Genomic DNA, 144,179 nt, shown 5'->3' on the forward strand with positions numbered 1-144,179 from the left:
TTATTGATTTTTTACAGAGAGGAAGAGAGAGGGATAGAGAGTTAGAAACATCGATGAGAGAGAAACATCGATCAGCTGCCTCTTGCACACCCCCTACTGGGGAATGTGCCCGCAACCAAGGTAGATGCCCTTGACCGGAATCGAACCTGGGACCCTTGAGTCCACAGGCCGATGCTCTATTCACTGAGCCAAACCGGTTTTGGCAGGAATAGAAAATTATTAAGGGGTAAGTTAAAAGTGTTTGCTAAACAACTTTGTGTCTGTGTCTGAGTAAGAGTGTGTCTGTGGAAAGGGTAATGGTGTTAGTAAACCATGAAATTAAAATGTATTTCAAGAATTCATTATGGAATTACTGGTTATGACACTGATCTAAATTCAGGGGAAGAAAAGCATTTAGTTCTTGGGGAGATGAAAGTAAATTCAGTTGTGATAATGAGTTAGAGATGGCTATGAAATATTCAGATGGTGATTAGTGATAAGCAGTCAGAAATATGTGTATAAAGTTGAAAATAAGGGTTTGAACTAGAGATAGAAATTGAACTTGAAATCATAAAGACAGATAAGATAGGCTAGGGAGAACCACTGTAAAGATAAAAGGGTCATATTTGAGTAATTTACATTTTCAAATTTACTAGTCACAATACAGAGCAATAAAAGGCATAATGAGTTAAAGGAAAGAAATATAAAAATTTTATTATTTACTGATAACACAAAAGGACAAAAAAATTTCTAAAATTGATAGGGGAAAAGACCTACTAGATCTAATAAATGAATTCAATAATGTTGCAGAATACAACATCAATTATCCTATATAATAAAAGGCTAATACAGGCAGTCCTCAGGTTATGTCAGACTTGATGTACGTCATTTCATGGTTATGTCACCATCTCCCGTTTATTTATTAAAAAAAAAAGTTTCGTCATTTCGATGTATGTACATATGTGCTTTATGTTTTTTATTATTTATTTACCATAAGTAATGGTCAGGAATTGTTATCTGTCTTTTAAATTTTTTTACTGTTTCACTTCATTACTGCTGTGTTTGTGCTCCATGTGAGTGACGTAGGTGGGTTTCAACTTACTGCAAAAATTGCCTTATGTCACACCACAGGAACAGATCGCCGATGTAACCCGAGGACCTACTGTATGCAAACAGACCAAAGGGCGGAACAGCCAGAACAACTGAACTGAAAAACTGGTTGCTATGAGGTGTGTTGATCACCAGCGGGCATGTATGGAACATGGTGGGCATTGGCCATGGCGGGATGGTAGAGCAGGTGAGCAAGGGCGACAGACCAAGGCGTGGCACCGGGCGTTGTCATTGGAGTGAGCCTCTGCCAGTGCCGGTGCCCCCATGCGCACCCACTGCCAGTGCCGGCCCCACTTGCAGCCAGTGCCGGAGCCACCACTCACACCCGCTGCTGGTGCCCGGCACTGGTCCCAATCACTTGGCACCATCAGCAGGTGCAAGTGGCATCTTCCAGCCCTGATCATCCTTGAGGGCTTTTCCACCTCCCCCTGCTCCTGAGGGGTGATCGAGGCAGTAGCCGCTGTTCACACCAGCTGACAGTGCCAGCCCCGCTCACACTCGCTGCAGGCACCAGCCCCAATCGCTCCACGCCGTCAGCGTGTTCAAGCAGGGCCAGTGCCGTCAGTGTGTGGGAGCGGTGGCAGCGGGAGCAGGGCTGCCAGCAGACAGAGGACTGGTGGCCATGGAAGGAGGGGCCGAAACCTGCCCCTGTGCCTACTGCAGCCTCACAGCCCACAGTTCCTTTCAATGTGCATGAATTCGTGCACTAGGCCCCTAGTATAACTATATGCTAGCAATGGAAATTTGGAAAAAAAATTTAAAGAATACTACTTAAAATAGTATTCAAAGCCAACCTATATAATAAAGAGGTAATATGCAAACTGACCGTCACACCCTCGCACAAGATGGCAACCCCCATGTGGGTTACAAGATTGCCGCCACAAGATGGCCAGCAGGGGAGGGCAGTTGTGGGCGATCAGGCCAGCAGGAGAGGACAGTTGGGGGTGGCCAAGTTGGCAGGGGAGGGCAGTTGGGAGCGACTGGGCCTGCAGGGGATGGAGGGCAGTTAGAGGAGACCAGGATGGCAGGGGAGGGCAGTTGGGGGGCAATTGGGCTGGCAGGGGAGGGCAGTTAGGGGCAATTGGGCCATCTGGAGAGCAGTTAGGCGTTGATCAGGCTGGCAGGGGAGTGGTTAGGGGGTGATCATGCTGGCAGGCAGAAGCGGTTAGGGGCAAGCAGGCAGGCAGACAGGCGAATGGTTGGGAACCAGCAGTCCTGGATTTTGAGCGGGATGTCTGACTGCTGGTTTAGGCTGCAGTTGGACATCCCCCAAGGGTTCCCAGATTGGAGAGGGTGCAGGCTGGGCTGAGGGACAACCCGCACCCCCCTGCAGTGCACGAATTTCATGCACCGGGCCTCTAGTAGGATTTTATTTTATAAAAGTTGTTCAGGATCTTTTCATAAAAACAATAAATGTGGCTGAGATAAACTTTTTATTTTTTTAATCTTTATTGTTGAAAGTATTACATATGTCTCTCTTTTCCCCCCATTGATGTCTCCCAGCCCCCTCCCACCCTCCAGGCCTTCACCACCCTATTGTCTGTGTCTATGGGTTATGCATATACGCATACGAGTTCATTGGTTGATCTCTTCCCCCGCTCTCCACTGCCTTTCCTCTGAAATTTGACAGTCTGTTAGATGTTTCTATGTCTCTGTGTCTTTTAGTTCATCAGTTTATGTTGTTCATTAGATTCCATATATGAGTGAAATCATGAAATACTTATCTTTCTCTGACTGGCTTATTTCGCTTAGCATAATGCTCTCTAGGTCCATCCATGCTGTTGCAAATGGTAAGAGTTCTTTCTCTTTTACAGTTGCATAAGTATATAGTATATATAGTAATATATATACTACTAATATATATTAGTATATATATGTGTATATATATATGTATATAGTATATATATAAAATATATATATTTTACATATATATATTTTATATATATAGTATATATATATATATGTATATACATATATACATATATATATGTATATAGTATATATAGAAAATATAGTATTCCATTGTATAGATGTACCACAGTCTTTTAATCCACGGATGAGATGAACTTTTAAAAGTCCTAAATAAATGAGAGATATATACACTCATGGATGAAAAGACTCAAGGTTATTAACATGTCAAGTGTCCCCAAAATGATGTAGAAATTCAGTGCAATTCCAAAATCTCAGTAACTCTTTTTTGTGAATAATGGCTAACTGGTTCCAAAACTTAAGTGTAAATGAAAAAAAATCCTAGAGTAACTAAAACAATCTTGACACAGAAAAACGAAAAAAGGAACATAGTTTACAAACTCCCTACCAAATTAAGAAGTAAAAATTAAGACAAAATCTATCTTGTCCCTCCTCCTCTGCCCCCACTGTACAAAATACAATTATTATCTGCAATTGTTTTATTACCTTTATTTGGGTAACATTGGTTAATAACATTATATAAGTTTCAGAGTACAATTCAGTGTAAAATCTTTTGTATATTACATTGTGTGCTTACCACCCAAAATCCACTCTCCTTCCATCACCATGTATTTGACTCCCTTTACGCTTCTTATCCTCCCCCTTCTCCCCCTTCCCTCCAGTGACCCAACAAATGAATAATAAAAAAACCCCACAAACAAACTTATCTGAAATTTGGCATACATTAGCTCCATAGGTGTTTTTAAATTTTATTACATATTTATCACAAAACAACACCAAGTATGGTTTTGTTTGCATTTAACCTTTGAAATACATTTTATTATTATAACCTATATACTTTTGCAACTTATTTTTCACTCAAAACTGTATTAGTGAGATGTCCATGTAGATACATGCTACTTCAGTTCACTCATTTTCTCCACCTTAGTTTTGTCCAACAGATGATAGGGATAAGGAGGTAAACATCCATTTTGATCATTTTTGCCTTTTTTCTTTTCTCCTTTAGTGAAATTGAAAGTACCCTGATGAGTATTTCAGACATTTCTGGGTGAGAGAACTGAGTTTGGCAGGAGTTCGTATGCCACAGTTGTTTTTCCTTTTCAGAGCTGAGCTAAGATGTTAATTACTTATTCCAACTGGCAGTCTTGCAAAAATTTCTTTGAAAGCTTGGGCTGAAATTGTGGAGATAGTAGTGGGAAATGAGAACACGGCAACCCACAGTTATACCAAACTAGGTAGCCAAAATGGACAAAGGCTGTATCCTTAAAAATGACCCAAATTTTTAAACAGAAGAAAAGAAAATATATAAGAATTTCTAAAACGATGGGCAGTGGTACAGATAGAGTAGGCTTCTATAGTTCCTCTTTTTTAATCCTTATAAAGAGGCAACACCTTTCAAAGCTCACATAGTTTGAGGTATTTTTGGAGTTGGTACCAAAATGTCCGAATGCTCAGGCCTCCATCTGTATGCAAGATAGTATACGTTTTATGTACAAATGGGGTGATAATAATAATAATAACAACAAAATTAGCTTATTCTTTGCCCAGCAGCATTCTAAGCACTTTATATATAACAGATTTATTCCTCACAATAATCCTATGAAATAGAAACTATTGCTTTTTCTATTTACAAGTGAAGAACTTCAGCACAAAAAAAAAGATTAAATACCCATTTCAAATATACAACTCCTAAAAATAGAAAAAAAGCCCAAATTGAAATCCATGTTAGACTTTACTCATTTTATTTAGATACTATTAATAAACATCCCTCTCTTTACCATTTGTTAATCCCCGGAGAAGAACTCCACACTTTGGGAGAAATCACATTTAGATCCCTTTCCAACCCTTTCAAATATGAGCCTCTTAAATGCTCTGAAGGCTGAGCCAATGTTCCCAGATATAGCAAGATAAAGTGAAAAGAACTTGAGTTTGATTAGTCTTGAATTTTCCTTAAATCTCAACCTATCTTTTACTAGCTACAGGACGATCAGTGTTCTCATTTTTAGGATAGAATCACAATAGTACTTTATGCATTGCTGTCATGACTAAATGAATTCATGTACACAGAGTTGTGCTGGGTGGGATTCCTGGAATTGGTTGAGAACAAAATGTGTGAAGGGTCCAAGGATGTAAGGGTAGGAAACTACCACTGTTTGAGATAGTTAAATCTCGGGGATAATCTTAGAGGCGCAATTACAATAGAAACAGCTCTACCATCGCCTCTGTCACCACTTGGCTGGATGAATATAAGTTAAAATGGAAGAAGACAAGTGACAGCCTTTTGCTTGGGCACAATTCAAAAAAAGAAGAAGAAGAAGAAGAAGAAGAAGAAGAAGAAGAAGAAGAAGAAGAAGAAGAAGAAGAAGAAGAAGAAGAAGAAGAAGAAAAAGTTATCTCTTCGCCTTTCTTTCCATCAGGGGAAACATCAAGAGAATATCTCATACAGTGAGTGAGTAGCTGCACAGAGTCCAATGTTTGTTTTCTGGTTAAAGGTCTGCTTCATTCACTGAAGATTCTGACCTGCCCAGGGTTGCCAGAAAGGGACAAGATGATAGGCAAGACTTGGTAGGTGGGATGGTGTGGAGACGAGAGGGCAAAGGCACCCACCACCAACACTCAATGCCCAAGGGTCAGATCATGGATCCACCTCTTGTTCATCGGGTTCAGGGTCATGAGTCACAAACACAAGCAGATATGGAGGCACAAAACCAGCAGAGGGGAAAGAGGCACTTGACTGATTCGGCATGGCACTTCCAGTGAGGACAGCCAGACCTTTCTCTGAACTGTCAATGGGCCAGCGTTACCTCGTCAGACTGCTTAGAATTCAGCAGCGCCTTCTCGTACCACCACCCGTCTCGATGGCACAAATAGAACATAAACTAGAAAGATAAGAATGAGTAACCAAGGAGCAGACATCAAATTTACTACAGAGAGTCATAAAGGAGATGACATTTGTTTTCCCTTAATAGCTTCCCCTTCACATCCTGCATAGTAAGCATTGGGATATAAGGGGGCAGGCAAGAGAGTGCCTTGTTGGCCCCCATTAAACTCCAGGCTGCTCCAGATATCAATTTAACTTGCACAGGTGCAGAACTGAGGTTGAGAGAGGAGAGCTTTGAATAAAATGGGAAATTGAAAATAGGAAACAAAAAAGCAAAGCTGTAAGATCTGAAAGTATCTGTTTCAATCACTATAAGTATCTAAGATGTATAGGATTAAACTGATAGGCCATTAAGGAAGTTAGCTACCCAGTGTAAAGGCGGGAGTATTGACAGAACATTGCTGGTAGCCATTACTGAAGAAATAACATAATTGAGTCTTCAAACACCTGCACGTTAAAGTTGAGCACTTAATCAATAAGTCAGTTATTAAGCTATTGCTTTGCACTGTGAATTCGGCCTTCTACACTCTGTGTTGTGTTACGGGGGTCGGGACAATGGAAACAACAATCGTCATTTAGCACCTGGCTCCTTGCAGTGTTCCATCAATAGGGGGAACAGAGGGATGCTGGAAGATCGGAAGAGGGAAGAGACTTGCCCCTCCTGTTTGCTTATTATAGCTGTCAGCATTGCCTTGGCAATATCCTTTTGCCTTTTCATTAATTCTAATTTCTAGATTTCTTCACATTCTCAGCAGCAGCTGGACGATGCCAGCCCTTCAGAAGTCTGAGTCACAGATCCATAGGGTTCTGATATACCCTACCCGTTCCTGTCCACTCCCAATCTTAGAGAAGTTGCTTCTTAAAGGTACTTTAACTATGTTAACTCAGTGTTGTTGTTTTTACCAGTTTTCCAACACTAGTTTAATGATCTTCTTACTAGAGGCCCGGTGCACAAAATTCATGCGCGGGTAGGGTCCCTAGGCCTGGCTGGCGATCAGGACTGATCAGGGCCTTCCTTCCCCCAGTTGCCAGCTGCTGGCTGGGGCCTTCCTTTGTTCCAAGCCGCCCCCTGGTGGTCAGCACACGTCATAAGAAGTGGTCAAACTCCTGGTCAGTCAAACTCCCAGTCAGTCGAACTCTCAAGGAGACAATTTGCATATTAGCCTTTTATTATATAGCACTAGTGGCCCGGTGCAAAAAATTCGTACATGGGGTGGGGGTGTCCCTCAGCCCGGTCTGCACCCTCTTCAATCTGGGACCCCTCAGGGTCTAAACCAGGAGTCGGACATCCCTCTCACAATCCAGGACTGCTGGCTCCTAATTGCTCACCTGCCTGCCAGCCTGCTTGTCCCTAATTGCCCCTCCCTGCTGGCCTGATTGCCCCCAACTGCGCCTCCTGCCAACCTGCTCACCCCCAACTGCCCCCCCTGCCAGCCTGCTCAACCCAACTGCCCCCCTGCTGGCCTGATCACCACCAACTGCCCTCCCCTCCTGGCCTGATCGTCCCTCACCACCTCTGCCTTGGCCCCGCCACCATGGCTTTGTCTGGAAGGATGTCCGGAAGGTCTCTGGTCTAATTAGCATATTATGCTTTTATTAGTATAGATAATAACCTGCCTTTTAAAATAACGTGTTTCATTTGCTTTCTTGACTAGATACCAGAGGGATAAGAAACTACAGATAGTAGCTACAGGTTTGATACATACTAGCTACTCAGTTATATCAGTTCAGGTCTGTAGGTGGAGATGGAAAGAGAAGTTGGAATTTTACTGTGCTTTTCTTTCCCATAAGTATTTGATTATTAATAGGAGCATTGTCTTCATAATAGGGCAATGAGGAATTGACCCAAAAAATAACCCTATATGATTGTGATTATATATATTCATATATTTATATATACACATATATTTTTACTAGTGTATCATTTATATAGCTACTAGAGGCCCAGTGCATGAATTTGTGCATGGGTGGGGTCCAGCCAGCCCGGCCCCAATCAGCAGATCAGGGCTGGGCCTGTCAAGAGGAGGAGATGGCAGGAGGTTGACTGACAGGACCTCCCCGATTGGGGCTGGGCTACCTGGGGGGAGGGGCCATGGGTGATTGGCCGGCGGGCCCTGCCCCTGATTGGGGTAGAGGGGTTGATTGGGGGCAGGGCTGGCCATGAGGAAGGGCTGTGAGCTGGCTGTCCCTGCCCCTGAATGGGGCTGGGGGAGGTTGGCCTGCTAGCCTCACCCCTATTGGTGTGGGGGGGCCAATAGGAGGCAGAACTGGCTGGGGGGAGGGGCCGTGGGCCGATCAGGGTGGTGTGGGCTGATTGGGGGTGGGGGTGGCCATGGGGAGGTTCTGTGGGCAGTGGGCCAGCCAGTCCTGCCCCTGAATGAGGTGGGAGGGCCAATCAGGGGCCAGCTGCCTTGGGGAGGGGCCATGGGTGGTTGGCCAGCAGGCCCTATCCCTGATCAAAGTGGGCGGGGCCAATCGGGGATGGAGCTGGCTGGGGGGAGGGGCGATGGGCTGATCGGGGTGGTGGGGGCCCATTGGGGCAGGGCTGGGCAGGGGGAGGGGCTGCAGGAGGTTGGCTGGCCATCCCCACCCCCTATTGGGGTAGGGGGGGCGATCAGGGTGGGGCCAGCCCAGGGGAGAGGCTGCGGGCCGATCAGGGTGGTGGGGGCCCATTGAGGGCGGGGCCGGCCAGGGGGAAGGGCTGCAAGGAGGGTTCTCCGGCCGGCCCCACCACCTGAATGGGTGGTTCGCTGGCCACTGTGGGCATCATAGCAACCAGTCATTATGGCTTTACAGTCGCCGGCTTTTTATATATATAGATACATGTGTATATACGTATACTTTTGTGTGTATATAGATATACTTTATGTATATACACTTAAATGTGTAAGTACCCTATATAATAAAGATGTAATATGCAAATGGTCGTTATGCCGTGAAGCGTAACGACCGGATCACAAATCAGCAGGAGGGTGGGGCAGTGAGCTACAAGTGGGCGGCGGAGAGCTACAGGAGGGCTCTGGGCAGCAAGATGTGAAGGGGGTTGGGGGGCAGAGGGAGCTACAGGAGGGCGGGGCAGCGGGCAGAGAGCTCCTGGAGGGTGGCAGCGAGCTACTGGCGAGCTACTGGCAAATGGATTCATGTGCAGGGCTACTAGTATTAAAATATTCAAAATCCATCTCATATAGATGTGAAAGAGTAAAGGGGGAAATATTATTTTTAATGGTAAAAGTATAGACTAATGATGTTGCAAAGCCATATGTACAATTTGATAGTCAGAGATGTCATGACACCTGCATTTTAAACCTTCCATCTGGTAACTGTAGCAATCTAAATTTCTCAGCATTAAAAGCTACAATCTAGGTCACTCCATAAAGGCCTTAATGTTTAATAAATACCTCATTAAGGAATGTGCTTTATAACCTTGTATCTAAGCTTGGTACTTTTTTTTCCCTGTTAGATTGATGGCTCACAGTTGTGCCATTGAGGAGCTTGGCTATGTCTATATAAAATCTTCCTGGTTTTGGAATGTGAATTTTCTCGTGTTATATTTTCATCTTTAGTAGTCTTAATTAGATTTTAGTTCCTGCCTTAATTTGTTTTTTCATTTTACCTTATCATGATTATTCCTTTTATTCTGATGGTTTTACATTCCTTAATGAGCAGCTCAGACATCTCCTGAGAGTGACATGAGCTCCAGTTGTTTAACCAGGTTGGAATCTCATTCTGCAGCCAGGAAACAGATGCTGCTCATGTCACCCCAATGAATCTGAAGTTTGTAATGTTGGAGCATTTTAGATTTTTCTACCTGAAACCCCTGAGTAACAATTAGTGTCTAACAATGCACTTCAGTCTTCTTATACCAATCTCTGATCACTCATATATTTGTCTACTCACATAGAACAATACATAAAAATGAAACAGACTTATCTTTCACCACCTGTAACCTCCAAGTGAACAACGTCTTTGATTTTCCATTGCTCTGAGGCTCCACACAATAGAAATAGGTATTTACTTAACTGGTTCCAGAGAACTGCTCAGAAAAAAGGTAATAGTTAATTTAAAATTTAAAAAAACAACAACAATAAGGAGGAGGAAGAACCTTTAAAACCAAAGACCACCTGGCTGGTGTGGCTCAGTGGTTGAGCATCAACTTATGAACTAGGAGGTTCACATTTTCCACTACTTTGTTTCACCAAAACATACCAATCTTCATGAAAGCAAGTTTTACATTCTAAACTCTACATATCTAGGGCCTAGCATATGGTAAGAGATTAGGGAATGTGTCAAATAAATCTATAAATTGTCTTTTAATAATTTATTCATTCATTTACTTGTCATAAATTTATTAAATACCTAATTTATTATGAACAATGTAAATAAAGCAGGAAAATAAAACAATAAAAGTGCTGACCAAAACTCACTGCCTTCATGGTGCTTATATACTAACTAGAGGCCCGGTGCACAAAATTCATGCACAGGGGCTGGGGTCCCCTCAGCCCAGCCTGAACCCTCTCCAATCCGGGACCCCTTAGACATCCCTCTCACAATCTGGGACTACTGGCTCCTAACTGCTCACCTGCATGCCTGCCTGATCGCCCCTAACTGCCCCCCCACCAGCCTGATCACCCCTAACTGCCTCTGCCTGCCAGCCTGATCTCCCTTAACTGCCCCCCCCACCAGCCTGGTCACCCCCAACTGCCCTCCCTGCCAGCCTGGTCACCCCCAACTGCCCCACCACCAGCCTGGTCACCCCCAACTGCCCCCCCCCCACCAACCTGGTCACCCCTCACTAGCCCCCTCTGCTGGCTTGGTTGCCCCTAACTGCCCCCCCTGCTGGCCTGGTCACCCCCAACTGCCCCCGCTGGCCTGGTCGCCATCACTGCCCCCCTTTGCCAGCCTGTTCACCCCTCACTGCCTCCCTCTGCTGGCCTGGTCACTCCTCACTGCTCCCCCTGCCAGCCTGGTTGCCCCACGCAGCCTGCTGGTCAGTCATTTGGTTGTCCCTCAGCAGCCTGCTGTTCGGTTGTTACTGTGAGGGCGTCGTGACCAATTTGCATATTACCCTTTTATTAGTATAGATGAAGTGATACACACAATTAAGTAAGTAAAATAAATAGTGTATCAGATAGTAAGGAAGTGTTATAGAGATGATCAAAGTAAGTAAGTTGGACAGAGCAGGTGTATGTGTGCTTAGGTGTGGTGTATAAATTTTAAAAGGGTCAGGAAGACCTGGAGGAGAAGAGGCCTTTGAATAAGTACCTTAAGGAGATTAAAAGAAAATAAGTCCTGTAATTAAGGGTGAATGAAAGGGCTTGTGCAAAGGCCTTGAGGCATCACAGTGGCAGGAAGGCTTACAGAATGAGAAGGCCTGCATATCCGAAGGTCAAGCCACCCCAGAGGCTGATGGGAACCCAGGTTCAGTAGTTTCCCATTAGCATTATAATGACTTTACATTTTACTCTAAATGAATTTGGAAACCACTGGAAAGTTTTAAGCAGAGCAGACTAATCAGATTAAGGGTGGACACAAGAAGACTGAATAAAAGCCTACTGCTTGACAGCAGGATAGCAGGAATGGTTATATCAGATATGGGATGTGAGGGAAGAAAATTAGTCCAGGATGTTATAAATATTAGCTAACAGTTCATTGATGACCTATGATGAACCTGTCACTGTTTTAAATGTTTTACTTATATTATCTAATATAATTTTATTTTAAAAACATTTTGTAGTAAAACTCATTACTTTCCTCATTGGCAAATGAGGAAGTTAAGATATCAAGAGGGTCTATAATTTGCCAAAGTCAGAAACCTGCTGGACAGATTCTGGTTTTCAGACCCTGGCTTGCTGTCCAGCCCTCAATCACTGGGCTCTGCTGTTCCTCCACCATGGCCTCCAAAGGGTTTGTTTCAAGAATCTCAGAGGGAAGGTGGGTGGGTGGGTGGGTGGGTGGGAAGAGATTAACCAAAGAATTTATATACATGTATGCATAACCCATGGACACAGACAATAGTTTAGGGAAGGCCTGGGTGGGGGTGAGGGGTGCCAGCTAGAAGGATTCAGTGGGAGGAAAAAGAGACATCTGTAATACTTTCAACAATAAAGATACATTTTTAGAAAAGAAAAAAGACAGTAACTATAGTGGTTCATCTTTTTTTTTTTTTTTTTTTGTAATAATATATTTTATTGATTTTTTACAGAGAGGAAGGAGAGGGATAGAAAGCTAGAAACATCGATGAGAGAGAAACATCGACCTGCTGCCTCCTGCACACCCTCCACCGGGGATGTGCCCGCAACCAAGGTACATGCCCTTGACCGGAATCGAACCTGGGACCTTTCAGTCCGCAGACCGACGCTCTATCCACTGAGCCAAACCGGTTTCGGCTATAGTGGTTCATCTTATCTGGAGAGATGGCCTGCTTTATGCACTGTTCTTCATAAAGTCTCACATCTTATTCTTATTCACTTTCTCTTTTCTGTCCCCTACACCCCAGTAGACTACGGAAAGTACGTGTGCTTACCTATACTTACGCCATTCACAGTTCAGAAGGATTATGAAAAGTCTAAAGTGAAATGGAATTAAGAGTTCTATTGATCCAATTCCCCAATTATTCATGTAAGTAAATTGAAGCAGGAAGTAATCTGAATCCATTCAAGTAACTGGGCATTATTGAGAACTTAATCTAGAAAAGTGTTGGCAAACTTATTCTATAAAGGACCAGATAGTAAGTAATCTGTCATATATTTTTCCTTGCTTATTTCACAACCCTTTAAGATGTAAAAACTCTTGTTAGCTTTCCAGACCATATAAAATCAGGCAGCGGTCTTGATTTGCCCACTGATTATGATTCATACACCTCCGAGCTAGATGTATACTTTTTAAATAATTGCCCACTTTCAACTTCACATTATGATTATGAATCTAATTATTCTTTTTTCTTTATTCATCTTTCTACCAATATTTATTAAGCACATACGACTTACTGAGCCCACTCCCAAAACTGAGATGGGCAAGCAGAGTATTGAGTTTGCCCTGCATTAAGACAGAAAATAAACACATGTACAAGTAAAGAGAAAGACACACATTTTGATATTAATAAGCACAGTGAAGAAAATAAAAGGAAGCACTAGGACAGGTTGAACATTGAGAACAAGACCTGCATTATCTTGCTTGGATGGTTTGGAAAAGGCCTTCAAACAAGATGCATTTCAAACAGAGATATGGATTAACACATCAGCAAGATAAGGATGATGCCAATACACAGGGCTATTGACAATTAATGAGTAGTCTAATACTAGAGGCTGACACTTCGGTATTCCTCAAAGCTTGTTACACTTTCTGTAAGAACTAGGCTGCTTGCTGGTAGCTGTCAATGCAGAATTTTTCAACTTGTAGTCTGTGGGTGAAAGAACTTGGTCAACACACAACCTGGATCAGAGTGGAAAGTGTTCAAGAAATAGGCTGGAAGCAAACCAATAACTCTGGGCCATAGTTAACCGAGAAAGGTGGTGAAAATGAGATTGGGGAGGTAGGAATGACTATGGGCTTTGCAATTTATTTTTATCCCAATAGTAAATTGTTGCAGGATTAAAGCAAGAAAAGAATGTCATCAAATTCATGCTTTTAAAAAAATCACTCTGGAGAATGCAAGAGTGCAAGAGTGGAATTTGAAAGTGTAGATGTAATTTGTAAAAAGATTCAGGCAAGTCTGAAGTGCTCTATGATGCATACTTTATTTTCAGCAATAAAGATCTAAGCACAAATTTAACATTTACTATTTATACATTACAGAACTGCAGGCTCTTTTTCAAAAATAAAAAGCCCTTTATCCATTTTCTTTTCAGCAAGAAGGAGAAAAAAAAAAGAAGAGCACTTTTGTGGTATAAACATGAGAAATACAGCAAGAAGAGTTGTCTTCATTTTAAAAAAACGTGTTTTCCAAAACATTAGAAATTGGCAGATTCTAGAAACTCAGGTGCCACATTAAGTTGTATTGATTTTGTTTGGGTAATTAATTTTTGTGTATTTATAAAAATCTATTTAAAGATATTTTATTTAACATTGAAAAATTCTAACAATAGTTAAAAGAACATTTGACGTGCACCAATGACTCTTCTTCCTTTGAATCTATTGATTTTGAGTATAATCAAAAGTATAATTGATGCATTTGTTCAAAAGGAAAATCAGGTTCTGCTTGTTTGTCTTTCCAAAATTATGCCTGCACATTAAAAGACAATAAAGGGGAAACAAATTAGGAAAGAAAAAGGAAACAGGAAAAGGAAGGTAATAATAGAAACAAGATTAATCAATTTCTGACAGAGACAGTTATTTAAATTGCTGTTTATGTGGGACATGTTTCCTTGATATACTAATAGGAAGTTAAGTTCTTACATGTTCTCAGGGAAAATGCATTTAGTTACATAATAAAAACTGCTTTTAAACCTATTACTCTTCTAGTCTTCTCCTAATAGTAAACAACTAAGTGGTATAACTGCTTCTATCCCCTCTCTAGCACTCTCAAACCAGTACATTAATATATTTTCTCTACACATAAAATCACTCAGCTTCTAGCAAGAGTGATTTCTTCAAAAATCAAACCAGAATTTTAAAAATGATGGCTTAAAATTCTTCCATATAGTTCCCAAAGTGCTGTGTTATTTAAACTCTATTATGATCTACACCTCCCCAATTGAGTTGACTCGTTCCACCTCTCACACTCACCTCCCTCCCACCCCCAGCTACACAAGGCCAACTTCCCATTCCTGAAGCCCATGGAGAGCTCCTTGATCACCCTAGTTAAAGTCTCCTTTATTCTCCATTACAGAACTGTTTTTATTTCCTCCCCCTCTCTTTTTTAAATGTGATTATCATCCTATATAATAAAACCCTAATATGCAAATCAACTGAACAGCGAAACAACCGGTCGCTATGAAGCGCACTGACCACCCGGGGGCAGATGCTCAATGCAGGAGCTGCCCCCTGATGGTCAGTGTGCTCCCACAGCTGGAGCACCGCTCAGCCAGAAGACAGGCTCATGGTTGGTGAGCGCAGCGGCGGTGGCAGGAGATTCTCCCGCCTCCGCAGCAGCGCTAAGGAGTCATGAGCCAAGTGGTAAGGAGCAAGCAGGTGGGCGGTTAGGAGCAATTGGTCCCAGATTGCAGTCAGACATCCCCTGAGGGGTCCCGGATTGTGAGAGGGTGCAGGCTGGGCTGAGGCCCCCCTCTCCCCACACAAATTTTGTGCATCGGGCCTCTATTCCTTTCCTCCCTGACTACATTAAGTTCCTCTAAGGAACAGAACATATCTATTTACACTTTTTATTCCCTGGCATAAAGTGGATACATGGTAAAGTGGTAAATGTTTACAAATGGATGAATATGTAAAAGTATGAGCATGAGAACACAATATACAATTGGAAAATAATATGACAGGATGTTCCTGATTTTGTGTGTCAGAAATGTAAAATGATATATAATTTCATTTGTTCATACTTCTAGGCAAAAAGGCCATGTGAAGAACACAATATCTAACTGATTCCTCTGCTAATTGGCACCTCCCTCATATTTATTGACATTTTGCATAGTTCTCACAGAAAATGCCCTAGAATTGTGCTATAGTAAATAAAAGTGTCATTTGTCTACTTGTCAATAGCTGAGGAATTCCTCCTACATTCTTCATGGATGAAAGCTCTGGCTTGTTGTGTCTCTGGAAAAACAATTTGACATTGGTAGCAAGCAAGTGTTAAAATCTAACACTGACATAAATTGATTTAGAGGGATTGTGTCAAAAGGTGATGTAGATAGTGGAAACTAGGAGAAATACTTCATTTGAATTAACTAACAGTGGTTTTTGAAATCAGAAGTATTTGGCCAAAGCACTGAACAATCTCTGGAGTCATATAGTAGTTATTTTCTGAAAAATCCTTTAGGTGCAATAAGAACTTAACCCTAAAAATCAACAGACTGGAGTGTGATCTTGAACTTGCTAATAAAAGAAAAAGAAAAAGAAGGTTAGACGGATTAAAATATGTACTTCATCCTGATAGTACTTATACTAATGATAATAATTAATAAAAAATGACAAATAAAAGCACCTTTCTCCTATAGACTCTCCTCCATGTACTTTGCAAATATATTAACTCAATTCTCACCTAAATGATATGATATAATCACTATGTTTATCCTCATTTTACAGATGAAGAAATGTAAGCAGAGAGAGGTGAGGAAACTTTCCCACGGCTCTACAGCATGAGGCAGTGAAGCCTGGCTTTCCATGAGGTAGCCTGAGCGCCTCACTATGCTGTGCTGTCTTGACTGTTGGTTTAGCCAAAAAAGGAAATGAAAAAGTGTCAGTGTGGTAAATAATATTCCCCTGGTGAGACATGGGTTTTAGTTACCTATTCTCACTCTTCAAATTACTAAAATTGTTTTATAAATGACCCAAAATTCTACATATTGGGTATGGGACAAACTTTCTACCAGCACACTGGTGGATAATAAGGAAACCAGACAATATTACTATGTAGTTAATGCCCCAATTCTAAAGAGTCCATTCCTTGTGTAAAGTAAGTAAGAAGGGAAAAGACTAATAACAAATACAACATAAATCTCCCTCCAAACAAAACAAGAAGGCAAACTCAAAATCCTAAATGGAGCTAATTAAAAGTTCTGCAACTTTAGAAAAAGAGAATAAACATTCAAAATGGGTGATAGGAAATAAATTTAGAAGGCATTTGCTTTTAATTAATTTAAACTTAATAAGATTTATTGTATTAATTTCAATTTAATAAAAATTATTATATTAATTTAATAAAAATTTATATTAATAAAATTTAATTTTATAAAGATTATGAAACAACATAAAAGCATAGGACAAAATTAGAAATAGTAGAAAATGTTATAAGGGGCCAGATGAAAAAGATGTTATTAGGAAAGAAAAAATGATGATATGAAGCTGATCAAAGAGCAGAATTGTCACTACAGAAAATCAAGCCAGTTAGTGATTTGTAGGACAAATATGAGAATTCCCTTTACTTCAAACTTAATAATGTTTTTAAAAAGAGACAGAAAACAATAAATATTTTTAATGAAAAAGAACATAATGTTGCCTATTGGTAGTTGGAATTTAAGAGATACAAGAACAATGGGAATGGAAGCATTTAGCCTATTTCTAAAAATGGAAATAATATGAGCATCGCAAAAACTAGACAACATTCATTTCAGTGTCTATGAAAAATATTAAACTCTTAGAAAATTATCAAGACTGTGATTAAAACAAAATTTATATAAAATGCCTTAGAAAAATAAGAGTAAAGAAGAACCAATATGGCTACAAAGAGAAAATCAGTTTAGTTTAAGAGACTAATGATGATCTGAGACTTACAAATACAACTATTTTTATACCTGGAAATTATAGAGCAAACTAGAGGCCCAGTGCCCGAATTCATGCACAGGTGGGGTCCCTCGGGTTGGCCTGCGGAGATCAGGCCCCAGCTTGCACCCCCAGCCTCGCAGCCCCAGCTCACACCCCCAGCCTCACAGCCCCGCAGCCCTGCCTGACACCGCACCTTGGCCTGGTGCCACCCACTCACCTGCTCCACCATCCTGCCACCATGGTCCCACTCTTGTTGGGGGCCCATCAGGGCCAGCTGCGCCTCCACTACCACCCACTACCAGCATCACGTTGCCGACGCCTGCCATGTTCTGCACCACCCCCTGGTGGTCAGTGAACGTCATAGCGAGCAGTTGAACTCCCAGTGGAACAACCACCAGAGGGGACAATTTGCATATTAGGCTTTTCTTATATAGAGAGCAAATTATAACAATAGTTTCAAAAATATTAATATTAACCAATGTCGATGGCAATAGCCATAATTGCAAAATAAGTCATAAAGTTCTTGTTTTTAAATTACATTGAATTAATTAAAAATTTGGGTGATATGATTTCTTTGTCCAATTTGATGGCTCATTTCAGAAATTGAGAGGAGAGCCAAGATGGCAGCATAGGTAAATGCTGGTACTCGCTGCCTCCCACAACTACATCAAAATTACAATTAAAAACAGAATAACAGGGGAAGGAACCAAGATGGTGGCAAAGTTAAACAACTAAACTCCCGCCACACACAACAATTTCAAAAATACAACTAAAAGACAAAGCGTCTACCACCCAGAACCACAGGAAAGCTGGCTGGATGGTATATTTACAACTAAGAAGGAAAATGAAAGAACAAACATGAAGGGGCTGAGGTATAGAGGCGCGTGAATCGGGCTGGTGGTGGGCAACGGGACACGCGGCTTTTTTTCCAACCTGAAGGGAGATAAGCTCACAATCACTCTGAAATCCAGTTTCTGGGGACGTGCGGGGGACCCAGACACCTACAGGGAGAAGCTGGACTCTCAGCCATTGTGTCAGAAAGTGAGAGTGACTTTCTTGCAGAGGTGCACCCAGCAATCAGTGTTTACGGCGCTGAAGCAAGGGACACAGGGACTTGGAAATGGGAAAGGCAGAAAAGGCAGACTAGCAGCCATTGCTGTTTGCCACGCCCTAGCCTAGTGACGCCCTGAGACCCCGCTCCGCCCTGAGACCCGCCCTGCACATTCTACAAACCTGCCCAGGCTCCAAACAGCAGCTTTTGCATATAAATGGCCTGCCCTGTGGCAGCTTAACCAAATAAACTGCAGCTCCAGTCAGACTGCTCCAAAACCACTCAAGCAAAGAGGAGAAAACTGCAGTTTTTGCTGTAACTCCTGCTGAGTGGCCTCAGACAGTAGCTGACCTGCACCCCATTGGAGATATAGAAACGAGGGCATCTAATGGTCGGTGTGAGACGACACCAGATTTCAACCACTCGCATAAGGGACACATTCAAGAGGCAGACTCAGTGAGCACCAAAGCCCTACTGGAACAAGTCCCGGCCCATAAACGTGTCTCCAGCACAGCAATTCTTCCTTTATAGACACAGCGGGTCCTCACAGCCAATTGGCCTGGATGTCAATTCCTCCCAGTGACACCAACAACAATCAAGACTTAACTACAACAAGGCTGTACACACAGTCTAAAAAGGGGTGCACCAAGAGCGTCCACTTCAAGTAACTGGGAGGCTGACCCGTTGAACCAATAGGACACAAAGTTACCCTACCAACTCAGGGAAGCAGCAAAAATGAAAATGAGGAGGCAAGGAAACAGATCCCAAACAAAAGAAATGGAGGAGAACAAACGATTGGACATAGAGTTCAAAACCACGGTTATAAGGTTTTTCAAGAATTTCATGGAAAAAGCCGATAAATTTAATGAGACCCTCGAGGATATGAAAAAGGTCCAACTAGAAATGAAACATACACTGACTGAAATAAAAAATATTATACAGAGACCCAACAGCAGACTAGAAGAACGCAAGAATCAAGTCAAAGATTTGGAATACAAGAAGGCAAAGGACACGCAAGAAAAGCAAGAAGAGAAGAGAATTCAGAAAGTAGAAGATAGTGTAAGAAGCCTCTGGGACAACTTCAAGCGTACCAGCATCCGAATTTTTGGAGTGCCAGAAGAAGAGAGAGAGCAAGACGCTGAAAACCTATTTGAAGAAATAATGACTGAAAACTTCCCCCACATGGTGAAAGAAATAGACTTACAAGTCCAGGAACACACAGAACCCCAAACAAAAGGAATCCAAAGAGGACCACACCAAGACACATCATAATTAAAATGCCAAGGGCAAAAGACAAAGAGAGAATCTTACAAGCAGCAAGAGAAAAACAGTTAGTTACTTACAAGGGAGCACCCATACGATTATCAGCTGATTTCTCAACAGGAACTATGCAGGCCAGATGGGAATGGCAAGAAATATTCAAAGTGATGAATAGCAAGAACCTACAACCAATACTATTCTACCCAGCAAAGTTATCATTCAGAATTGAAGAGCAGATAAAGAGCTTCACTGATAAGAAAAAGCGAAAGGAATTCATCACCACCAAACCAGTATTACATGAAATGCTGAAAGGTATTATTTAAAAGGAGGAAAAAGAAGAAAAAAGTAAAGATAAAAATTATGAATAACAAATACATACCTATCAACAAGTGAATCTAAAAGTCAAGTGAATTAAAAATCTGAAGAACAGAATAGACTGATGAACATAATAGAATCAGGGGCATAGAATGGGAGTGGATTGATAATTTTCAGGGGAAGGGGGTGTCTGTGTGGGGGGTACGGAAAGAGACTGGACAATATCGTACACCTATGGATAAGGATAGCCAGAGGGGGAGGTAAGGGTAGAGGGAATGGTGGGAACTGGGAGGAGGGGAGATATGAGGGAGGGAAGAAGAAACAATTGTAATAATCTGAACAATAAAGATTTATTAACAATAAATAAATAAATAAGTAAGTAAGTAAATAAATAAATAAATTAAAAACAGAATAACAATCATTCAGATCCCCCTGGAATGTGGCTGAATGGAAGTCCTACAACTAGAGAAGTAAAGAAGAAAGCATGTTAAGTCTGATAGGAGGGGCCAAGTCACAGAAGGGACTGGTGTGACCCCCCAAGTGTGGCGTTTTTCTTTTTAATCAGGAGGGATATCTAGGTTGTGGAGGCCTCGTGTAGGGAGCAAGGGATACCAAGCCCCCAACAGACCCCCAGCCCAGGGTTCCAGTGCTGGGAAGAGAAGTCCCCATAACTTCAGGCTGTAAAAACCAGCAGGGAATATGGTTGAATGACATGGAGGCTGCTAGAGTCCCAGGCTGTTCCTCTTAAAGGACCAGCTCACAGACACTCAGACTCACTCCCTTTGAGCTCCAGCACTGGGGAAGCGGTGTGGGGGATCCAGGGACATACAGGGTAGAACTGGATTGTCTGGCACTGGAGCAAGAACTTGAGGGTGGCTTTCTCCCAGAAAGGGGTGCTCACATCGGTCATTGGTCCTATGTTGAGATCTCCCACATCACAGAGATGATGGGCAAGCACCATATCTGAGTTTTTATCAGCTTGGCTAACATTGTTCCCTCCACCCTTGTGATTCCCTGAAATTCTGCTCCACCCAATTTGCAGCCCCACCCAAAATGTTCTCGGTGGCTTTCTAAATGAATGGCCTGTCTTGACTCAGGCTTCAGACTTTCCTAACATCTCTCAAGCAAGTAAGAGCTGGTGACAGTGTACCTTATTCCTCTCAATAAGAGGCCCCAGGCCTGGCACATGTTTCACAGCTTGGTCTCTCATGGGCACTTGCAAGCCCAACACAGTAACAGCCATTTACAGATCGTTCTATAGCTCCAGGCAGGGCATAGGCAGTGGCTAACTTTGCACCTCCAGGGGGACCCCAGAGCCGGTGCACCTGGTGGACAGCTTCAGATCATGGAGATTACAACTCTACATATCCACAAGTGACACACTAAAGGGGCAGACTCAGTGAGCATCAAAGCCCCACTGAAGCAAGTCCTGCTCCATAGGGGAATCTCCTTCACAGCAGCTCTTCCACTGTAGTTGCAGCTAGTCCTCATAGCAAATGGCCTGTGGGTCAATTCCTCCCAGTGATACCAACAGCAATCAAGGCTCAACTACAATAAGACAGTGCACACAGCCCACACAAGGGCACACTTAGAGTGCCCAGCTCTGGTGACTGGGGAGGCTGAGCCACTGTGCCCTAAGGACACCTGCTACACAAGGCCACTCTACCAATTCCAGGAGACATAGCAACTCTACCCAATATATAGAAACAAACACATAGAAGCAGCCAAAATGTGGACAAAGAAATATGTCACAGATGAAAGAACAGAAGAAATCTGCAGAAAAAGAACTAAATGAAATGGAAGCAAGCTACTAGATACAGAGCTCAAAGCAATAGTTATAAGATTGCTCAAGGATCTTAATGAGAGCTTCAAGGAGCTTGATGAGAGCTTCAAGAGACTTAGTGAGAATATGAAAGACATGAACAAGCGCCAGTCAGAAATGAGGGATACACTAACTGAAATGAATATTTTACAGGGAATCAACAGTAGAGGATGCTGAGAATCAAATCAGCAATTTGGAATATGAGGAAGTAAAAAACACCCAATCAGAAGAACAAAAAGAAAAAAAAAGAAAAAAATATGAAGATACTGTAAGAAGCCTCTGGGGCAACTTCAAGCATACCAACATTCACATCATGGGGGTACCAGAAGAGGAAGAGAGCAAGATATTGAAAACTTATTTGAAGAAATAATGACAGAAAATGTCTTCTCCCTTTGAAACAGATAGATTTTTAAGTCCAGGAAGCACAGAGTCCCAAACAAGAGGATCTCAAAGAGGTCCACATCAAGACACATCATAATTAAAATGCCAAAGGTTAAAGACAAAGAGAGAATCTTAAAAGCAGCAAGAGAAAAGCAGTTAGTTACCTATAAGGGCGTGCCCATACAACTGTCAGCTAATTTCTCAGCAGAAACTTTGCAGGGCAGAAGGGAGAGATAAGAAATATTCAAAGTGATGAACAGCAAGGACCTACAACCAAGATTACTCTACCCAGCAAAGCTATCATTTAGAATTGAAGGTCAGAAAAAGATTTTCACAGACAAGAAAAATCTGAAGGAGTTCATCAGGACCAAACCAGTATTACATGAAATGTTGAAGGGTATTCTTGAAGAAGAAGAGGAAGAAGAAGAAGAAGAAGAAGAAGAAGAAGAAGAAGAAGAAGAAGAAGAAGAAGAAGAAGAAGAAGAAGAAGAAGAAGAAGAAGAAGAAGAAAAGAAGATACAAAATGTGAACAATAAAATCACAATAAATACATAGCTATTAACAATTGAATATAAAAATCAAAATAAACAAACAAGGAATCTAACAAACAAAATAAACTGATAAATAAAATAAAACCTGAGGCATGGAAACATGGAACAGACTGATGAATCTCAGAGGGAAGGGAAGAGGGCAGGAAGAGATTAACCAAAGAATGTATACATATATGCATTACATAAGAACACAAACAATAGGGTGGTATAGGCCTAGGGTGGAGTGGGAACCAGGTGGAAAGGTGTATTGGGGACAAAATGAAGACATTGCAATACTCTCAACAATAAGGATTTAAAAATAATCAAAATACAACAAATAAACAAACAAAAAACTATTTTTTCAAATAAAATTCCTACTATACATACATATATATATGAAAAATTGAGGACATAGCTTCTATGGGATCTATCATGATAGAAAGAATATAATTATTAATTATGCACTTACTAACTTATTAAGTGATTAAATAAATGACTAAAATAAAAGGAAATTGGAAAGATGAAGACCTATAGTAGCATATAAATTCAAAATAAATGAATATAAATTATATGTGTATGTATATATAATTCATAGAACTTTAGCAGTATTCCATATAAATATTTGGTTGTTGAATCCTCCCTACCTTCCTAATTTTATATATATTAAAAAATATATGTAAATTTATTATATATATATATAATATATAATAATTTTATTAAATTTATTAGAGCAAAATTGGTTAAGAAAATTATATAGGTTTCACATGTACAATACTATGATACATCATCTGTATATTGCATTGTGTTTACCACCTGAAGTTAAATCATTTTCCACCACCCTATATTTGACCTCTTACTTTACTACCTCCCACGCAGCACCCTTTCTCTCTGGTACCCACCATACTGTTATCTGTGTCTATGAATTTTTCTTCCTTAGTTTGTCTTGTATGTTTGTTGCTTTCAGTTTTATATTCCACATATGAGTAAAATAATATCGTCCTTAACTAGTTTCATCTGACTTATTTCAATTAGTATGACATTCTCTGGATCCATCCATGTTGTCACAAATGGCAGTATTTCATCTTTTCTTATGGCTGAGTGTATTCCATTGTGTGTGTGTGTGTGTGTGTGTGTGTGTGTGTGTGTATACCACATTTCATTATATTTTTAATTGATTATATTTTTTGCAATTAACATAGATTGTAATCATGTTGGCAACTGTGTTAGAAGCATGAGAGACTGAGATAGATAAGAAATGGTCCTTAAACCTTCGTTAGTTAAGTTGTCTATAAAACCTTGTTATCAAAAAATTAAAATATAATTTATAAGTAATGTAATAAATGTAAAATAGAAACAAAACTGGAAAACATGATGGTGGAGCAAAAGATAAATAGCTCTAAGAGTGCTCAATACTTAGACATAATACATTACAAGACTCTGACTCATAATGTATTAGTTTTAATGTGGAGAAACTTTTGTAAAATTTCAAAACATTTTTTAAACAAAAATGAGAAATAGGGGTAGTTACAAGCACAGTGCTGCCATAGGTTGCACTAGAATAAATATTTTATTTTGGATAGAAGAAGGCGTTTGAACATTAAGGCATGACTGCAAACTGCAATATGTCTTTGAAAATGTTCTTTTTTCTACATGTTGGTTGATAATAAATCTGACATTGAAGTTTGTTTATTAATCTCGTTCATCCTCAGAAAGAAACTGTTACAGTGACTGTTTTGATAGTGTGGGAAAAGAAATAAAATCTTTACAGTGTGCCAGGACCTTACAGTTCCTATTTAAAATGTATTTTTCTGCTTACCTTTTTTTTTTCTTTTTCTTTTTTAATGAACAGCTTGTTTCTGCAATAGACACACAATTTGGCACAGTTCTTACAGTTCAGTACAACATGGTTGAATTGGCAGTCTCTGCTCTGAGGAAGTCGTTTTTGTCTCAGCACCAAAACTTCATTAGTCAAGTCCCCACAGAATGTGATCTTTACAAGGTAGAAATAAGACTAATGGCAGGATGAGGGCACTGACACATTAATCTACTTGAAAAATGTTTACCATAAGAAAATAGGACTAAATAGCTTATAACGCATATGTCTTTTCTTTTGTAATTCATTATGAAGAAACAATGTGGTGTTAGTTTGTTTTGCAAAATTGATTTGAATAATGTTAAAGTTTTTTACTATGCACTTGTACTTATTAAAATTAATTATAAATTATATTTTCTAGGCTTATTGGAGCCATTAATAAAAAAGTAGTTCATGAACATTGAATTTTTTAAATGTGTCTATGAGATTTGTTTGTTGTGTTAAGCATTGCATTTTACAAACTCTTCAGTTAACCAGAATTCGACAAGTGTCAATCAGGATAATAAACATTTCTCCATATGCTAAAACTGTTTCTTACCAGCTACTTTTTTGGAATACATCACAAATACAAGATAAATATTCTGCATTAACAAAGTGTAAGAATATAATAAATATATTTCCCCGAGAACTCAATCACTACAGTATTATGAATCATATTTGTATTAGCTTGTAAAAGTAGATGTTAAGATGTTAAATGAAATATTTTAATTTTTAGAAAAAAATGCACATTGTGGCCAAGCACACACTTATGAGATTATACATACTTAATTTCTGATACCATCAAAATGTAAAATTTAAAATACTAGCACATGTATTTAGCTATAATAGATTTATGCTGAACACATATGAACATTGAGTAAATACATTATTAATTTGTATATATGATTTTATAATCCAAAATTCTAGAGTGTTCAAATTAGATGGTATATGAGAAAATCCTTTAACATTTCTAAGATTAATGTATGTGAGTAATTGTTATTCATAAGTGGTATAATTCATTTTATGTCATTAATATTGGCAAGTTGTAAAACTATTATATCAAAATTGATCATGTGATTTTTAAAAATTTTTATTTATATTATTTTCTTATAGACTTATTTCTCCAAATTATTCATGAATATAGAATATACACTGAGTGGCCAGATTATTATGATCTCTGAATGCATAATAATCTGGCCACTCAGTGTACTTCTCTTGAGCACCTCATTTATTTTATATCAAAGATACTATAAATTGTGACCTGATCAGTTTTCCCCTTTGCACTGGCTGATAGGAAGCTCAGGGCAAATAGGTGGTTGATCTCCAGCAAAAGTCTAGAATACCTTTGGTACCCTTGAGATACAAATACACTGAGTGGCCAGGTTATTATGCGTTCAGATATCATAATAATCTGGCCACTCAGTGTATATTTCTTATCAGAATAGTTTATTCTTTTGAGTATTATGTAAAATCACTTTTACATATTCATAAGGTATTTTATTCTTAATTATTTCACTAAAATATAATTATTTTGTATACTGTTGTATAACCAGATTCTAAAAGATATGATGAAATTCCTCCCCCAAATCCTTATGTGTATGAATTAGATGATTACCCTTGAAGACAATCTACTTTAGTTACTATATTTTTTTAATTAATGAATAAAACTGCTTTTGCTGGATTTTAATCCTAGTCTGTAACTTTTCATGTCACCTTGAACAAGACTCTTAATCAATTTTCATCCCTTTTTAAAGTAGGATGGAAATTTTTATTCTTTCTATAAGGATATTTTGAGGTTGGATATAACAAATAAACTAATAAAATTAGCTACTCATAAACTGAATCACACCATCATGCGCTCTTTCCAATATTCTTATTCTGCATTTTAGACACTAGAATAATGATAATTTGTGTTGATAATGAAGCTCCCAAAATGCTTTCTGAATCATCAAAGAAAGACTAGATTAGGTTCAGAATAGTTTTAGTTCCAAGTGACTCATCTGTCTCATTAATCTCCTAAATTAAGCCTCAAAGTCCTTCAAAGTATTTTTTCAGAGAAATTCATCATTCATTGCATTCTTATGAAATAGTATTAATATATGTTCTCTCTTTTATTTTTGGTGATAAAATATGCAGGTGAACATAGGCCTGCACTTTCTACTCCCTACTAACTATGTGGTTTCGATCAGTTTACACAATCTCTGAAAATACTTGACTTTATCTGTAAGAATAGGATTATAAGACCTCTCTCAATTTATTGTATTGCATACAAAGTGTTTAGTCAAGACTTGGCATAGTGGTAAGTACTTTTACTCTCTTAAATGTTATTATTTTACTAATTACTTTCCAGCCATTATTTTCATCATGCTTCATTTGTTTCCAACCCTCATATTCTATTATACTGGTCCAAAGTTCTCCAGCTTCCTATCCAGCAGAGAAATGGAATAATTCATGTAATTACAGCTCTCACCACTCTACATTTACTTGTGTGATGTTAATATCCTGATTCACAATTTTTGTATCTGATACATGAAGTTCAGATTTCCGCTGTGTGATTTGGAGTTTGTCTCTTTTTTTTCTCTGAGCCTCAGTTTCTTCATCTGAAACATGGAAGTTAATGGGACTCTGAATTATGAAGACTGAATTGTGAAGAATACTTTTGGAAATCATCAAGTACAGTGTCTTAGAAATAAATGTCACAGAATAATTAGAAACCAAGAAGCAGATTGATATCAGATTTTAACACTGGGTGCAAAAAGGAAATAGAGAAATGGTTAAAAGATTTGAAGAAACAGAGCTGCGAAGTTAGAATTTTACACCTAGCCAAATTGCAATTCAAAGTTGTGAATATAATAAAAATACACATATCCATGGTTCCTAAGGGTTTATCACATAAAGATCCAGTCAGACACTCTTGGAAAAGGTACTCAAATGAGAAAGATAAGTGAGTCCAAGAGATTGACACAATAGATATGGAAGGTAGAACTTATTATTGTCTGATGTAAACCTAGTAAAGAGTAAAAAAAAAAAAAAAAAGGAGGAGAGAAAGGAGTAAGAGGAGGAGGAAGAGAAGATGCTAGAGCTAAAACACTAAACAACATCAACATGATGATGGACAGGTGACCAAAGCAGGAGGGAGAGCAAAAGGTTATGTAAGCACAACATAGGATGAGTTTTTTTGAGAGAAAGATAAATTTAAAGTATTTTAGAAAGATAAACATTGTATGCATCTTAAGATAACTGCTGTCCTGGCTGGTGTGGCTCAGTTGGTTGAGCATTGTCCCATGCACTAAGAGGTCTCAAGTTCGATTCCTGGTCAGAGCATATATATGCTATTCATAGAAATTGTATCAATTACATCTATACATGCATTTTGGGGTGATATATATACATATGCATGTATTTATATGTACATGTGTACACATAACAAATAATACTATTAATAAATATGTACTATACATGTAGAAGTCCACTTTCAAAGGAACACATAACTTTCAACTACAAATCAAAAATTTAGAAGAATATTAGATAAAGAGGCTTTTAGTAAATTCTAAAAATCAACATAGACAGCCATTTTTGCTGTAAGATCATACAGCTATATTGTCTCCCATGCAAAACATAATAATAACTGTAAAACCATCAACATGCTGATTGTTGCAAATTTTATTTCTTCATCCTAATGATTTTTTCATCTAGATTTATAGGACCCACTGCCTGCTTGGTCCTTCCATTTGAGTATTTAATACTTATATCTCAAATATAATATGTTGAAAATATAACTGTTGGCCCTCCGTCCACCATTTCCTCCATCTTGGATGGATAGCAGTTCAACTGTTCTTAGGCTGAGATTGAATTTTTGGTTCATGTCCTTCTCCATAGTTTGCATCCTGTTTGCAAATCATAATAGGCATAATTCTTTAGAAAACACACTCAAAAATGGAGATTCTATTCAGTGTTCCTGTAACAGGGTAACACCTGTGGAGAGATGAATATGGGGGAATCAGAATAGGCAAGGGAGGAGGTGAAGAGCAATGTAGTTGCAATGCTGGCTTCAGCCAACATCACAGAGGGCTTTGGAGCTGGAATTGTGCTTCAGAGATCCCCTCCCCCATACGCCATTGAACATTCAATGGGTATTAGTTGCTTCTAGGAAGGGTGCATTACCTTGGACTGTGGAGTTCTCTTCATCTCAGAGCAATTTCTAGAAAGGGTAGTCACAAGAGTCATTAATTGAAACCATTTTGGTACATGAGGCGGATCAGAGCACCATTACTGCACCTGCTACACTTTGCTTATTTAAATAACCTAGCAGCTTTTTCTGCTCCTATCCTTGGCCCTGTAATGACAATTTACACAGCAAGAATAACATTTTAAACCATGCATTGGACCATGCTCTTACTCCACTTAAACTCATGAATTATTTGCATCTCCTACTTGAGGCCAAAGTTCTTTCTACAATGATAGAAAAAAAAAAAAGAAAAACTGTAAGACATTGTTTGCGTTAAGCAGTATGTCTGCCAGGAAAGGCAGAAAAAAATGTGACACAAAGTAGAGGAATTGTCTCTATGGGTCAGGGCCTTCAGATTAACTACAAAAATAATTTAGAGACAATTAGTTCCACGTACTGTGGACTTACTCTTCCGCTGGTATATATAAGGTAGAGCAGACCCTATGAAGGCCCTTTCCCCAACAAAGAGGAGAGTAGAATTTTAAACAGAAAAAGCCACAGTTGAGTATTTCACAAGGAAAATGTATAATAAATAGATTATTCAAACAAAGTCCTTTTCATATCAGGATTTGTTGTGGATCTCTGTTGTAGTCAAATGCTGTACACAGAGTTGGTGGCTTCTTAGGATCCATATTTATTCATCAAGTCCACTATGTTAAGTCCATATAGTAAAGTCAAAGCCAGCAAAGGTTACAAGTTTAATTATCAGGCAAATGTTTGTCCATTTTCTAAGAAGCTGTTGTTTTTGTTTGTTCATCTAGGTCTTAAACTGCTTTCTATCTTGCAATCCCGCACAACTTTAAGCCTTAGGATGCTACAATAGAAAAAAGTAATAAGCACATGCTTAAGGATCAGCAAAAATCTCTTTCATTGATGAATTAGGAAGTCCTACATGATCAGAATGACCTTCTCTTTCAGAACTTCTTCCTTCAACATTAACTCTCCTGCAGCCACACTGGACATCTCGCAGCCAAGCATTAGATGACTCCAGGCATTAGTGTTTTGCACTGGCTGTTCCTTCTTACTGAGATGCTTTCCCCCCGGTATCCCAACCACCCTGCCCTCCTTCAAATCTTTAAGACTCAGCTTCTCAAGGTGGCTTGTTCTTATACCTTATTTATTGCAGTACCCTATGCTCTTAATCTTCTTTAAATGGTTTTATTTTTCCTTTACCTTTTCTTATAGCATCCTAATATATAAAAACCCTGGGTCGTAAAGACTGATAATGACCAAGGCTCAACCAACCAGAAGTTAGTCCTGCAGTCAGTGCTGAGTTGCTGCTGCTTCCACTGCAAGCCCGGTGCCCCAGCACTGACTGCTGAGGGGGCTGCGAATCAGGGCCAGAGAGAGGCCTGAGGAGAGAAGCAGGGACTGATCCATTGCCTCTGTAGCAGCTTTTGATCAGCACTTGCCTCTCTCTTTCTCCCCCAGTCTGGCCAGCAGCAGTGCCTCTATTTCTCTCCAGGTGTCCACCCGGGCTGCTGATCAGTCCCACCTTTCTGATCAGGCCCCATTGATAGACCCAGAGATGCTGACTGGTATAGAAACTGACCAATCAGGACCAAATTTGGGTGAAGTGTGAGGAACCAATGGCTGCCTAGGAGGCGGAGCTTTTGACGCTGACTGGCATAGAAACCAACCAATCAGAACCAAATTGGCCGGCAGAGGAGGGAAGTTGGGGGCAAGATCAGGCCTGCAGGAGAGGGAAGTTGGGGCTAAGATCAGGCTGGCAGGGGAGGGCTGTTGGGGGTGAGATCAGTCTGGCAGGGGAGGGTAGTTGGGGACAACCAGGCCAGCAGGGGAGGGCAGTTGGAGGCAATCAGGCCAGCAGGGGAGGGCAGTTGGGGGCAACCAGGCCAGTAGGGAAGGGCAGTTGGGGGCAAGATCAGGCAGGCAGAGGCAGTTGGGGGCAAGATCAGGCCGGCAGAAGAGGGCAATTAGGGGTGATCAGCAAGGCAGGCAGAGGCAGTTAGGGTCAATCAGGCAGTCAGGCAAAGGGGTTAGGAACAATCAAGCAGGCAGGCAGAAGCAGTTAGGGGCGATCAGGCAGGCAGGCAGGCAGGTGAGCAGTTAGGAGCCAGCTGGTCCCAGATTGTGAAAGGGATGTCTGACTGCCGATTTAGGCCCGATCCCTATGGACATCCCCCAAGGAGTCCCCAATTGGAGAGGGTGCAGGCTGGGCTGAGGGAACCCCCCCTCCCATGCACCGGGCCACTAGTTTATTTATAATGTTAGTCATACTAATTTATAATGTTTATTTGTCTGTCACCCCTGACTGCTAGACTGTAAGCTCTAAAGAGCTCCCACCAACAAACATTACCTCTGACCTTTCCTCTAATTTGGATTAAGGCATTTATTCTGAGGAGACTGATAATATGAAGATCTTTTCCAGATGTGACTGTATGAATATGTAATCTATATATGTGTGGTAGTTCATGTGCTTGAACTTGTGCTGTATTTAAAATGAGAACAACTGGGAGAAACCAAGATGGTGGCACAGGGTAAACACCTAATTGTTGCCTACCACAACAATTTTGAAACTACAACTGGAAAACAGAGCAGACATTGTCCAGAACCACTGGAAAGCTGGCTGAGTGGATGCTCTACAACTAGAATAAAAGAGAAAGGGATGCTGAGCTTCGGGAGCTGTGGAGGTGTGAGCGCGGAGAGGGCGGGCAGCTGAATACACGACTGGCTTGCTCGCGGTGCACGGAGAGGGCGGGCACCAAGTGCGCAGCTGGCTTTCTCATTCAGGAGGAAAACAAAGCCTCCCCATTACACTGATATCCAGCGCTGGTCGGGGAGAGGCCAGCCTGTCTGGCAGCAGACGAAACTCAAGAGCAGCCTTCTCTCAGAGGGGCACAGCCATTGTTGCGGGATACTGAAAACAAGGCCCTCTTAGGGCGGAGCTGACAGGAAATCAAAGCTTGTCTGCACCAACCTGAGACCACGCCCCATCCAAGCCGAGCACAGAAGCCCGCCCAGCAGAGACACTGCTGATACTCACAGCCAATTAGCTTGGAGATCAACTCCCCCCAGTGATACCAACAACAAGCAAGGCTTAACTACAACAAGACTGCAGATACAGCCCACAAAGGGGTGCACCAAGAGGGCCCACCACAGGTAACTGGGGAGGCTGAGCTACTGGGCTCTGCTAAGACACCTAACATACAAAGCAACTCCATCAACTCAGAGAAGCAGCTAAAATGCAGAGACAAAGAGGCAGGCCACAATTAAAGGAAATGGAGGAAAGCAAAAGACTGGATATAGAGTTCAAAACCACAGTTATAAGGTTTTTCAAGAATTTCCTAGAAAAGGCCAATAAATTAAATGAGAACCTCGAGGATATGAAAAGGGATCAACTAGAAATAAAGCATACACTGACTGAAATAAAAAATATTATACAGAGACCTAAAAGCAGACTAGAGGATCGCAAGAATCAAGTCAAAGATTTGGAATACCAAGAAGCAAAAAACACTACTCTGAAAAAGCAAAAAGCACAAAGAATACAAAAAGTTGAAGATAGTGTAAGAAGCCTGAGACAACTTCAAGCGTACCAACATAAGAATTATGGGGGTCCCAGAAGAATAGAGAGAGCAAGATACTGAAAACCTATTTGAAGAAATAGTGACAGAAAACTTCCCCCACCTGATGAAAGAAATAGACTTACAAGTCCAGGAAGCACACAGAACCCCAAACAAAAGGAATCCAAAGAGGACCACACCAAGACACATCATAATTAAAATTCCAAGAGCAAAAGACAAAGAAAGAATATTAAAAGCAGCAAGAGAAAAACAGTTAGTTACCTATAAGGGAGCACCCATAGGATTGTCAGCTGACTTCTCAACAGAAACTATGCAGGCCAGATGGGAATAGCAAGAAATATTCAAAGTGATGAATTGCAAGAACCTACAATCAAGATTACTCTACCCAGCAAAGCTATCATTCAGAATTGAAGGCCAGATAAAGAGCTTCACAAATAAGAGAAAGCTAAAGGAGTTCATCACCGCCAAACCAGAATTATATGAAATGCTGAAAGGTATTCTTTAAGAAGAAGAAGAAGAAGATAAAGATAAAAATTATGAACAACAAATAGGTAACTATCAACAAGTGAATCTAAAAACCAAGGGAATAAAAAATCTGATGAACAGTACTAACTGGTGAATATAATAGAATCAGGGGCATAGAAAGGGAGTGGACTGACAATTCTGGGGGGAAAAGGGGAGTGGGGGGTGCAGGAAGAGACTGAACAAAAAGCGTACACCTATGGAGGAGGACAATGGGGTAAGGGCAGAGGGTGGGGTAGGAACCTGGTGGAGGGGAGCTATGGGGGGGAAAAAAGAGGAACAATTGTAATAATCTGAACAATAAAGATTTATTATAAATAAATTAATAAATAAATAAATAAAATAAAATAAAATGAGAACAACCGGCCTCTTTTTTCAGGTCCACCATCCAGTCTCTATTTGACTTTGCAAAATTCAATTGCTATGTTGGGATTTGCATGGCCATGGCTACTAGCCAACTTTATTGCCTAGTTTACTATAGAAATGTTCCAGAGAATTTGCTATGTAGTGGAAGAGCTCAGTGAGAAAGAGGAAGAAGCCAAACAAGAATGCCATTTCAGGCCATGTTCAGGATTAGCCTGATCCTTTAGTGAAGCTTTAAAATATATAAATTAAACCTCAGGGTTGGTCCAGCTTGAAGACAAGGTAACTGGACTTCATCTTCCATAATAATGAATCTTTGCTAACTCAACCAGGGTAGGCCAGGGAGAGGGTGGCATAAACTTCCAGGCACTGCTATCCAGGCAAAGTGAGTCTAAGTTTAGTCCTTTGAAGTGTATGGCAACTGCAGCTGTTGGAATAAAAAATGTAGACACCCTAAGAATAACTACTCAAGAATATTAAAAAGTTATCTGAGGACACCTGTACACTGGTAGAGCACTAAGCGTATCCTCTACATCCCTCCAAGAGCATTGGATTTGATTGGCCCACAAGCTGAATTACCTTAAAGACTCTAAAGGTCCAGAGGGGTCTTGAATAACAGAACTCTCTTTGAAGCTGCCTGCTGAAATGGCTGGAAAGAAATCGAGAAATAGAGTTGAGGCAGCACTACAATTTGCCTGAAGGTTGAACAATGCAATTTTCACTTCATTGTGATCTACGTTTTACTGCTACCCACACAAAATATTCATGTATTTAACTTGCATCATAAATCATAAATTTCAATTATCCACTCTGTTAAATTATCTACAAGAACTCCATCCTTAACAGGAACTGGGCATGTGGTGATCCCAGAGTAATTTTTAATAAATTAAAATATATAAGGATAGGAAAATTAGTTAACATAATGAATCATAGATGCTGGAAAAGTAGAGATTCTATAAGCAAGTTAAAGAAACTTTTTATTTACTGAAGTAGTCTACCAAAGTGTCTAATTTGTTCAGTGAATTGTGGTTAATGGAAGTTTCAAATTACTAAACCCAAGCTTCATTTCTTTCTGCTTCCACTACCTGGGAGAAATGGAAAAGAATATTGCAGTGGAGGAGATAAGCAAAGCAATATGTGCAAAATAATACAATAAATATAAATAATTCTAACATATATAAAAATGGATTCTTAGAAGTTATATGTATGTCAGTTTTGATTGACTACAACCAAAACCAAAATAGAGGAATTTGTTGAACAGATCATTCATTCTGGTGTTCTGAAAAGAGCCAGACTCAAAATTAGTTGATTGATTACTTTGCTTTGTTTGTTAAACATCACAAAGCATTCTCTCCTAGGAATTTAGGTATGTATTTTTAATATTTTTTAAATGTAATGGCATTTTCATCTATAATTTTGCATATTGCAACAAAAGGAACTTCATAGAATAAAATAGATAGAACACTAGTTTTCCTTTAGAAAAATACATAATAATGAAATAAACCCATGAAAACATAAGTAATTTGTAATAAGCAACCACCAGCTAAAGCTGCCCAAAGCATCTTAAAATAGGAGGGAAAACAAATAGGGCTACACACTACTTTAACACCCTTACTTAAGACAAGGAGGCAGAAATGATCATATTTTAAAGCTCTTATACTTGAAACTATGTGATTAGAATATTTTATACAATGAAGATGAGTTGTTAAAAAATATTTCTTAACAATCCCTTTTAAATTGAAGCAATAATGTCCAAAAGCAAACATTTGCCTTACTTCAGCCCTTCATAATGATGGTAAATCAACCAAACTATGTAATGACAGAGATTAATTTAGAGTCACAGCAAATAAAGATAAGAGCTATAGCAAACTCTCCTGGAAGCTTTGCCCAGCCAAACCTTCAGAGCTGAATAGTTTTAGCTGCAAATGGCTTTGTAATGTTCTTGGAATGTTTACTATTCATCAGAAAAATAAGCATTTTCATAAAATTTGACCAACAATAAGCCAAAATTTGTTCTAGTAATGACCACTCCATTGGCAAAATGTGAAATACGTGCTGCTTCAAATTGCTTGCAATTCAATGAAACGTACAGTGCAGTGTTGTCTTTTGTTTGTTATCCCTGCTTTTTATTTTGCCTAATCTTCATTCTTATTTTCTTAGTTGGTTAGGCTAGGTATTTTCAGTCTTGAAAATGAATGTAAAGCAACCTTCTTCCCCAGGCAACTAAACAGAAAGAAGTTTGATTTTGTTTACTGCAACATACACATGAAATCTAGGGAAAATAAATGAGAATGTAAACATTTCAAATGTTTTATTAGAATCAAATAGCAAGGATGAACAAAGTTGGAAGTTAATCCTCTTAGTAGATCACTACAGTTGGTAAGTCCTGGATTGATAACATAAAAAAAAAAGAAAGAGAATACACTGTAATGTAGTGTCAGGAAAGAAGAAAGAACATCACTGCAGAACTAACTGACATTAAAAAGAATAAAATATGATTGACTAGTTAAAAACATGCTAGTACATTAGAAAGTGGAAATGTTTTGTGTATATTATTACCAAATTTGAAACAATAAGGACCATAAAATTGAAATGTTTTGTAAGTGTTGAAAGAAATAAAGTATACTGTATTTGCCTGCTATAATACTTCAGAACTGATGATGAAATGATGATTACATTAAATAATGTGTGTAAAATACATATTCATTTATAATAAGCAGTCAGTAAGCATTATATTTTATTATTATTATTTTAGTCTATTACAAGAAAAAGAAAAAGGAAGGAAAAAAGTCATTTAGCACCTACCGTATGTCATGATTAAGTATCATGTAGGATAACTCTTTTAAGATATGTTTTTCTGATTAAGGAAATTCACTGTTAGTGCTAGTCTCCTAAGATTGCTAAGAATTTGTAAAATAAATATATTAATAAATAGATATTGAATTTTATCAAATGCTAATTTTACATCTATGGAATTAAATGAATGATTATTCTTTATACATTTAATATGGTATATTATGGAGATTTTTTTCAAATGTTAAAATAACATTACTATATGGGATGAATAAAAATTCTTTGTGCAGCAGGTTTTTGTTTTATAGAAATGTTCAGTTTATTGACTGCAGATTTACTAAATTTATTAGGTTGGTTTATATTTCTGTACCTGGGTTCATGAGAAACATTAATCTTCGATTTTTTTCTTTCATGTAATGTACTTGTGAGATTTTTATTACAAATTAATGTGGCTTTGTAAAATACATTGCAAAATGTTTCATCTCTTATTATTCTCTAAAGGCTTTCTCTGAAAAGGTGTTATTTCTTCCTTTAATATGTGGTAGAATTCACCATTAAGTTTGAGTCGGAGTTTGGATTTTTCTTTATAGGAAATTTTAAATATACCTTATTTCTTTAACATTTACTTAGTATTTCAATTTTCTGGTCCTTATTGATTCAAATTTGGTAATAACATAGATAAAACATTTCCACTTTCTGATGTACTAGTATGTTTTTTAAATCATATTCCTGTCTTTTTAATTTCGATTAGTTCTGCAGTGATGTTCTTTCTTTATTTGTGACACTGCATTGCAATGCCTTCTCTATTGGTTTTTTTGTTTTTTTGTTTTGTTTTTTTTATGTTATCAATCCAGGACTTACCAACTGTAGTGACTTACTAAAAGAAACAACTTTCAGTTTTGTTTATCCTTGTTATTTGATTCTATTTCATATTTATACTATTCCATATTTTATCCAATATTATCTTCCTTTTCTAAATTTCTATAATAAATACATAGATGACTGATTTTTTTTTGCCTTCATTGTTTTCTAATAATTGTGTTGAAAATTAAACTGTCTTTTAAGCAGTTTAGGTACATATTGACAATTTCAATATGCAGTGTTTTCATTATTAATTATTTTAATATTTTCTGATTTTGATTATTATTCCTCCTATACAAGGGTTACTTAAAAGTGCATTTCTTAATTTCTAAATATTTGGGTAGTTATAATTATTAATTTATTTAATTCAGGCTTAATATTACATCAGGGAAGAACACTATTTTTTTTTAATATGTTGAGCTTATTTTAAGGTTCAGATTTTCGTCAATTGTATATGCTCCATAAGTATTGGAAAAAACATATATATTCTGAAAATATGAGTGAATGTTCACTCTTTTACACTGTATTAGTGCTTTTTCATTTTGAGATTCTTTGTCCTCTTCCTGAAGAGCACCCTTTAGTATTAATATTAGTATTTTTTTGGAGCACATTTTGGATAACAAACTCTTAATAATATGTGTTTACTTAAAATATATTTATCTCACTTTTTTCAATTGTTATTTCCCTGTGTATAGAATTTTAAGCTGGCAGTTATTTCTTTCAGCACTTTGAAAATGCTATTCTTTTGAATTCTGGCATTCAGTTGTTGTTTTTTTCTTTATGGATTAAGGTATTACATATGTGTCCTTATCCTCCCATTGCCCCCCCCCCCACTCATGCTCTCACCCCCCTAGTGTTGGTGTCCATTGGTTAGGCTTATATGCATGCATACAAGTACTTTAGTTGATCTCTCCCCCTTACCCCCACTCTCCCTACCTTCCCTCTGAGGTTTGACAATCTGATCGATGCTTCTCTGTCTCTGGATCTGCTTTTGTTCATCGGTTTATGTTGTTCATTATATTCCACAAATGAGTGAGATCATGTGATATTTATCTTTCTCTGACTGGCTTAATTCGCTTAGCATAATGCTCTCCAGTTCTATCCATGCTGTTGCGAATGGTAAGAATTCCTTCTTTTACCGCAGCATAATATTCCATTATGTAGATGTACCACAGTTTTTCAATCCACTCATCTGCTGATGGGCACTTAGGCTGTTTCCAAATCTTAGCTATTGTAAATTGTGCTCCTATGAACACAGGGGTGCATATGTCCTTTCTGATTGGTGTTTCTAGTTTCTTGGGATATATTCCTAGGAGTGGGATTACTGGGTCAAATGGGAGTTCCATTTTTAGTTTTTTGAGGAAACTCCATACTGTTCTCCACAGTGGCTGCACCAGTCTGCATTTCCACCCACAGTGCATGAGGGTTCCTTTTTCCCACATCCTCACCAGCACTTGTCATTTGTTAATTTGTTGATGATAGCCATTCTGACAGGTGTGAGATGGTATCACATTGTCGTTTTGATTTACATCTCTTGGATAATTAGTGACTTTGAGCATGTTTTCATATGTCTCTTGGCCTTTCTTATGTCTCCTTTCAAAAAGTTTCTATTTAGGTCCTTTGGCCATTTTTTGATTGGGTTGTTTATCTTACTTTTAAGTTGTATGAGTTCCCTGTAAATGTTGGAGATTAAACCCTTATCGCTGATAACATTGGCAAATATGTTCTCCCATGCAGTGGGCTTTCTTGTTGTTTTGTTGATGGGTTTTTGTTTTGTTTTGTTTTGTTTTGTTTTGTTTTTGCTGTACAGAAGCTTTTTATTTTGATGAAGTCCCATTTGTTTATTTTCTCTTTAGTTTCCATTGCCCTAGGAGCTTTATTGGTGAAGAAATTGCTTCGGCATATGTCAGATTTTGCTGCCTGTAGATTTCTCTAATATTTTTATGGTTTCCTATCTTATGTTTAAGTCCTTTATCCATTTCGAGTTTAATTTGTGTATGGTGTAAGTTGGTGGTCTAATTTCATTTTTTTGCATGTATCTGTCCAATTTTCCCAACACCATTTATTGAAGAGACTGTCTTGACTCCATTGTATGTTCTTGCCTCCTTTGTCAAATACAAAGTGAGCATAGTGGTTTGGGTCAATTTCTGGGTTCTCTATTCTATTTGATCTATATGTCTGTTCTTGTGCCAGTACCAGGCAGTTTTGAGAACAGTGGCTTTGTAATACAGGCTGATATCTGGTACTGAGATCCCACCTACTTTGTTTTTCTTTCTCAGGATTTCTGAGGCTATTTGGGGTCTTTTTTTATTCCAGATGAATTTTTGGAGAGTGTGTTCTAGGTCTGTGAAATAGGGCATCCAGTGTTTCTTTTGAGATGTCAGCTGCCTGTCTCATATGTTGTCCCTTTGAAAGTAATATGTCAATCCCATCTCTCCCCATTTTTCACCTACTTTTGAGATGTCCCTTTGCTTTTGGTGTTGATAGTTTGATTATGATGTGCCTAAGTATGGTTTCCTTTTATTTCCATTTTTTAAATTAAATTTATTGAAGTGACATTGATTAATAAGATTATATAGGTTTCAAGTGTACATTGCTATAATGCATGATCTTCATATTGCATTATGCAACCACCCCCCAAAGTCAGATCATTTTCTGTCACCATATATTTGACACTGTTTCCCTTTATTACCCCCCCTACTTCCTCCCTTCTCTCTGTTAATGACCATACTGTTGTCTGTGTCTATGGTTTTTGTTTGTTTTTTTTGTTTGTTCATTTGTTATATCCCACATAAGTGAAATTATATGGTTCTTAACTTTTTCTGACTGACTTATTTCACTTAGTATGATATTCTCAAGGTCCATCCATGTTGTTGTGAGTGGCAGTGTTTCATCTTTTCTTACAACTAAGTAGTATTCATATATGTACCACCTTCTTTATCCAATCATCTATCAAAGGACACTTCAATTGTTTCCATATCTTGGCCACTATGAATAAATGCTGCAATGAACTTAGGGGTGCATATATCATTACAAATAAATGTTTTCAACTTTTTCAGTTAGGTAGATGGGAGGAGACTTGACTTGGGATGGTGAACATACAATAACATATACAGATGATGAATTATAGAATTGAAAACCTGAAACCTATATAATCTTATTAAGCAATGGCACCCCCAACAAATTCAATAAAAAGTGGAGGGAAAATACCCCCAAAAATTTATTGTTGAGTCATATGGTAACTCTATTCTGAATTTTTTGAGGAACCTCCATACTGTTTCCCATAGTGGCTGTACCAGTTTATAGTCCCACAGCAGTGAGTGAGGGTTCCTTTATCTCCACAACCTCTCCAACACTTGTTATTACTTGTCTTGTTGATAACAGCCATTCTGACATATGTAATTTGGTATCTTATTGTAGTTTTGATTTGCATTTCCCTAAGAGCTAGTGAAGTTGAACATATTTTCATATATCTGTTGGCCATTTGTATTGTCTTCTTGGGATAAGTGTCTGTTTAGTCCTCTGTCTATTTTTTTAATTGGATTGCTTGTTTGGTGTTGAGTTGTATAAGTTATTTATATATTTTAGATATTAATCCCTTGTTGAAGCTATTGTTTGCAAATATCTTCTCCTATTCAGTTGGTTGCTTTTTTGTTTTGTTATTGATTTCTTTTGTTGTACAGAGGCTTTTTAGTTTGATATGGTCCCACTCATTTATGTTTACCTTTACTTCCCTTGCCTTTGGGGTCAAATTCATAAAATCTTCTCCAAGACCAAGGTCTATAAGTTTAGTACCTATGTTTTCTTCTATGTAATTTGTTGTTTCAGGTCTTATATTTAGGTCTTTGATCCATTTTGAGCTAGTTTTTGTACATGGGGACAAATAGCAGTCCAGTTTCATTCCTTTGCATGTGGCTTTTCAATTTTCCCAGCAACATTTATTGAAGAGACTTTTCTTTTCTCCATTGTATGTTTTCAGCTCCTTTGCTGAAAATTATGTGCTCACATACATGTTGGTTTATTTCTGGGCTCTCAGTTCTGTTACTATGGTCTGCGTGTCTGTTTTTCTGCCAATATCATGCTATTTTAATTATCGACTCTTTGTATTATAATTTGAGGTCAGGGAGTGTGATTCTTCCAGCTTCATTCTTTTTTTCTGGGTTGCTTTGGCTATGCGTGGTTTTTCATGGTTCCAAACAAATCTGATAATTTTTTGTTCTTTTTATTTAGAAATGTGATTGGGATTTTGATGAGGATTGCATTAAATTTCTATATTGCTTTGGATAATATGAACATTTTAACTATGTTGATTCTTCCATTCCATGAACACATTGTTTATGTGTGAGCTTTGTACAATTTAATTTTATCATTTACTTTTTACCTATCAATTTGCTGTTATAAAGCATATCACCTTGCATAAAACTATGGAGAAGTTAACAAATGATATATGTGTCCTGATATAGAATAGTTTCTCAATACATTGAAGCTTTTTAAAAATTTTTATTATTCTCTTCTTTCCTGACAAATTTATGTTTTCATTACTCTATCTTGGTCATTCTCCTGAGCTACAAATTTCCTTAGAGTTTTGCAAGGCTGCTTACTTCTCATCACTCTTCTTTTCTTAACCAACAAAGCTAAATAGCCATTTGTACACCATGATTCTCCATTTAGATAGTCTATCTTTGTATTTTTTATATAACTTAACCCTCTATAAAACTATCTTTTATATGTTTGCATATTTACTTATTTCTGTCTCTCACTGTACAATATGAGCCTTATCATCATAATTTTTAATTTTATTCTCAGTGCTTAGAATGGATATGGTTTAGTAGGCATTTGATAATTGCTTGTAGATTGGGTGCATTAAGTTCTGACTTAAAACTACAATGAAAGAGCATTATGTGTGCTAATGCTATACAAAGGTATTTAACTTAAAGTATTTTCCCATGTATAAAACTCTATTTTTTTCTAAAATTGTTGGACTGAAAATCGAGGGGCATCTAATACACGGAAGTCAGATCAGGAAGGAGCCACATGGGCGTGCAGCTTCCCATACTTTGTCAAACAGGCTTCCTCCAGTCACAAGCCTTTATTGTTACTGATGTCAGCTGATGCAGTAATTGGAGGTGGATGTGGAGAGTGTGCAGATGCTACAGGGACTGGAGAGTTCTGAGCCCTTAAAGATGTCAAAAAGTAAAAAGATAAATACCGGTGTTTGTCTTACTTTGCAAAATTCAAACTGAATGTAATCAGCTATGCAAAAGAGCATGGAAATAGAGCTACAGAGAGACCATTTGGACCTCCTCCCACTGAGTGTATGACCAGACAGTGGAGAAAACAGGAAGAACAACTCCTTAAGATGCCAAAAGAGAAGAAGACCTTAAGAGGAAAACCAGCAAAATGGGCAAACTTGGAGCAGAGGCTTAAGACTTGGATTATGGAGCAACACCAGAGTGGCTTATGTGTGCCAACCAAGCTTATTCAATGTCAGGCAAGAATTATTGCAAGAGAAATGAACATTGTTGATTTTACAGGAAAGGCAAAATGGTGCTTCAGTTTCATGAGGTGAGAAGGATTGACCATCAGAACATGAACAAAGTTAGCTCAGAAAATGCCACCAGTTTATGAGGATGATCTCACATATATAGACAGTGACTCAGAAGACAGCAATGACACAATAGAAGTTGAAGAAATTGATATGTCTGGAACTAATAGTGATGAAGAAGAGAGCAGTGATGCATAAAGTGACATGCTGCATAATATCATAGTACTGGTATGCAAACAGTACCTGCAGTAATTACTAAATAAAAATGTGTTCTGTTTTATGTTTAAAATATTGATTTAATTTTGGGTTGGAAAAGTGGGGGCGGGGGTGTCTTATACACAGAAAAATACAGTATCTCAATTAGGTGTGCATGCCATACCTTTGAACTTGTCTAACATTTTTATAAAAGATATGTTCCTTGAGCTTAGAACCTACTTATTATGCATTTTATTTCTTTAGCCCCTAACAATAAATATGTTAATAAAGTCCATTAAAGCCAAAGATGGCCAACAAAAGGGAAAAAACAATTAATTAAGATACATGAAATTTACTGTGTAAAATTATTAGAGTTGCATTTGTGCCTAGATTTTATTAAAATATAGGGAGGGAAACAATGACTGTAATAGATATGATTTTATGCTGTTGAGGTAGAGAAATAAAATTCCAACTGAGCCACTGCAGCAAAGGCTTTTTATGCACAACCCATATTCCTGAGAACTTTCTGTCTTCGACTGTTTGCATGCTGTTGCCAGAATCTGCATTTGTGTACCTGAACTTTCTGTTCCCTTTTTCTTGAATTGTATGGGATTGACCCAGGAATTAAAATTGACAGGAGCATCCCTCCATTAATGACTCAATATTTGCTCTAAAATTACCCAGCTTCCTTGTCCCATGGCTGCAATAATTACTAGGTTTGGCATTTACACTGTCTCTACATTTTCCACATTATATTAAGTTGAGTTGCCCACTGTGTCAGCTGGCTAATGGTGAGCTCTTTACTGACTCTATTTGCTTCCCTGTATTACTTCCTCACTCCCCTACCAGTATTACATGCATTTCTCAAATAAATTGCTGTGACTGGAATCCTAATTTAACATCTTCCACCTACAAACTCTTGTACTTTTGATAAATAAATTATCTCACATTTGCCTCAATTTGCTAATTGATAAAAAACAGATAAAAACAATCGGTCTCACCATTTTGCTCTGAGGTTCAAATGAGTTGATACATATAAAGCACATAGGAAAGAGCCTGGCATGGATTAACTTCTTAATAAATTGTACTTAGTCTTTTTAAAAATGTATCTTTATTATTTAAAGTATTACAGATGTCCTCTTTTCTTTCCCCTTTGGTCCTCTTCACCCACAGCCCCCTACCCCAGCCTTCACCACACTATTGTCTGTGTCCATTGGTTATGCATATATGCATATAAATTCTTTGGTTAATCTCTTCCCACCCACCCACACCCACATTCCCTCTAAGATTTGACAGGCTGTTCCATGCTTCTATGTCTCTGGATCTATTTTGTTCATCCATTCATTTTTTCCTTTAGATTCCACATATGAGTGAGATCATGTGATACTTGTCTTCTCTGACTGGCTTATTTCACTTAGCATAATATTCTCTAGGTCCCTCCATGCTGTCTCAAAGGGTAAGAGTTCCTTCTTTTTTAATACTGCATAGTATTCCAAGCTTTTTTTATCCACTCATCTACTGATGGGCACTTGGGCTGTTTCTGGATCTTAGCTATTGTAAATTGTGCTGCTATGAACAATAGGGGTGCATATATTCTTTCTGATTGGTGTTTCAGGTTTCTTAAAATACTTCAGTGTAAGTCGTGAAACCATAAACATCCTAGAAGAAACCATAGGCAGCAAAATCTTAGACATCTCTCATAGCAATATGTTTGCCTATACATCTCTTAGGGCAAGGGAAACAAAGGATAAAAATAAACAAATGGGACTACATCAAAATAAAAAGCTTATGAAAAGCAAAAGAAACCATCAACAAAATGAAAAGGGATCCCACTGTACTGGAGAACATATTTACCAATGATACATTTGATAAGGGTTTAATATTCAAAATATATAAAAAATTCATGCAACTTAACAAAAAGAACACAAACAATCCAATTAAAAATGAGCAAAGGACCTAAATAGACATTTCTCCAAAGGGGACATACAGATGGCCAATAGATATGAAAAAATGCTCAAAGTCACTAACCATCTGAGAGAAATGACAATGAAGTATCACCTCACACCTGTCACAATGGCTATCATCAACAAATTAACAAACAACAAGTGCTAGCGAGGATGTGGAGAAAAGGAAATCCTAGTACACTGCTAGTGGGAATGCAGACTGGTGCAGCCCCTATGGAAAACAGTATGGAGTTTCCTCAAAAAAGTTAAATACGGAACGGTCTTTTGACCCAGTGATTCCACTTCTAGGAATATGTCCTAAGAAACCCAAAATACCAATCATAATGGTATTTAGTCTTATTATTGTAAGATTTCACTTTGGCCTCAAGTGGTCCCCATATATTATCTTTTTTTTTTAAAGATATATTTTTATTTATGTCAGAGAGAAAGGGAGAGGAAGAGAGAGATAGAAACATCAATGATGAGAGAGAATCACTGATTGGCTGCCTCCTGCACGCCCCCTACTGGGGATCAAGCCCTGCAACCCGGGCATGTGCTCTTGACCAGAATCGAACCTAGGACCTTTCAGTCCACAGGCTGATGCTCTGTCCACTGAGCCAAACTGGCTAGAACCCCATATATTATCTATGTAAACTTTACAACAGCCATAGACTGTTGTAAAATGGTGAAATAACTTAATCTGAAGTCTTAGAGCAGATTTGAAAATGAAAGCTGAGTCCTTGTCACTTCTCAGTAAAAATTTTTAAATGAAGGTTTTTTAAAGCATTTTAAAATATTTTATCTTTAATACTGGCCAATTATTTGGCATATTTGTCTAATAATTTCTAGATACCTGATAATTAGACAGGTAAAGGAAGTATATGTATGAAATAACTTTGAAAAAAGGTTTTCAAATTGTAGTGTGCACAAGATTCATTTGGAGGACTGTTCAAACTCAGATTTCTAGTCTCACACCAAATTCAGATTCGATTGGTTTGCGATGATATCTATATTTTTAACAAACATTCTGATTCTATGCAAAGAACATATTTCTAAGTAAACTGATAATTTTAAAAAACAGATAGCTTTGACCATAATGCTAGGATTACATAAAGGTCCTAAAGGGCATCTGTGCCTTTTAGAACATAGTTTGTAAAATTACAAGTATGTTTTTCAACCCACCTCAGCAGCCACAAAAATTTTCAGGTCCTAAAGCGGGGACAACTAATCAGTGTTTGCATGAGTAAGTTAGAGACCTCATTAGAATGGGACATTAAGACAGCTTTTAAGGGTACTTGTTTGGGTTTGTTTTATTTTAAATGCACTGTGAACATTTTGATCTTTTGCATACTCATACAGTGAATATGTCCGACAATATGTCCTATGCTTTCAACCTCCATACACATTAATGGAAAAGCACTTTTTAAGCATTTTGCTTGCAGTTACCACATAGGATCACTAGGAGGTTGAGCCATTGCAACTTTAAGAATAGAGAGGAACAGCATTTACAAGATGTGATGTTTGGGCTCTTCATGTTCTGTATAGTGTGCAATTCCAAATGTTAAAATGCAGCCTTAAAATACTCAGAATTATAAGGAAGCATGCACTTGCTGCACCCTTCGTAGGATTTTCTTGCAAAGGGAAGTTTATTATAAAACGCTTTTCCTCTCTGATTCTCTGATCACCCTTCTGTATCTCTGGATTTTCTGGTAGAGACAACTAATTGACTGATAAAGAAATGAGATGCTGCAGGAAGTTTTGTCACTTCTATTTCCAGTGGGAATTTGTTTCTCCTAAATAAAAACAGTAAATGGCTACATGGTTTAAATTAAAACTTTGTAGCAAGATGTTATTTCCAAGTCCTCAACACTAAAAAACAAAATTGTGTAATGAAAGAAAAAATGAAAATCAACCAGTAGAGAGAGACTATAGTGCGCTTTCCCACCAAATCCACAAATGAATTTTAAGCCTATTCCTGCTTTTCTCTTCCACTTTCTCTTGTAGTTGGCAGCTAGAATGTCTAAGTCAAACAATAGCTGGATTATGAATGTCTGCTAATTGCTTTTTTTCTTTGCCAGTAAATCCAATTTTTTAGATTCCTAGCTGTATTACCTAATTCCTATACTGAATGGAAAAATTAGCCCACACAGAAAAAACTAAAAATCATTGGTAGTGCTGGAAGATTTATTAATTACTTTATAGTTTTATTTTATAAGGGAAGGAGACTTTCCATTAAAAAGACTAAATTCGAGAAACCAAGATGGCGGCATAGGTTAAACACCTAACCTGCAGCCGGGCACAACAATTTCAAAAATACAACTAGAGGTCAGAACGGACATCGTCCAGAACCACAGGAGAGCTGGCGGACTGAAATGCCCACAGCTGGGGGGAAGGAGAAGGCCACGGGGACAGTCGGGGAAGCCGTAAAAGCCTGAGGTATGGAGAAACGGGCGGAGACACGAGCACACGCGCCTGCGGGGAGGATGGAACCGGAGAGGAGGGGGCGGCTGATGACCTGGCCGGAGTTCACTGGCAGGAAGGAGATAAAGGCTCCGGAGTGCGCTGAGCACCGGCTCCGATTGCACTGAACCCCATTCCGGGCGAAACCCTGGGAAACTCACTCACTTTCGCAACTCCGCCCCCCCGCAGGCCGCCCGGCCCGGGACGCTGGGGACGCCGCCGCAGCGGCGGCGCCCGGAGCCCGGCGGCCTCCCAGCACCCGTCCCCGCCGCGCAGCCCCCGCGCGCCTGGTGCCGCGGGCTGCGCGCCCCGCACACCGGACGGAGGCCCGGGCGCCCTCTCCGTGCACCTCCCGGCGGCGCTAGACTTCAGTAAAGTTGACTGAAATGAAGGGATTAAGAAGTACAAATTGAGAAGTTTGAAAAAGATGGCGGCGGAGGTTAAAGGCTGTTCTGTTGCCTCGCACCCAGCGAAATCGGAGGGGATGAGGTGTGGAGGTGCGTGGGTCTGGCTGGTGGCGGGGGAAAGGGGCTTTTGTTCCAAACCTAAGGGAGATTAGCTCTCCATCACCCTGAAACCCATCTTCTGGCGAACCCCGGGAGACCCAGATGCCTGCGGGGAGAGGCGGGACTCTTGCAGAGGTGCGCCCAGCAATCAGTGTTTGCTGCGCTGGAGTGCGGAACGAGGGGACTTAGATACATGGAAGGCAGAAGGACCAGACTCACAGCCATCGAGGCTCGCCGCACCATGGCCTGTTGGCGCCCTGAGACCCCGCCCCGCCCTGGGACCCGCCCCGCACGTCTTGAAGACCTGCCCCGCAAGTCTTGCAGGCACACCTGCGCCCCAAGCAACGGCTTATGCATGTGGGTGGACTGCCCTCTGGCAGCGGACCAGATGATCTGCTGTTCTAGTCGGACTGCTCCAGGGCCACTCAGACAGGAGGAAGAAACTACAGTTTTTGCTGTAATCCTTGCTGAGTGCCTAAGGCAGTAGCTGATCTACACCCCATTGGAGACCCAGAAACGAAGGCATCTAGTGGTCTGTGGGAGATGACACCAGATTTCAACCACGTGCATAAGGGACACATTCAACGGGAATATTCAGTGAGCGCCAAAGCTTTGCTGCACCAAGACCCGGCCCATAAACGTGTCTCCTGCACAGCAACTCTTCCTTTATAGACAAAGAGAGCCCCCCCAGTGACACCAACAACAATCAAGACTTAACTATACAAAGGAGGACCAAGATGGAGGCATAGGGCGGAAGCCTGATTGTTGCCTACCACAACAACTTTGAGACTACGACAAGAGAGCAGAGCAGACACCATCCAAGACCACCATAGGGCTGGCTGAGTAGATGCTCTACAACTAGAATAAAAGAGGGGGATGTGGGATGATGCTGATGCCGGTGACCCAAAGACCACACTTTAAGAACTACAGCTCAGGCGACACAAAAGAACTATGGCTCAGGCGATACAACAGCGGCCTGGAACGTGCTCGGCGCAGTTCCCCCGGCGGTCTCCGGCTGAGGGGACGGCTCCACTGGCAGCCAAGCACGGACAGATGAGCCCCTATGAGACATGGGGTGGGAGACTCCGCGCTTGCTGACCTCTGAGTCCGTCAAGAATCTCAACGCCCCGGAAGCGGCCAGGTGCGCATGCTCGGCGACCGGCCACCGATGCAGACCCAAGGGCCGACACAGCGACGCCAGACTGGCCCACCGCCATGCACCGGGTGCACCGGAGCTTCGCCGAGCCGCCGCCCGACGAGTTCTGCAGCAGCCATACTGGAGCTCCGGAAGGATGGCCAGGGGAATTGCTGAGGGGGGATTGACCGGCAGGAATTGGGATCGGGAAGACGGGGCCCCGCTGAGACCCGGGTGCGGGCGGGGTTGCACGCCTCTGGGCTCGGGTGTGGTCACACGCCTCTGGGTATAAGTGAGGCCTCACGTCCCTGGGTCTAGGTGAGGCCACATGTCCCTGGGTCCAGGAGAGGCCGGACTCCGGGTCCGGGTGAGGCCAAGTGCCCCTGGACCCGGATGACGCTGGATCCCGTGCCCGGGCGAGGCCAAGCGCCCCTGGGTCTGGGAGAGCCCACACACCCCTGGGTCCAGGCGAGACCATGTGTCCCTGGATCCAGGTGAGGCCGCGTGCACCTAGGCCCGGGTGAGCCCAAGTGGCCCTGGGTCTGGGAGAGGCCAAGCGTCCCGGGTCCGGGTGAGACCATGTGTCCCAGGATCTGGGTGAGGCCTCGTGCACCTAGGCCCGGGTGAGCCCAAGTGGCCCTGGGTCTGGGAGAGGCCAAGCGTCCCTGGGTCCGGGTGAGACCATGTGTCCCTGGATCCAGGTGAGGCCTCGTGCACCTAGGCCCGAGTGAGCCCAAGTGGCCCTGGGTCTGGGAGAGGCCAAGCATCCCTGGGTCCGGGTGAGACCATGTGTCCCAGGATCCGGGTGAGGCCTCGTGCACCTAGGCCCCGGTGAGCCCAAGTGGCCCTGGGTTTGGGATAGGCCAAGCATCCCTGGGTCAGGGTGAGACCATGTGTCCCTGGATCCGGGTGAGGCCTCGTGCACCTAGGCCCGGGTGAGCCCAAGTGGCCCTGGGTCGGGGAGAGGCCAAGCGTCCCTGGGTCCGGGTGAGACCATGTGTCCCAGGATCCGGGTGAGGCCTCGTGCACCTAGGCCCGGGTGAGCCCAAGTGGCCCTGGGTCTGGGAGAGGCCAAGCGTCCCTGGGTCCGGGTGAGACCATGTGTCCCTGGATCCGGGTGAGGCCTCGTGCACCTAGGCCCGGGTGAGCCCAAGTGGCCCTGGGTCTGGGAGAGGCCAAGCATCCCTGGGTCCGGGTGAGACCATGTGTCCCAGGATCCGGGTGAGGCCTCGTGCACCTAGGCCCGGGTGAGCCCAAGTGGCCCTGGGTCTGGGAGAGGCCAATCGTCCCTGGGTCCGGGTGAGACCATGCGTCCCTGGACCCGGATGAGGCCTCGTGCACCTAGGCCCGGGTGAGCCCAAGTTGCCCTGGGTCTGGGAGAGGCCAAGCGTCCCTGGGTCCGGGTGAGACCATGCGTCCCTGGACCCGGGTGAGGCCTCGTGCACCTAGGCCCGGGTGAGCCCAAGTGGCCCTGGGTCTGGGAGAGGCCAAGCGTCCCTGGGTCCGGGTGAGACCATGTGTCCCTGGATCCGGGTGAGGCCTCGTGCACCTAGGCCCGGGTGAGCCCAAGTGGCCCTGGGTCTGGGAGAGGCCAAGCGTCCCTGGGTCCGGGTGAGACCATGTGTCCCAGGATCTGGGTGAGGCCTCGTGCACCTAGGCCCGGGTGAGCCCAAGTGGCCCTGGGTCGGGGAGAGGCCAAGCGTCCCTGGGTCCGGGTGAGACCATGTGTCCCTGGATCCGGGTGAGGCCTCGTGCACCTAGGCGCGGGTGAGCCCAAGTGGCCCTGGGTCTGGGAGAGGCCAAGCATCCCTGGGTCCGGGTGAGACCATGTGTCCCAGGATCCGGGTGAGGCCTCGTGCACCTAGGCCCGGGTGAGCCCAAGTGGCCCTGGGTCGGGGAGAGGCCAAGCGTCCCTGGGTCCGGGTGAGACCATGTGTCCCTGGATCCGGGTGAGGCCTCGTGCACCTAGGCCCGGGTGAGCCCAAGTGGCCCTGGGTCTGGGAGAGGCCAAGCATCCCTGGGTCTGGGTGAGACCATGTGTCCCAGGATCCGAGTGAGGCCTCGTGCACCTAGGCCCGGGTGAGCCCAAGTGGCCTTGGGTCTGGGAGAGGCCAAGCGTCCCTGGGTCCGGGTGAGACCATGCGTCCCTGGATCTGGATGAGGCCTCGTGCACCTAGGCCCGGGTGAGCCCAAGTGGCCCTGGGTCTGGGAGTGGCCAAACGTTCCTGGGTCTGGGTGAGACCATGTGTCCCTGGATCCAGGTGAGGCCTTGTGCAACTAAGCCCGGGTGAGGCCACGTGCCCCTGGGTCTGGGAGAGGCCAAGCATCCCTGGGTCCGGGTGAGACCATGTGTCCCTGGATCCGGGTGAGGCCTCGTGCACCTAGGCCCGGGTGAGCCCAAGTGGCCCTGGGTCTGGGAGAGGCCAATCGTCCCTGGGTCCGGGTGAGACCATGCGTCCCTGGACCCGGATGAGGCCTCGTGCACCTAGGCCCGGGTGAGCCCAAGTGGCCCTGGGTCTGGGAGAGGCCAAGCGTCCCTGGGTCCGGGTGAGACCATGTGTCCCTGGATCCGGGTGAGGCCTCGTGCACCTAGGCCCGGGTGAGCCCAAGTGGCCCTGGGTCTGGGAGAGGCCAAGCGTCCCTGGGTCCGGGTGAGACCATGTGTCCCAGGATCTGGGTGAAGCCTCGTGCACCTAGGCCCGGGTGAGCCCAAGTGGCCCTGGGTCGGGGAGAGGCCAAGCGTCCCTGGGTCCGGGTGAGACCATGTGTCCCTGGATCCGGGTGAGGCCTCGTGCACCTAGGCCCGGGTGAGCCCAAGTGGCCCTGGGTCTGGGAGAGGCCAAGCATCCCTGGGTCTGGGTGAGACCATGTGTCCCAGGATCCGGGTGAGGCCTCGTGCACCTAGGCCCGGGTGAGCCCAAGTGGCCCTGGGTCTGGGAGAGGCCAAGCATCCCTGGGTCCGGGTGAGACCATGTGTCCCTGGATCCGGGTGAGGCCTCGTGCACCTAGGCCCGGGTGAGCCCAAGTGGCCCTGGGTCTGGGAGAGGCCAAGCGTCCCTCGGTCCGGGTGAGACCATGTGTCCCTGGATCCGGGTGAGGCCTTGTGCACCTAGGCCCGGGTGAGCCCAAGTGGCCCTGGGTCTGGGAGAGGCCAAGCATCCCTGGGTCCGGGTGAGACCATGTGTCCCAGGATCCGAGTGAGGCCTCGTGCACCTAGGCCCGGGTGAGCCCAAGTGGCCTTGGGTCTGGGAGAGGCCAAGCGTCCCTGGGTCCGGGTGAGACCATGCGTCCCTGGATCCGGATGAGGCCTCGTGCACCTAGGCCCGGGTGAGCCCAAGTGGCCCTGGGTCTGGGAGTGGCCAAACGTTCCTGGGTCTGGGTGAGACCATGTGTCCCTGGATCCAGGTGAGGCCTTGTGCAACTAAGCCCGGGTGAGGCCACGTGCCCCTGGGTCTGGGAGAGGCCAAGCGTCCCTGGGTACGGGTGAAGCCAGATCCTGGGTCCGGGTGAGGCCGTGCGCCCCTGGATCCATCCGGGTGAGGCTGGGTCCCAGGCCCGGGTGAGACCACGCGCCCCTTGGGTATGGGTGAGGCCACGTGCCCCTTAGTCCAGGTGACGCCGTGCCCCTGGGTTCGGCCGAGACCAAACCAGAGGGAGTCGGACCTCCATTACCACCATTTGTCCACCATCCAGAGCTGAGGGGTCAGTGCTGACATGTACACATAAGGAACTACTGGACATCGAAATTGGGTCTCAAAAGAACTGTTGGTCCAGGGGGAAGCTCGCTACAGATTGATTCATTTGCCTGTCAGCATAAATATTATTGCTCGTCTCACATTCAGTTCTTATTAGTATATATCTAGTGACATTTGATCTCATTCATCTAGAGGAAATGATGAACAACATAGACTGAGGAACAAGAACAGAACCAGAATCAAGGAGGCATCGATCGGACTATCGGGCCTCAGAGGGAGGATAGGGGAGGGTAGGGGGAGGGTGGGGGGAGGGGGAGAGTTCAACCAAAGGACCTGTATGCATACATATAAGCCTATCCAACGGTTAAGTTCAACAGGGGATTGGGGCATGCGTGGGGAGAGGGGTGGGATGGGAATGGGGGGATGAGGACAAATATGTGACACCTTAATCAATAAAGAAATTAAAAAAAAAAAAAAAAAAAGACTAAATTCTATATGCAATATATATTGCACTTATTATTTATTAATCAATCAATAATCATTTATTATTGAGCTTGCATATCTTATTATATTTATATTCACGCATAATCTATATTCTTGACAAACTGTAATTTGAAGAACAAAGTACAATAACTTGATTTTTTTGCCTCGTCTTTTTTGTGTACACAGTACATTTACAAAACAAATCAGTTAATAAATAATACTTTGGTGAGCTGATACTTTCTGAATCAGTGTAAGCTCAAGCTTTTCTCTAATGGTGGCATAAGGAGCAATGAACTGCGAGGTAATTTTATAATTAGGTTTATTTTGCTTTGCAAGTAACCAAATTTTTGTGGCAACATAAGAAAAAATTATCTTCGTAAGAGTAATTTTCTGTAGAGACAATGTCACAAGTTATTTTTTATTATTTCATTGACCAACACGGATTTTTATCTGTGTTCTTATAATATGATTGTATTAATCAAGCTATATAAGAAAAGAAAATTTTATAGACAAGAACTCTAACCTACTTTTTAGAACAATAGTTCCTCAAATGTAGTCCCAGCAGATTTCATGAAGGTTATTCAGGACTGGATAATGATGAAAAAAAAGGAGGATAAAAGAGCTTAAAGGTGGTGCTACTGGGATTTGAGGAAGAACTAAATTAAACTGACAAAGAGAGGGTACTTTTCAGTAGGCATAATGTGACGACTGGATCTGATTTTTTTTTTCTGCTTTGACTCCAAATTTCTATATGCTCATAATAGGTTGACGAGAGATGGGATGAGTATAAATGCTATGCAGAAGACAATAAACAAATACTTACTCAGTGTTGACAGTGTGAAAGGCACTACACTCACTACTAGGGGGAATGCAGAAATGAATAGGCTCTGAGACCAAAGATTTCTTTGCAATCAGAATTCCTTTTCACAAGCTGAAACTATGGCATTAAGGAGATATGCATGCATTTGTATTTACTCATACTCTATAACGGGAGTGGTAGCCATGTATCTCTTAACAAATAGCATCTTCCTCTGGGCCTGGAATCAGAGTCCAAATCTTTCTGAATAACTATCTAGGTAACTACATTAATATACAAGTATCTACAAGAAAATACATTTTCTTCATAATCCCTAGAAGAGAGATTGCCAAATTTTCTCATGTTTCCTAGGCATATAGAATTCGACAAAATGAGGCCAAACCTTATGCTAATCTTTGTTTGTAGTGACTATAAACCATAAGCAGTTTTTGCAGAATTGACTGAAGTGTCACAATTTTTCCCAGAAATGCCATGATGAACAAAATAAAATAACACACACTTTTTGAGGATCCACTTCATGTCAGGCTCTGGGCTACGTACTAGGGATAGATGGACAAAAGTTGACATAATTTATGTAGACCTTAAACATAGCTGTGTAGGTTGGTGTTAAAGAAAAAAAAAAAAAACCTTTTGCATTTTTTGTTGTTATTAATCCTCACTCGATGTGAGGACCACCTAGGCTTTATATATATATATATAATTTTTTTCTCATTGATGTTTATAGAGAATGGAAAGGAGGGAAGGGGAAAAGAGAGGGAAAGAGAAACATTAATGTGGGAGAGACACATCCATTGGTTGCTTCCTGCACGTGCCCCGACCAGGGTGGGGGATTGAACTCATGACCCTTTGGTGCATGGACCAGACCTCTAACCTTGAACACACCGACCAGGGCAAAACTTTTGCATTTTTAAATGCAACTCTTTATTCCTTCTTCGGTTTCCTCCTCCTCCACTGTTACCTCCTCCTCCAACTCCTCCACCCTCTCATTTTCCTTTCTCATATATTGATCAGAATTTCTGTAGTGTCACAATCTAAATAAAATATACCTAGTCGTGAGTTCGAAGAAATTCTTCCATTACTTTAAATAATATTAAAAATGTGAAGATAATGAGTGTTATCAAATAGTAATTTGATCCTCTATATAAGTATTGAGTTTTTTTACAGACAATATCATAAAAACATTAATGAAAAATTACCACTAAATATTTTGTAGAGTGAGAAGAATCTATCTCTGATCCAAAATAGGTAAATATCATAAAGGGTATTTGAAATATTTAAAAAACATAATAATCAAAATAATAATGAACATAAAGATAATCACAATGGACTTTATAAAGAGAAACTCTGAACCTGATGTTGATTGTCTACAGAGAGCTGGGTGAGCATATGGAGAATAAGAACTGATGCTTTAAGGCATACTTTAGAATGGGAACTGAACATACCTTGCAAATAAAACAAGGATTTATATACATTAAACTGAATGGGTGTTAATTTCTAAGATTGGATTATGACCAAAAGTTACCGCCGCTGTCCTAAACTTGCACCTGAAGAGTTTTATTCATTTAGAAAAGGAGAGGGGAAAACATAATGGTATTTGCTTGACTAGGAACTGAGTTATAACATTATAATCAGTACTTGAGGCCCGGTGCACAAAATTTGTGCACGGGGTGGGGGTGTCCGTCAGCCAAGCCTGCACCCTCTCCAATCTGGGACCTCTCAGGGGATATCCGACTGCTGGTTTAGGCTCAATCCCTGCAGGTCACAATCTGGGACTAATTGCCCCTAACTGCTTCTGCCTGCCAGCCTGATCGCCCCTAACCACTCCCCTGCCGGCCTGATTGCCCACAACTTCCCTACCCTGCCACAACCCACCTCCTCCCCTAGGACCCACCTCCTCTGCATGAGGTGGCGGAGACACCAGGACCGGCCTCCTCTGCACCACATGGAGCCACGGGACCCCCAGGCCTCACTGTGCAGAGTGGCTGCCAGGCCTTGTCTCCACTGTGCATGTGGCCATCTTGTGGTGGCGATCTTTGTGGTAGCCATCTTGTGGTGGCCATCTTGTGATGATGTCGCATATGAGGACCACCTAGGCTTTTATTAATATAGATTACACAATCTGTGCAACTGGAGACACCAAAGCAGTTAAGTCTTAGATAAGAGATAAGTAGCTATCAGCCCATAGGCCTATTCTGCTCAGGACAAAAACAAATATATTCAAGGTGAACTCAAAAAAATATTTTGAATTTCAAGAGAAAACCTAGCCCTGTATATACACACTGATATGATTGGCAAAAAGCTCAATAAATGGACACACTTATTATTTTATTTTATTAGGTTAATAGTACATTCTGAAATACATTATTTAGAAAATATAAAAGTATTTTTAAAACTTTCATAGTTTAAGCAGGTTGGGAAATGATATCCATGAAATAAAAACAGATGCATAAAAATGGAAATAATTTTAATAAAAATACTGTGACTAGAAAAAATAATAGAAAGTATTTAAAATTGACTGTGCACAGCTAATGTCAAAATTGGCAGACAAGACAGTAGAATTGAAGAAATATTTTTAAATGCATCAGGAGAGAGGAATAGAAAATATAAAGCTACCTATATGCAAAATTTAAGAGATAGAGAACTTAGAAGTAAAGCCTATATTATTGGAGTTCTCAAAACAGTGAATAGAAAATGGAAGAAGGGTAAATGACAATTATTTGGAATTAAGAAAAGACATTAAACTCATAGTGGAAATGTTGATGTATACTAAGAAGGATGCATTTTAAGGCATGCATACACTGATTATTTTGGAGGGGGGTGCTTAAAGAACGAACCCCGATGAAAGCCCATGTGGCTCAGTTGGTTGGAACGTTGCCCCATGCACGAAAGGTCTGGGGTTCAATTCCCGGTCAGGACACATACCGACATTGAGGACTCAATCCAGGGCCTTGGTCTGGGCATGTGCAAGAGGCAGCAGATTGATGTTTCTTTCTTACCTCTCTCTCTCTCTCTCTGTCTCTCTCTCTCTTCCCCTCTCTGTTAAGATCAATGAACATGTCCTCTGGTGAGGATTTAAAAAAAAAAAAAAAAGGAAAGAAAAGAAAAGCAATTAGAGTGAAAAGAAAGCTGAGCTATATTGGAATAGCAAAGAGAGTGAATCAATATTTTTGTCTCAGCAAAATAGTCATGGGTGATGTCTTAAAAATACTGAACAAAAAAGTTGAACCTAGAATCTTATGACAAGTTATATTTTCCTAATGAGGGAACATGAAATGAAAGCATGCTAGACGTACATTACTAAGAATTTTTACAGCTCACAGATGCACTATTATTAAAGCTTAAATACCAATAAGAATGATACATGGACTAAAAAAAAGAATAGAAGGTACAATTATCCTGAGAACAGAAATTAGTCAAACAGTTATATAAACTTGTCACAATTATGGAAATAATAATATTTATTGTCTTAAAAATAGGATGAAAATAACATTCTAAAGTTGAAAACATGGAAGCTGGGGAGTTGTGAATTAGCAAGAAGTTAAAGTTCTTTAAAAGTGTAAAAGGAATACATATGTTAATAATCTATAATAATAAAAGTATAATATGCTAATTAGACCTGACAGCCAAATGACCTTCCAGACATCATTCAGGACGTCCTTCTGGATGAAGCCAAGGTGGTGGGGGCCAAGGCAGAGGCGGTTAGCGATCAGGCAGGCAGGCAGGCCAGCAGTTAGGAGCCAGCAGTCCCGGAATGTGAGAGGGTTGTCAACTGCCGGTTTAGGCCCAATTCCGAAGCGGGGTTGGGCCTAAACTGGCAGTTGAACATCCCAGATTGCAAGAGGGTGCAGGTCCTACTGAGGGACCCCCTCTCCCCGACCCTCTGTGCACAAATTTTGTGCACCAGGCCTCTAGTAAAATGATAATTATTAAAAGAGTCAAAGTAAAATGGGTACATTTCAAATAAGGTAGTGAAATAATGGAAATGTTAAAACTAGACAAATTTATGAAAAATCAAGACAAAAGAAAGTTAACCCAAGAAAACAGGAATAAAAAAGATAGAATAAATCTAAATTCATTAGTAATCAAAGTTAATACAAAGAGACTAAGCTCTGCAATTTAAAACCAGAGACTTTCAGATTGAGTTCTTTTTTAAATCCAGATATATGCTTTTTATAAAAATGGTAAGTTAATATATAATAATATAGAAAGGTTGGAAGTGAACACTGGTTTTGAAAACTCATGGTTGGAATTCTCTTAGACTAGTGATCTTTGTGAGAAGAGAGGAATTTTCCAACTTTGCTGTGGGTCTCCTACCAAACCTTCATGAGACAACTTTCTGGCCTTGTGTCTATTCAATGTCTCCAGGTCAATAACGGTCAGGTTGTTATTCATACAGCCACTCTCTAGCCTCTGCTTGGTGGGGAAACCCAAAACACTTTAAACCACTGCTGACCAATGTCATAGCTCAATTTTTGGTATAAAAAAAATGTCTATGTCAAATCTGCAGTCTCCTAGAATTACTTCTACTTCCTATAGAAAGTTGCACTTATTTTTATAAAAGGCAAAATATCAACTTCAAATAACAATGGTCATTATGGGAAATTTCTTACATGTAAAGAGCTAAAAAATAATGTATTTTAGAGGAGCTCGAAGGAAAAACAGATAAAATATTAAATAATCAATTTCTTGAATTCCTATGTAGAGGCTCAGAAATAAAATTCTAAATGCAAGATCAGAGCCTTCAAAGGCTGTATCCTTCTGAAACTTGCCCTCCCTGCATCTTTCTCTCTTTCTAATCAGATGTGTCTGCCCAACACAGTTATAGTATTTTTATTCCTTCTGCTCCTTTCTCTGACCTTCTCAATTACATTCCCTGTGTTTAGATTTCTCAGGATAGGAACAATCACACTGTAAAATTGCTAAGCCACAAGGTAAGAGCTTAGAAGCTGAATTTAAATCCCAGATGTAGAAATAGAGTTAAGTATTATAATTGAGAGTTTCCTTAAACCTTAGGAAGTCAAGAAGAAATCTTCTGTAGAATTCAGGATTTTGTTAGATATTCATTGTCCCCGATTATTAGATGCAGCAACTTATTCATTTAAATTTAACCCTTCAAATGGAGAAAAAGAATTAAAATCATAAAGATAGGAAAGAGATTATTTAAGTAACTCAGTTTTACAAAAATTTTAAATTGTTTAATAGACTGTAAAAATAGAAAATATATTATGTAAAGTCATTTCAGAAATGTTGTAAGTGTGGGAAATTAATGCATAATCAATTACTGTCATAACTGGAAAAAAAATAACCACGCTTTAAAGCAGAAGTGGGGAATGTCGGGCCCATGGGCCGTATAAGGCCCCAAAAAATCTTTTGGTCTGGCCCTGCCAAGACAACCGCAGGTGGGACTCAAAATTCAATAAACATAGGAGCTTTTTTCATAAATTTATGTTAAGTGAATTATATTAAGCGAATGATGTTATAAATATACAAATGGCCCTTGACAGAAAAAAGGTTCCCCACCCCTGCTTTAAAGGATGCTTTGAAATCTTCAAATGGCTTTACTATGTATGCTTCCTCTCATGGTATGTTTTAGCATGTTTCATAGTTGTATAGTATGCTTTATAGTATATATTTATATAATAGTTTGTTTATTTTCTGATGACAGAGTTCTTTAATAAAAAAGTTATATTTAAACATACTTGCTATGATGCAACAGTTAAAAGGAAATATTTAAAACTCTGGATACCAGCATCGATAAATCTGAAATCACACTGTCAACAGTAGTTAAATAATATTACAGAATGGTACAAGGACAATAACAATGGTCCCATTTATGTAAATTTTAAAACACAGACCAAGAATAATATATTGTACATGGGTGTACATGTTGTATGAAAAAAGTGGGAAAATATAGACTGAAAAGATACGTAACATACACATGAAGTGGTTGCCTTGGTGACAGAATAAAGGTATAGGTATGTGCAGGGTGTCAAAAGAGACTGTGATTTTGTAAATAATGTTCTATTTATTTCGTTTAAAAAATTGAGGGAAATAAGTCCAACATTTGAATGCTGTTTCATTGATCAAGTTGGCTCAGATACGTTTAATTGCTCCCCTACCCAAAACATATAACACTAATGGATAAAGAGAAAGACAAAAATAGTTCTGAAGCACATAGAGATAAAAACAAAAATGGTGAGCAGGCTGAAGTGGTAGACTAGTGGGGCTTTATTATAAAGGAGTTTAGAATATTTCTCTTACAATGGGCAAATGATCCAGGTTTAATGTGGAAAACCAGAAACCATGGTTAGAACTTTTCAATTAATGAAAAGACAGTGGAAACGATACTGGGGCTGAATTCCTATGGGAGCTCTGCATATGGACTTAGAGAAAGATAACATGGACAGCGCCTGGAGGCCATGAATTCAGCCTAGATATTCAGTGACACTATTGATGCAAAAACGTCAAAGTTCACCAGTCACACACTTGTAGTCAAACAAAGCTGTGTTTAGTACGGGGTATGGCACAGGGGACTGCAAACTATCTGACTCATAATGTGTCTCAGAAAGGTGATTCGGAGGCACTTGTTATAAGATCTGAGCAGCGCTAAGTGAATGGGCGAGGGTTCAAGGAAATAGAAGTCTGGTTTGGAACCGTGATGTCAAAAGTGGAAAGAACCCAGTGACGGGGTGTCATAATGATTTCTTTTTTTTTTTTTTCTTTTTTTTTTTATATATTTCATTGATTTTTACAGAGAGGAAGAGAGAGGGACAGAGAGTTAGAAACATCGATGAGAGAGAAACATCTACTGGGGATGTGCCCGAAACCAAGGTAATGCCCTTGACCGGAATCGAGCCCGGGACCCTTGAGTCCGCAGGCCAACGCTATCCACTGAGCCAAACCGGCCTCGGCTATAATGATTTCTATACAGGGGTTTAGAAGAATAAATCTGAGCAGAATTGTCTTTTGAAAAGAAGCAGTAGCCACTCAAGTGAGCTGGGGGAGATGGATGCTTAGTCATCTATGTGGTTGTGCTAAGTGTTTTGCGCTCAACCACTGAGCCATGCCAGCCGGGATGTTTTCATGGTTCTTGATGACAGAATAGCCTTGCTTTTGTCTTGTTCTATTGCAATCACAGGTAATTCATAACTGAGGTTGATATTCTGTGAAAATGTTTATTTTCAGCAAGGGAACATGACAACCTAGCTAATGGGAACTAGACCAGATACCAGATGTCAGCTGTCAAGACTGCACTCTTTGGTTCTTATCACCATGGGGCAGCACGGACACACTAAAAATTGTTTCTGTATGTGTGCTACGCAGGAGCAACTGCCAAGTCAGGTATGGGAGGGTCTGCACAAGGATATAGGGAGAGGCTACAGATAAATGTATCTTGTGCGCAAAATATATGGGCAAACCCATATTCCCGAAGCTATGAAGAAATGCAATAGTAAGAAAGACAAATTAATAATCATTTTAAAATGTATTTCAAAGTATCTAATGAAAGATTCTGAATGACCACTTTCAATAACTAGGCTTAGGCTATTTTGTGAGCAATAGAAGTCTTAATTTCCTTAGAAAATTGCAACTTCGTAACTAACAGTTGTCAATGCTGGGTATCTACAAGGAATAAAAGAGAAACATGCAAATTAACCATCACTTGGCTACACCCACATCCAATCAGGAGCGAGTATGCAAATTAGCCCAACCAAGATGGCAGTGGCCACGGAGCTGGAGCAAGCTGGAGGCTTGGGTTGCCCCTGGCAATGGAGGAAGCCAAGCTTCCCACCCACCCTGGCCGGCCCTGGCCTCTGCTCAAGGCTACAAAGTTTCAATTGTAGAAGATAAATAAATCCCAGATACCTGCTTCCAACCGGCCCTGGCCTCCGCTCAAGGAGGCACTGAAAAAAAAGAAAGAAAAGAAAAAAATGAGGGGCTGGGAGCCTGGATCACCGGGGAGGGGAGGGGGGGGGAGGGGGGGGGAGTGTGGCCAGCCTGAAAACAGCCCTCAGCTTCTCACCCCATCAGTGGGGGTCAGTTGGAGGTGATCAGAACAGCGGGGGGCGCACAGTTTGGAGTGAGCAGGCCAGCAGGGGGTTAGTTGGGGGCGAGCAGACCAGTGGGGAGAGAAGGTGGGGGCAAGCAGGCCAGCAGGGGAAGAAGTTGGGAGTGAGCACACTAGCAATGGGGGCAGTTGGGGGTGATCAGGCTGGTAGGGGGAGCATTTGGGGGTGAGCAGGCCAGCAGGCAGAGTGGTTAGGGGCAATCAGGCAGGCAGGTGAGTGGTTAGGACAGCAGTCCCGGATTGCGAGCGGGATGTCCAACTGCCAGTTTAGGCCCGCTCCCTGTAAACCAGCAGTAGGACATTCTTTGAGGGGTCCCAGATTGGAGAGGGTGCAGGCCGAGCTAAGGGACACCCCCCTGCCATGCACGAATTTCATGCACTGGGCCTCTAGTGACAATATAAGTGATTTGTTTTATTATTCTTTATGCTCTTCTGTATTTTTAAAATTTCTCAGAAAACAAGTTTTAACCTTTTGCACTCGGATGTCGAGTGTGACTCGACACGGTTAGCATCGGTAGCAGCTCGAGAAAAAAGCAAGCGAGTGCAAAGGGTTAAAAACATTACTGGAATAATTGAGTATCCAGCATGATTTAGCACCTAGGAACCAGAGAGCAGTTTTTGTCATTCTGAATTACAAAGATATGAAAGGTCTACCCTTACCCTCAAGAGCCCAATGATGGGATTGAGATGACATGGCTAACACAACATACAATAAAGGAAAAGAAAACATAGCAAAGGATTTAACTAAGTAATAGAAGCTAGAGAAATTCATCAAAGGTGAACCAAAACAAAGAAAGACTTTTATCACTTTGAAATAAAATGTTTTTGTTTTACTTCAAGTCAAAGGCAAAATGAAACTCTGACAGTAATTTGAAGAAACTAACAGTCTGTATTTTATCTATACACTAGAGGCCTGGTGCACAAATTTGTGCATGGCTGGGGTCCAGCTGGCCTGATCCAATGGGGGCGGCCACTTTGTGATGATGCGAGGCCAAGACGCCACCTAGGCTTTTATTACTATAGGTAATTAATTATCAATGGAAGGATCAATTGAACAGTTTCTCATTTCAGGAAACTTCCATGAGGTTGAAAAAATAATTTCTAAATGCATAGGTGTTGTGGTAGGAGTTGACACTCATCATAGCAGGATCACAGAGTAGGGAGTGATCTTTTTAAACAAGGGTCTGATAAACGCCTTGAATTGTAGGCGACATGAAATGACTTGTATGAGCATGGGAGGTATTACAGGAACACCTGAAAAGATTTGTGGAAAGGCATGTCACATTTATTAAACAGTACAAAATGGTGTTATGGCTGCTCCTTGATTAAGAAAAGGACACAGATTAATAATATGCTACACATCCCCCAGATCAGAAAATACAATAGACAGTATAGAATATGGTTGCACTTGTTTCATTCACATCTTTGTAACATGAAATATTTTCATGTGTTTACTTTAAGCTCCACAAATGGTAAACAGATACATTGAAGTTTTTACAAAGATTGAAATATTATATTTGCATGAATTTCAAAGCCTTCTAAATCTTTTCAGGCTTCTTCTATGAAATAATTAGTAGAAACAAATTAAATATTTACCCTCCTAGCTAAACTTCTTGTTCATTGTCACCTGGGAAGTGTAGAAAATATTACATAAAATAAGTTTTAGCAAGTCATATACTTTCCTTAATGCCAGCATAAAGAACCACAATTTTCTCAAAAATGAGGAGTAAAACATATTTCTTCAATTTAACCAATTGAAGATTTTAGAATAGAGTAAAAGAATAGGAAGAAAACACATAAATGTGTTCACTTTAGATACATTACGATATTTCACTAGGCTCACCAAAGTTTCTTCAGTGACAGGTACTTGTTCTAGGGCTCAATGTAATTTCTAGAGAATATGTAGAATTTAGTAAAATTCTAATTGCCCACACACACAAAAGAAAACCCTCATGTGGGAAATGACTGAGTAAATCAAACAAGTTCCCTTCTTCCCAATTTACTGTTTTTGGAATAATTTGCAAAATGTTGGTCAGTTAACCATTTAAAATATGCATTATTTAGTTTTAAAAGATAAGAAATTAATTCAAAGCTACAAACTTCACTCTGAAAAATATCTGTACAAAGTAAAAACAGTGAAGAGGTCCGATAATTGATTAAATTAATAGTGACATTTTTTTAATGTGAAGATTTATTCCTTAATTTATTCTTCTCCACTAAATTATACTCTTCCTTCTTAGAAGAATAAAAGACAGAACAGGTACATTCTCTTATCTTTTTAATCCATGTGGTATATGATATGATGTTCATCAGTGGTGCCACTAAAACAGAAATGTTTCAAAATGGATGATGTTAGAGATAACTATACTATAGTTTAGATGTTTTTCAGAGTATGTGAGATTAAAAGAATTAATCATCTCAAATAATGGGGAAATTGACCAGATGAAAGAAGTAAACTAATTACTTTAGAACTACTTTAACCGTTGCTTTGATTATTAATAAATTTCCATCAAATGAATGTTTTCATTTAAAATTACTTTTAATATTTACCTTCATGATAATGCTATCACTAATTTTATCATCATAATTAGGTAGTTATTAATATTAATTATAGGAAAAGAGCAAAGGGGAGGCCAAACATTGTAAGCAACAACTTCACATCTCCAGGAAACCACTGGGCCATTCTCTACAGATCACTGGGGGAAGGGATCAAATGAAGGATATGGTAGACGTGCACGTTGACATCGGGGTGACATAGGGAAGTATTAGCTGTCAGTCTAACCTGGGAAAAAAAAGACCATTGGCTAGGAGAATAGACCCCAATGCATCCCCATGAAGATTTGGTGATACATAATCCCCATACAACTGTTCTCTCTCTCTCTCTCTCTCTCTCTCTCTCTCTCTCTCTCTATCTCTCTTTTTATTCCCTTGCTGCTGCTTCTTGCTTGTACTTGCTCTGTAACCTGCACTTGCCCATGACCATGAGGACCCCACAAGTAATGGACTGCAGCTGGGAACACAAGCTAAGCTAGCCAGATGTTGGGCTATACTGGACTTCAATATAGAGCAGAAACTCTGGGCAATGGCCTTAATTCTAGCCCTGCTGAAGGTATGATTGGACTTTTCCCATGGTGGGGCAGAGGGAAATGGAACATTGGAAACCTAGGGGTTTAATTCCATGAAAATAAAGATTACTCATCCTCCTGTGCAAGTCTTGAGAAATTTCTTTCTTTGAGACATCACAGAACTCCACTTCCACTAGCAACAGATGGGGACCCAGAGGGAACTCCACCAATAATAATTTCATATGTCAAACTAAAACGTCAAAAATCTAGGAAAATGTAAAGATGAAATCATAAATTAGGATCACAATCCAACAAGTAAATTGAATTCTCAGATTCCGAATTCCTAGATCATTATATGGTGATAATCCATAGTATGTTAGGAAGAGAGATGTGGGCAAGATACCAGTGTTAACTATAATAATAAAAGTGTAATATGCTAATTAGACTGGACAGCTGAACGAACTTCCGGACGTCATTCGGGACATCCTTCCGGATGAAGCCACGGTGGTGGGGGTCAAGGCAGAGGCGGTTAGGGGCGATCAGGCAGGCAGGCAGAGGTGGTTAGGGATGAGAAGGCAGGCAGGCAGAGGCGTTTAGGGGTGAGAAGGCAGGCAGGCAGAGTGGTTAGGGGTGATCAAGCAGACAGGCAGGCAGAACAGCAGTTAGGAGCCAGGGTCCTGGAATGCGAGAGAGATGTCCAACTGCTGGTTTAGGCCCGATTCCATAGTGGGATCAGGCCTAAACCAGCAGTTAGACATCCCCTGAGGGGTCCCGGATTGCGAGAGAGTGCAGGCCAGACTGAGGGACCCCGCCCCCCCCCCCCCCCCCCCCCGCCATGCACGAATTTCATGCACCGGGCCTCTAGTATGATATAAATTGTGGGAAGGTAGAAACTGGTATAACAAAACTAATGAAAAAATAAAACTCAGCTATACTTTAATTATTCCTAAATTCACATTTTGGTTTTCAAATACATATCTAAATTTTCCAGAAGATTTTTCTTTTACATATTTTGTGGTATTTTCTCAGTGACTGGTGATCAATTAATAGCAGGGAAAAAATGAAAATAAACAAACAGTAACAAAATTGAACCACATTGGATATTTGTCCTGGCAAATAAATGAGTTTATGAAAACTAGATTACTTGTCATGTTAGTAAAAAATAACAGTGCAAAAGAGAGGAAAATGGAAGTGTGTGTGTTGACCAAAATGGCATTGAATTTCTCATCAGCTTATCTAAACTGTAGTCAAACTTCACCCTAGCTGGTTTGGCTCGGTGGATAGAGCATCGGCCTGCAGACTGAAAGGTCCCATGTTCGATTCCAGTCAAGGGCACATGCCCAGGTTGGAGGCTCGATCCCTTGTAGGGGGCCTCCAGGAGGCAGCCAATCAATGATCTCTCATCATTGATGTTTCTATCTCTCTCTCCCTCTCCCTTCCTCTATGAAATCAATAAAAATATATTTAAAATAAATTAAAATAAACTGTTGACAGACTTCTTTCTTAATGTAGTCCTCTGATTTCCCATTTCTTAGCGCATTTGCTTTAGAAATTGTGGTATTATACATTATCCCTCCAACCCTTTGGGATATAAACACTCTTCCAACTTCTTGCTAGGAACTCAGAAATATCTTTCTTAAGAACCCCAGTCATCTCTTTGAAATGTTATCATCTAGGATGATAGTGTCTTGCAGTTAGTAAAGTAGCCTAAGAGCCTTATAGAAATAAAAGCCATTAGCAAACCAAGACAGCCTAATCACATTGGCTGACTTCTGCCCTAACTTAGTCCTACAATGACTTTCTATTGTCTCACACAGTTCTTAAAAAAGAAAAAAAAGAAAAAACTCTCCTGCTTTGTTTCTGCAGAGTTCAATATGTCTGTGGCAATAGTCTTGACTACTATTGGAAAAAAAAGTTTTTTTGAATAAAACATTCCTTGCCTGTTTAACTCCTTCTGTGTACAAACTTTCTTTGTCAGTTTGTGTATTCCTCCACCTTACTCAGAAAAAAAGAGGAGGAGCGGTAAATATATATTTACCCCTCCATTTTCCAAATACAGGTAATAAAATTAAAAGGCAATATGTTGTTTAACCAACAAGTGGCAAATGTTTGAATTTTACTTTATTCATGTAGTTGCCCTAAAGCATTAGAGCAAGATATGACTGACATTCTTTAATATTTTATCCAAAACCAGAGTATGGTCATTGTAATGTATTAGATATTCACACAATATTAAATTGACAGATTACATAGATAACCATATTACTAATGATTAATTATTTATCACAACTGCTGCTTTTAACATTAGAATTATTTTATTTTTAATCAGTATATATTCAAAACTCTCTAAATGCTTTTTTATATCTCTGCATACATTATAACAATCTTGTATAAGAAGAAAATACATCTTCTATTTATAAATAGGTTAATTAAGTTTAATTAAGTGGGCTCATACAGTATCTTCCCTGTGTTCCCAAGTTCAAAAGACAATCTTCTCGGGTTTGTGTATACTTAAAAACTTTTGAATTGTAGGTCAGTAGTCCTATGGTAGGCAGTTAGATAATTAGGACAAGAACCATTGGCTAGGCACAGAAGGTCACAAGAGTAGAAAGCCCAGATGCCTAGCAACAGGCAAAACTGGGAAAACAAGGACCTTGCCCCCAGGGTAACCTTTCCTCCCCTAGCATTTGTTTCGACTTTTCCCTGACCTTTCCTCCCCTGGCATGTTGCTAGTAATTCAGGTTAGACTCCCTTAGAAGGGGAACAAGCTAGGGGACCTGAGAATAGCCCTTCATTAAGCCCCCAGGACAATGAGGTTCTGACCCACATCAGATACATCTAGCCCTCAGTTGTGTTTTAGTTCGAGGTCCAGGAAAGCAGCTAAACCAGACAAATGATGACATTACGGACTTCAGGACCAGTTGCATTGACTAGTGACCGCCTGCCCTGAAAACCAGGACCCAAACAGGACACACCTGGAAAGCTAATGAATATTCAATGGAGATCCTCCCTAAAATCCAGGCTCTGAAAAGCCCTTAGAATGGCAGACCCAGTCACTCTCTCCTTTCCCTTTGCATGTGCATTACTACTACCTTCCTCTCTAATCTTCAAGGACCCTTCTTTTGCCTCTGTAACTTGTTTCCTGAGCCCGTTTCTTCTACCACACAATTCTCCTACCTCTGTGACTTTCTACATAATTTTTCTCTTATGGGTTGAGTCTTGCCTCTGAATTCTTTCCTAGCCAGAACTGAAGTGCTGAGGTTGCTGAACCAAGGTCCAGTCTGACCACACTGGTACAATTTTACCTGATGCTGTTTTTACCTCCTCTAACAATTCTAGGTGCTGGAACACTCCTCTGTCAACAAAGGGGCATATCTTTGAATGGAGATTCAACTTATGTCTGACCCCAGTAAATTATATTCTCACCTCTCTGTATAAAAATTCCTGAGTCTGGATGGGAAACATTTGTAAAAATAATGTGAAACAATGTTAGAAAGAATAAAATATTATTTATAGATATGTTCCCCCAATTCTGTATAAGTCCGTTTTATTATTCTGCAAGCCAGATCTTTATTTTTCACTAGAGGCCTGATGCACAAAATTCTTGCATGGGTAGGGTCCCTAGGCCTGGTCGGCGATCAGGGCCAATCTGCGGGGCAACCAGTGGGGCAATTGGGGGGCCCCGGCTGGCACCCGCCTTGGCCAGCCTGGCACTGCCCACTCACCGGCCCCGCCCCCCACCCCGCCACCGGTCACCTCTCTCTGTGGGGTGACCGGCAGGGTGATTGGGGGGCCCCTGCTGGCACCCGCTTTGGCTGGCCTGGGGCCTGCGGGCTGGGGGCAGGTCCTGAGTTGAGCATTGCCCCCGGGTGGTCAGCGCACATCATAGCGACCGGTCATTTCACCGGTCGTTCTACACTTCAGGCGATTTGCATATTAGGCTTTTATTATATAGGATTATTTCTAGCCTCACATTGTACTAGATGCATTCATGAATTATCCAATGCAATGGATTTAAGTATACAGTTCAGTGTGATGTTAGCCATTTTCCATTTTTCTATATATATATTACAGAATCTGCCTTGAAATATCAGAAGGCCTGAAGTCATCATATATTTTCTTTGTGTTAGGCCTGGCAATGGAGTGTGACTTACAATGATAAGCTACCTTTGCTAGAGCCCATCAATCCTGGCCCATAAAACCATCGAAGAGCTTAAACATTTAAATCAGAGAAATGAAAAGCAAGCCATAACGATTATGCATGGTTAAGTCTTTCGGAGGACTTGGGCTGCTGTTATACTCTAGCTAGATTGGTGTGGAGGTACATTCTCCCTTACTAAACTAAATAACTTTATAACAGTTGAAATATTTAAGAAAACATAGTAGCTCTTCTTATTTAATGGATGAAGATGATAAATAAAAAAGTCCTACAGATAACAAAAGGGCAAAATCCACAAACATGCTATTTGTCCAAATGTTTTATCTTCATAATTCCCCTAAGCCCTACTCTTTCCCTTTACTAAGGCTATCGACTCTTGGTCCCTAGTTTACCAGTCAATCTCTGTCTGAGTTCCCTTGTATCGTATTAATAGTTCAGTGCAGACCAGACAGAGCAAACATTTCAAACACATTCTCCTTACCAATATCAATCCCTTCCATTCTTAGTTCAGCGTATTAACAATGAAAATACCCAGCATAAAGAATATTGATCACAAAATGTTGGAGTCAAGTGATCTCAGTCTAAAATTTAGTTGTATCATTTTAAGGACTTAGGACATGACATACACATTATACCTTACTAAAAATACAGTCCTTACAGGATTAAAAATAGATATTGTAAATTTAAAGCATAAGCAAATATAAACTGGCATTATTGTTTTTTCACCCATCATGGAAGCCGAGAGTAACCAGAAAAAAAAAAGATATAAAATGATATTTTATTTTTGAACAAATTAGTAATTTCTAAACTCAGATAGAACTTTTAGTGCTGCTTTTCTTTTGTTTACATTTATCTGCAGTTGGCTCTGTTATGCATGTTTTCCCCACTTACATGTTGACCCCAATGAAACCCCTGGACACCTCAGATAATGTGGTCTTCCATGTTTGAAATAAACATCTTCCTTCCATTTTTCTTTCATTGGTTATAGTGACACCATCCATTACATTACCCAAAGCAGAGCCGTTAAAGTCACTATCCCTGTGCTGCTTCATAAATTGGTGTCAGTCTGAAAGCTGTTACAAGTTCATGCTATAAGTACATCATTTAAGAGGAAATGAATAGAAAATTTCATAGCAACTTTATAAAAGTGGCATTTATAGACAAAATATAACACATTAAGTTTTTTTAAAAAACTCTTTAAATTTCTTTGAAAGAAATTGAACAATTCAAGTCAACAGATGACAACATACAATATTTCACATATAAAACTCAATGGTTGTGCTTCTTAATAAAGTAAGACTAAGACTAAAACAAGTAATTTTATACAATTGTCAAGACATTAATCATAGATTACTTCAAAGATATGTACTGTTTGAGAGTAAATTTTGTCCAAGAAGTTAGCTTAAGCATTGATTTCTAGTGATATCATAGCTCATAGCTTGTCTAAGTCATATAACAAATACACTTAGCAATGTAACTTTCATTACAATGTGATGAATGCACATATATTTTGAATATAGACATTGTTCTAGCATATGTGTAATTTGAATATAATGGTGATATAAAGAGAGAATATATTTTCAGTTTAATTGCTCACAAACAGTAATAATGAACTGAACCATGACTGTTTTACATTGCTAACATATGTAATTTGGAGTTTAAGATTTGTTTTAAAACATAATATGATGACACAGGCACAGTTAAAGGAAAAAACATATGAGAATAGTTATCCACATTAAGGAACCTTTGGCAGAAGATAAATCAACAGAATGCTTCCTTTACTGAGGAAATATTTCTATGGAAAACGACAGCTGAAATAAACAGTATACTTAGTGGTATAGTAAAATTGTGAGTGATGAAGAAACTAATATAATATGAATTATAAAAAGTATGTCCCTAAAAATTGTTTTGTTTTATATGATAATATGAAAGGTGATTATAAACAACTGATAATCCTAATATGTAAAAACCCTGGGTCCATAACATCCATAACGACCAAAAGCTCAACGGGACGCCAGGCTGCATGTGCAGCATGCTGAGCGGGCTGAACTGCTGACCTCTCAGAGAGAGAGAGAGGCGGGGACTTGCAGCATCGGGGACTTGCATGAGGCTGCCTCATGGCACCCCACATCCCTCCCTGACTGATCACTGAGACTCCAAGCCTGCAAGGGCCGCCTCTAGGCCACAGCCCCAGGTCCCTCACCCCCACCTCAGGCCTGAGAGCACAGTGCTGGGCAGGGGCGCCTGGGGGTCCAGGAACATGGCTCAAGGGGCCAGCATGGCATGGGAGGGGGGGCCGTGTTTACACCTCCAAGTTCCCTGCTTCCGCCTCAGCCCACACATCCCTCCCCTCTCCCCTCGGCAGCCAGGCTCCTGCCTATGTGCATTCTGGGCAGACTCGACTGCACTGGGGAGTGAGCCATGGCAATCAGGATGGCCACTTCCTGGGATGGGATGGCCAGGCCATTGCAATTCATGAGGGCAACAAGGTCTGTGGTGTACGCACAGCCTTCAGGCGCGGGGGCAGCCAGCCAAGCCGAGTCTGGCTTCCGTGGGGCCAGCTGGAGGCCGAGGCCACCCCAGCCCCCACAGGTCCCGGGATGGATGGTGGCTCAGCAGCGAGTGGTGTCTCCATGCACGGCATCCGGAGGCAGCTGCGAGCTGCTGCCACCCCGCCCCACACTTCAGGGATGGGGAGGAGGCTCATGGCCACCGGTGCCCTAGGCCACACTGCCTGCACCACTGCCTGCCAGGCTAGCAGCGTTGCGAGCAAGCTGCTCCCACCCACAGTGGTGGAATGGGGAGGAGGGCACTGGGTGCAGGGAGGGGACCTCAGTCGGGGTCCTCCCAGTGCAAGTAAGGGGCCTGGCCTAGGCCCTGTGGGGAGCTTAGGAAGTCTGGCTGAGCAGGCACTGGTTCATACCAACTCTTACTCTGCCATCTTCCTCCAGCCCTCCAAGCTAGCCTCCCTGCCCACCTGCCTGGGGGAACGGGATCCAGGTGACCTCCCCGAGCACAGACTGTGGACCTGGAGACTCGAGGAAGAGTGCCAGGCGGGGCCCAGGTGGGGGCTGGTGCCGAACTACCAAGGCAGAGCTGCTTCAGTGTCTCCGTGAAGTTTTCAACAGACCCAAGGAGGAAACTGAGAGGGGAGAGGCCGGGAGTGGGCCTAAGCCATCAGTCAGACATCCCCTGAGGGCTCCCAGACTGCGAGAGGGTGCAGTCCGGGCTGAGGGAACCCCCCTCCGAGTGCACAAATTTCCTGCACCGGGCCTCTAGTTTAGTATAAAGAGTTACAATTTTACTCAAAACTCTTTGATTAGTTATAATTTCACAATGCCAAATATTAAAATATAGCATCACTGGTATGCACGCTTTCAGTGGGTAATGTATACAACTTTTAAGATTTTTTTTCTTTATGTTATACTGGAGGCCCAGTGCACAGATTCGTGCACTGGTGGGATCCCTCAGCCTAGCCTGTGCCCTCTCACAATCTGGAACCCCTTGGGGGATGTTGGACTGCTGGTTTGGGCAAGATCCCTGGCCTGCAGTCTGATATCCCCCAAGGAATGTAGTAGTGTGCAAAGCGGCAAGAGGCCAGGGAGGAGTCCAAGCCCAGGCTGGGCACTGTGCTGCTCCCACTCATCCTGGCCCCGCTGCACCTGCCACTGCTGCTTGGTAAGCTCGCTGAGTGGCGCTCCTGCTATGGGAGTGCACTGACCACCAGGGTGCAGCTCCTGCATTGAGCATCTGCCCCCTGGTGGTCAGTGTGCATTATAGCGACAGATCGTTCAGTCGTTCTATCACTTAGGCTGTTACATATATATATGTGTGCTCTGATTGTATTCCTTAAAATGCAAGTTATGTCTTGAATCTGGTGACAAAAATGAAAATATATTTTTAGATCTTATAATTTTATTCTATTTTTCTAGTAATTCATTTCTATTGTATTTTACAGAGTATTTGTTAGAAACCTTTCACGCAGGTTAGGAAAGGCTGAACAAGAGTCCTCCTTCCTCTGTTAGCATTGGCTAATAATGAGTGCCTTTTAGGTCTGCCATTTCAATATCTCTCAAATTGGACTCCTCCTTTGCATACGAAAAAGCATTCTTTTCTTCTCTCATCTCCTTTCTCCCTTCCTTTCATCTTCCCCTCCTTTCATTGTCTACAAGTTTAAAAATTATTTCAAGCAGTACCTGGCCATCTTAATAGCCTTTTAGCCATGTTTTATGTTTTCACCAACCAGTACTTTATTATCTACAATCTTTCAGTAGATTGGAACACTGTTTTAGAATTATTACTATGAAATTGTTACCAGTCTGAAAGAATCTACTCTATTCTCCCATAAGTTTTGCTTATGTCTCCATTTTAGTTTATGCTCAGAGTGCACCTTCTTTTGAAGTTCCTTGACGGTACAACCAATACCATTTTTAAAAAAATTTTTATTGATTTCAGAGAGGAAGGGAGAGGGAGAGAGAGATAGAAATATCAATGATGAGAGAGAATCATTGATTGGCTGCCTCCTGTATGCCCCACACTAGGATGGAGCCTGCAACCCTGGCATGTGCCCTGACTGGGAATCGAACCATGACCTCCTGGCTCATAGGTCGATGCTCAACCACCGAGCCATGCCAGCTGGGCCCAATACCATTTTTTAAAGTATTCTCCAATCTCCTAACACAGTGTATTTTAGTCTGGACAACAGAATTTGCCTCCCAGCCACCTCTGCTATCATTTTCTTCTGCTTGTCTAAATTCGACTTGCTCTTTAAAACTCAATTAAAGTATATCACAAGCTCAATAGGAAACTCAAGATCTTTTTCAATATTCAGTTGGGGCCTCTCAATTGTTCACTTTACACCATTATTCTACAAAAATATAACATAGTAAAATACTCACTGCCATAGCATGCCAAATGATTTACTGTGCATAACTTCTACACTTCAAAAACAGATGCTTTGTATTAAAATATCTACACCTTTGTGTTGTCATATATTGCAGTATCTTTTAATGGTTAATTTAGTAGAGATCTGAGCAACGAGTTGGCAAAACTCCTGGCCACTCCAGCAGAGTGTCATGGTGGCACCTAGCATACGTTTAAAAAGAGTTGAAATAATTAAGCAATCAAACAAAACAACAACTAAAGAACATTGTAAAAGAAGGTACTTTTTATTTTAAAAGATTAAGAGAAATGTTTTTAGTAATTCTATCATAACCCAGCAAAAACCATCACAAGCAATTGATCATAGGGACTCATTTAATTTGTACACATTTCATTTGCTATTTAAAAGGTGGCTTAGCTCCTCAAATGAGGTACATATAGTATATCAGTGCTGTTGTTTAAGCCAAATTGCAACATATAGCAGGAGCTGACTTAAAACGCATACAAGCTGTTAGATGTAATAAATTTCATGTATTTAGTTAAATAATCAAAAATCAGTGTGGCTTGGTAAAGAATTAATCTAAAATCAGCTGGTGAAAACACCATGTGGCGATACCAAGGTTTTTCTTGTAAGTATAAAAAGAAGACTTCTCATCTAAGTAGTAAGTGTAGAGCACATTTAAAAATGCATTTAAAAATCAATATTACATTTTATATTTAATGCAGGTCAGTGACAGTGTATCTCAGTGGAACTAAAGGACATTTTCCCAAAGGTAGCACAGAAATTCTCTATTTCTTAATGCACATTACAGTTCACTGAACTGCTCTATTATCTAATTCTGAAATGCCCCTGGTTCATGACAAGCAGTTTCAAAGACAGTGAGATTCTCAAGATTGAATAGAATAGGAGCCAAATTTCTGGTCACTACCCAGGTTTTCTCTTAGCAAATAGTGTCTTCTGTCTTGGGGCCTTGTGCTATTCAGCAAAATAAATGTTTCAGTTCGTCAAGAAGCATTTCATATGTATAATAAAATTTCTATTTTTGTTTCATAAAGGAACATTTCTCTCTCATCTCTACTCCCAGTCCATTGCATTCATGTTCTTTTCATTTTATGTCTACTTATTTTTTTAATATGTTATATCTTTTATAACCCACTCATAATGTGAAAATCATGATAACTGCAAATGACTGGATATTTTCCAAAGTCCATTTCTCCTTTGACCTAAAAACCATGATAGTAATATTAGCTTTTAATTGGTATTTGGGGATTTGGTAGCCCACTGTGATACAATATGACCACTGAATTATTATGTTAAACTCAATGACGTGATGTTAGAAATTTTAGATTTGTAAAGAGCATAATTACATTTTTGTATTACACTTTATATCCTGTGCAATACAAGCAAGTGATAAGCTTACGCTTGGTGTGAGAAGGAGCATGAGAGTGGGGTACTGCTGACATATAGTTGATGTTCTTCTTGGTATTACAGACTTGGAATCAGTTGGCCCAGGTCTGTGATACATTCCTTTATGCTCAAGGAATATTTGGAGAAGCCCTTTAGCATATATCCAGATTTCTGTCAATGATAAATTAATAATAGTTCATATTTATTTGGAAAATAATAGGTAATACTTTTATAGCACCTCTATATCTGGTATTATATTTTGCAATTTACAAAGTCTGTAATCCTCATAACAAAAATGAAATAGCAACATGGACTGAAGAACAAGAACAGACCTAGAAACAAGGAGGAATGGATCAGACTGTCGGGCCTCAGAGGGAGGGTAGGGGAGGGTGGGGATATGGGGGAGAGATCAACCAAAGGACTTGTGTGCATGCATATGAGCCTAACCAGTGTTTAAGGACAACAGGTGGGTGGGGGCATGCGTGGGGAGGGGTGTGGGATGGGAATGGGGAGATGAGGACAAATATGTGATACCTTAATCAATAAAGAAGTTTAAAAAATGAAATAGGTACCCTTAACATCTTTATTTCACATGAGAGAATTGAGGCACAGTGAAACTGAACTTGCCTAAATAAATTTTCTATCAAAGCCTCCAAGACTATCAAATCACAATGACTTGGTGAAAGTCAGAGGGAATAATACAGAATATGTTGTGTGTAATTCTCATTTATAAAACGTGTGTGCACTACCTCACAACACCTTTTGAAATGTTGCTCTTTAATTGTTGTTAAAAGAACAAAACAATATAAACAATTAACTCTAGCCTTACATTGTTTGCATTTTAGTAGAGTAAATTAGACATATTTAAGTAAATATAGCAAAAGGTACACATCAAAATATTATTAAAGATAAGAAAGGTGCAATAACCTTTTAAAATAGTAGTGTGCTAAGTTCTGCAGACATGATTTCATTCAAGCATTGATATTCAAAGCACATTGAAAATCCAGCAAAGCACGAGAAGTTGTGAACATATGGAGCATTTGTCAACAGGGACAAGACTGATGATAAGAATAATTCATGAACTATTCTGAAGTTTTAACTCTTGCTCTTCATCTATTTTGTAGGCATTACTATTAACATAAATAAAACCTAAAGACAGCATTCTGTAATTAAACACTCAGTGGATTAAAAAATGAGGAAGTTGATATCATTTGCATTTGTCTGCAGGAACACCTGCATTTATTTCTAGGATCTTTTAGTTAGGAGAAACACAGCTGCTAATGTTGTGACTTGTGAAAATATAAACTTAAAGTCATGAAGAACTGGCTACATTACATATATTTCTACTACTCTAAACAGAAAAGAGAAAACTTGCTTCGGGTCCAGAATTTATATTACATATTATTTTGACGTGTTATTCATTTTGAGATAATAATATAATGTTGGCTGATGTATTAGTCAGCTCAGGCTGCCATAACAAAACACCTTAGACTGTGTGGCTAAAACACAGGTATTTATTTCTCACTAGAGGCCCAGTGCACAAATTTGTGCATGGGTGGGGTCCAGCAAGCCCGGCCCCAATCAGGGAGGATTAGGGCCAGGCCTGTCTGGAGGAGGAGACGGTGGGAGGTTGGCTGGCCATCCTGCCTCAATCAGGGCCCAATCAGGGCCGGGCCAGCTGGGAAGAGGGGCCAAGAGTGATTGGCCAGCAGGCCCCACCCCCTGATTGGGGCTGGGGGCTGATCGGGGGTCAGTGGCTGGGGGAGGGACCTGATTGATGTGGGGGTGTTGATCGAAGTTGGTTGGGGAAAGGGGCTATGGGCCAGTTGGGGTGGTGGGGACTGATCCAGGGTGGGGCCAGTCATGGGGAGGGTCTGTGGGCAGTGGGCAGGTTGGCCACTCCCCTGAATGGGATTGGGGGGAGGTGATTGGGGGTCAGCAGTCTGGGGGAGGGGCCATAGGGGGTTGGCTGCCCAGCCCTGCCCCTGATCAGAGTGGGGGGGGTGATCAGGGATGGAGCCAACTGGGGGGAGGGGTCTCAGGCCAATCAGCGTGGTGGGGGCCCATCAGGGGCAGATCCTGCCAGGGGAAGGGCCACAGGCAGTTGACCGGCTAGCCCTTCCCCTGATCGGGGTGGGGGGGCCAATCTGGGGTGGGGCCAGGTGGGAGAGGGACGATAGGAGGTTGGCCCACCAGCCCCGTCCCCTATTAGGGTAGGGGGGGTGATCAGGGGTGGGCCAGCTGGGGGGAAGGGCTACAGGCCGATCAGGGTGGTGGGGGCCCATCAAGGGCAGGGACAGCCAGGGGGAGAGGCTGCAGGAGGTTGGCCATCCAGCCCTGCCCCAATTGGGGTGGGGCAGGCTGATCGGGTGTGGGGCCAGCCAGGGGGAAGGGCTGCTGGGTGAGTGTTGGCTGGCTGTCCCATCCCCTATCAGGGTGGGAGAGGCCGATCAGGGGTGGGACCGGCTGGGAGGAGGGGCTGTGGGAGGTTGGCCAGCAGGCCCCACACCCTCAATCAGGCCAGTTCGCTGTCTGCAGTGGGCATCATAATGACCAATCGTTCCGGTTGTTATGGCGTTCTGGTCACTGGCTTTTTATATAGACAGATATTTCTGGAGGCTGGAAAGTCCAATATTAAAGTTCCAGTAGATTCAGTCCCTGGAAAGGACTTTCTTCTTGGGTGGTAGATGAATAGCAACTTTGCTGCTGCTTTAGCTCCCAATAAACTCACACTCACACACACACACACACACACACAACACACACACACACACACCAAAAAAAAACAGCCAAAGAAAACCCTAAAGACTCCATCAAAAAAACTGCTAGATTCAATAAATGAAATTGGCAAAGTAGCAGGATACAAAATTAATATCCAGAAATCAGTTGCATTTCTATACACCAACAATGAATTATCAGAAAGAGAAGCTAAGAAAACAATCACATTTACTATTTTAACAACAACAAATAAGGTACCTAAGAATAATTTTAACCAAGGAAGCAAAAGACCTGTACTCAAAAAATTATAGGACATTGAAAAAAGAAATTGAGGAAGATACAAATAAGTGGAAACATATACTGTGCTCATAGATTTGAAGAATTAGCATCATTAAAATGTCTATACTACCCAAAGTAATCTATAGAGTTAATGCAATAGCTACTAAAATACCAATGGCATATTTCACAGATTTACAAAAAAATTTCCAAAAATATATGTGGGACCAAAGATGACCTCAAATAGCCTCAGCAATCTTGAGAAAGAAGAACAAAGTTGGAGGGATCACAATACCTGATATCAAGCTAGAAGCCCAGTGCACGAAATTCGTGCACGGAGGGGGGTTGTCCCTCAGCCCAGCCTGTACCCTCTCCAATATGGGACCCCTCAAGGGATGTCCGACTGTCCGTAAACGGACAGTCGGACATCCCTCTCACAATCCAGGACTGCTGGCTCCTAACTGCTTGCCTGCCTGCCTTCCTGATTGCCCCTAACCGCTTCTGCCTGACAGCCTGATCACCCCCTAACCACTCTGCTGCCAGCCTGTTTGCCCCCAACTTCCCTCCTCTGCAGGCCTGCTCACCCCTAACTGCCTTCTCCTGCTGGGTTGATCACCTCCAACTACCCTCCCTTGCAGGCTTGGTCCCTCTCAACTGCCTTCCCTTGCAGGCCGGGTGCCTCCCAACTGCCCTCTCCTGCTGGCTATCTTGTGGTGGCCATCCTGTGTCCACATGGGGGCAGGATCTTTGACCACATGGGGGCAGCTATATTGTGTGTTGCAGTGATGATCAATCTGCATATTACTCTTTTATTAGATAGGATAGAGGCCTGGTACAGGGATAGGGGCCAGCTGGTTTGCCCTGAAGGGCGTCCCGGATCAGGTGGGAGTTCCCTTGGGGTGTGAGGCGGCCTGAGCAAGGGGCCTGTGGTGGTTTGCACAGGGGCCACGCCCCCTGGCAACCCAAGCGGAGGCCCTGGTATCTTGAATTTATTTTCCTTCTACAAGTGAAACTTTGTAGCCTGGAGCGGAGCCAAGCCTGGGGCTCCCTCCGAGGCCCGAAGCCATTTGTGTTGGGGTTATAATTGAAACTTTGTTGCCTTAGGCGGGTGGGCCTAGCCAGGGTGTGCAGAAAGCTTTGCTTCCCCTGTTGCCGGCGACAACCCTGGCCTGCTCTCTCAAGCTCCATTCTGCCGCCATTTGTTTGAATTTGTTTACCTTCTATAATTGAAACTGTAGCTTGAGTGGAGGCTTAGGCCTGGCCAGGGCAGGCAGAAAGCTTGGCTTCCTCTGTTACCTTGCTCTCTGTGGCTGTAGCCATCTTGGTTTGGGTTAATTTGCATACTCGCTCTGATTGGATGGTGGGCGTGGCTTGTGGGCATGGCTTGAGGGTGTGTCGGTGGTGTGGTCAATTTGCATATTTGTCTATTATTAGATAGGATACTACAAGGCATTGTAATCAAAACAGCCAAGTACTAGCTCAAGAACAAGTATATAGATCAATGGAATATCACAGAGAACCCAGAAATCAACCCAAGTCAATTATGCTCAATTAATATTTGACAAAGGAGACAAGAGTATACGATGGAATAAAGGCAGTCTCTTCAATAAATGATGTTGGGAAATTGTACAAATACATGCAAAATAATGAAACTAGCCCACCAACATATACCATACACACATGTGTCCTGACGAATGGGGAATCGAACCGTGACCTCCTGGTTCATAGGTCAATCCTCAACCACTGAGCCATGTTGGACAGGCCCATACACAAAAATAAACTCAAAATTGATAAAAAAAAAAAACAAACAAAAAAAAAAACTTAAATGTGTAGTCACTAAACCATACAAATCCTAGAAGAAAACATAGGCAGTAAAACCTCAGACATCTCTTATAGCATTATTTTTGCTGATATGTCTCCTACCTAAGGGAGGGAAATAAATGAAAAAAGTAAACAAATGGTACTATCCTAATAAAAGAGTAATATGCAAATTGACCATCACTCCAACACACAACATGGCTGTCCCCATGTGGTCAAAGATGGCTGCCCCCATGTGGACACAAGATGGCCACCACAAGATGGCCAGCGGGGGGGGGGGGGGGGTAGTTGGGAGGGATCAGGCCTGCAAGGGAGGGAAGTTATGGGCAAACAGGCTGGCAGGGGAGCATTAGGCATCAATCAGGCTGGCAGGGGAGTGGTTAGGGGGTGATCAGGCTGGCAGACAAAAGCGGTTAGGGGCAATTAGGAAGGCAGACAGGCGAGCAGTTGGGAGCCAGCAGTCCTGGATTGTGAGAGGGATGTTGGGCCTAAATGGGCCAGACATCCCTCTAGGGGTCCCAGATTGGAGAGGGTGCAGGCTTGGCTGAGGGACACACACCCCCATGCATGAATTTCATGCACCGGGCCTCTAGTTTATAATAATAAAAGTGTAGTATGCTAATTATAGACACAGTTGCAGAGGGCGGGGGCTGCGGCAGAGGTGGCAGAGGCCCCCGGCTGCAGCGGCAGTGGGCAGGGACCAAGGCCAATAGCCCTTGCACAAATTTCGTGCATCGGGCCTCTAGTATCAAAATAAAAAGCTTCTGCACAGCAAAAGAAACCATCACCAAAATGAAAAGAGGACCCACTCTATGGGATAACATATTCAGCAATGATATATCTGATAAGGGGTTAATTTCCAAAATATATAAAGAACTTATACAACTCAATACCAAGAAGACAAACACTCTAATTAAAAAATGGGCACAAGACTTGTATAAACACTTCTACTAAGAAGACACACAGAAGGCCAATAGACATATGAAAAGATGTTCAATGTCACTAATCATCAGAGAGATGCCAATTAAAACTACAAGGAGGTATCACCTCATACCTGTCAGAATGGCTACTATCAATTAATCAACAAACAACAAGTGTTGGTGAGGATGTGAAGGAAAGGGAACCCTAGTACACTGCTGGTGGGAATGCAGACTGGTGCAGCCACTGTGGGGAACATTATGAAGTTTCCTCAAAAAATTAAAAATGAAACTGCCAATTGACCTAGCAATTCCCTTCTGGGAATATATCCTAAGAATCCCAAAACACCAATCAGAAAGAATATATGCACCCTATGTTCATAGTGGCATTATTTACAATAGCCAAGATCTGGAAACAGCACAAGTGCCCATCAGTAGATGAGTGAATAAAGAAGCTGTGGTACATTTACAGAATGGGATAAAAAAGAAAGAACTCTTATCTTTTGTGATAGCATGGATGGACCTGGAGATTATTATGCTGAGTGAAATAGGCCCTTCAAAGAAAGACAAATACCATGTGATCTCACTTATATGTGGAATCTCTAAACAAAATAAATTGACATACATAATAGAACCAGTGGCATGGATACATGGAGCAGACTGACAGCTGTCAGATGGGAGGGAGGCAGGAGTAGATGAAAGAAGTTGAAGGGGTTAGTCAAAGAACATCCTATATAATAAAAGGCTAATATGCAAATTGACCGAACAGCAGAACAAACAGTCACTATGACATGCACTGACCACCAGGGGGCAGACGCTCAATGCAGGAGCTGTCCACTGGTGGTCAGTGAGCTCCCAACAGGAGGAGCACCGCTGAGCCAGAAGCCAGGCTCAGCGAGTGCAGCAGCGGTGGCAGGAGCCTCTCCTGCCTCTGCAGCAGCGCTAAGGATGTCCGACTGATGTCTTAGGCCTGCTCCCTGGCCTAAGCCATCATTTGGACATCCCCTGAGGGCTCCCGGACTGCAAGAGGGTGCAGGTCAAGCTGAGGGACCCCCACCAAGTGCACGAATCTCATGCACCGGACCTCTAGTATATTCATAATCCATAGACACAGACAACAGTGTGGTGATGGCCAGAGGAAAGTGGGGACAGGGACTAGGTGTAGTCAAGAGAAAAGTGGGGAGGTAAAGGGGACATCTGTAATAGTGTCAAAAATAAAAATAAAGAAAAAATTTTAAAGAAGAAAACCAAAAACAAATGAAGTGGTAGTGCTTTTTATGGAGTTCCATTCAAAAAGATGAGATCTCCTCTTTTAAACTAACCATGATAGGAGTTAGAAAATATATATAAAATATTCTGATTGATTGATTTCCTATAGTGGATGACTTAGATAGTGAAAAGGATGATAAATTATTATACTTGACTAGAGGCCCAGTGCACGAAATTCATGCACGGGGGGGAGGGGATGTCCCTCAGCCCGGCCTGCACCCTCTCCAAGCTGCCAGTTTAGACCGCAGGGACTGGGCCTAAACCAGCAGTCGGATATCCCTCTCACAATCCGAGACTGCTGGCTCCTAGCCGCTCACCTGCCTGCCTGCCTGATTGCCCCTAACCACTTCTGCCTGCCATCCTGATCCCCCTAACCACTCCCCTGCCGGCTTGATTGATGCCTAACTGCTTCCCTGCCAGCCCGATCACCCCCAACTGCCCTTCCCTGCCAGCCTGATGACCCCCAACTACCCTCCCCTGCCAGCCATCTTGTGGTGGCCATCTTGTGGCAGCCATCTTGTGACGATGTTGTGCGAGGGCATGACACCACCTAGGCTTTTATTATATAAGATTATCTTATGAGTTTGTTTTTACACAGAACTAAATTAAAAGTAAGGTTAAATAATTCTTCAGGTAATTTAAACAATTAATTATATCAAACTAAATACATCAGATAAAATGTGGTAGTAGATTATCTGAATTGGAGATTTATTGAAATTATAACTGCTATTTAAGAGATAATTACCCGTGTCTATTTAATACAAAGTAATGCACATGTTTGTCAGCCTGATAAAGGGGAAAAAATATCTTGTTTCATAGTCAAAGTTTAAAATTATGTAAAACACCTTTTCTATTTATAACATCTCTATAATTTTGTATGTTATTATGCCTATGCATTTTATTCATTTTTATTAATTTAATGTTAATAATTATTTAATACATATTATCTCTTTTGAATGAACAGAATTTTATTAAATTGAGCTTTTTTAGAAGTATCAATGTTTTTCCCAAAAAATGTATTACACACTGCTAAAAGCATAGAAGAATTGAATTAATTTTTAATATTTAACTCCCTTTACTAAATGAAACTAAAATAGTCAAATCCTTGAGTTAAAGATATTTTAAGCTAGAACTTTGTATGCATCTGTGTGATTTCTACTTCAAGGCCTTCTTGACAGATTTTACATGAACAGACTAACCTAATAATAACCCTGGACCAATGTGCCTTTGAAATTAATCACAGGAGTACTGAAACCCAGGGACTAAAACGGGCAGAGCATAACCACTTTTTTACAGTGGTTCCAAAATGAAACGGGACCTTTATTTCTGAATTTTACATGGCATGAGAAAACTCCTTCAAATCATTTTATGACGTAAGCTTTCATTGAGTTAGTACTTTTTAACAAGCTTTCTTTGCATTCTTTCTGTTTATCTACATATATGTGCACTTTATTTATCTAGAAAGATAATTTCAAAACCAATAACATGTGGTTCAGTACCAGTTTTCTGAATAAAAACTTAATATACCACATTACATTCCCAGCACACTCTAATTAAATTCCTTTTCATTTCAGTCTGTCCCAGAGGGCTAGGGGAGCTCAAGAATATTTAACAAAATTCAACAAAGCAACTACCTGAAGTTGATACATTAACCTTGGCACTGAAAGTTACTTTATGCAATCCACGTATGCCAAAAACACAATTATACAATGACCTAAAAACGACAGTATTTCACTCTAACTGGAGAGGTTGTAAATGAATAATGATCATTTCTAACTCATTATATGCATTTATGTATTTTGCTCTGGGAAATTTTAAAGAAATAAACATCAGCAACTGTAAAAGCATGTCTTACCTGGATGTAAAAGCTAAAATGTAACTGGATCTTTTCTGATTATAAGGATGGATAGTCTTTAATAACTGTTTGTGTAATCATTTACAATAACATATCATATATATGTATATATATGATATGTATATATATAAATATATATATATTCCATTATTCCATTCTTCTATTTGGATTCAAACATGGGCACATGTCATTTTTAAAAAAAGATCATCCTTCCTATTAAACATTCCTTTGGGATTATGCCCATAGAAACAATTTATTCCTATGGGCATTAGGCTAAAGGGAAGGTCTTTTTCTTTGATTAATTCTGGACTCATGGGACCCTTTTCTTCTATAACTATCAAAGCCTCACTATCTCAGCATGTCTTATTCAAATCTCCTTTAGCCACATAGATTTCATATTTTTAATTTTTTTCATATTATAGGAAGATAGTATCATATAGTTATTATGATATGTAGCATATACTACTCATATATGTATGTATCAAATTGTATATGTATATCATCCCAAGTTATAATATCTTTTGAACAAACTTATAATAATTTTTTTGCAGTGAGACAAAACATATCCTTATATTCATACTAGATTGGGTGAATAATTACCATAAGTAAACTTATATCAGTTCTGTCAAAATATTTTACATATGTTCAATGTTTTGTTTTGACAATTGAAGAGCTTTTTAATATTTTATTAGAAACTGTAGACCCATGTGACCACTTTTTGACCATTTATACTTTCCATTCAGGTGGCCATATACTTGCCCCATATTCCCTTGACCTCATTGCTATGTAATGGCCAAAAGAGGTTTGAAATGACTGGTCAATTTCCTATGAGTCTGGTTGAGTCAGATATTAAGCAAAGCCCCCAGGTTCGCATTAGATTGAATCCAATTTTATATATTGGTTATTACTCCTGTTGTCAGTTCATTGCCTATTGAAGACTGTCAACATTTTCAGCTATGCTTTTTTTTTTTTCTTTTTTTTTTTACTTTTCACAACGGCTGAAGCAGCTGCCTTAAATACATCTTTGTCTTTTGGAACCAAATTGTCTGCCTCTCCTTTCCCTCTCCCCGACCACCAAATGTTAAGAGCAGCAACTTTCTTTTCAATGCCTAAACTCCCTGTACAGAAGCTGATCCTTACCATTGTTCTCATTGTTCTTCCATAGATTGTAACACTTTCTTTGCTGGCTGGCTTACCCCTTAATTGCTTGAACAGATTTCCATCTTTTTGTTGTTGTTGTGATTTCTAGCCATTTGAAGAAATTATTTTTTAAAAAAACAGCAATGGGTTGAAATGAATGATATTCTCAATTTTTAAGACTCATGGGTATAAATATTAATTTATGAACCAACCATATGAAGGGATTTGAAAAGTAGAATTAGCAAAATGCACCTCTGATTTAGGGAAGATAAAATGGTAGGTTTGGGTGGGGTGGGACATCTGTAATACTGTCAACAATAAAAATTTTTAAAAATTAAAAAATATATCTATCTGCATGAGATGAGAGCTCTTAAGTGTGATAATAAAAATAACACTGTTGAAATAGTTCAGGCAACCTGCCAGTGTGGCTCTGTGGTTGAGTGTGGACCCTGGAACCAAGAGGTCACCTGTTGGATTCCTGGTCAGGGCACATGCCCAGGTTTTGGGCTAGATCCCCGTAGGAGGCATGCAGGAGGTCCCTATATAAAAATAAATAAAAACATATTTTTAAAAAATAGTTAAGGCAAGATATACTGAGTCCAGGATCTAAATTCTATTAATAAGAATAGCAGGCAAAGATTAGGTACTAGAAAAATTTTAAGGTGAAAATATGTAGTCATAGTGCCTGTTAGATTTGGGGTGAGAAATTACAAATATAAATTTAGGGGTCATCTGAAGAAAGGTAAAAGTTAAAGCAATGAAACTGCAAAGTCATCTGATAGAGTTCTGAAAGAACCTATCACTAGCTGATGAAATGTGTAGCTAATAGGACATATTTGAAGAAAAGATTATTCAAGACAACACTCAAATAGAAAAAAATTTGGTTATGTGTTTTGAGAAAAATAAATATTTTTTTGTAAACATTCATTATTATTACTTATTCATTACCTTTTTTTATTATTATTATGGTTTACTAGAGGCCCAGTGCACAAATTTGTGCACAGGTGGGGTTTCTAGGCCTGGCGGGCAATCAGAACTGATCAGGGCTAAGCCGCTCAGGGCCCAAAGGCCCCGGCAGGGCTGGGAGAGGAGGCGACGGTGGCCAGGCTGGGTGTGGAAGGAACAGAAGCCAGATGCCAATGCTGCCCTAGGAGCCCGGCCACCCCACGGTTCCCTGCCTCACCCCCCTCCTTCCCTCAGTGCCGTGCCACCACCAGGGGCCTGCTGGCCAGGGGAGGGATGGGGGGAGGGGCCAAGGAAGGTTTCGATCCCCAGTTTGGAGCTTGCAGGAGGCAGCCAATCAATGATTCGCTATCATCATTGACGTTTCTATCTCTATTTCCCTCTCCGAAATCAATCAAATATATATTTTTTAAATGCAAGGTTTTTAGAGGAAGAAAGGTAGGGCAAGGGAGCTATTGACAGGGGAACATTTGAGACCTTGCTCACATTTCAAATAGGATAACATAAGGTGGTCCTCAGGGGGTGACAGGTGAGGAGTGGCAGTGGGTGGAGCAGGACACTGCGGACTGAGGAACGGACTGTAATGACTGGGAATGTCTGTGGCAGTGACACCAAGCGTGTGTTGGGGCCATCGCTGGAATCATTCATCCCCAAGAGGTTTTGATTCTGGACGGGAGGAGAAACATGGAGATCAGCAGCCCTTTCTTAGCCAAGAAGGTGAGGCAGGGGTCAGGAGTGGGCTGCCCTGCTTCCCTACAAATGTAAACATGCATGTCAGTCACACAGCCAAATCCATGCCCAGCCAGCACTGATGACTGTGTCCTGCCACTCTCTGGCTGTGCTGCAGCACTATTGGCTGGGGGGAGGGGGGGGGGCAGGGTGAAGCCACACCCCCAAGCACACATAGTATGTGAAGGGGTGGGCAGGAAGCCAGTGGCTGGAAGTCAGAGCTGAGGCGGCCCTGGAGCACTGCCTGTGCCTTGGAGCTGGACAGGGAGCAGCTGTCGGTGCGACCGGCTTTGCAGTCGGAGGGGCGGTGCTTCCTGCACATCACCGGTGAGTCCCTGCGAGCCCACAGTGCACCCGCTGGGCCATGCGGGGCCTGGGGAGGCCTTTCCCTCCTGGAGCCATTCTTCCCAGGGTGGCAGTGTCGGCCGTTTTTTTTTGTTTTTTTTTTATTGGAAAGTAAGTTCTGGGCTTGCAGTTCCTGGGATCCCTGGGCCATAGCATGAGCCTCCAGGCCTCACTGCGCCCCCCTCTCCCTCCTCCTGGGTTGAGTGTCTGGCCCCTGGTGGTCGGTGCGCATCATAGTGACTGGTCCACCGGTCATTATGCCATTACGGTCACTGGGCTTTTATTATATAGGATTAGGCTGTTTCATATAGATACTTTGTACATGTATAACTGTCTTGTTTCTTTTCTGAATACACTATATATTTGGTAGGAAAGTATAAGCAGAAAAGGCTGAGTTATGGGAAGTTATAGCTAAGACATGTAGTTCTAAAAACATATAGGATTTAGTCCACACAAGTTAATCAAGGAGAAAGTCAGTATTACACAAAGATGTATTTGGCCAAATGTCACAAGAGAAATGCTAAGTCAACAGACATGATCCATCTTTGCCTAAGAAATAAAGTTTCTGGATGATGCTGCACATATAATTAGGTGTTAATGAGACATAATTAAGTATGTAGTAAACAAAACTACTAGAGAGGAGAATTTAATGGACACGGTGGAGTGGGGGTACAGATGTTTGAGAAAAATGGGGCCTATTGGAGGGAAACAAGGTGTGGAGGAACAGAAGCAAATACTTCTCTATTTTTACCGAACACATAGATTTATATTCTTTGTCATTGTAACAATGCTAGGCTCCATCTGAGTATGCACTCTCAGGAGAAATATAGGTACTCTAATGGGATAAAGTAAAAGTGTTTCTGAACTTTGTTATGTCTCTGGCTTGTTACAAAGAAAGGAGTCTAATAACATAAAACATGTTTTTAAAACTACTTTTCTAGAGCCTTGGCTAGATGGGTCAGTTGGTTGGAGCATCATCCTGTATACCAAAGGGTTGCTAGATTCCAGGTTGAGGCACATATCTAGGTTTCGGGTTCAATCCCTAATCAGGGTGTATGCAGGAGGCAACCTATTGATGTTTCTCTCTGTCTCTCCCTTCATCTCTCTCTAAAAATAAGTAGAGATATATCCTTGGGTGAGGATTTAAAAAATAATAATAAAACTATTTTTCTAGAATCTTTTTAATGATACTGATTCAACTCCTTGAAGTAGCACAAAACTTGTTTAATAAATATTCAGTTATATTCTAGGGTGTAAATTGGAGAGTTAAAAATGTCTTCATTTAGGAGTTAGTTTGGGATAAATATATTTTTTTGAAAAGATTTCTATGGATGAAACAATTTACACTGTCTTTCACCTAAGAGTTCAAGTATCATAATCTATATATATAAAAGCCCAGTGACTGAATGGCGGAACGACCAGAACAACCGGTCGACCAGTCACTATGACACGCACTGACCACGAGGGGGCAGATGCTCAATGCAGGAGCATCAGTGGGAGCACTCCCACAGTGGTCAGTGCACTCCCACAGTGGGAGCACCACTCCACTGACCAGGGATGAGAGGCTGTTCCCGCAGTGGGATGCGTGGTGCTCCCACAGCGGGCCGATCCTCGCAGGCCACACCTCCCACCAGGGCACGAATTCGTGTACCGGGCCTCTAGCACTTTTATAAGAGTTTCCTTTTTCAACTACATATCTGTGTGGAACAGAATGTTGTTGTTGTTTTTTCTATACTTTAAAATATTATAAGGCAATAGGTTTGATGAAAAAGGAGATTTTAAAAGTTTGCAATCTTCTATTAAGCTAGTCATTAAAGAAATTCCAAAAACACAAAATGATGCCACTCACCTCAATTTTCCTTTGTTTTCCAAATTTAGTTATATTTTTTTAAAATCTGTTTTACTTTGTTAAAATGTGAGCTTTTTTTATTTTTTTTATTATTTTGTTAATCCTCACCTGAGGATATTTTTTTTTCCCCAATGCTTTTCAAAGAAAGTGGAAAGGAGAGAGAGAGAGAGAGAGAGAGAGAGAGAGAGAGAGAGAGAGAGAGAGAGAGAGAGAGAGAGATTACATGGATGGAGTGGTTGCCTCCCAACTGGGCCTGACCAGGGCCAGGGCTCCATTTTAATGTTAGATTTATAAAACTAGGGCTTCAATAATTTTTAAGAGTGTGAGTTGTGTAAATGAGGCCTGAGATGGAAGAGTTTGAGGACTGTCACTAGTATCCATGCTGGACACCATCATCAGACTGGTGGGATTTCATCATACTGTTAAGTTTGTGTGGCTTTCCGTGGTTTTCAACAGTGCCTTTCCTTTCTTTTTTAGTATTTTATTTTATTTTTATTCCAGCTTTATTGATACATAACAGTGTATATTAATACTTATTGGGCCTGGGGATCTAGTGCTAGATCTGAAATGTCCAGTTGAAATCATCAACTCATAAGATCAAATCTGAACCTTTCATAATCCATAGAGTCAACATCTACTTCATTTATATTTCCCAAGCAGAATATCATCATTTTAAATCTTAAAGTGTTGCTCATTCTAGTCATTCTGTAACATTGTCTTCTCCTCAGTGGGATATCTAAAGTTTACTCATACATCATTCTCCTAATCTATATTCCATTTCAAAAATCCTCACCAGTTATACCTGATCTCCCGTTTTACCTGATCTCCCTCTTTGCTAAACACACAAAGTGTTTCTTAGTGTGTGCAATGATTTCTTTGGGCTCCTAACAAGATGCAGTTAATATTGCATAATACTTCATGCCCTGTATCATGTTGGTCTGAGGATGTTACTATAAGGACTATGTGATGTACTCACTAATGTGGGAATGTGCAGATGTCTGGAGATACCAGAGGAGAAATCTGAAACATAATCATAATGGGCACAGAGTATATAACCAAATTATGGGAAAGGGTAGAGGAGGGACAGGGAATTTTGGCTGGACATGAATGTTCGGGTGTCCTAGAGTGAGAAATAATATGGAAATGACAAACATGGCTGTCACTGTAAGGTAAAGTGAACAGAGAACAGGGTTTCAGGTCCTGTAAGACTTAAATGATATGTTAATTCTTTTTTACATTAATATAGAGGCAATTTGGGGCACCCTAAGTATATAAGTGAAAGGCTAATATTTTCATATTTCCTGTTTTTTTCATATTTCACATTTTTATACGTCTTTTCTTGTGTGTGCAAAATCTATAGAAGTCTAGTAAATTAGTTCCACCTTAGAAATACTCACCTATAAACAAATGGAAAAATATACTTGCCATAAAAAACAACTAGATATTTAAGATAACAATACAATAAATTATTTGAAGTAATTACTTAAATCCTCCTTCCAAATTTATGTGTTTTGCTTATATAGTTCGAAATAGTAAGAACATTTTCTAATTCATGTTAAACCACTAGTGTTGCCTCTAGTACTGCCTTTCTTTCTTCAAATCGCTTGTGGTAGCAATGTAGAGTGAGTACAATTTCTAAAGTTACTTATACATCAGGTAATGCAGTCTAACCTTTTAATTGACATCTCCTTTTATACATTTTGGGATATAAAGCTCTAAGTTGGAAATATAGTATAAATATTTTTAAAGATACATTAATCCACAAAAATATGGAGTAATTTTTGTCCTTTTTCCTGAAACTTTAATGAGGAGCTAAGTTGAATCACCTCCGTAAAATATTGAACCATAGCATCAAGGCACATTCATCGCAGTCCACCAGTGAAATTCACTTGAAATTGGGAAATGTTTGTGTTCATTGGGGCATTTAAAAAGATGCATAACATAGCTAATTAATAGTGTAGAGTCAAACTAAATCTCAACTAGAGGAAAATATCACAATTAATTGTTTGAGAAGAGTCCTCAGGGTCAGCCTAGAAGAGACTATAAATTATTTGCAGTCATACATTTCTATCCCAAATTTAAAGAAAAAGACACTTTGCTATATGAATCCAATCTGAGTGGATTAGTTCAATTTTACATACTTTCCCCATACAATATAAATGTTAACTTCTCAAATTACTACTTAATTTCAAGGTCATTAGTTTAATAAGACACTAAGATATTCTTTCATTATTTTCCATATCAGCTTTTTTTCCTTATGCAATGTTTGTCTATTTATGCAGCATCATCCTAGCTCAGTCCCCTGAAAGCTACACAGTTTTAAAGTGTAATTGAAAAAACAATTTTAAATGTTATACATGATCCTTTATAAATGCCTACCACATCTCAAATAACTTTAACATGCTAAATTTAGGTTTTCCCAAGCATTTTCTGATAATTAGGAATAAATGTTCTGAGTATTACTTCCGAATTTGTCATATCCCATATGATATTTTTAATTGAACAAAGCCCTATAGGAACTCCTAAAAGCATGTGGGTATTGTTCAAAAAGAGGAAGTTTCCTTTAGGGACTTGAAATTTTAATCAAATGACTTTGGGGATGGAGATAAGAGAAGAAGAAGGAGAAAAACAAAGACTCAGTTCAAAGAATTTCAGTAATTATGGCAGCAATAGATAATACCTTAAGCAAATGGAAGAAACATTGCTTTTTAGTTTCTACTGCTTAATATGTCAATGAATTTTGAAATCCCAGTAGCATTTTTGTATTGGACTTATCTATGTACTAAATACTTTAAGGTTTATAAAGTGTAAGTAGATAAAATAATTTTGACATTGCTCCACATCAAAGAGGCCAAGATGATTGAAAGTAAATATACATTAGCATTAAATATAATCAAAGATATATGAAAAAAAGTGTAAGAATAAAAAATGTATTCATTTGAGGTATTTTCAAAACAATATAAATCAGAGAAAATCTTTTATGTAATATATACAAGAAGTAATAATTTTATCTTGTATGTGGCTTTAAGATTTGTATGTTGCTTCCCATTTTATCACTTAATTTAAATTAGAATTAAGTCCTTATCAAGGTGCACCTCTGTTGGAGATAAACAGTAGTTCTCCCTCACTTAATACGGGGCCTATTAACTCTTCAATTTCTAAGGTAAATGCTGGCCTCATTAATATAAGAATTACTAAATAACTATAGCATAGAAACACAAATAACAAAATACACAATATATTAATCTTATACTTAAGATGGATATTAGATATATGTACAATAAAATATATAATCAGCACAGTAAAAACAGAGTTTTGTAACAGTTTTTATTTTGTTAAAATTTAACAAATAGTTGAGCCATATGTTATTATTCTGTAACTTAAATAGTATGCTTTAACAATATAATTTTTGCTTAAAGCATTAATTTAAAAGAATGAATTGTGTAGTTTAAATAGATATTATTTTAGAAACATTTATACTTTACTATTATCCTTGAAAATATCAGATATTGCATAATAGGAAATTTTTAATAATTTCAATTAACACTAACATAGATTTTACACCCTTCATTCTACATAACTAGAGTCAATTGAAAGGCATCTAGGTGAATATTTACTTCTAAAAATTTCCCCCTTCAATCTTTAATGAAAAACAATGGGGAAGTCACAATTTTCATAAAATTTAATAAATATTTAATTGAATAATGTTAATTCACTTATTCACAGATAATACGTTACTTATCTTTTAGATTTCCATTTTGAAATGAAATATAGAATTTACATGAATAACGTGTGAAGCTGGTTAGAGAAAAGAAAAGGTTAAAATCTCTGTTGATGACTGCCAATTGATGTTGAGAGTAGACTTATGAGGTACTTAAAATTTTATTAAATATGGATAGGAATATTTTCCCAAAAAATCTAAATTCATTTCTGAAAATACTAAAAGAACATAATGAAGGAAAAATAAAGGTAATATCTAAAAATCTGCATATATCTTACTACTTTTTAACATATATATATAACATTATATATTATAATTATATGTAATGTAATTATGTAATTGTTTTATCTATTAATTACATATTTTAACAATAAAATGCTAATTTATCATCTGAAATAGAAGTAGACCATCTTTGGAAATATTCAAAATCACCCTGTTTTTGTAAAACGTGTATTGTATATGAAAGGATATGTCTGATAGGAGACAGATGATTTGTTGTGACATAGAAGAGTTAACTGCATTTGAAACAAAAGTATTTACAAGGACTTTGCTGAGGCAGATTCACACACTTTGTAGGTAATTGGATATAAGTAAAAATGAGAGGAAAGAGAAGCAAATGTCTCTGAAGTTTAAATCCAAAATAACTGAATTGAATTATCTGAATACATGGAAATAGATCATTGTATTTAAGGATCAAAATCCTATCTAATAATAGACAAATATGCAAATTGACCATACTTCCAACACACCCACAAGCCACGCCCACAAGCCACGCCCACCATCCAATCAGAGCGAGTATGAAAATTAACCCAAACCAAGATGGCTACAGCCACAGAGAGCAAGGTTTCCTAGGTAACAGAGGAAGCCAAGCTTTCCGCCTGCCCTGGCCAGGCATAAGCCTCCACTCAAGCTACAAAGTTTCAATTATAGAAGGTAAACAAATTCAAACAAATGGCAGCAGAATGAAGCTTGAGAGAGCAGGCCAGGGTTGCCGCCGGCAACAGGGGAAGCAAAGCTTTCCCCACACCCTGGCCGGGCCCACCCGCTTAAGGCAACAAAGTTTCAATTATAACCCCAACACAAATGGCTGCCGGCCTCAGAGGGAGTCCCAGGCTTGGCTCCGCTCCAGGCTACAAAGTTTCAATTGTAGAAGGAAAATAAATTCCAGATACCAGGGCCTCTTCTTGGGTTGCCAGGGGGCGTGGCCGGCCTGCAAACCACAACAGGCCCCTCGCTCAGGCCTGCCCCACACCCCAAGGGAACCTCACCTGATCCTGGACGCCCTTCAGGGCAAACCAGCTGGCCCCCACCCCTGTACCAGGCCTCTATCCTATCTAATAAAAGAGTAATATGCAGATTGATCATCACTGCAACACACAATATAGCTGCCCCGAAGTGGTCAAAGATCCTGCCCCCATGTGGACACAAGATGGCCACCACAAGATGGCCAGCAGGAGAGGGCAGTTGAGAGGCACCAGGCCTGCAAGGGAGGACAGTTGAGAAGGACCAAGCCTGCAAGCGAGGGCAGTTGGAGGTGATCAACCCTGCAGGAGAGGGCAGTTAGGGGTGACCAGGCCGGCAGAGGAGGGAAGTTGGGGGCAAACAGGCTGGCAGCAGAGTGGTTAGGGGGTGACCAGGCTGGCAGGCAGAAGTGGTTAGGGGCAATCAGGAAGGCAAGGCAGGCAAGCAGTTGGGAGCCAGCAGTCCTGGATTGTGAGAGGGATGTCCGACTGCCCGTTTAGGCCCGATCCTGGTGGTCGGGCAGTCGGACATCCCTTGAGGGGTCCCATATTGGAGAGGGTACAGGCTGGGCTGAGGGACAACCCTCCTCCGTGCACGAATTTCGTGCACCGGGCCTCTAGTTACAGAAATAAATTGATTTTAAGTATGTCTTTTTGCTTGACTGTTTACTTTCTAGTTCTAGTTAGAAATAGTTTAAAAATATGAAGCTGGATTTCAAGAAATAAGTGATCCATCTAAACTCCTTTAAGAATAAGGTACACAGAAGTGATTTAGTGAATATATGTGCATATATATGTAAAATGAATAGATGAGTAGGAATTTATAAGGGAACAAAGAGAATAAGAGAATATGCGATTAGTTTGGTTATAGTGAAATAATAAGGACAAAAAGAACAGATAAAAGCTATTAAGTATCTATAATATTGAATCACTACGAGTAAGGGTTGCCGAATCTTTGAAGAATTCTAGGAAGGACATACCCAGCTGCAAATCTCAGACAAAAGCCGTCAAATAGTGTTGCCCAGTATAAGGGTTTCATCCTGGCAGTGAAAATCAATCAATGCTGTATAAAATTGTGGGATTAGATGTACAAAGTGATACCAGGAGATTCCCTAGACTGCATTCCCAACAGGAGCAAGCCAGTTGACCTACAGAGGTATTTAAGAAAAGACATATCGACAGAGCTCGCATGTCCGTGAGATAGTTTACTAAGAGACATTCTGTTTATTGGAAGAAGCCTAAGCTGCCAATCTGGGTGGGCTTCAGATATGTCAATCAAGTATCTCAAGAAAAGATAAAGAAGGAAAACAATAAGCAACAATTTCCAATAGAATTTTATACTTTCTGCAATTGTCATTTAACAGTCTTTTTCAGACCCTACAAGGACTCTAGACACAGATTGCTCGGTTTCAATCCTCCTATGTCACTTGCTAGCTGTGTGATCTCCAGCAATTCACATATTCTGTATTTACCTCCAATCTTCATGTATAAAATATTTTTTTAAAATAATTGAATTATTAAATGTAAAGCACTCAGTGAAATGCCAGAAAGTACTAAACATTATGTTCATGTGCTATTATTATTGCAGTTTTTATTAATGGTGTTTCAAATATATCAAATATACAAGTTAAGGCTAGAGAATGCATTGAATGCCACATTGAAGCAAGTCTAAAGGCTCAGAGACATATTCCTTCAGAAAGAGAAAATTACTAAAATAGCTAAGGTATTTAGAGGAGATTGACTCAGCTGGAGAAACTTTGTATTGCGAAGTGCATAAAGCTAATCAGTAGAAGAAATAAGAACATGGCTTACTCCCTGATGAGGTACCATACACTGGAGCAGCAATCTGCTGGATCCAATGGTGGGAGAAAACATAATCCCATATAGATTTGATACTACTATTATTTGTATAAGTCTACCCTTCCATGCTGAAGAACCAATTAAATAAGAGGGTTAGTCTGGAATTTTTTTCTGCAATATTGCTATATATACTCAAATAACCTCAGTGTAATGTGGACACCATAGTCGCTTTAGACTTGTGCCCTATAAGGTCAGCTGATGAAAGGAAAAAATTGGACTGGATATATGGGGAAGGAGAGGAAATGAACATACCTTCTAATTCATTTCCCAATATTTAACAACTATATATTCCCATGGTTGAATAGTTCTTTCTTCACCCCAAATTCTCATATTCTTAGGACCCATAACTTTTATATTATCCATCCTAAAAACAAAAAAAATTTCCCAAAATGTTAATTTCTCATGAACATGTAAACTATAGACATGTACTAGTATGTATACCTTTACTAGTATATGTCTTGTACAAATATTTGCACATAATAAATGCTTCACAATTGTTTTAAATTGATGTTGAAATAATTTCTAATCTAAATTCAACCTGATAATAAACTCACAGTGGCAGAATCTCTGTTAAGATTTCTTTACATCTCCACAGATCAACTACATACCCTATATAGTGTGGTTAGTCAGGACATCAGTTTCAGTAATAGAAAACTAATTCTAACAAGTTTAAAATAATAATATTTTGCAGCTCACATATTGTGAAATCAAAGAAAAAAAGCTTTTGCTTAAGGTATTACTGGGTCCTGGAGTTCAAAAGATGTCATTGGTTGTCTATATTTTTCTCCTTCACTTTGATCCATTTTATATATTTTTTCTTTAAATTAATTCTTAGGCAGGCCTTCTCCACATGTTGGCCTTCATATCTACTGGTAGCCTAAGGATCACCTGGTTTTTATTCATATCCATTTAAAAAAAAAAAAGATTTCCTTCTTCCTAAAATCTGGGGTCCATGATCCCATAAAAAATATTTTTATCTAGTGTTGCATAACATTTAATCCAATCGCTATATCCAAAGGGAGTTGGGTATTACTGGCTATCCTGTGTCCTTTACCTACAAAAGGAATGCAGGGCAAAGATAATGTTGATACCATCAGTTGGGAAAAGAACAGTTTCTGAAAGAAACAGATATTAAACGGTCAAGAAATAATTGAACTACATTAAACAGTGTCATTTTAATTGTTGGTCTACCATTTTCTATTATTGATAGAATTCAATCACCTATATTGTGTGGGTTTTTTTTAATTGCTTTATTGATTAAGGTGTCACATATTTGTCCTCATCCCCCCATTCCCATCCCTCACCCCTCCCCACGAATGCCCCCTCCCCCCTGTTGTCCTTAACCATTGGTTAAGCTCGTATGCATGCACACAAGTCCCTTGGTTGATCTCTCCCCCCTACCCCCACCCTCTCCTACCCTCCCTCTGAGGCCCGACAGTCCGATCAATGCCTCCTTGTTTCTGGTTCTGTTCTTGTTCTATATTGTGTTTTTATATTTCTTCCATGTGAACATGGGTATTTTAGATATATTTTGCTGCACAACTAGCCAAAATTTAGTGGTTTAAAACAAAACATTTCATTTACTCATGATTTCGTGGAAGGGCTCAGGTAGTGATTCATGTCTAATCCAGAAAATGGAGTGCCTGGATCTGGTGGATCCATTTCCTACATGGTTTCCTCATTTACACAGCCTAGTGTTCTCCTTCTCTTCCTCTCTCTGTTTCATCTCATTTTCTAAGCGATTCATGGGACTTGAGCTTTGTTGTTTTTTTGTTTTTTAATGGCACGTTTGTCTTCGGTTAAGTGTACTTCACATACTGTGTCTAAAAAATGCAACCTACTGGGTTATTTTTTTAAAAAATTATTTTAATTTTAAATATTTTTATTGGTTTTTAGAGAGGGAGATGGAGAGAAACATCGATGTGAGAGAAAAACATTGTGTTGCCTTCTGCATGCTCACTACCAGGGATCGAGCCCACAACCCTGGCATGTGCCCTGACTGTGGGACTATGAAAAACCAACTGAGCCACACCAGCCAGGACCCTATGGGGTCATTTAAAGACTACTATTATGCTCACTAGTCCAATATCACTTCTGCAATATTTTATGAGTCACATTCAAATGTGTGAAGAAGTATACCACCTTATGTGTACTTTAGGAGAGAGACAAGTTCATATTGCAGAAGAATGTGTGAGAAGACAGATATTGTTATGTTTTATGAGTAGAGGTTTCTGTATGGGTAGACACTTCATTATTGATCTAAAACAAAACATATCCAGTTTTATAAAAATTAAATTATGTAAATTCTATTGGTTAGAAAAATCAGATTTAAGAAAAATATGCTTTTATTGATTTATCTGCTACCTCCTACATGCATCCCAACCCCAACTGGGGCCTGAACTTGCAACCTGGGCATGTGTCCTGACTGGAAATTAAACTTGAGACCCTTTGATGCAAGGAAAGATGTTCAACTGACTGAGGCACACCGGTCAGGGCAAAAAATCAGATTTTGATGATCATACATCATGATTACTATTTGATCAGTAAGTGTTATAACAGCTAATTATTATATTAGTTATTACAATTATTAATTGTGTATATGTTCTCATAAATTTGTTTTATAAATTAATTAATCCATGCTCTGTTTCAAAAGTTGGCTACAGATTAACAACAGGATTCCATACAAGTTTCTTGATTGCCTTTAAAAGCAGCTTTTGCAAAGATTTCACACTGTGTGATTAGAGGGTGTTACAAGTCTTTAAAAATATGAACATTGCATAACTTAAGCCCATGATTTATTTTAAAATGCATAATATAATAGGTTATAGATATTCTTTGATTGACAAATATTGCAGATATATAAATTTCACATATATTCATTATTAATGTTATTTTCAAATGACAGCATTTAATATATTTTCTTGTAAGGGTATTAACATGATTATATTTGATATACCATCAAATTCCAATGTGTTTTTTAAATTAAGATTTAAATTACTAGTTATTTTGCCTCTCTTTTCCCCAAAACTTTTAAAATCTGAAGTAAAGATGTTACTACCTAAGAAAATAATTTAAAGTCTATAAACATTAAGGATTACAGTTACTGTTTATTTTAGGAAAATCTTTTTTTATCATACACATAAAGTACAAAAACGATACATTTTTTTCAATTATACTTAGCACTTATTCTAGTGATCAAAGTATTGTATTACATTATGCAAGTAGAGCAAACTAAGCATGTCTCTTATTAAACATTGGAAATGTGCAGAACTATGGGTCCTTAGAAACTTGAAAGAAGCTTGAGTGGTCATAGAAGCAATTCTTTTGAGCTTCCATTTATGTAACAAGTAGATTATCATAAAAGCATACAGGAATAAGTTTTTAAATCTGTGATAATTCAGAATGAAAGGAAGAGAGAAAATATTGTGATTGAAAGTATTAATAGAATGTAAGATGAAAATATGTATTACTGGCAGTCACTTTAATGTAATAATTGTCATCTCATATAAATTAGGAGTCTGTATCTGACACTTTCTATTACACAATTATTAGAAGTTACTGTAAATTATATTAAGACGCTAGGTAACTGTATATTTTAATTATTCTCTTGCTTGGAATAACCTTTTGTGATAAGAAAATGGTAGGAATTAACAGAATATATTCTATGTTTGATATGGATTCTTTCAAAACAAATATAAATATCAATTTTTAATATTCATTTCACTTACTTTCTCTCTTTAGCATAAAAATTGTTATTTTAAATGCCATAAACTACATAGTATAGTTATAAAAGATTTTATTATAGTGACAATTTATGACTACTTCAAATTATTATGAAATGTTCCAATTCATCACCAAATTGTTAATTAAAATTTTAAGCATATTTCTTGATTATCAAATTGGAAATTATTAATATAATCTTATTTAGTGTATCAAAGGGTTAAGTTAAATTCAAAGCATGTACAATATTTTGAATGGAGAATAATATATCTACATATATTTGGCAGAAAATAAGTCAATGAGCCTTGGAAAACAGATGGATCTAATATATCACATTTTTTAATCACTTGACTCAGGAATATTGTTTTTTTTTTATCTAAAAGACATAAACAAAATTGAATGTTGTTTTAGGCAAAAAAAATCAGAATTTATACAAACAAAACAAATATATTAAGTTATATCCATGAACATAAATATACAAATAAATAAATGAAGTAAAACTTTTATTTATGAGAATGATAAAATAAATTTTGTAAAATTTCAATCTTAAAAGTCTAAATCAATTTATCTATCATTCTCTGTAACTCTGTATGTGAGCAAGTATATATGTGTGGGTGGGTGTGTTTAATGACTTTCTCATTTGAAGATTTTGTTTCTACCAGATGGTTGACACAATTTATTGTAGACATATAAAGAAATTAAAAATACTTGAAAGAAGTCTAGAGATAAATATACATACTCATTCTAGAAGTAGTGCTGGGTTTAACTTAATTACAAATGTAGAAATTATGAAGGTGAGAGTGTTCAGGCAAAACAATATAAATATAGAAAATTCTAAAATTTAGGAGGGAAAACTAAAAGTTACTTTTAAAAGCATAAAATAAACAATAGATGCAAATAAAAATAGATAAGTATCTAAATAAGGATAACAATTTAGAAATATGAAATAATCAGATGTACGAATTTCATAGAAATCCAATAGTCCAGAATTGTTTAATTTTCCATGTATATGAACTCAAGGAAATTATTTACCACCAACAATGTGTTTCAGCAACTATGCCTGTGTCCTTTGGAAAGAGCTAGTTTCTCTGCTAGAGCATTCCTGAGTTCTTGAACAAATGGAGTATGTAAGATGTGACTCCACCTATCCCGTCCACATACACACAAATGCTACTGACCCAATAAAGAAGAGCTCTGCAAAGTGTTGGACCAAAGAATAAGGACAAAGGACAATCGTTACAACATCAGGCAGTGACGGCTTATGTATCTTTTTACGAGACTTCCATCTCTGGCATTTCGTTTCCATGTTTATTAATTCTGATTTGTCACAAATGGAAGATATACTCTTGAAAGGTTATGATATTTGGGGCTTGCCACTGTGATTCATATTCACTTATAGTTTATGTCATTGAGTGTTTAGTGTGAGAACAGGACAGGAAAGTAAACCCTCAATCTAGGATATGAAATATGGGACATACTTTGTGGACATTTACCCAGAGACATAAACATCTTTGTTTTTAAAACTTCACAATGCCTAAAATAATTGTGAGGATTAATTGTGATACATTATGCAAAAGTGCCTTAGAGACTAAGGCAAAATACTTATGATTATTACATATTTTAAGCCCTATTAGACAACACTAATATAAAATACAGACAGCCACCCGTTATAATATTTGTCAAAGGGTGAAGTAAGTTGTCATCTTCATATACATAACTCATTTTTCTTTTTAGCTGCTTCTCTTTTTTCTAGCAGCTAGTTACTTCCTCTCAGTCCTTCTTGGCTTGTGCAAGAAGTCATTCACATCCTTCATAAACTAATTTCCTTCAGTCAGTGAAGAGGAATTGTTCTCTATGTGTGGAGAGAGATGCTGTTAAGAAACACATATATTACAGAAATGATTTCAGTATTCATACCCTTAAAACCCATGGTGAGGATAGTAAAATGGTCTCACTTGTACAAAAAATGATTGCATATTTTATATAGAATGACACTTCCTCCTATCCTCCTGTATCCATAGCTTTTCCAAATATGTCATTAATCACAAAAGGGAACAGTTAGAAGTAGAATAGAAGTTGAAAGCACCGTTATATCACATTAGATAAAGGCACCACAGAAGCAAGGAATGGTAAAAATATATAACTTGTCATGACTTTCTTTCCCCAAATTATCTTGACATCTACTGCATCATTTTCCAGGTGAAGCCTTTGTATTCCCAAACCCAAACCATGCCAGACTTATAGTGCCATCCATGCCATAATTTACATCTAGGGAATTACTTAAATACTAAAAAGTAATCCCCTAGTTGTAAATTATGTACCTATTAGATGCAGTCTATGCAAACACTAATCAACTTTCTGTCTTTATAGATTTGCCTATTTTTGATATACCATAAATTCAAGAATCATACAATATGTGGTATTGTGTGTCTGGATTCTTCACTTAGCCTAATGTTTTCAAGATTCACCCACCTTGTAGTGTGTATCGGTACTTCATTCATTTTGCTTGTCAAATAACATCCCATTGTAGGATGTAACACATTTCACTTATCCACTTATCACTGGTGAACATTTGTGCTATTTCCACCTTTTTTTACTACCATGAGTTCTTCTATGAGTATTAGTGTACTTTTTTATATGGATAGACATATGTCTTTATACCTATTGTGGGCTTATAACTAAAAATAGAATTTATGGGCTTTATTGTAACTTCATGTTCGACATTTTGAGAAGCTAACTGCCAAAGAATAGTTTAGAAAACCAATTCTCATAACCCAATTTGAACATAAAAGAGATTTTATTAATGTTATCTATTGCCCTAGGCAAAGAAGCAATAGTGAGAATTTGTTTGGGAGTAGGCAGTGCAGTGACCCCACTCATGTTTCCTCAAGAGAGAAGGTCTTTTGGGGAATCTTATGGAAGGCTGTTGTTTGTCTTTAAAAAAGTGGTGTGCTCGGGATTAGGCACCCTTTCTTGTGAAAAATGCTAATGATTAGCAAATCAAGGAGAGGGAGCCAGCAGAAGTCAGTGTTGAGAGGTAATTTTAAGTAGTCAACCAGGAATGTGCCGTCTGTGCCTGAGGTCTGCAGGGAAGAAGGAGCTTGCCTGGGAAAGCACAAATGCACAAGAAATTGGTGTTTTACCATCTGCCTACAGAGGTTCCCAAGAAGATGCCTTTTTCTCCTGGTTACCTTTCCTTTTGTCCGTATTGCATTCCAATCTTGGATTTACAAAATCAGACAGACAAAAGCAAAGAAAATTGGAAGGAAGCAAAGACGTGTTCTTAAACCACATTTCTTTCAAGTTCCTTAAACTTGGTATTAGTTCTCACATCTAGGATGTTCCACATGCCAGGCACATACCTAGGTTGCAGGTTTGATCCCTGGTCAAGCGCATACATGAGTCAACGGATCAATATTTCTCTCTCACATCCATGTCTCTCTCCCTCTCCTTTTCTCTCTCCCTCTCCATCTCTTCCTCTTTCTAAAATCAATAAAAACAGAGATTTGACTTCTAAAAACATATATTATATATGATAGCTGTTTATAATAGTTCAAATGTTTATGATAAAACTGAATTTCATTTATTTGACTTATTAAAAATTGATTAAATAATTAAGTAAAATTTCTTATCAGTTATATTATATATAAAAGTAAAAAATAAAAATAAAAAGACATTCCAAAAATAAGATAATATTAAACTAATTACGTGCAAATATTTCAAAACTTGAAATATACACCTCAGTGTATTATTTCAAAGAAAGGAAATTGGGAAGCTTAATCCATGCTTTGCAAGAAAAAGATTTGGTGAAGTTCTAAGGTGAAAAAAGAAAGAAGAAATGATCCAAACTTGCCTGTGGTGAGTGGAGAGGTGTCCAAGTCACAGAGTAACTCTGAGCATATGACATTCCTCATCTGAGAGAGTCAGTGGATCAAACATTCAGCCTGTTCTCCCAGAGAAGTATCCTGATACCTGGTAAGGAGAGAAAAAAAAAAAAAATGTCCACTCTTTTCAATGAAGCACATCCTCAAGAACATGGAAAATGAACCAATTTCACCCTATTTCTAGATTAGAGCTACTCCTCATACAATGAATTACTGGGATTCTTAGCTCTATTCAGAACCCCAGATTTCAGAATCTACTTGCCAATATTTGAAATATGTATTGAAAACAGGCTTGAAAAAATACAAGCAATGAATCAATGAACTTATTTCTAATTTAAGAATTGGACATAGAAGCATGAACAGACTGTTGAACCACAGAGGGAAGACAGGGGAGGGTGGGTGGAAGAGATCAACCAATGAACTTGTATGCATATAAGGCTAACCTGTGGACACAGACAATGGGGTAATAAGGGCCTGGAGTGGAGATGGATGGGGGCTGGAAGAGGTTAATAGTGGGGGCGGGGGGGGGGGGAGAAAAACCTATGAAATACTTTCAACAATAAAGATTTTTTTAAATAAAAATAATAAACCTTGAGAAAAAAAGAATTGGAATCATGTGATGGGATTTAAAAAGAAAAAAAAATGTGTTAGTACTACAAAGGAAAAGAATGAGTTATTGGAAGCAATAAAGATGTATGTAGAAAGCAGATGCAAGACAGTAGACATTTTTCTAGGTTTGGCTTTGTACTTCTTTGCTTGAGCCAGAAACTGTGCACTGTGATATTTTTGTCACACAGCTGCAAAGAAATCGCATCTGCTTCCCTTAATTTGTATACACATGTACACACACTCAAGACTTTTTTCTCCTCTAAATAAGTCTGATTGTGTGTAGAAGTGTCTTTCCCATATAAACTTGATTTATTAAGGTATTACTACCATAATATATCCTTAGATTTTCCTTTTTCTCTACTTTTTGGCACACAGGTTTATAACTATGTGTTATGCTACTGCAAGTTTGAGGAGATTAGATATATCAACAGATTCCCTCATGTTCTCCAAAGCTGAAAAACAATTAATGGATCTGGCTCATTAGTTAACTGAGATGACACAGAATTTTCCTGGACCCATTTTTCCTCCTTTTGGATGAAAATGAATTGAAGTTCTATAGGGAAAATCAGCTCTCTTATAGTAAAAGGAAGGTAAAATGTGATAAGTTAGAAATACATGTATTCTTTGAGTCAAACTTTGTATGTGTTCCTTTAGAGATATTGAGATAGTAATCTGAACACTGATCAAAGAAGTAATACTCTTTTAACTCTGCTCATATTATTTACCTCTTATATAATATGTTTGATATATTTTGCAGTTGAAAACACACTATATGCTGTCAGAAGCAGAAAAATGGGTAGAAAACTAAATTTTCAGTACTCAAATGTCTTTAGTCTGACATTGAAAACATTCACTAACTTAATTATGCCATTTATGTATAGCACTTGGAAAATTAATAATCTGATCTTCCCTGCATTGATATGGTGAAAACACATTTGAGTTTTGTCAGTGCAACAATCTTTTCTCAGAATATTGGTTGCTAGGGCTGTTTTGACATACTCTGCTTTGGTTCTGAAATAAATTCTATAATCCAATTCCCAAGAAGATGAATACAATCCAACATTGCTTGTCATTTTTGATTCATCAATTGATTGATTGAATTCATATGTATTTGTCAATCTTTTCCACAGTACAGCCCCATGCATGTCCCCAGTAAGAGGTAGCACAGGAAGGCAATTAACTTTTTAAGGTATCACATTTTAGTCCAACCTATTTCCACTTCCAAAAGTAGCTGTGCCTTGTGAAGCAACTGCAATTAATTATAGTCTGAATTATATTGTTAGTGTCAAATGTTGCAAAATCCAAAGGTATTAAGAGGATATTAAGACAGAGGAATAGTGGCAGGTTCTAGAGAGTAGATATTCTAAAAATTGCATCACATGTAAAATTACAATATATCAACCAAAAAAAGCCATATTCAAATGAGCATTTTTGATGTTCACCCACATTTAAACAAGAAATTTTAAAAATTAATATTTAATTACTTAAGCTACTTCTTGATGAATTATAGCTTATAATAATATTTAAAAAGAGATGGTACATAGTGTCAAGCAATATTCTCTAAGGGTTTAAATACATTATTTAGTTTATAGTTGGAATAAGTCTTTATCTAACTACTATGAATAACAACAAATTTATTTTTTTCATTCCAGTAAAAAAAAACCACATAATTCCTGCATGTCAAATTAAAGCATATTCACTGCTGAGGTTTTCCTAAGAGAACAAATGTGTAAAATGAGATATGAAATTAATGAAGTATAAAGGTAGAAATACATTTGATGAAACACATTATTTTTATTACTAAATGGTTAATATTACAAATTCCTTTAAGTCTTATAGCTTAAGGGAATAATTCTCATTTTTGTATTCAACATATATAATAAAAGCATAGAAAAGATATAGGTGTGCATAAATGTACTAATCCTATCTAATAATAGAGTAACATGTAAATTACCATCACTCCGCTATGCCCACGATTGGGCGGCGGGAGGCTGGGGGGCGGGACTTGGGGTGGCCTATCCGGCCATTGAGAGGCATGGATCCGCTGCCACTGAGGGGGGCTACCCTGCTGTTGAGAGGCCGCTGAGGGGGCCTGCCGCAGACACCCAGTTGCACCTCTCAATGTCAGGGTAGCCAGGTGTCCACGGCAGCCCCCCTCAGCGGCCGTTGAGAGGCACAGGGGGCTGAAGTCCCGCCCCCTGCACCTCTCAACAGCAAGGTAGCCCCCCTCAGCGGCCGCAGACCATCAAAAGTGGGGGAGCTGGGTGCCTGTCTGCTCCAGCACCAGGCCTTTCAGAAGCCTCTGCCGAGCCAGAGGCTTCTGAAAGGCCTGGTGCACCAGCGGACAGGCACCCAGCTCCACCGCGAAAAGCGAAAGCGTGTAGGGGACCCTACACGTGCATGATTCAATCATGCACTGGGCCTCTAGTTTATTTATAAGTTCTCTCTTTTTTTGTGTTTCATCCTGCAAAGATATTAATGTACTGTCATAAGAAAAATATTCTGAAATTTATTATATGCTAAATGTTATCATATAAAAGAAATCACCTTATCTAATATTGTTTCTATCTTTTTTTTTAATTTTTAATCCTCACCCAAGGATATTTTTTTCATTACTTTTTAGAGAGAGTAGAAGGAGGAAGAGAGAGAGAGAGAGAGAGAGAGAGAGAGAGAGAAACACCCATGTGAGAGAGACACATCAATTGGTTGCCTCCTGCACTTGCCCCAGCTGGGGTGGGGATTGAACCTGCAACCCATATATATGCTCTTGACTGGAAATGGAACCCGTAACCTTTCAGTGTGTAGGCTGATGTTCTAAGTACTTAGCAACACCAGCCAGGGCAAATTTCTATCGTTTTTTTTTTTTTATCTGAAAGAAAAATATAAAGAAATCTTAGGAGGGAAATGGTATAGTGCATATATAGAAGAATGCTTTTGTTAGTTTGCAACCTCCCAGAGGCTCCCTGAGTGTAATCCCCTCCCCGCAAGGCAGGGAAAGACTTAAGAAAAAAGCAGACCACTCCAGATCAATATGTGCAGGTTTAATAAGCAAGGGAACTTATGAGGCTTGTCTTGGTCAAATAGCCTCCTCACCACATTTCTAGCTCCAGGCTTTAACCTTGGGGCAGCTTCTGGAAGTGGAGACAGGGGAGGGATGGAGAGACTCCTACTGTCCAGGTCCTGCTTCAGGTCAAACTGGGAGTCACACTTTCTTAGTGACTTTCCCAAATAATGTTCTGAAAATATAATGCATTATGCCTGAAAAGTAGCTGGTGATGCTTCTAAATCAAGAGTTAAATTTATGGAGCTGTGTTATTAGCAAAGGCAGTTCAATACCCAATGTACGGGAAAAGCAAAGTATAACCTGATGAATCTGAGTAGAACATCTGTATAAAATGAAGTCTGTTTTGCTACTGAACAAAGGTCCCCTGGGATTCCATAATATTAAAATGTCCAGTGAAGAAAATAATTTTCCTATACATGAATATAAATGCAAAGTGAACCTTGTTATGGCTAAAAGTCTCAATAACTATCATTTAAATCACCTGTAGGGATAAAATAATCTGTTTCATTTACATTAGAAATTTTAAAGGATTATAGTTATAGCTATTCTTCATAAAAATGCAATCTTTATAAGACTTGGCTGTTTTAGACTATATCCAAAGATTTTTATAATAAGACGAATGCAAACAGTCTAAGAATAGTAGATTACAGAGACTTGAATGCAATCATATTCTAGATTTCAGTGCAATGCAAGAGCAAATTATAAAATTAATTTATCAAAGATGGAAATTGAAAATGTTATATTTGTATTTTTTCCTCTAAACTAAACAACTTGAATCCCCTCTCTCCATTTTTATTCAATCACTTAATAGGTAGAGTTAAAAATGAATCAAAAATTGTTACAAGTTAATTACCTGTTTTTCTCAAGACGGCTTACACATAAGCAAATATATATTTCTTTAATTAAACATTAAAGAGTTCCCTGGCCTGATTTAAAATTCCATATTTATAACAAATAAAATGCTTGCTAATCTCTATACTTCGGCATTTTTTTTCATATTAGTGGATAAGTATCGCCAGTGGATGCTGCATATGTTCAAATTTCCCTATACCTTGGCATAAAACCCATTTTGCAACATTCCATAAAGATCCAGTTCTGAATTTATTGTCATCATTATGATATAAAAGGAAAACAAACTACAGTAAGGTTATGTGGCTCTATATTTAATAAAATGCTTTTATTTACAAACCTGTTAATAACAGTGGCCCTCTGCTTATTCTGTTTACTTTCATTTCTCTCTGCTGTTGCTTGAAAAGGGAAAAAACGTGTACAGTTAATAATAGAAAAATACTTTAAAAAGGAAAATTGACTCTAATGAGTTTCACTGGGATCCTATTCATTTATTGTTGGAATAATAGAGCACTTTTCTTAAACAGAACATTTCACATATATCTCATAAAAGGTGTGTTATAAGAAAGTAAATTCAAGACCTCATAAAATTACTTTATTTTTTTTCTTATAGACAATTTATTTTGAGAGCCCAGCATTTGGAAACATTCAAATTACTCAGAAATCATGGTAAAATGTTTTAAATATCATGTAATGATATCTCATAGAGTAGAGATTGTTCCTTCAAGTGAAATTTATTAGCTACCTTCGAAGTACTCACGTATGTCACACATCACGTGAAGAGGAAGTGCAACGCCTCAACCTTGCAATCATCAGGGTTAAAGCAGGGAAACTGCTCACTTATTATCTTGCTTTACGGAGGTAGAATTTGCTTATAACAAATTTAACTCAACAGTTCAATGAATAACCACCAACCACAAACCAAGTTATAGAACATTATGATTGCTCTGGCAATTTTCTCTTATCCCTTTCCAGTCAGTCCTCTTCTCTGACCCACAGGAAACCACTGTTCTGATTCTTACCACCATAGCTTAGTGTTGCCTGTCCTAGAACTTGGCATTAATGAAAGGTGAGAGCATGTGTTCTTTTTGGTGCGTTTTCTTTCATTCTTTACTGAAATGTAGCATTCAACTCTATGGATATGCCACAATCTGCTTCTCTAAGACTGCCCATTTCAAATTGCTAGGGTAAATATTGATAGCAGGGCCTAAACAGAGCATTTATAAGACAAGGAGAAGATGGCTGATGGCAGAGATTATGTTGTAGTCACTGCTCTGTTTCCCAGGGACTAAGAGGGATATATATACTTTTAATTTTTGAAGAAGCAAATACAAACATATGGAGGAAAGTTTGACTGCATGAGCATAAGTTAGACTGACATCTAATACATTATTCTTAGATTTTAAAAAATGTTAACAATTTTATATAATAGCTTTATACATTTTATTAATTATATTAGCACTCCTTTTTATGTATTTGATAAAGGAAACTGAATTTTTGGCTATTCTGCTCTGATTAAAATATATATACAATTATTTTCTACTGTTGTCTCTTTTGTTTACAATGACCTAAAAATTAAAAAATAGTTCTAGACACAGAATTGTGAATAACTGTGAATAACTTATATACATTATGAAGCAATTAAATCAAATTATTTCTGATTCTATAATTCATTCTGCATAAAAGTGAAAGTTAAAATGATAATTTAGTAAGTAAATGCATAGAATTAAAAACATACTAATGATTATTTCCAGGAATTTTGCCCAATAATTTATTTTTGCTATAACATGTCCAACTATTGTCTTGTAAATTACTGTTGGCTGTTAGATATACCATAATTATTATAGGTACCTCTCATGTATATTCACTGATAAGAAAATACAAAGCATTGTAATCCTAACATATATCTATATACTTTAGACTACCTATCAAATATTTTATATTTGTATAAATTAAACAAATGTAAAGTAAAAATGGTGATGAAAAAATTAAGAAAAGACTACCACTATATTGGTGTCTGATACACTCATCTTTTTATTTATTATTTATTTTTTTATTCTCACCCAAAGATATATTTATTGAGCTTGATGAGAGAGAGAGAGAGAGAGAGAGAGAGAGAGAGAGAGAGAGAGAGAAACATTAATGTGCGAGAGAAGCATTCATCAGTTACCTCACCTATGAACCCTGACTGGGGATTGAACCTGCAACCTAGGTGTGTGCCATGAATGGGAATCAATCCCACAACCTTTTGGTGTATTGAGCAATACTCTAACCAACCAACCAACTGAGCCACCTGGCCAGGACTGATACATACATCTTATTAAATCATCGTTTTAGCCATTCACATTGAATGTAATTTTCTAGTCTCTAATAAAATAGGCATATGTTTAATTATGTAGTAAGACATGAAAGATCTAATGTAGAGAAGAAATAGCTTCTAATTCATGTAAAGTATAAAATTATAGAATTTTAGAATACCAAGTTGCTCATATTTGTTAGACAGATATATTTCTCAACATCACAATCCTGGAAGATACCTGAAGAGTGTTAAAAATACACCATTTACTCTATGTATAGCCACTATGTCTATGATATTATTTTAGAAAGAACTTTTATATACCATTCAGATTGTTTTATGAGTATATCTAGGGTATGAATAGACATATGACTATATTGTTATTTATTGTTCCTTAATCCATTCCACAAATACTTTTTAAGCATATATTATACTAGAGGCCCAGTGCACAAAATTTGTGCATGGTGGGGGAGGTGTCCCTCAGCCCAGCCTGCACCCTCTCCAATCTGGGACCCCTTGAGGAATGTCCGACTGCCTGTTTAGGCCCAATCCCACCAGGATCAGGCTTAAACGGGCAGTAGGACACTTACAATACAGGACTGCTAGCTCCCAACAGCTTGCCTGTCTCTGCCTGATTGCCCCTAACTGCTTCTGGCTGCCAGCCTGATCACCACCTAACCACTCTACTGCCAGCCTGATCGACACCTAACTACTCCCGGCCAGCCCGATTGCCCCTAACTGCCCTCCACTGCAGGCCTGGTCACCCCTAACTGCCCTCCCTGCCAGTCTGGTCACCCCTAACTGTCCTCTCCTGAAGACCTGGTTGCCCCTAACTGCCCTCGCCTACACGCCTGCCCCCCCCACAACTACCCTGCCCTGCTGGCCTGGTCCCCCCCAACTGCCCTCCCCTGCAGGCCTGGTCCCCCCCCCCCCAACTGCCCTCCCCTGCTGGCCTGGTCTTCCCCAACTGCCGTCCTCTGCTGGCTTGATTTCCCCTAACTGCCCTCCCTGCTGGCCTGATCGCCCACAACTGCCATCCTCTGCAGACCTGGTTGCCCCCAACTGCCCTCCCCTGCAGCTCTGGTCCCCTCCAACTGCCCTCCCCTGCAGACCTGGTCCCCCACAACTGCCCTTCCTTGCTGGCCTGGTCTCCCCCAACTGCCCTCCTCTGCTGGCCTGGTCACCCCCAACTGCCCACAACTCCCTCCCCTGCTAGCCATCTTGTGGTGGCCATCTTGTGTCCACATGAGGGCAGCCATCTTTGACCACGTGGGGGTGGCCATCTTGTGTGTTGGAGAGATGGTCAATTTGCATATTACTCTTTTATTACATAGGATGCTAGAGACTATTCTAGGACTGGGAATACAACAGTAAAAAAATAAATAAATAAAAACATAAAATGTGTGTGTTAAGTAGTGATATCAGTTATGGTACAAAGGCAGAGACATAGGGAGGGCTTGAGGTTCAGGATACTTTTGCTTTATACATGGTGGCAAGAGCAGGCTTTCTGAATAAGTAGCATTTCAGCAAAGAACTTGAAGAGAGGGACTGAGCCAATACTTACCAAGAAAATAATTATCCAGGTAGATGGTATAACAAGTTCAAAGTCCCTTTGTTGAAATGTGTTTGACAAACCTAAGAAGTGCGAGAAGTTGAATGAAATAGAGGAAGACTGAACAAGGAGACTATATATCATTCACCAATAGAAATGGAGTGCGAAATGTGGGATGGCTCACCACTACCATTTGAGAAGCCTGCAGGAAAACAGTTACTTTAGTGGACAGGGATGTATCCGTTGGTACAACAGGGTGATATGAACATAATAGAAGAAATAAAGCTTAGAGATTATGCTGCTGATAGTGTGAATTCCAGAGACCACAACTGAAAGGTTTTATGGAGTTGATGAGGAGTGGAATATGAGGTGAAATATAGGATATAGAGAAAAATATATGTTAATACTGTCAGACTTCTGGTGTCATAATGAATGACACAAAACAACGATGTAGATCATGAGAGGTTTAGTGCAAATAATGTTTGAGCCATTTGGTTAGGGTGAGGCTGTGAGTGGGAATGGAGAGGAAGAGGAACTCATTCTGTCAAGAATGTGAGATGATCTTGATTCTACCTCATGTTAGTGTGGAGGTTTAGAGTGGTATGGGAATCTCTCTCTTATATACTTACGTGTGTGTATATTCCTATCCTATCTAATAATAGACAAATATGCAAATTAACCACACCTCCGACACACCCACAAGCCACGCCCACCATCCAATCAGAGCGAGTATGCAAATTAACCCAAACCAAGATGGCTACAGCCACAGAGAGCAAGGTTTCCTAGGTAACAGAGGAAGCCAAGCTTTCCGCCTGCCCTTGCCAGGCCTAAGCCTCCATTCAAGCTATAAAGTTTCAATTATAGAAGGTAAACAAATTCAAACAAATGGCGGCAGAAGGAGCTTGAGAGAGCAGGCCAGAGTTGCCGGCGGCAACAGGGGAAGCAAAGCTTTCCCCACACCCTGGCCGGGCCCACCCACTTAAGGCAACAAAGTTTCAATTATAACCCCAACACAAATGGCTGCCTGCCTCGGAGGGAGCCCCGGGCTTGGCTCCGCTCCAGGCTACAAAGTTTCAATTGTAGAAGGAAAATAAATTCCAGATATCAGGGCCTCCTCTTGGGTTGCCAGGGGGCGTGACTGGCCTGCAAACCACCACAGGCTCCTCGCTCAGGCCGCCCCACACCCCAAGGGAACCCCCACCTGATCCGGGATGCCCTTCAGGGCAAACCAGCTGGCCCCCACCCCTGTACCAGGCCTCTATCCTATCTAATAAAAGAGTAATATGCAGATTGATCATCACTGCAACACACAATATAGCTGCCCCCATGTGGTCAAAGATCCTGCCCCCATGTGGACACAGGATGGCCACCACAAGATGGCCAGCAGGAGAGGGCAGTTGTGAAGGCACCCTGCCTGCAAGGGAGGGCAGTTGAGAGAGACCAAGCCTGCAAGGGAGGGCAGTTGGAGGTGATCAACCCTGCAGGAGAGGGCAGTTAGGGGTGACCAGGCCGGCAGAGGAGGGAAGTTGGGGGCAAACAGGCTGGCAGCAGAGTGGTTAGGGGGTGATCAGGTTGGCAGGCAGAAGCGGTTAGGGGCAATCAGGAAGGCAGGCAGGCAAGCAGTTGGGAGCCAGCAGACCTGGATTGTGAGAGGGATGTCCGACTGCCCGTTTAGGGATCCGACTGCCCACCGGGATCAGGACTAAATGGGCAGTCGGACATCCCTCGAGGGGTCCCATATTGGAGAGGGTACAGGCTGGGCTGATGGACAACCCCCCTCTGTGCATGAATTTCATGCACCGGGCCTCTAGTATTTTTATAATTATCTCATATTAGGGACATTTCCCCAAAGATATTTGTTTTCACATTTTGAGTGTTTTGCTTAAGAATATTTGTTAAATCTTTTTCACTACTTTGTCACTTTTTTACATATGATCTTTTTTGAGTAATAATTAGACATCACAACGTATTCATTGTGCCTTTTGAGGAAATAATCCAGCACCTACTTCTGATGACATTGTTTTTGAAATGATGGGAGAGTCAGGAATAGAAAGATTTCTCGTGGGTAAAAATTAATGGAAGAGAATCGCTGTAACTGTGGGAGCCTTGGGCAGGCAGGGCAAGCTATCTGTCTCACTGATGTTCTGAGTCCTGAACAGACACTTTTAATTTCCTCAGAATAAGCCTAGGGAAAATCTAAGAGCAGTGAAGTCATGCTATGGACCAAGATCCTATCTGTCACCAGCCATGTCCATCCTCAAAAACTGACACCTAGACACTGGGAATATATACCCAGGAACAGGGATAGCAATATGGGAATGTAGACCATGCAAACTGGAATGCAGGAAAGAGAAGATAGGATTGTGATAGGATGGGTAGTTGCTGCCATATTCATTTATGTTCACAAATGCAATGAATATTTTTTCTAATTTTGATGCATTATGTTTGAACTGTGTATGCTCACACAAAAAAAGATTTGGATAAACTAGTCTGGAAGCCATTTTGCTAATTATCTGTTTTTATCAGATACTTTTGCGGGGAAGAGGGACAAATTGGGGAGTGAGGAGAGTTTGAAGCACTGCTGATTGGAATTTTATCTATCAGTAGGTATAGTATCAGAATGGATTACTATTGCATTTATATATTTACTCTGTGGTTCTTTTTATTTCCCTTTAATCCGATCTCAAGCTAATGGGTATAATGGTCTATCAGCCAGGAAAATAGGCTTGGTAACCTCAGATCAGTGTCTATTCCACCCTTGCTGAAACATTTTGGGGTATTAAACACATTGGTAAAAGGAAGAAACATGATTAGATTTGAGTGATTATCTTTTATTATAAAATTAATATCTTCTTTCATATCACCGATTATATCTTTTATCATAGTACTTATTTCTCTTTAAGTTTATATTCTTTGGTTATAATTTACTTGCTTGGAGCCTGTTTCTTCCCAAGTAAAAATGATTGGAAGGAACTTGTTTGCTTTGATTAGCTCTGTATGCTTTGTTTAGCTCTGTATGCTTAGGTTTTGGAATGAAACTGGGCAGAGATGAAATGAGTAAATGAATGATGAATGAGTGCTACATTTTCAAATTTTTGATCCAGAAATGCCCTCAGGCAGCACATTCACCAGCCAGGACTTCTTTCAAGAAACACTATCCACAGAGGCTTAGCTCTTTCATGTTCCATGCTTTACGGAAATAATTCTACCACAAACTCAACCCAACTAAACATAAGCCTTTGAAGTATTTCCACAAGAAACCTAATCCACACATACCCATAAAATGTAAAGGTGGAAAAAAGCTGTTACATTATAAAATAAAATAAAATAAATAAATAATTTTATATATACATTTATGTACAGTTTTGACATCTTTTCTAAAAATAATCAAAGAATCTTTTGATTACCCCATCAATAATTCTGAAAAAAAATAATTATTATTACTGAATACTCCAAACATTCTTCTCTGTTGCTATCAGAAATAAAAAGGCAGGCCTATTTCAATACTGCAATTCACATTCTAAATGTCTTATTAGGCAAATGCCTATGACAGTTATTTACTTCAGTTCTCCTCCAAAATGTGTATTGTACAACTTTGGATCATATCTAAGGATTATTCAAGATTACCTTGCTTTATATGAAGATGATTAATTTTTTATAAATATAATTGTGTGTATTTTTCAAGCAAAAAGCTGGAATCGAGTTCTATATACATACTAATCTATGTAATTTGTGACATAGATTATCACCAAAAATTAGCAAAACAAAGTATAGGCATAAATTATATAATACAACAGTGATTGAAATGATGATGTAATAGTCAAACAGATTCAATAATGATGACACTAGCAGTTCCTTAAACTTGTAATATAAGGTAGATCCACTTTATTTTAAAATAATTATTTTCTTTAATAATCAATTAAATAAGATATGAATTTAGTTTTACTTTTGAGAAGTTATCTTATGTAAAATTTGACATAGAAGCATTTTCTTTGGGGAAAATGGTCTATTATGTAGAACACAAGATAAAATTTGATTTTGAAAACTCTATTGTCAAATTCTATAATATCTCTTGGTTTGACATTTATTCTGAACTTCAAAAAATTACAAATGTTAGAGCCATTTTTTATATCATTGGAAAAAGTCATTGCTTCGTCACTGAACTTAGAAAGTTCAAGAAAGATAAATAAATTTAACATAACCATCTGCATTTGCTTACATACACTAAGGCAAGTTGTAATTTTATAAAAGTTTGCAATTAAATGTCATATCACATTTTAAAAATACAAAAAATAAATATAATTTCTTGGGATCTATATAAAATTATTCATGTTTATTGTAATCATAAACTGTATTTTTGTGAAAATTCTTCCTCTACATTAACCCTCATTAAAATCTATCTCAATTGAGAAATCATTTGATAATCTAATGGGAGATCCCTTGTATGTAACTTGCTGTCTCCCTCTTGCCGGTGAGGATGCGGGGGAAAAAGGAACCCTCGTGCACTGCTGGTGGGAATGCAGATTGGTGCAGCCACTGTGGAGAACAGTATGGAGTTTCCTCAAAAAACTAAAAATGGAACTCCCATTTGATCCAAGGGATCCCACTTCTAGGAATATATCCGAAGAAACTAGAAACACCAATCAGAAAGGATATATGCATCCTTATGTTCATAGCAGCACAATTTACCATAGCTAAGATTTGGAAACAGCCTAAGTGCCCATCAGCAGATGAGTGGATTAGAAAACTGTGGTACATCTATGAATACACAATGGAATACTATGCTGCAGTAAAAAAGAAGGGATTCTTACCATTTGCAACAGCATGGATGGAGCTGGAGAGCATTAAGCTAAGCGAAATAAGCTAGTCAGAAAAAGATAAATATCACATGATCTCACTCATTTGTGGAATATAATGAACAACATAAACCGATGAACAAAATCAGATCCAGAGACAGAGAAGCATCGATCAGACCATCAAACCTCAGAGGGAAGATAGGGGAGGGTGGGGGTAAGGAGGAGAGATCAACCAAAGGACTTACATGCATGCATATAAGCCTAACCAATGGACACCAACACCAGGGGAGGGGGTGATGGCATGAGTGGGGGGGGCAGCAATGGGAGGGATAGGGACACATATGTAATACCTTAATCAATAAAGAAAAAAATATCAAGTATAATAAAAATAAAGGTGACATGGCTAATAAAAAATAAAATCTATCTCAAATCTCAATATATTCAAGTATGTACATATATAGTCATATAAATATTTCCCAGTATGTCCTGTTTACTGCCACTATATTCACTCTGGTCCAAATTTGTTCATGACTGGATTACTTTAATCACCTTCTTTCTTTCACATCTTCATTTACCACCCTGTCTTTGATTCGTCTTCCATACAACATACAGAGTAAGTGCCACCCAAATCATCTTATTCAAATGTACTAAATTCTATTATAGCTTTCAAATATTATTTTGAAATTTAAGCTCATTCTCCTGACTCTCATCACCTGTATAACCATCCCTTTCCTTCTATTTTCCTAATCCCACCCAAAATTGTTTCTGACCAAAGATTTTTGAAAAAAAACCTCAGGAAAAATAAGGCAATGGCCTGTGGGGGGAGCATAGGAAACTTGGTTGGAAAGTTTGTAAGGAGGACATTTCAAAAAAAGGAGCCTGCCTGGTTTATCGGAATTCCAACTTAGGGGAGTTTGACTGAAGGTGGCTGCCCCTAATTGTTCCTTGACCTTTGCAAACAAGTCTATGTATGTGTGGACTCTAGGGTGTTTCTGGAATCTTTATGCTTAATCTTCAGGTGTCCTTGCTTAAAAGACACTGCACACACATGTGTCCCCCCAAGATTACTTACCCTACGGATTGCATCTAAAAGATAAACTTTATCTCAAACTACTGTTACAATAAAAGCCTGAAGAGGCAGGTGATCGAGGCTGTCAGGTTCCTTTAGCCAGGAAGTCCCTTAGCCCTCTCCTTCACAGCAATTCTGCTCCAGAGTAATCATTCATCCATCGCTCAGGGTCTGCTGGTCAGCCCTGGCAATCATCCTATCATGGACTTCTTCATTTAGAAATGAGTAACCTGCTCATTAAAGCTTGGGTATGGAATAAGCTGGAAATAAAAACCTTGTGAACTTTACTTGTTATAACTTCTTTCTTTTTTTAATATATTTTTATTGATTTTAGAGAGGTAGGAAGAGAGAAAGATAGAAACATTAATGATGAGAGAGAATCATTGATTGGCTGCCTCCTGCATGCTCTTCCTGGAATTTGAGCCCACAACCCGGGCATATGCCATGACCCGGAATCAAACTGTGACCTCTTGGTTCATAGGTCGACACTCTGAGCCACACCAGCCGGGCAACTTCTTTCTTATTCATTGTCTTAAGGTATGTTTACATAGTATACCAAGCTAAAGAAGCTCTTATTTGCTCCTATTTTCTAGGAGTTTATTTATTTATATCTCTAATTTTTGAACTTTAAAATTATGTTTTTCACACTATTGACATTTTCTCAAAGACCTCTTATTGGAATGTCCGTGTTCATTTTCTTCATGAATTGCTTATTGAAATTTTCCAAAGCTAAGTGACTTGCTTCCATGGAATAAAACCTATTTAAAGCAATGAATAATGTTTAATATACTTTGAAATAAAATTGGCTAATTGTAATTGGATTATCAAACTCTATTCATGAGGTTATTTTGCTTATATATTTTTTCTTTTAATGTACTGTAAAACTTTGTTGTGAAAATATATTAGATTCATAAATTGAGTTGAACAAAAATTTCTCACACATTCTATTTCCTAGGTAAATGTGTGAGAGGTAGAAATGACCTGCTTCTTTAAAATCTGATACATGTTGCCTAAAATTTGCTTGGTTCTCAGATTTTTGTCAGTGGGCATTCAATGGCACATGGGTGATTGATTTCCATTGCAAGTTCTCAGACGTTTTCTGTAGCGTTGAAATTTTTTATTACAACTTTAGCAGATTGTAAACTTCATAAACTTTATCCATTTCATATTTTTCCATTTAATGTTCATGGAATCGATCATTACATTTAAAATTTCTGAAACAGCCCTGGCTGGTATAGCTAAATGGTTAGAGTGCCACCTGTGCACAGAAGGGTCATGGGTTCCATTTCCAGTTAAGGTCACCTACCTGGTTTGCAGGTTCAATTCCCAGCCCAGGTAGAGGAGGCAACCAATCAATGTATCTCTCTCACATAAATGACTCTCTCTCTCTCTCTCTCCTCTCTCTCTCTCTCTCTCCCTCCCTCCATCCCTCTCTTTCCCTGTCACTCCCACTCCCTCACTCCCTTCCACTCCCCATAAACATCAATGGAAAAAATATACTTGGGTGAGGATTACCAAAGAATAAAAGGATAAAATTTCTGAAACAAGTTTATTTCATAGTTTCTGTTTATTGTTTCTTTGAATCACTCCCTTCCCTTTCCTTAATTTGTTTTGTTGTTGTTGTTTTTTATATTATAACAAATTTCTTAAATAATACTTATTTTGTTTTATTAATTTTATCCATTTTAATCTATTTTTGTTTTATATATCTTCTTGTTTTAATATTCACCCTTCTTGTATCATTGGGTTTACTTTATTGCTAATTATATTTAGCTTCTTGTTATTAATGCTTAACACTCTACATGCTAATTTTCTTTCATTTTCTGGGGAGAAAAATATGTTCAGGTCTATAAAATCTCTTTACTGCTTTGGCTCATATGGCATGCAAAGGGTTCTAAGTTAATTAGTGTTATCTTGTAAAATAAGGACTATTTATTTGTATTTTGTTTCCAGTTATACGATCTAATTTTCTTTTTTGTAATGTGGTTTAATGTTTTAGATTATTGTTGGGGACTTGGTGTGCATCATGTTCATTATCAGGAATTTATTATGCTGTCCCTTGCAGCCTATTACACATGAAGTTTGAGAGATTATTATCAGTTCTCAAGTGTCTCCACTCAGATAAATTTAATGACCCATTTTTAACTTCATCTTACTGGACCTATAGTAGAAGTGAAAACTCCACCTCTCTGAAGTACTTTCTTCTCTTGGCTTTTTGTGATGTCCACTCTCCTCACTTTTCTTTGTTATCACTGGTCTCCTTTGCTGGTCATCATACCTCTAACTCTATACATTATAGTGAATTTAGGTTTATTATTGGTCTCCTTTTCTTGCTATTATCTAGCTATCTAGCCAGCTATATATATCTATCTATCTCTTTTCCCTCTCCTTCTTCTTCTTTCTCCCTACTAGTTATATATTTTTTTGAGGTGGGGGGGGGCGGTTAATTAAATAAACTAATACTCTCAATTCTGAGCCTTTCCCAAATCAGCACATTCACATTCAATTGCCTACTTTTCATTTCCACTTAGATGTCGTATAAGAATCTAAAAATTACCAGCTCCAAAATTGAGCTGCTCATATTCTATCTTGTCTCCTGTTCCTCTTTTATATTGATTTCAGAGAGGAAGGGAGAGGGAGAGAGAGATGGAAACATCAATGAGGGAAGAGAATCACTGATCAGCTGCCTCCTGCATGCTCCCTGCCAAAGACCTAGCCTGAAATCCAGGCATGTGCTCTGACCAGGAATTGCACGGTGACCTCCTGGTTTATAGATCGATGCTCAGCCACTGAGCCACAGTGGTCAGGCTCTCCTGTCCTTCTTATAGTCTCTCCTACCTCATTAAATAGAAATTGTATTGTTATACTTGTTCAGAACAAAAATCTTGGAGTTATTCTTAACTACTTTCTTTTTCTTGAATATCACTGTAGCTAACACTGTTAGTTCTATCTTCAGAATAATACAAAGCAGACCACTCTTTATTACCTCCTTCATTGCCAATATATTCAAAATATTATTTCTTACCTAGACTACCACAATAACTTCTTAATTAATCCCCAGCTTCTGTTTTTGCCTCCTATAGGTTATTCTCAACACAGCAGCCAGGATGATCCTATTAAAATTATAAATCGCTCTCCTGCTCATAATACGTGTGGCTTCCTATTAACTCCAAGTGCAATCAAAGTCCATAAACTCATTCCCAAAGTCCCCATGACATCTCAGGGCTTGTCTTACCCTCTCCCCTTCATCATTAGTCTGAATTACCTGGCATTTCCCTGTTCTACTATAAAGAATGGATAATGCACATTATTTGTCATTTCCTCTGCCTGGAATACTGTTACCCCACCTTACTCCCCAGATTCCTTCAAATCTTTACTCAACTGCCACTTTCTCATTAATGACATTCCTGTCCATCCCAACTGTAATGGAAATTTTCCTTTCCTTATTTTTCTCTTCAGCTCTGTCATCTGATATATCATCAACGTAATTTGTTTAGTGTATATATTTTATGCAAATCCCATATGCACCATAACTTATAAGGAGGCAGAGATTTTATTGACGTTTGGTTATTTTCTACCAATGCAGGGCCTAGAACAGTTGTGGCAAGCACTAAGTGCAACATAAACTTGGGTAGAATGAATGAATTGAATTGCTTGTACCCACTATATGTCTTTTTATTTTCCCACGTAGCTTCATGTTGCATGAGATCTCTTTGCTATGTTGGCTATTAAAATGGTGGGACTGGATTATAACTTAAATTTATGTAGAAGAAGTTAGAGAATGAAGTGTTAACCACACTTCACTTACTTTCCCACCTCATTTTTAGGTAACCTTGATTCGCAGGGAGCATCCCAATATCAATATCCTTGTCCCACTGATCTTTTGGTGATTTTCCGATTCACAAGGTACAAGAGGGAAACAGATAATGCTTACGGCTTGTCTAGCCTGTATTCATGCATTCATAAGGAGTTCCCAGACTTACTGCTTTAATTTTTCAGGCTGTTTCTGATGAAGCACTGTGGCTTTCATGACCTGCTGATTGAAGTAGCAATTAAATACAAAAGGCAATGTGGGCAGTCTACCTCCTATAAATTGTTCTTGGCACTCGTTTTTTATAAACTGCCATTTCTTAAAAACGTAGGGTTTTGCGACACATTTCTAATACCCCATTTTTTCCTTGTAGTTCTTTGGTTGGTCTGGAACCATCCACATCCATCTCATTTCTTTGGCACTCCAAACCTGAGTTCACGAAAGGAGGCAAGCGGTTTATATTAGTTAGCCATTGCATTGGCAACTTTAATCAAATTTTAAAGGTTGCAAATTGCAGTATATTGCTAAAATTCTGCCAAGAAGATTACTATACTTTAATGCACTTATCCATGGTTCCAGATAGAGTAAGTGGCAGAAAATAATAGCATTTCATGTATTTTCTTATAAAGCTAAAATTATTTATTTTGTATTGAAGAAAGTAGATTAAATCCCACCATCTAAAACCAAATGATATTAGTTTTCTGTTTGGTTTTAACATAGTATAAAAATATTTAAAAATTCTGTTATTCGAGGAAAGAGTGGCAAAGTACTATGTTTTCCTCAATGCTTTTCAACCTTTATGTTACCACTAGAAGCCCGGTGCACAAAATTCGTGCACCGGGGGGGGTGTCCCTCAGCCCAACCTGCACCCTCTCCAATCTGGGAACCCTCGAGGGATGTCCAACTGACCGTTTAGGCCCGATCCTGGGCAATCGGACATCCCTCTCACAATCCAGGACTGCTGGCTCCCAACTGCTCGCCTGCCTGCCTTCCTGATTGCCCCTAACCACTTCTGCCTGCCAGCCTGATCACCCCTAACCACTCCCCTGCCAGCCTGATTAATGCCTTCCTGCAGGCCTGGTCGCCCCCAACTTCCCTCCTCTGCTGGCCTGGTCACCCCTAACTCCCCTCTCCTGCAGGCTTGATCGCCCACAACTGCCCTCCCTTGCAGACCTGGTCCCTCTTAACTGCCGTCACCTGCTGGCCTGATTGTCCACAACTGCTCTCCCTTGCAGATCTGGTTCCTCCCAACTGCCCTTCCCTGCTGGCCATCTTGTGGTGGCCATCTTGTGTCCACATGGGGGCAGCCATCTTGTGTGTTGGGTGATGTCAATTTGCATATTACTCTTTTATTAGATAGGCTACTTCATCTCTAGCCCATTTATGGAAGTCCTTGCTCTGCTAGGCCAGAGATAAGACCTTTTGAGAATATCACCTACAGCAATGGCCAAAGAATTCTTTAAATCTTCATGGATCTCGACTTTAAAATATGTGTGGGGGTGGGGATTTTATGGCTGCTTCATCAGAAACAGCCAGAAAAATTTGAATTGAATTTAGAATCACACAAATCTAGGATCAATTTGTGATTTTATTTTACATAGTTTTATGTCTTATCCTGTCTATGCTTTAGTTTTCTTGTCTGTAACTAATGCTAATACTTAATCTTATACATTTTCTGTGAACATTTAAAGACAGCATCCCTGCAAAGGATTTAACTTAATGAGAGCTCGTTTATGTTAGCATTAATCATTATTACAGTATTATAATTTTGAAATAAAGGAATTATTTTACTTAATTGAATGCACAAGGAAATAAAAGTATAAGGCTATCCATATATAAGTTTGATGTTTGTATAAAATATTACATTATTATTTAAAATCAGTTTTTTAAGAGGGATGATATTTTTATTGCATTTCATACTCATATATTTAAGGAAAGGGGAAAACAAAAGCCTCCTATGAGATGGAATTTCCAGCTTGCTTATAAAATATTTGAGATTCACTACTAAGATCTTGGAATTTTTAGCCAATCCTATCTATTTGCTTTCTCCTACCATAATATATACAATTGTGAGTTAGTTTATAAATTAATCATATAGAAATGAATCATTTTCTATGTAGAAATATAATGCAAAACTCAAAGAAAGAAATGTACTCATTTATTGGGGTGTAACAGATTCAAATGCTTGTTCTCTCTGACACCATCTTTCTCAAGCCTGCGTTGTTGCCAAGGCTTCACCCAAATATCTCCTGCTTTAGACATCTTAATCATTACAGAAACTCTGCTGGAGTCTGAGTTTTCACAAAAACAGTTCCTCTCCTTTTTCCTTTGCCTGGCATAATAAAAGCCTAAACTTTTTACTTTCTTAAGATGAATTTGAAGAACTACTAGGGCTCCTATCTTCTCCGTTGGTGCCTTTGTGATCAACAAAATTTTCCTTACTCTGAACTCTGACATTTTGGCTTTTGTCCTTGCAGAGCTTCGGGCACACAGACTTCAGACTGATACAGGCTCATGGGCAGACTGGTTTCGCTTATGTCCAGAAAATGTTTGGAGACGGATGTCCTGTAGTGACTCATTTTGGATCACCATTATTTAAATTAGCTCTGATTTTCAATGCTTCTTTAAAGTAGAAACAAAAAGGAGGCTGAATTTTTTTTCTAATAATTCCATAGAATGATATTCAAAATGCCCACCTCAGCAGTCTTGCCCTGTAAACATGGCCCACTTTGAGAGTTTGCCCCACTTCTGCTCATATTAAACTTGGATTATTCATACTAGTTCACTTCTCTCATTGGCTTACTTTCCATTAGTATGGTTTTTTTCCATTAAGTTTTAAACATTTGATATGTGCAGAAAATATTTGAATGTGGTTTAAATCTTCCCTTCCTCAGCTAATTCAGAAACTATAAGAATTGTGAAAATTTATTGTATAATTCAAAGTTCATGCTGCATTTTGAGGGGAAAAAGAAAAGAACAAGATTAATGAAATCAAACTCTTTGTTTTAAAGGGAAAATGAAGCCTACTGAGAGATGCTTCTAAATGGTGCATAACTGTTTTATGAATCAAGCAGAATGAGTTGGTGTAGAGTTATAAAACAATTAATGTTATGTTGTTTATTGGGCCTAGAGTAGTAAAATAAGAGTTCAGTGCTAACAACTTTTCATCACTGAAAGTAGCAGAGAACAAGAACCTATTTATCATGGAGCTCTAACTTCAAGTACAATTTATGGCTGGAAGTTTTTGTTTCTGTTATGCTGATAGAACAAATAAAATGTGTGAAGAATTAATTTTCTGGAAGCCAGGTCAACAATGAAGACATTCAAAAAGGATAGGACAAAGCCAAAAACAGAAAAGACACTGCTTTAATGCTTAGTCACATTGATGAACTGTATTATCAAATTAAGTTAATCAATTCAGTAGTAATTTAAGCATCTCTTCTAATTTTCAGTGAGTAAATAAAACATAAGTCACTGGACATAAAAAAAGACTTTTAAATGTACATTCATTAGCTTATAGCGTACAACATATAGTGACTGATTTCATTTACAGTATGCAGTTTACTTGAGCAAATTACCAGAAGCATCAAAGAAACTGAAGCACACCCAACATTAAATGGATATAGCAGACACTACTAATTATGAGAACATTTTAATATTTACAAGACTTCATTATTCTTGGGGCAGAGAATATAAGCATTCACATTACACATTTTTATGGCAGGACTGAAAATATTTTTATATTAAAATCAGAAATAAGAACAACACTTTGGAAGAAAAGAAATTAAGAAAAAAATCATAAAACATAATACCTCATTGTACGTATAATGGTGCAAAGTTTATGACCTGAACTATGAAGTAATGGTGTATTCAACTACCTACCTAAATGTGATGGGTTGAAAAGCTTGAGCTTATAGTGGTAAAAGAGATTTTTGGAGCAAGATAAAAATGTGTTAAATGCTACCAAATCTGGTTTTTAAGTCTCTATAACTAGATTTTATGTTATACGGTAGTATAATTTGACAAAGTGATAATAGACTTCAGTGAGAAGAGAACCAAATTATAGTGGCTCTGAATAGAAAATCTCATTTGAAGATTCAACTACTCTCCTGTTTAGCTAGAGTATTATACTTTAATGAGAAACAGGCACTCGGATGCCAATCAGCCAGTCTAGACACTATTTCAATATTGTGTGACCAGATGAGAACTCTAAATTTGATTCTCATGTTCTGAGAATTAATATTCAACATTCATGGTGGAATAGACCTCTGGAAATGTCCCCTGTCCTGCTCTGAGGGAAAGGTAACACTATTTCTGCCTCTGTTCTTTCTCACTCTTACTCACAGATGCCTCGATCCTGATACATTTCTAAACTTGGAATTAACTTGCTTAAATTGCATCAGTGGGTTCCAATTACTCCCAGGATGCAGTTTAAAATCCTTAACATTCTCCACAAAGTCCTTCATCATAAGTTCCCACTTAATTTTCAAGTTTAAGCTTCTATCTATATACAGAGATTGCATTGAAATATTTAAACACTGGTAAAGCAGCGGCATGAAGCTACCAAGAGGGATGCCAGCTGAAGGCCCGTGCTGTGCCAGACAGTTTCTTTCTAGTTTTTGGATCTAGGGTGGCTGGAGGGTTTCTAGATGAGGCTGGAAGTACAAGAAGGGCTCAGGGTAAAGACTATTACTCTTTCCTCACCCAACCTCCTTCTGGATTCTAGTCACATTAATAATCCCTCTAAATTACAAGTGTGCTAAACTCCTTCTGGTCATTGGGATCTTCACACCTTAGTTTCCACTGCCTGAAAACCTCCCCTGTCCCCTAACATTTTCATCTGGCTAGATATCACACGCCTTTCAGGTCTCCAAATAAGTGTTACTTGATCTTAATCACACTCTGGATTACATTTTTTTCCAGTTATTTTCTCATATTCTGTCCTGTACTTTGCTGCTACAAAACAAGCTAATCTTATTACATATCCTATCTAATAAAAAGGGTAATAAGCAAATTAATCATCACTCCATCACAAAGATGGTGGCGCCCGTAGCCACAAGATGGCGACACCCAGTCCTCTCAGCCCCGCCAGAGTCCCAAAGTCCCAGGGGGGCGGCCGCTGAGAGTGGGCAGCATGAGCGGCCTGGTGGAATGGTTGCTTTATCACTGCGGCGACGAGGCAAGCGTTCCACCCTGGCTTCGGAGGGCCTCTGGGCAGCAGACACGGAGCAGCCGGGGGGATGGGGGGGCGCGGGACGAGGGGTGGGCGCTTGCGTCATCACCCTGGTGATGAGGCCAGTGTTCTATGCCCAGCCGCAGATGGGCCTCTGGCCAGGCCAGGGCGTGAATGGGCCTCTGGGCCGCGGAGAGCCTCTGGGTAGTGGGCACGGAGCAGTCAGGCCCCGCAGAGAGCTACTGGCTGCACAGATTCGTGCACAGGGCTACTAGTCTATAATAATCTATAATAATAAAAGCATAATATGCTAATTAGACTGGACAGCCGAACGACCTTCTGGACATCCTTCTGTATGAAGCCGGGGCTGCGAGGGCCGAGGCAAGCTGCCAGCGGCTGTGAGGGCCGAGCCCCTTGCATGAATTTCTTGCACTGGGCCTCTAGTTATTTAAATAATTAATATTTAGCCTCATTCTCTGACTTTAAACCAATGTTTATTGTATTGTGGAATTCAAACCACCTGGAACCAGTTAAAAATGCCAATTCTGGGTCTTCTCTTTAACTAGTTGAACTGATTCTTTTTGCTATGGCTCAAGCATCAAGAGCTTAATATTCTTAGTGATTCTTCTGCAAGTTACAATTTAAGAAGTACACTGTGAAGACGGCACTTAAGCACACTTTATTTACTGCATCCCCAGCATCCAGCACCGAAACATGCAATTGGGATTTGAAACATTCTTGAATGAATGAATGTACATCATAACTAGTTCATTTATATGAGTTTATTTTCAGGTGTTAGTTTGTGAAGTTAGATAATAGGTAATAAGCTGGGAATTGAATTATAACTATGTTATAGTAAAATGTTTTTTTAAGGAAAACGAAAACATTAAAGCATAGGAATACATTGAATACAAGTGTTCATTTGGTCTGAAATCTTGAAAGTTACTCTAATGACCTACCTGAGATAGGTCTAGATTGGTACTGTTTCAAGAGAACCTCCATCCACCCCAGAAGTTACATTCTAGTTTTTGTTACAGGCTCCCAAATGGTCCTTCCCAACCTCAGATTATGCTATATGAATAATACCAACTACCAACATCTTTTCCCCATGGCTTAAAGACCACAGACCTGTTTCATATCCACAAAGTTCTGTGTTTGAGGAATGGTCCATTCTTAATTTACTTAAAGACTGGAAACCAGTGAGATCAGCTGAAAGCAGGCTTAAGTAAGTCATCACCTTGCTAAGGATACCAGCTCCGTCCCCTTCGGCAAGTGCCCTCTAAGGACTAGCAAGTAGCCATAGAGCTCATTTTTGTCACCACCATGCCATACACCCATACTATTTAAGTGTTACAATTATCAAGCATATACTAGAGATAGGCAAGATTTTCACCAAAGAAAAAACAAATACATGTTGTGTGTTGTACCACACTGGGCAACTTTTCATGCTATAAAAGCTATTTATGAAAATTACCAAAACATATCAGGTTCTGTTTCCTAAAAGAAAAAAACACCCTAGAATCAGATTTTTTACTATCACTATGAGCTATATCCACTGACCTTAAGATTATCAAAACCATCAGCCAGTCATTATGGTCAAATCTTAGAACAATACACAAAGTAGCCGCTGGCCAATGCACCTGGAGTTTAGGGATTTGCTGAAATCATCCAGATCAACTAGACTCAGACTAACAACAATATATTTAGTCAGCAGTCTAGAGTCACAAATACGCAGGAATCTTGTGTTTTTATTAAATGTCCTTTAATCTGAGGGAAAATAAAACCCTCAGAAATCACAATTATAGATCCCTGGATTAATTATAGTACTTGTAGAGAATGTTAACTATAATAATTATTCTGTTAAACTGGAGATAAGGGTTTATCCTTAAACCTGTGATGAGTCTGGCAACTACTTTTCCCCTCTAGCATTTAGAATCTTACATTCCAAGCCAAATAAATACCTTCTATTGTGGTGATAGCAATCCTTTCCCTGGGAATAAAAAGCATTCCCTCGTTTCTTGGCAGAAATAAAACGTGTATGCTATATTGCAATAATCACTGATGACGAATCCTTCAGTTAGAGTTTTTCCTGCTTCAAGTTCCCTTTTGGGCAGATGCCAGTGAATAAGCTCTAATTGCCTTGGCCGGTGTTGCTTAGTTGGTTGGGCATTGCCCCATGCACCAAAATGATTGCCAGTTCGATTCCCGGCCAGGGCACATTCCTGGTTGTGGGCTCAATCCCCGGTTGGGGGCATGCAGGAGCAGTGGTCAATGTTTGGCTCTCGCATCAATGTTTCTCTCTCCCTCTCCCCTCCTCTCTCTCTAAAAAATCAATTAAAAAAAAGAATAAGCTCTAATTTATTGGTCAATATTAATCTGTGACTTCCCACATGTTCCTCCTCCTCTTCTACCTCTTTCTCTTCTGTTTCTTCTTCATCTTTTTTGTTTCTCTCTATTTACTAATATATTTTATATTTTCTTCCCTTATTAAATCCTCAAACAGTATGTTAGATTTCTCTGATTTCCATTGGTACTCAAATGGATGATTTCAAACTTCTGTAGGCTCTTAAGTCTAAGTAAGTAATAAAGTTAAAAAAAACTGTGGGTGGAAATAAAGCATTACAAATTTAAAGTACTATACTAATGGTGATTGGTGTGTCACTACATTTTGGTAATGACTTTTTTATGCCTATAAATTGATACATGTCAAATAAGACAGCATCAAGTCTTTAATCAATTAAATTTTAGGTAACAAGATCTATATTTGCATTTCATAGGGTGTTTTAAGTTTCAGTTAAATTTTGAAGTTCAGTTAAGTTTCTATATCAAGACTTTATAAAATGTAACTTAGCCCTGGTCTGGTGGCTCAGTTGATTGGAGCATCCTCCTGTACAGCAAAAGGTTGAGGGTTCGATCTCCATTCAAGGAACTCATGGGAGGCAACTGATCAATGTTTCTTTCTCTTCCCCACCCCTCACTTTTCTCTCTCTAAAAAATCAATAAACATATTCCTGGTTGAGGATTTTTAAAATGTAACTTATTTTGAAATATATAGTCATAGTCTTATGCAGATAAATCCATAAATAGATTAAATGTATTATTATCATTCAATAAACCCAGAGTACTTATGTATCCATGTGTCAAAGATGTGGAGTTTTTCTTCTTCTGGGCATGTTGATGTTAAAATTATAGAATATTAGATTATAAAGAACCATAGGGTCCTTATAGTCTAAATGAGAGTTGCACAAATGTATGTGAGAAACTTAAGAGTTTGGCCAATTCAGTGATTTATCCAAATAAAAAGTAGCAGAAATGAGATGAGAAGCCAACTCATGACATGCAGTGAATTGCCATTTTACCAAATGGTGGATTTATACTGATATTATAGAACTCTCAAGATTGTCTATAGCCTACGTCACTCATGGAGAATATGCATACTAAAGCTACTTAGGTTTCAAGACAAGTAACATGTAATTATTTTATTACTAGAGATTGCCAACTGTCAGCATCTTTTCAAGCAATAGATTAGCTTGGATATTGTACTAGTATACAGTATTTCAGTTTTAAAGCTGCAAATGAACAAACATAAACTATCTCACTTTCATATAGAGGAAAGTTGCCAGTAAAATAGATGATTTAAATCTTTTTCTTTAGTAGTCAGAGATGTGCTTCTTTTTATAAAAGAAGGATGTGTTCCTCTTGACAAAAATAAAGCTGACAGTAGGCCTATTCAAAATAGGTGCAGCTGACCCTTGAATATCACAGTTGTTAGGATTGCTAACACCCTTGAAGTCAAAAATCCAAGTATAACTTTAGACTTCTCCCAAACTCAACTACCCTCTGTATCCATGGAAGATTGGTTTCAGGACTCACATGGGTACCAAAATCCATGGATGCTCAAGTCCCCTATATACAATGGTGTAAAGCAATGCATACAGTAGACCCAAGGACTTCAAATAGCAAATGGTAAAGCACAGGTACTTACTGAAAAAGATTCACATAGAAATAGACCTGCACAGTTAAAACCTGTGTTGTTAAAGTATCAACTGTATATTTTAACTGAATTTGTGAAAACATGTCCTTAACCATTTGGCATGTGAATTAAGATAGACTTTTCTTTTTATTGTTGTAAAGATTTGTCCTTGGCAAAAACTGATATATGCCGTTGGGGTGATGAATTTCACATCTGTCTTATTAAGGACTCATACAAATAGAAAAGAATTTTTCCTGTGGCTTCTGAAGGAAGAGTCCAAGATGGGGAAGATATATTACCCCACTAAGCTTTCAGTTGGAGAAGTTTATATGAGATGATAGTCAAAATGCCAAAAATATTGCAGAAAAAGGTCACAATAATTTTGAATACAATATTTCCTTGTACAATATTTTTTCTAAATGTTTTAGTTATATTAAACATTATCTGGGAGATGTTTTGATGACAATATTTTGACTAGCAGAAAAGAGTTAATCTATCCCTACATTTACATAACTTTAATGATGAAAAGAAAGCTATCATGCTACAGTATAAATATTTCATCACCATTGCAGGACTACAAAATACTATCTCTATTTTATTGCCCCACATTTTGCATGTTAATTTTATGTGTTATATTAACGAAGGACATTGATGTTTATTTTGAATGACTGTAAGACATTTCAGAAATTTTTAAAGTCAACATACACTTACCTGGATGCCTCAATGTGGTGGTGATTGAAAGAAATAAAAAAGAATCTCTAGTCATATTTATAAATTTAAAAATTTAAATGCCTATTTTATAAAGTCATATGACTTCAAGTGCTGTAATAGTTCATGCTTGTGTTTATTTATACTCACGATGTTAATACTACATGTTTCACTCAGAGGACGCCCCATTAAATCACGGGGTTTGAGCGTGATTCTGACATGGCTGTTGTGAAATTCAACTTAAAAACAAATCAGACATTACCTTTAAAGTGAATGAAATCTTTGATTAATTAATATTCTTGGTTTTAGTCATTTCTTATATCTGTAATCTAGTGAAAGGCAAAGTATTTTTGAGACTCAAGATGTCAAGAGAAGGGCACCCACTGTTAATTTATACCTGTCATGACTTAATGTGTTACTGGAGACTGCCAAGTGTGAGAAAGCTCCTTTTATAAGAAATCATAAAATGGACACTCATGCCCTCCTCGGGAAGTCATTCTTGGCTTTCCAGTATATGTGAGCAGAGGTTTGGAGGATGGTCCCAGAGGCTTCATGACTTCTTTTTATAGTAGTTAAAGAGGGAAAATTTGGCTATTGGATATCATCATTTACTTATCATAATTGACATTTTCCTTGAAATAAGAATAAAGCAGCACATAATTTTCATATATTACATTTTATTAATGCTTAAGAAAATAACAAAATTACATGTATTTTTATATTGGTTGGACTAATGTGACCATTGCCAAATTATATAAGAATTAGATTTTTTTTTTTTACATTTTGGTCTTCTTAATAACAATAATTCAATAATAAGATAACCTCTATTGATTAGTACCACTTTAGTAAATTTTATAATTATCTAACCAATTATATTTGACTGCTTTAATACAAAAATTTTCATATTAGCATAGAGTGATGTAAATATTTATTGTAACATAATATAGTACATTCTAATATTATCCTATATAATAAAAGGTAATATGCAAATTGACCATCACTCCAACACACAAGATGACCGCCCCCATGTGGTCAAAGATGGCCACCCCCATGTGGACACAAGATGGCCAGCTTGGGAGGGCAGTTAGGAGGGGCCAGGCCTGCAAGGGAGGGCAGTTGGGGGCTATCAGGCCTGCAGGGGAGGGCAGTTAGGGGTGACTGGGCCAGCAGAGAGGGCAGTTGGGGGCGACCAGGCCTATAGGGGAGGACAGTTGGGGGGACCTAGGCCTGCAGGGGAGGGCAGTTGGGGGGGACCAGGCCTGCAGGGGAGGGCAGTTAGGGGTGACCAGGCTGGCAGGGGAGGGCAGTTGGGGGGGACCAGGCCTGCAGGGGAGGGCAGTTGGGAGGGACAAGGCCTGCAGGGGAGGGCAGTTAGGGGTGACCAGGCCAGCAGGGGAGTGCAGTTAGGTGCAATTGGGCCGGCAGGGGAGACCAGTTGGGGGACGACCAGGCTGGCAAGGGAGGGAAGTTAGGGTTGATTGGGCCAGCAGGGGAGGACAGTTAGGGGCAACCAGGCCAACAGGGGAGCAGTTAGGCATTGCTCAGGCTGGCAGGGGAGTGGTTAGGGGGTGATCAGGCTGGCAGGCAGAAGCGGTTAGGGGCAATCAGACAGGCAGACAGGCAAGCTGTTGGGAGCCAGCAGTCCTGGATTGTGAGAGGGATGTCCTACTGCCTGGTGGGATTGGGCCTAAACGGGCAGTCAGACATCCCTCAAGGGGTCCCAGATTGGAGAGGGTGCAGGCTGGGCTGAGGGACACACACACACACACACACACACATACGCACACACACCCTTGTGCACGAATTTTGTGCACTGGGCCTCTAGTGTAATATAATGTAACATAACACAACATAATGTAATATATTATGTAGTGCTAGGTTTGTAGATAATATATCTTTTGAGTTTTACAAAAGTCACAGTACCATAGTAACTATTAAAGTGCTTCAAAATACTATTTCAAGTACAAGTAATTTTTACAATTCTTTTGAACTGTCTCTGCCTATGCAATGTGTTTTGTCAGTTTTTTTGTGTGTGGTAATTTTCACTTTTCAGTTATTCATTTTAAATCACAGCAGTTTTTTCACATTGCTTATATTCTTTTGAGTACATATATGTATTTAGATGGAAATCTTCCACAGTGATTTAAAAACAAAACAATACAAAAACAACAACTATTTCACAATCCTATAAGAGTGTAACTTTTAGATTAATTTAGAAAGCGTACTCTATAATAGTGTTATGGTGATTATTGTATGGTGATGGAAAAGTTGCATTTTATAAATCACATAGCTTACCCTGTTCCACACATCTGATTAGTTCTTTACACTGAAACTCAAGTTCTTTCAAAAATCAAAATCTAAAAATGTCATTAAATTTATAAATCTACTTTACTTCTCATTATTTATAAGCCCAACATGCCCACTTTCAATTTGACCTACAAGACTCAGTATTTTTTATTCCTTGAAAAACTTCCTAGTAGTTTTACCTCCACCTCTCCTTCCCCAGCCTGCTATGTTCCAGTCTCACTGGCTTGGGGTGGGTTTGTTTCTCAAACACTCAGTGCTCCTTTCTGCATTAAGGACTTTCATGCATATTGTTCTTCTGCTAGAAATGTTCTCTGCAGAGCTCTGCTTCCCAAAGATTGAACTTTGTACCTTTAACTTCTAACAATTCTTTATATTATAGCTAACGGTCATTTTTGCAGGAAACCTTCCATTGTCTTCCAAATTAGTGAGGTATGCTTTATATGCTTGGTAAGTAGTAATTTCTAGTTTTCTTTTTATAGCAAATATCTGTATTTTGTCATTTTTAATTTACTTGGGGAACTATTTGTCTTCTTCCACTCTTTGAAATGCACTTCCTTGGCTAAATCATCAAATATGCAAAAAATCATTAACTTCTCTCTGTGCTCCCCATATACTCCCATTAGTCCATCCAGTCTATTGCACATTCTCCCATCACTGCATGGCACATTTCTTATACATTATTCATGCAAATGAAAGTTCCTCAAATATTAAAAACACATCATGTTCTTGAAGGCAGAAGAGAAATTATAATTCCCCAGATAAGTTAGTCAACTACAGTTCTTTTCACTGGTAAAATTCATTAAGGATACCCATAAGAAAGAAAAAAAAAACCACAAAACTAGGTTATGTTAATTTAAAACGAATCTTCTCAGCCTTTTCAGGTATACTTAACACACAACAGCCCCATCCTGACTCCCTATTTATAATGAGTGTTGTAGCTTCAATTCATAACTTTTTTTGAAGACTTTGACAACTTAAAAACATATTTTTATTAATGTTATATTAAAATAATCTCCTGACTCCATTCCTATTACATCAGATCCTTAAATACAGAATTCATCACAGGTTTTTGTATACAGATCGCATTGGTTTAATACTCTAAAAAATATTTTGTGCATTAATTTTATCATACTTCACAATAGCTAATAATACAATAACATTTCTGTAAGAATATTTAGCAATTTAAAGTGATCTCTTCTATAAATCATATAGACAATATGTTACATATTATAATTCAATGCACTATTCCGAGCAGGTATTATTTTAAATGTCCTAAACAAAGATGTTTCTTATTATGACATTGGATACATCTCAATACATTTCTCTAGAGATTTCTGGGGTTTTTTTATATAGGAGTGCAATAATTTCAGAAAAGTATACCACTTGACTCCAAAAATTCTGTGAAGCTGGCAAAAGTATGTTAGTCTATTTTTTGCATTAACATCTTAGACACAAAATTTATAATAGTTATTTTTGTGTAATACTAATGTGTCTTGGTATGTTAACCAGCAAATCAAGCATAGAAGAGAAAACCACAAGAAATGTGGCTAGAGTCTCAGTTAATAAACAATCTATTTTTGATCCTCAGCATCTAAAATTTTTGGTGTGGGTCTACTACTTCCTGACTTTTAGCTTTGTAACTTTGTAACTTGGCTTTTGCTCTCTTTTGTTCTGGATCTTGACAAAACTCCTTTCCTGACATTGATGTATTTTTCTGTCTATATCAACCTTTATGATCCAGTTGTCAGTGCTGGCTGCAAAATCTGTTAATATGGAATTTGGCTTAATTATTTCTTTGAATTGGTATTTGATTTTGACATTATTGACACTAAATGGAGGCCAGGGGTCCCGGGGGGTGAGTGTGGGCTAGAAGGGGTCACTGGTGTATAAAAAAGCGGACATCTGTAATACTTTCAACAATAAAGATTAAAAAATATATGCTGATTACTCAATCTTTAAAAAAGTACTTGTTTACCTTTTTTTTTTTTTTTTAGGGAGCAAAGTATTATGTTAAGTGTGGACATTATACCAATTATCTTTTTATCAGCAAAAAGAAATATGTTCATTTTTGCCTTAATACAAATTAAATTACTATCCTGGTTCCAGGTGAACAGAAATAATTATTGGTATCTATCTGACTTTTGTGTGCATCCGACTCTTTTTCTTCCAAATTAAATGTGGAAATGAAAGCTTTGCTCTCAAGGGTTTATTTTTCCTCTTAAAATAAATGACATGAATTACTTCCCCTTTCAGAATTATCTTTCTCCAAGTGTTGCTGATGGCTCCTTTTTAAAATGCTTTGCATTAGCAAGTGCCATCCAGATGAAAAGCCCATTTCGACTTGACATTAATTTTACACTCAGTGCATAATACTCGACCTTGTCATTAGGTCAACTACAAACTGCCACAACTGAAATGCAATTTTTCTACTACATTCCTATTTGTCCTTCTCTTATTTGTACCCTGGGGTGTACAGGTGCCCTCTAGTGTCATCTCTGTCCCCTTTTATATTGCTCTTTTACTCATTAGCTCTCATCCCTAACATGTTTTGTTTATAAAATGTAAAATAGTTTTTAATATAAATATACTTTTCTTTCTCCCCTTATTTCTTAACAAAACAAACAAGGAAGAAAAAAAATACAAATTTTAGTAGCCAAAACACTCGGGAGTTTTTTTCTTACAAAGGCCATCCAACCGGTTATGTTCTGATAAGCAGGAAAGTGGCATTGAGCATGTCCCTTTTTTCTTTTCTGTGATCTGACTTTCAGGCTATATTCCTTTTTTATACTATAACATACTATTTTGAAACCATCTTTTTATGAACAACTCAACATTTCCTTATGGTTTATGCAAATGTGCTCCTGAACAACCTTTACATTTGTCTGTAATTCTGACAACTTTCTCCCCAAAATTATAGTTAATATTTAATTCTTACAAAAGAACAACTGTAAATGTTTTTCTATAGTACAAGTACACCTGCTTTTAAGGGCCCATATAAAGTAATAATGAAAATTTATTCTAAATAATGCTGCTATGAACATAGAGATGCATGTATTCTTTCAAATTGGTGTTTCGGGATTCTTATTATATATTCCCAGAAGTGGGATCACTGGGTCAAAAGGTAGTTCTATTTTTAATTTTTTAAAGAAACTCCATACTGTTTTCCACAGTCTGCATTCCCACCAACAGTGCCCTAGGGTTCCTTTTTCTCCACATCCTCTCCAGCACTCATTGTTGTTGATTTATTGTAGCCAATCAGGCAGGCATTAGGTGATCTGGAAACAAACCAAGTGCCCATTAGTAGATGAGTGGATAAAGGAGCTGTGTTACATTTACACAATGGAATATTACTTGGCCATAAAAAAGGAAAGAAATCATCTTTTGTAACAGCATTGATGGACTTGGAGATTATTACGCTAAGTAAAATAAGCCAATCAGAGAAAGACAAGTACCATGTGATCTCATTTATATGAGGAATCTAATGAACAAAAGCTGATGAGCAACATAGAAGCAGAGGTATGGATACATGGAACAGACTGACAGTTTCTAGAGGGGAGGAGGAAATGAGGGACTGGATGAAAGAAGCTGAAGGAATTTGCCAAAAATATATATGCAGAACCCATAGACACAGATGAAATGTGATGATGGCCAGAGGGAAGAGGGGTGGGGGCTGGATGGGGGTGGGCAAAGGTAGGAAAATGGGCAAAACTATAACAGCGTCAACAATAAAAATAAAGCTAATAAATAAATATTTACATAAACATAATAAACATGTATTAAGTTGAAATTATTATAATTGGCATATTGCTAGAAAAAAATGATGAAATCATGTTTGCTATAATGCAAAGAAAGAATTAAACCAAATTGTAAGAATCTATTATTAATACCAACTTTATATAATAACTAGTGGCCCGGTGCACGAAATTCGTGAATGGAGGAGGGGTTTCCCTCAGCCCAGCCTGCACCCTCTCCAATCGGCAGTCGGACATCCCTCTCGCAATCTAGGATGGATGGCTCCTAACCGCTCACCTGCCTGCCTGCCTGGTTGCCCCTAACTGCCTCTACCTTCCTGCCTGATTGCCCCTAACTGCCCTCCCCTGCTGACCTGATCTCGCCCCCAAATGCCCTCCCCTGCCAGCCAATTTGGTTCTGATTGGTCGGTTTCTATGCCAGTCAGCGTCTCCGGGCCTGATCAGAGAGGCGGGGCTGATCAGCAGCCCCCTCAGAGGCCTGGAGAGAAACAGAGGCGCGGCTGCTGGCAAAGCCTGGAGAGAAAGGGAGAGGCAACGGCTGATCAACAGCTACCACAGAGGCTGTGGATCAGACCCTGCCTCTCTCTCCAGACCTCTCTCCAGGCCTGATCCACAGCCCCCTTGGCAGTCAGTGCTGGGTCGCTGCACCCGCACGAGGGGCAGTCAGTGCTGGGTCACCACGGCAACCCTGCACTGACTGCAGGACTGACTTCCGGTGTTCGGTCAAGCCTTAGGTCAGTCGTTATGAACACTGGGTTTTTATATATTAGGATTCTTTTAAATTAAGTCCAAAAAATATCATGTTTTTTATCATGTCTTTGATTAGTCAATAACCATCTAATTGCCAGACATGATTGCCCAGCTGGTGTGGCTCAGTGGTTGAGCCTCAAAATAAGGAATCAAAAGGTCACCATTTTGGTAACTGCACATGTCTGGGTTGCAGGCTTGATCCCCAGTAGGGAGCATGCAGTAGCAGCTGATCACTGATTTTTCTCTATCATCAATGTTTCAATCTCTCTATCCCTCTCCCTTCTTCTTTCTCTAAAAATCAATAAAAACATATTAATTACCAGACATGATTAATTAATTGTTCCTCACTTGATAGTCTAGCCTACTTTTAGAATAACATTTTCTTTAGAAAGGTTAAGCCATTGAACAGCACACAGATATTTGTAGTACCTGTCTAAATGCATGGTGATAGAGTAAGAAAAAGAGGGGAAAGAAATGGAGGAGCAGACAGAAGGACAAGAAGAAGAAAAATGAGAGAAGAAGAGGAGGAAAGTAGGAGAGAAGGCAAAAGAGAGAGACAGGAAGACAGAAATTAAATATGCCCATTTAAATTTAAGAAATGATGAATAAAAGAAATGATGTGAGCCTTGGTTGGTTTTGCTCAATGGATAGAGCTTCAACCTGCAGACCAAAGGGTCCAGGGTTCAATTCTGGTCAAGGGTATGTACCTCCATTGCAGGCTCCTACCTGGCCCGGGCTCTGGTCAGGGCAAGTGCAGGAGGCAACCAATTGATGTATTTCTCTCACATCAATATTTCTCTCTGTCTTTCCCTCTCTCTTCCACTCTCTCTAAAAATCAATGTAAAAATATTCTCAGGTGAGAATTAAAAACTAAATAAATATATTTTAAAAAAATAAATGATGAGAAAATTTATTGGGGAGAAGAATAAAAGAAAAAGCCTAAAAAACTATAGATAAAACTTTTTTTTTTAGCCTAGAGACTATATATGAGGCTATCCTATCTAGAAAGTAGAGAATTAAATTACAGTTGACCTTTGAACAATGAGGGAGTTATGCAATAAAAAAATCTAAGTATAACCCAGCTGGCGTGGCTCAGTGGTTAAGCATCAACCTATGAACCAGGATGTCACAGTTCAATTCTCAGGGCACATGCTTGGGTTGAGGGCTCAATTCCCAGTGTGGGCCGTGCCAGAGGCAGCCAATCAATGATTCTTATTACTAACATTTCTATTTCTCTCTCCTTCATCTTTCCTCTCTGAAATCAATAAAAAATATATTTAAAAAAATAAATACATATAATTAGAAATATATGTGAATTATTTTTTATTTTTAATAAATCTTTATTGTTCAGATTATTACAATTATTCCTCTTTTTTCCCCCCATAGCTCCCCAGTTCCCACCCACACTATGCCCTTACCCTCCCCCACTGTCCTCATCCATAGGTATACGATTTTTGTCCAGTCTCTTCCCGCACTCCCCACAACCCTTTCCCCCTGAGAATTGTCAGTCCACTCCCTTTCTATGCCTCTGAATCTATTATATTCACCAGTTCATTCTGTTCATCAGACTTTTTATTCACTTGATTTTTAGATTCACTTGTTGATAGATATGTATTTGTTGTTCATAATTTTTATCTTTACCTTTTTCTTCTTCTTCCTCTTCTTAAAGAATACCTTTCGGCATTTCATATAATACTGGTTTGGCGGTGATGAACTCCTTTAGCTTTTTCTTATCTGTGAAGCTCTTAATCTGACCTTCAATTCTGAATGATAGCTTTGCTGGGTAGAGTAATCTGGGTTGTAGGTTCTTGCTGTTCATCACTTTGAATATGTCTTGCCACTCCCATCTAGCCTGCATAGTTTCTGTTGAGAAATCAGCTGACATTCGTATGGGTACTCCCTTGTAGGTAACTAACTGTTTTTCTCTTGCTGCTTTTAAGATTCTCTCTTTGTCTCTTGCTCTTGGCATTTTAATTATGATGTGTCTTGGTGTGGTCCTCTTTGGATTCCTTTTGTTTGGGGTTCTCTGCACTTCCTGGACTTGTAAGTCTATTTCTTTCACCAGGTGGGGGGAGTTTTTTGTCATTATTTCTTCAAATAGGTTTTCAATATCTTGCTATCTCTCTTCTTCTGGCACGCCCATAATTCAGATGTTGATATGCTTGAAGTTGTCCCAAAGACTCCTTACACTATCTTCATATTTTTGGATTCTTTTTTCTTTTCTGGTTGGGTGTTTTTTGCTTCTTCAAATTTCAAATCTTTGACTTGATTCTTGTGATCCTCTAGTCTGCTGTTGGAACTCTGTATATCATTTTTTATTTCAGTCAGTGTATGCTTAATTTCTAGTTGGTCCTTTCTCATATCCTCAAGGGTCTCACTAAATTTATCAGCCTTTCTAGAAAATTCTTGAAAAAACTTATAACTGTGGTTTTGAACTCTATATCCAGTCATTTGCTTTCCTCCATTTCTTTCATTTGTGACTTGTTTCTTTGTCTCTGCATTTTGGCTGCTTCCCTGAGTTGATAGAGTGGCTTTGTGTGCTAGGTGTCCTATATGGCCCAGTGTGTCGGCCTCCACAGTTACCAGAGGTGGACACTCTTGGTGCACCCCTTTGTGGGCTGTGTGCACAGTCTTGTTGTAGTTAAGCCTTGATTGTTGTTGGTGTCACTGGGAGGAATTGACCTCCAGGCTAATTGGCTATGAGGATCAGCTGTGTCTACAATGGGAGAACTTCTGTGCTGGAGACACCCTTATGAGGCAAGACTTGCTTCAGTGGGGCTTTGGTGCTCACTGAGTCTGCCCCCTGAGTATGTCCCTTATGGATCTGAGGAGTTGTAATCTGGATGGTCCCACTCTGACCACTGGGTACACTGGCTCTTGGATCTCTAAGGAGGTGCTAATTTAGCCTCTGCCTGAGGCCACCCAGCAGGAGCTATGGAGAGATCTAAAGATTCCTCTTCTTTGTTTGGGTTTTGGAGGTGCCCAGATGAGGCCCAGTTGTGAAGCAATGCAAGCTGCTGCGGGGCCTTGGGCCTTCTTTTGGATGTTCTGGGTCTCTCTGACTCAGCTGCAGTTTGTTAGGTAAGTTTAGAATTCATAGGACCAGGCCATTCATATGCAAAAGCCTCTGTGCTCAGCTTGGATGGGGCAGAGTCTCAGGGTGGAACAAACAGCAATGGCTTCATGGGGCAGGATCTCAGGGCGGAGCAAACAGCAATGGCTTCACATCAGCCCTGCCCTAAGAGGCCCCTGTGTCTCAGTGTCCCACGGTAATCGCTGCAAGCACCTCTGAGAGAAAGCCACCCTCGAGTTTCGCCCACTGCCAAACAGTCCAGTTTCTCCCCGAATGAGTCTGGGTCCCCAGAGTCTCGCCCGGAACTGGAGTTCAGAGCAGTCGAGAGTTTTTGTCTCCCTCCTGATTTGTAAAACCAGCCATGTACTCAGTTGCCAGCCCTCTCCGTGCACGCACCTCTATACCTCCGCCTTCCGCAGCTCCTGTGAGTCTCAGTGTGCTTTTCTCTTTCCTTCTAGTTATAGAATTTCCACTCAGCCAGCCTTTTGTGGTTCTGGATGATGTCCATTTTGTCTTTTAGTTGTAGTTTTGAAATTGTTGTGTGAGGCAACAGTTTAGGTGTTTACCTATGCCACCATCTTGGTTTCTCCTATATGTGAACTATTGATAAAAATATTTTACATATGGGGCAGATCTTTTCCATGAAATCTTCTATTAATCAAATAATTCCTAAAGAAACACAAGTATGTCACAAATTGGAATGAAAATCATAAATCAATAAAAGTTAGCAATAGAAAGGAATAACAATAATAATGCTGGAGAAAGATACATAATTAGGTCTTACAAGTTTCTATTCCCATTAACAAATAATTGCCTGTTACTCTCTTATTTTCTCCTTCTGTCCTTTAAAGATTTAGTACCTTGTTCTAAACAGGGAGAACCCTACAGTGTTTAGTCTGCATTAAAAATAGTGTGTTCAAAAAAGTACAGTACTACTTGGCTTTTCAAAAGAATTATCAAGTCAGTGTAGTACAAAATACTGGTCTGAACATTGGATATAGTTCAGAAAGAGGCTGATAACTGGAAAATAATTGTGGTTTGAGGTTCTGAGTAGAGCCAAGGTGAGGAAAGTACCATTTTAAAAATGTTAGGTATGTCAACGAGTAAAACCAAAATTAAAAACTCTGTGGTGAGTTAACTTAAAATGTCAATCTTAAAAGAGCATGGCCAAAGTTGCAAACACACATGGATCTGAACAAGGCTGTCAAACTTATTGAGTTAAGCTGCCTATCATATGAAAGTAAATAGCAGCTGATCACTGATTCTAATGTTCTGAGAAGCAGTAAGGAAGAGTGAGGACTGTGGCCAACAGGAGAGGAAGTGCATATCCTAACTCAAGGGGCAGCACGTAAGCAGCCACAGCTGATTGGTGCCTCAGGAGAATCCAGGTATGGTGCAGATACATTTTCAGGTTTCTCAAAAGGAATAAAAGCAATAACGTTTATGAAATTTATAAACTTAGTTACCACAGAATCTATATTATAAAAGGCCAGTGGCCGTAACGCCGTAATGACCAAACGACCAGTCACCAGGAGGTGCATGGAGCACCTCTAGGTCCCTCCCCCATGGTCCACAGGCTCTGATCGCAGCAAGGCTGGCGGCTGGCGAGCGGGTGGGCGTGGCGAAGTGAGCGCAGGCGAGGCGACACACGATTTTGTGCCCTGGGCCTCTAGTGTATATATATTTCTATACCTCTAGCTAGGCCTGGTAAAAATATGCCACTGCTCTTTTACATGCAATATGAAATATTAAAGAGTAATATGTCCTTTTTAAACACTGCGAAACTTCTGCCAATGCCTCTTGGCCTCTCTTTTTGCAATTTCTTGTTCTGTGTTACTAGTATTTATACTACCTTCAAAATGATGGCCTAAAAAGAGATTATAGTTCATTGTCAATTCAGCTATCTGTAGTCAAAGTCATGTTCAGACTGGGTACTTTATGATCTTTAACTTCTTATAGATGCCACCCTCAAATATACTATAGTCAACTATAGTTTCATGAGTCAAATTTATATTTTTCATACTTTCATGTCAGTTAAATAACTATTTAAATTACATTTTTTGACACTTTGGAGTGTAAGAACATTTATTTATGCTCACAAAATACAAATGCTCATTGATTGATCCTAATAATTCCAACATCGCTTTGAGATTATAGTTGTGGTTAGGAACCATACGTTTACTCCTTGAAGAGAGCCCACGCAACTTGTTTTTCTGAACTGATTCCTTTAGTCTCCTTAAGTCAATGGAAATGTTAATGTACACACTGTATTTATATTCTACTTTTAAATTCTTAGAAACTTCCCTATAATTGTCAGAGCATTTGTTTTGTAGATCTTTATGATATAAAAATATACTTTAAAAGTTATAATTTGGGGACTGCAAATTACAGAAAAAGCAAAAACAAACAACAAGTCTGGAAGTTGAGCAACCCCAGGTAATGCTAATTCTGTGCTTAATAAGAACATAGCCTCCAGCTCTGTCTTCCTCAGCATGTCAATCTTCGACAAGTAGCTCCAAGATGGCAGTCCCATTTCAAGGTGTCACAGGCAGAGGAAAGGATCAAGAAGCAGATAAAAGAACATCTGTCTTTTATCTCTTTCAGGAACAAGAAAATCCTTCACCGATTGCTTTCTGTGAACTTTTCTGTACTTCTGAATTGCCGTAATTTTTCTCAAATGTTCTTGCCTAAAACAATCATTCACCAAGAGAAATGAGACTACTATTTTTGGTTTTAAAAGAAGTTTTATAAGACAGGCAGAACACTGTTGAAAGATATGGCAAATTGGAGAACTGAGAATCACATTGGAGTTTTAATAGTAAGGAAGATGTCTAGGAGATGTTTATGAATGCCCAAAACAAAGGCAACTCTGGTATTTTCCCTTAGGTTCCCTTGTTTTTTACTTGAAAACTTCTATATAAAATGTTGCTTACTATG

Source organism: Eptesicus fuscus, chromosome 8 (assembly GCF_027574615.1).
Source record: "Eptesicus fuscus isolate TK198812 chromosome 8, DD_ASM_mEF_20220401, whole genome shotgun sequence".
Lineage (NCBI taxonomy): Eukaryota > Metazoa > Chordata > Mammalia > Chiroptera > Vespertilionidae > Eptesicus > Eptesicus fuscus.